We start from the raw sequence: 111572 nt of genomic DNA, 5'->3' as shown, positions 1-111572 counted from the left end.
AACTCCGCGGAAACTCGACAATGATCAGTTTAAAATGAAATTGATAGCCCTCTGGTTACTTATTTTAGAACTTCTCTGGGGTAGTCGAGTTAGTACGGTAAAACAGATACCTTCTTTATCGCTGTATTTTACAATATAACATGAAAATATATTTTTTCTCATTATAATACACGAATTAGAGCAGAATTGTAAAAACTGGTTGAATACAATTTGCATAAATATTTAAAAAAATTATAAACTGACTGTTGGTAAGGTCACTAACTATAATAAAATCATGAATCCTTCGAGATATATAATTTCAACGGGGTGTGATCATCCATCGTACCAACTACGAGTAACGAATTAATCTATTAAATGTCAATAAATATAATTAAAATAAAGTAAAAACAAATTATATTTAAAGAAAATTCCTTGTGCATATCATAGTCGTGCTCGTCGAATAAAGAAAAGTAATCACTACAATAGGAGGTGCAAATGGTAAGTTTGTTATGAATATTAACTTTGAAAATGAAAAATACATTTGTTCTATTCGACCAACGTCGAGATTGTATTTGCTTTACAATCGTTGTTTTATACAGCATTAATTTCATTCATAACTTTACATTAACTCATTTATCTCTCATATTCTGTTACACCGTTGAGCATGAAATTATACATTTATTCTACAAAATAGTTCATTCACGCAAGAATCAGGCCGTTTCATAATCGATGATTTTTAATATTAATTATTATAGAATTAAAATTATTTTCTGTCATTTGCACAATATTCAAAATATTATTCACAATCAAAAATAAATTATGTAATTTTTATATAGATTTATAATTTTTTAAAATTAAATAAAAAATATTGAGTACCTTTGAACTTGAATACATGTAGAAAAATTGCTTTCACACTTTTTTCGTCTGTCTTTATCGCTTATGCGCAATCTGTTACATGCATAAAAAAAATTAGTTTTCTCTTTTTTTTTATTGAAGCGTATCAATATATGACAATTATACCTATACTAACGTAAAATATTCGATACATAATATAATATTTTACAATATCTAACAAGCTCAAAATTTAGCTAATAAGACGAGAAAAACATGTTTTCAATAAACAGCATGAATTATTTTGATCAGCAACCTACTGAAAAATTTGAATTTCGTTACCTTTTTTGAATATTTTACATCGCTTTGACATCTACTTAAAATGAAACTCCAAGTTACAAAAATCTAATAAGAAATTATCATTATATTCATATCATAAGTTTTTTTCTTCAATTGATAACATATAATATCAATGATAAAGTATTTTGTTGTTTGTTTTTACGCATACGTTCAACATTCAACATCTAGGTAAAGACATCACATTGATTTTAACATGACGACTCGTACGTTTAAATATTATTAATTTTTTCTTATATATATTAAGGGCTTCTTTTCCCACCGCGATTTTCATGCGATTACTCGATTGGCAATTCGCTAAAATATCGCGTAATTATACTATTCTAACATTAAAGACCTTTATTTCATAAAAAATTAAAAAACATAAAAATTAAGTTAGTTTATAAAGTAAAAACTCAATACGTATTATCATCGTTGTCACGTTAATGGGTTCTATAAAAATAATATTTCCTAGATAGCCTTTCATAGATAATATGACTACTTAATTATCCTATCTAAAAAGCCACAACTCGAAGTTTTTATCAAACAGTTTTTGCTGAACTCAGCACAAACTGCCAACTGTATCATTTTAGAACATAACTACGCTTGTTCAAATGGATTAGACCAAGTGCGTGGAAATCAAACTAAACGATAACACTGAATTTCGGAAAAGTTTTAATTATTTAAGTAGAAAACATTACGCGCCTACATGCTAACGAAAAACAAAGTTCTTTTAGCGCTTACTGGTGTTCTGCCATTTAACGTATAATGTTAGGTCCCGAATGATTATTGTTCGGCTTGACCTTTTTTCACGTTAGGTCTGTTGTCGCTTTGACTTGTCACGTATGCTATGAAAGTTTTGCGAGCAAATTAATTACGTTCCAGCTGAACTAGCGACTCTTATAACTTTGAACTTTCTTTTGATCTATAAAGTATTTTAAGTCACATTCAACTCTATTCTCATATTCGTTTTTTATTGTTTTTCTCAATGTTCTTTTTTCATTTAACGGCGATAAAGCTTGTATGATTTTTCATTGTTACTATATTTTCTAAGATTCTCGCTATACAATGCTAGGCGATATGCTCTGCTTTAACATGATTATATAATCAGAGCTCACGTCCCTAATTCGAGCATCGGTATCATTTTTTTTCAATGTGCACATTTGTTTATCTCGTCAGAGTTATAAAAATATATTATTAATATCGTCAAAAGCGATATATACATAAAAACAGTTTTACGTATATTCATTTTAGATGCTATTTTAATAAACTGATTTGTACAGTTAAGAACATGTGTATACTCTTGATGCTCAAACTAAGGAGTTGTTGACACTTAAAATAAAAATATTCAATATGGATACGTGTATTTTTTGTTTTCATGACACAGATATGTTAGGGAAGAGACTGTTGCTTAGATGTAGCGTTTAATTACGCTTGTAAAACTATGCGTTCATTATCCATCCACAAAATATCTTATTTTATCTGCTTATCAACATTCATACAATATATCATAAATTTTACAACAGATTAGCATACATAAACGTACATTATTTCCTCACTTTTAATTCTATGTTTTCATCTGAATATACTTCATTCGACAAAAATCTTAACTTATTTAAAACAGATCTATGCATATTCGCAAATGTAATATGAAATCACAAAATTCAGCTAAATTTCAAACTTAATGTATATTTTTTCAAAAATCAGTATCTTTAGTTGTATAAAAAAGACTTGTAAATTTTATTTTGACAATTAAGAAATTAAACAAACATTATTTAATGTATTTGCGGATTACACAATTGATTATTCAATAAGTCTCATGTTTGAGTTTTTATGAAAAATAGCTATTTTAATATCTATTTTAAATAAATAGAAAAATAAAGTTTTTACGTTACAGTATCTCTAGACATCTATGCGTGATATATTCAATCAAATAGTTTTTTGGAAAGGGGGCCATTTATAGATAAGAATTCAGATAATCATTTTTTAAATAGTAACTTATATCATTCCAAAATGAAATTTTAGGATTCACATAAATTCTGCTTGGAATAATCAAACTTTCCATAGGCAGCGACTTTCACTTGACCTTATTAATTCACGTAAGAAGTGAATAACATTTATATGAGACGCGTCAAGATTGTCAAAGTGGGTACATTATAACTTTATAATAATAGCGATAGACCCATTGTTATTGTTATCTTGTCGTAACTGCGGCCATTTTATACTTATATTTTGTATCGTTTTAACAGTAATGGAAAAGTCAACGTTCATTATTAAGTGTTGTATTGTGTAGGCCATGAGTTATTTTGTGTAGAAAACTTTGAGTTTTATCTAGAAAAGTTGAAGAAAGTGCTCTATATTTACTTACGTTTCTTTTAATATAGTAATTAACTTCTCCGTCACAACCGTTTCAACTTTAATGAGCTTCGAACGATTTACAATGTCTTTTTTTTAAATGCCACTTCTTAATTAAACTTTTAGATAGATGTAAAGAGTTACTTAGAGTTAGACATTTTTAGAAGTTACTTATTGTTCGTAAAATCCTTTTTCTATGATCTTTTTGTAATGATGATTTTATTGAAAAAATAGCCGAAATCGAAAGTGTAAATAAAATGTAGGTGTTTTATAGATTAATATACATTAATATACAAGAATGAAAATTTGCTATGTTCTTGGAAGAAAATTTCTGAAAATTTTCTTTACATAACCATCTAATTATATAAGTATATATGTTTTACTCAGTTTAGGCTCAAAAGGTGGAACACGATGATGCGTAAATATATAATAGACTGTGTAAAGTTTATTACAATCTCATAGATTCTAGTAGAAAAAGGCGCAATTTTTTGTTTACCTCTATAAGAATGAATATATAAGGAGGAAGAACGATTTTTCTTCGCTTTCATCGAGTCTTCATATATATATATATATTTATATATATATATATGTTTATAAATTTACTTAATCTTCGTTTTCCTTTCTAGGCCGTAACGCGATATTCATCTTTCTTGTGCTTATTTTTTAAATCTTCAATTTTAGCCAATAAACTGGTGTTTACACAATTATTATTGAAAAACCTTCATTTTTTTTCATTCGTTTGCAAACATGGAAAAACATTTTATACCAACGAACTGTACAATATCAGAAAAACTTGCGTACAAATGAATTTGATTACAAAAGCTGTTTATTAAACAAAGTTTAAGAACATTACTCATTCAACTGCTGTGCTAACATATGTTCAACATGAAGAGTTTCTTTTTTACTTTGTTTTAGCCAATCTTATAATTAGTAATAAAATTATGTATAATAGCAGTTTCCCTAACGTATACTTTTTCACCGTTAAATATCAGCATAATCAAAGCGTCGTTTTACTTTCGAAAAATTTACTTTACGAATCATTTCCTCGAAGTTTTTCGGCTATATCAATAGGAATCAATAATAGATTAGCAGTACTTTGATTATCTTCTTTTCTTACATCTTTTTACTTTTCTTTTAGAAATATCCATTTATGATTAATGATTATCCTTTTTGCTGATTATCGATAATATTATATCCGCAAGCACTATTAAAACAAATTATTTTAGATATTTTTTGATGTTCTTAGTTTATACAATTTTTTATGGAAAGTTTCTTTTTTTTCATAAATATACATTTACAATTCAACTTACGCAATCTTACATTATACAAAAGAAGTTATACATTTTTGGATTACCAACAAGCAGTTATAATATAATTAATTATTTATCATCGCTTAAATCTTTTCAAATCCTAACAAACCACTGGCACGCTTTATAGTTTTTTTTTCGTTTTGTCGTCTTTAGGCAGGGTAAATGCGGAATTGTTATCTAAGAATGTTTAGGTCGGTTGGTATTTTGTTGTTTATTACCAATTTTACATGTATTATTTCGACAAAAATCTAACATGATAAAGATCTTTGAAGAGCTCGCGCTTTAATCTATGGGCTAAAAAATAATGATGTGATTTCTAAACATCAATTTTCTTTTTGTGGTATGATTCTTTAAAATCTAGTACTTAAATTGGCCATCGAGTTTAGTGATAATCTAAATCTTGTCCTTGTAACGAGGTTCTCGACCAGCAAGCACCAAGGACGTCACCTGTTTTTATTTCTAGGTACATGATCTATTCTACAATGTGAGATCGTTGCAGGAACAAAGAGTTTTGCTCGTATATTTACGACACATCGAAATAATTAGATGTTCGATACTACAATCAGTATAATATAAAATTTTCAAAATAAAAAATTTGTTTTACAGTATCATTAAAATACTAAGTTAAAATGACATATTCAAAAGAAATATGTATTTCCATGTATCTGTTTATTCATTAGATAAAATCATCTTTGGTTATATATTTCTTGATTGTGAGCAAAAACCTTTCGCTCTGACCAACCAAAATCTCAACACCCCGATAAGTTAGCATTTTACTCGAAAGACGGCAGCACAAATGATAGAATAGCGCTCACGCGAGACTCAATCGAATCCTCGTGCTGGATCAACCAGCAAAATGAAATCACAATCTAGATGTCAATTGAGCCGTCGCAGATTGTTGCGCCAAAAATAAAATCTGTTTCGTCCATTTGATATTGTTCATCATTATTCTCGTTGCAGTTCTTGCTTCGTTTTATATTTCACATCGAAATCGCTGTTTTAAGTTGTATGCATCGATTACTTGTCTCGGGAAAAATGGGCATAATTATAATCTCGTGAATTAATTATTTACTCGTTAGCAATATATAGAAAAATAAACCCGAGGTTTCCCTTGCTCTTCTTATTTTTTTTTTGTTTTGCGATGAAAATACTAAGCTATGGCTTCTAGAAACTACTTGTTCAAAATATTGCTCGAGCATTGGAGATGGCGATACAAGGATTTCTTTCTGAAAAATAAGAAAACACAAACCAAGCGACTTATCCTCGAGGTACGTAAGCGAAGTAAAATTTATATCTTTACCAATTATAGACACCGCAAATGAAGCAAATACAATAATTTCCATATATGGAATCAGAATATGTTTAAATAATTGATTGTCCCGTAGTGTAGCTCCGATCAAGCTTATAATACTTTGATTGTCTTGTATGGATATAACATTCTTTGCTCTGACGTCCCTCAAGATTATTAACGCATTATTGTTATCAAGGGAAACCTCGCTGTAAACGAGTATTTTTTATGATCGAAGTGATTCTATCACGAGACTATTTTCACACCGGTTTCGTTCTCCTCCTTGAGCAGTAAACTCAAGCGAAGATCGAGCTCACCGGCTTCGAGTGCCCATTTTTCCCGCAACCATCATGGTGAGTCAGCGTTCTGAGTGCCAAGCGTATGAATTGGAAATAAATGGTACCAACCGATGGTCAAACGGGTCAAGGCTAACGCATCCAATTGTATTTCTGCACCACCTAAACCTTGATTACTCTCGAAACCCTGCTTCTTTTCCCACAGCATTACTAGAAGGTTGCGACCTAATGCGTCGCAGCTTGGATACTTCAGTGTCTGACGGAATTGAGGATTGCGTGAATGACGCACTACCCGGGTCTTGCGTTTATGCAGCCAACGATCTTCACCTCGCAGGTACATTTTTATGTACGTGTCTGAAATACATTTTTCTATTAGATAAAAATCATGAAAAATTCGTTTAATACTGGTTTAATATTTTTCCTCATTCTAATGATTTGGTTGTTAACATTCAATAAATTTAGGATTATGATGTTTCATTAAAAAACTTAGATGTTAAAAGGATTTCCAATTAAATTATTATTACAAGATTAACTTCATTATGCTAATATAATAAAGTGTATCCTACTTCTGTCACCAGAAACTATATAAGTAAAAAATGAACATTATTTGTCCTCAATGTAATGAAAATGGTAATTTTTATATGAACCAAATATATCTTTTATTAAAGAAAATAACCTGTTCACATTATGAAATTTTTTTTGCTGAAAAAACATGTCAATCAATCTAAAGGATATGTATCATTTTTAACCAAATTTTCGTTAGATAAACCATTTCATTTTTTAGCTCGAAAGCATAAAAGTCAAGTTTTTATATTGCAGTATCTCTGGACAATTATATCACTAAATTTAATGATAAAATTTGGAAAATAGTACATTATGCAACGAGTGCGCAAAATAGGTGATTCCCGCACGCGTGAGTTTAATGCGCGTGCGCTATCACCTTATTTGCGCACAAGTTGCGTATACTATTTTTCCTACTAAGCTGCGCAAAGTTCGATTTTACGAACGTATGTGCGTGCGTAAAATCGAACTTTGCGCATGATGGTAGGAAAAGTGTATTTTTTGATAAAAATCAACAAAAATTTGTTTAAATATGTAACTATAATTTTGTAATTCGAAATAAAATAATACATAATTTAGAACATACGGTAAAGAATATTTTGATAACAATCTCTGGATGATCGAAACTAGGCACTTACGAAGGAGGCCACGGAAAACTTATTCAAGTAGCTTTAACGCAGACTGGAGTGAAACGGATTACTAAAGCAATCAAGATATTTCCGTGATACGTGTTAGCTCTCCACAAGATTAATTGAGGTGTGTTACGCATGGCTATGTCAAGGGGCCACGAACTATAACAGCACGTTAACCTCGAAACTTTGTGTTATGGAACGTCGCCGAGAGTTTTGCATGTATCTCAATTATAATATACAACAAGTTAATAAATACACTTTTCTTACCTGGTTCTTCAGTTTCAAGTGAACAGATATCTTTAGCTGAAATCACTTCCACTTCCAGATTGCCTTTACTTAGATAAATCGTTAGCTGAACTTTACCGTTTTGATCTAAAAAATCGAATTCAAACCGATGAATATTAATAGAAGAAAGTTATTAATTTAATGAAAGTCAATTTATCTTTTGACTTCATTACCTTTTGGTGGTTTGTAACCCTTCGGCGCAAGCTGTCCAGGTCCAAGTTTCAATTCCAAGCCATCTTCTGCCATCATCGACTGACTGTAATACAATTCGTATTGTTAATACCATCAGTAATGGCGCCGTACAATAGAGAGAGAGAGGGGGGAAGATCCATTAAAAGACAGAATAAAATGTATTTTATTAATTTACCTCCATTTCTCCGCGTCGTCCGAGTCACTGTTTCGATCGTAATCGTGCCTCTTCATTTCCAAGACGCTGCTCTCTCTGCGCTCACCCTGCCCTGTGATTTAATTACGTTGAGTTAAGTTCCAATTAATGCTGCTTAATAGACTTTTCTCTCTTAAAATTTAGAATATTATTACATTATCAGTTTGCTTTCTTTTGTCATTCTTTTCTCATTATCTATAACGGTTATTGAAACATCGTTTTCGTAATGTATTATTTCTTACACATTGAAAATTGTAATATTGAAGTACTCAAAAAAGCTTTCTACGACAGAGTAAATAGAGCTTTCTATGATAGGCTATACACAATTTGTAAAGCTCGTGATGACAGCAAAGATCTACAAGCGTTTGAAGTCAGATTTTTCGTTGTATCTCCTATAAGTAGAAACTTTAATGCTATTGAAAAAAAGCACACAGAGGGTTTGATTGACATTACCGTTGATTAAATATACCTATTATCTGTCAATATGACTTTATAAAATATGCTGATTATCATAGCATATTTTCAAAACAGAATTTTATTTCAAATATTTTGAGAGAAAGAGCTTATATCCGTAGATCGGTAGATAAACTAAATAATAACACTTATCAAAACTGTTACATTAAACCTGTTAAATTTTAAAAAATATTCCATAATATTAGCTACGTATGTATTTTACAAAGAATGGCGCATAAACTGTTATTATACAAAATTTTGATTATTAAAAATTATAACATTTTGTATCGTATGAGTCAGATTAATAGAAAAATTAATCATTATTAAGTTTTAAAGAACATCTTCTTAAATAAAATGAATATTAAAAATTTTGTCATAATAGCTCTGTAATAATCTCATAATATAAACATGATTTTACATAATTTATAGATTTTTCTCTCAACAACCACAACTTTCATAATCTTGGTAAAATATTTCTTTGAGGAAAATAAGAAAAGGTGAGATAAGAGAGAAGTTAATTCTGTCGACATCAAAATTCGTTTTTCTGTTCCGCAAAGTTACAGTCAAGTAAGTATATGGGATGAAGTCGACGGACTTCGTTATTTTTTCACAGCGTGCAAATATGTTCTTGCACATCGTAAAAATGAGCACTTACATCCCACGAGATCCACCCACATTTACAAAAAAGACGATGTTTTATTTTTTCCTGTTTTGTTAAATTTAACACAATTTTTACAAGCTTCGGAGAAAGCAGAAAAAATTACAGGTAATGATATATAATTTAATTAAAAAAGCTACGTTCGTCTACTCAATTCTATATCTACTTCTAGAGTTGCAAAATTACAAATTACAAAGCATTTATCGATTGGTTTTATAGCGACTAAATCTAACATAATATGGAACATCAAGATCATATGGAAATCTGTGCTCTACTTTATATGAATTTTGGAGTCTCCTTACCTCGTGATGAATTATATCTGATAGAAAATTTATCTTCCGTAAAAGAAAAAGATAAGTCAATGAGTAAACGGAGAATCGTCGTGTCAGATTTCAAGTCAGCTCGGAACATCAATAAAAAGTTGAAAAACTCGTATTCATAAGAGAAAAATCCACTTCAAACATCAACATCAATACTTGGATGATTAACAGATAAAAATTGTGTTAAATCAACATCTATAAACGAGAATTAATATAAAAAGAGATAGAACTAAACGACTAACTAGTATTTGAAATATAAACATTTGTACAGTAACCCTCATCGTATATTTCCGGTATAATACAGACGAAGAGAGAGAAAGAGAGGGAGAGAGAAACGAAGAAAAGTCTAAAATATACTAGCTGTGGAAGAGTAACGGAGTTAGTTAAAAGTTAAAAGTCGCGTGAGTGAGGTTCTTGTCTTTTTCCTCTGAAAAGTCGTGCTGGCTCTTGCGCGATAACTTGTATATTTTATGCGTATATAGCAGAAACGCAGTTAGGAAAAAAAAGGAAGGAACTATGTGAGAAAAATATGCGTTCGCCCGGCATGTCAAATACTACGGAGCTACTTTTTAGTAGTTAAAAAAAGAAGGAATTTCAAGACCTAAAAAGAGGAGGAGAGTGAGAAAAATATATCCAGCTAAGTTTCTCGAATCTCTAACGTAATCGTCCAACCAGAAAATCGATAACCGACTTTTCTTTTTCCACGAGTACCTCATTAATTAGCATGTTACTGGAAAGAAGTTATTTACCAATCGATTGCAAGGTAAAATATTTGGCAGACGTCGAAAAATCTATTGACGCTAATGAAAAAAGTTTCACTTGTTTTCTCTCTCTCTCCTTCTCTCGACTTTATAGAAAATTGGTTCGACGATTCTCGCGGAACCTCGCAGCATCTGTATACGTTTATAACGTCAGTTGAGAAGATAGAGCGAAAAGGAGAGTCATTGAGCATATAGTATCAATGTCAGTTGTTGATGTACGTATATTATACGCACGCTAATCGTTAATCAGCAGAGTTATTTTGAAAGCGAATTCGTCGATGAGGTTAATTATTGTGAAATATAAACAAAATTATGCGTGAAAAATTTTAAAGAAGTTTTAATAAAGAGAGAAAAAATACAAATTTAGTCAACCAAAAATTAGACCAAAGCTCTAGAGATAAATATATTGCTTTTACACGCTATATTTTGACTTTGTTTCGTCAAAAAAAAATTTAGCTATCATTGCGCTACACTTCATTCTTTTTACATTTTTACAGTTTACTTATACTTTACTGTTATTATTAACTAGAATATACATTTAGTGAAAGCAATAGAACCACAAGTTTATAAATAAAAAATTATAATTACAACATTCATAGAATAAATTCAATATAAAAAATATAAGAAATAAATAGATATAAAAAAATCATCTCCATTATAGCAATTGAAAGATAAATGTGAGAAGCAAAAGAAATAGAAAAAAAAAACAGTTCGAGATAGAAAATTTTAAGAGCAATATAAGACTCTATCTTTTAATTTTCGAAAGCTAGAATATTTTATCTAGAATCTTGGTATGAATATCGAAAACATAATTGAAAAGATGTAATAAGCTAGAATTTCAGTTGATATTTTATTATAGAGCCTTACCTTGAATTGAAACAGCCAATATTGAAACTTAAAGAAAACATATGGAAACAATGCGTAGTTTATGATAAAAAACTATCCTAATTTTTCCACGAAAATTCTAATCTAGTTCAATATATATATTCAATATATAAACTATAACTCATGGTACTAAACTTGAACATTAACAAAACATCAAAACATAAAGATTTGGAGAAGAAAAACAACGATAAACTGTTGAAAATTCAATGTGAAAATGTAAATTGAACTATACAAATATTCCACGTCAATATACACACATACCATGTTAACTTTGCTCTATGAGTTTTCAGTTAATAGCTTTCATTATTTCGTACAATATATGTGATTTCCACACAAATACACAAAAATCTAAACACCAATACTGCAGCGTGTGACAACAACTGATTCCACTTTTATTTCAAACTAACGGCCGACAGTTAGTATAAAAATAATAAATTTACTAATGACTAGATAGTATTGACTTGACAGATAGGAAACTACGCATTGCACCATATATTATAAAAGAAACCAAGGAATAGTATGAAATCAAAGACGTAGACTTGAAAATAAAGTAGAAAAGAAGCGCTATAGTGCATAGAAAATAATAAATAGTAGCTAGCGAGAGAGAAAGAAAATCTTACCAGATGCCCATAGCGTCGTTCGCAAGTGGCTTGCCAGTGTAATCTATCGGGGTGGTGTGGCGTGCGGTGTAGGGAAGGAGGCCGATTTAGCGGTCCTCGGAGACACAGGCTCGCACTGCCATACAGTAACTGTTGGGACTACGCACTCTGCCGACGTTTTTCGTTTTTTTTTTTTTTGTTTTCAAATAGTTTATTTTTTGTGACGTTTTGTTTGGTATTTTGTGGGATTCGAATATCGTCAGCAGCGAATATATCCATCAGCGGGGACGGTGAATTGTTATCCTTTTTCACACACATGGTTGGAGGGCGCTCGGTGATTGTTGTGGCAGTGGACGTTCGCGGTTTCGGGCGAGCGAGCGTCGCGATACACACACGCGCACACATTTTTGGTTTTGATTTAGTGGAATTTTCGAGACGCAATCATTGCGTAGATGAGAGTGGACGACGCAGGATGGAAAATCAGAAAATAAACAATCGAGATGAACAATTTTTCTTCTTGTTGACTGACTATGGGTGGAAGGACGATAGCGACAGATAAACACAATCTGTATGGATGTATGCTGCTCGTATTGTCTTGCGTGTATGTGTGAGTTTTGATTCTGATTTTGAAAGACAGTTTTTATATCCCAAATCTTTGCAGCGTGAGACAAAAACACAGCGAAGACGGAAAGAACTCCAAGAAAACAGCTGGCAAATGCAAACGATTTGTTGCGAACCGCGCAGTTGGAAATTATAGTTGACTTTTAATAACTAACACAAATGACAGGCGTGCTTCGTATTTATTCATGTTATCATATATTATTACTCAAATTAAAAAATTTTTCAATTTTTTAAATAAATTGATATTTTTTGATGAATTACCGTGGTAACAAAAGCTATATGTACAACTAACTTTATCTATGTAATTTTATCGATCAATTTCATAAATTTATTTAAATTAAGATGTCTTTCCACTGCTAATTATTCGTTAAAATATCTTGTACTTTTTCTTGAACTATAAAGAAGCTTACCGAAAATTTATATAAATGAAATCCATTCTTTCGATTTTCAAATAAAAAAAATGAATGAAGAAACCTATCCTTTCCTCAGTACTTTTGTTTGTACTAGTTGCTTTAAATTCGATATATTTATTTTTAATACAAATGACCAAATATTTAGAAAAAATTTATAAAAAAAACTGTATTTTAGGATTCTATTTTCAAACTGTATTCAAATTCCACGATAACTCGCAAAAGGAGATTCTCAGTTTCTATTATTTCCAACTGCGTTTGGTTATTTGAAGAAAAAGCGACCAAAACATGATGTACATCATATTTGCAGGCCAAAAATTTGGTAAATTTTCCTGTATGACGTTGATTTTTACTAGTAGAGGAAATTCAAAACACTTTATTTCATCCATGTAAACACTGTCCATTGTCCGTCTCCGAAGGTTCTTACGCACTAATAATTTTGTTGAGTTTAATATTTAATTTTATGTCAATATTGAGAAAAATATTAATTCCAATATATTCATTGAATAAGCAATGATTTGAATATCAATTGAATGTAATAATACAAAATATTTTTTGCAATTATACGGGGATGTTTTTAGTTCAAGGCAAGCACAAAATCAATGTCATAATAAAAAATGTACCCTTCCAGCTGTAGTATGATAACATTGCTGACATAGACAGTCACGTAATAAACGTTTCACCGTTCAATTAGCAGTTAAACCAAAAATATATTAAAACATTGGTCTTGTTGAACAATTTGAAACAAATACAAATTGTATGACAATATTCGTTTTGAGTAAATAAACCAAGAAAGTCACTGCAACGGCGAATTCGATGATAAAAAACTACAGTTATAAAAACATTCTAACTGTTCAAATGCAGTTGACATTGAGTATTATAAAGCAGTAGGAGCGTTGCATTATGAAAAAGGCTTTCCATAATATTAAGACAAATCTGGAAGCTGCGTTCCATACTCACAAATGACAATATGACATATCTGATTGTCAATTTGATGTCAACATGTATGCATGTTACATGGTACAAGTGCTCATAGATCAACAGTCAAACAGTTATAAGCCAAGATGTGTATCTGTATTTTTGTATGATGGACGCTGAAAGAAAATAGATAGTTGATAGAAAATTTGTAACATTTTATTAGACCTTACTCATACAAAACTGTAGTTAAGTTAATAATTTCATTAGAAATATTGTTTTCGATAACACTTTTCTTTCAGCGAAAACTTTGGACCAAATTGATCAAGTCTCTATAATGAAGGGGGATTCTCCCTGCTCCCCGTGTTGGAGATGCACCGAGAATGAATAACACAATTTTCCTTGATTGGCAAAATGGCAAGTTGCAAAGTGTTTGTGTATGTATATTTGCATGTACGTACGTGTGTAAACAACTGAATCGGGTCACCGTATTGTTCTTTTTTTTATTTCCATATCACGCACGAAACGTGCGTCATGTATATGATAGTTGAGGAAATGATGTGAAACATTGATCGCAACGACACTGTGAATTATGTGGATGATTAAACGGAATGTTCTAAACATGTATAGAAAGAGCTGATGATAATGATACAGAGAGAAAAAGGAGAAATCAAAAGTCATTCCCAATACTCAGGGTGATTAAGAAATCGGGGGAGTCGTTATTTACGAGCTTATATTGTCGCTGTATTTCTATTCTATCCATCACATTTTGTGAGTTATATATATTTTTTTCGAAAATTTTCAACTGGATTTTTTTTTCTATCGACTTAATTAATTATTTCAAGATTTATTTTGAAATAAAAAAAAAAGTGATACTTCAAATTGAAACGAAAGAACAAAGGATAAACTAAAGATTATCGTTGAAAGTTCAATTTCGAATCTTACATTTAATGCTTCGTTATAACCGAGTAATTGGATCCTCTTGAAGTAATTAAATGGCGCGAAGGACAGTATAAGAGTAAAAGATAAAGCCGAGTGAGCAAAAATGAAATATATTGAGAGACAGTTTTGAAGGAAATATATGAAATAGAACACGAATTCTCGGCACAAAATTAATGAAAAAAGAAAGACAGAGAGAAAGGAGAGAGATTTTGAAAAATGTAAAAGAAATAAACGTGACCTTACCGATCATGCGTAAACTTGTTGTCGACCCCCGGTGATGGTTCGTACTTCCGTTAACTCGGTCAAAGTGAGAGTGTGATATATTATTTTGCGAGGGTAAAAAACGGAAAGTATAGGGGAGAGAGAGAGAGAGAGAGAGAAAGAGAGAAAGCGAAGTATAATATAGAAAAGAAAACGAAGAGAGAAAATAACATGGAGATGCTGAAAGTGAAAGAGTAATGTTGAGAAGAAAAAACACGCAGACAATTACATTTTTGAGACAATTGACACGAATATTAAAAAAGAAAAGGAAGTAACGAGGTAAATGTTTCTTATTCATAAAATCTTGAAATATTAGCGATTGCAATCTTAAAACTTCCGGAAAGTGACAGTACAAGAAAAATTCACATCGCCATATCCGAAGAATGAGATACATAACAAATGACAAAAGACAGAGAGATAATAAAAAAAGGGTAGAAAACGAAGGATACATGAGGTAGAAAAACCACTCCGACGATCTTTAAACGATGACAAGAAGAAAGATGTATAACATTAAAATGTAAGCCCGATGCTCGAAGGATGCTTTTTATATACGGACACACCCACACACTCGCACACGCAACATAGGGAAAGACAAGAATTTTGGCATTTTGCAGATAAAAATGTGCACACTATGCATTCGTGAAACCATATTATTAGCGATTATAATAGGTGAGGTGACAAAAAAGAGAAGAGCAGGGTGGTTTTCGGTGTTAGGATCGTTCTCATTAATCATTCAGCCGCATAAACATCGAAAGCGTGCTGTCGACGATACTCACGATTTGGTCGTCTCTTCTCGCCTGACAGACTCATCGTCCGCGACAGTTCTCCTTTGCCATGTTGCTGTGCCTTTAAGCTCCGCAAAGTCTCCAGTATCTCCTCTTGATCGCGCTTAGGACGTGCGAATGAGCTGCGTCGCCTTTCACGGTTATAGTGCACCATCGACACATCTGCTTCGCCCATGCTACCTCCTGCAATATCGCACGTCTCTAAGTTCTTTGACATCGATTTCTCTCAAACGTCTTTGTCGATTTATACAGAGCCGACATTCACGCGATAAACCCAAAGCATTTGACGCGATGTCAAATGCAGGAGCGTTCTCGCGCGCAATGTGGATGTAATGCATCCAAGTGAATTTACCCTCTTCCTAACTACCGTGGCGCGGCACGAGCTGCGTCGTTTTCTCGATGTCGTCAATTTTTATTCAATCCCAAGCATTCGTCAATCTTATAATACATTTGTATCAGCAGATTTCAGTGCAATTTCGCAAATGTCAAACGTTCATCGAACAATCGTATTTCTACCGTTCACCCGCTTAAAATAAAAATACTTCGTAATTGTATTTGTGTTCTTTAGGTTGTAATAATCTTCATTTAGAGGAAATTTTATTTAGAATTAGTTATATCTTTCTCGAAATTCAATAGATTCCTTATAGATAGAATTATTCATTTCATTTTAGGTCATTTACAAGCAAATGTATGAATTATATTCAGAATAGCTTGAGCTCTTTCACCACAATCAAAACAAAATATATTTATGAAAAAAACTCACGTTTACTGTCCGTAGCACCAGCCTGACTTTGAAAGCTACTCCTCCGGCTACCAGGTAGTGATCTGCTATAATCCTTGCTAAGTTCATACGGTTCGATCTCGAGCTGCTCAGACTGACTGGATCCACGTCTCGAACCAGACAAATAAGCAGCATCGGGATGCAAGAAGTAAGGTTCTGGACTGCCACTATCGCTTTGCGTATCCTCGCTATAGCTCCGTTCGCGAAGGTCAGCTCGACGCAACAGACGCTGGGCTAACTCAATCGATAGTGAACCACGAGGTGAACAGTGTGGTGAACGACCTGAACGCAAACCACGCGGGTCTTCCAAGCGATACCTATATAATTGAGTTTTTAACACCAAACGATCAATCATTTGTAACGGCTATGCGACTTATATGTATGACATGAATTTCTGCGAAACGATGCGCTATAATTTCAAGTTCACACGTGAAAATAGAAAATAACGATTTCTCGAATATATTTCATCAATCTCGCACTTCATGGGCGAGCCATATTACACGGTATATAGAATGTACGATGCTCGTACGTACGTAATAGCCACGATAAAACCAAAAAATATGGTTATCCCTGAATATAAGCGGACAAGAGAGCAAAGCTATTCAAAATTGCTATCGTATGTGTCTGTGCGTGTTCAAGCTCGAAACACGACAATTTCCTACGACCCATCCCCAAAACTCTTTAAGTATGCTAAGCCAATATTCCGATCAGTTTGTAAATAAAACTACTCCCAATGGAAAACATTCAAGTGCATGATTTGAGCGTGATGTGACTTCAATAATCTTACCAGACAGCTCGATCAGCTTCGAAAGCACTGGCCATTTCGATGGAACAACCGCCCAAGAAAACGCTATCGCGATCCGGACAGTAGTCCCATAGCGTCACCTCAATCAGACGGTCGATCAGCTGCTCGCCAGCGACATTCGTGAAGTTCAGCGTGGCATTCCAGATGGGATTGTGCGTTGGCTCAGCCACGTCCGTCTTTAGCGAGGTCACGTCGCCACTACGTTGAAAAATGGAAACAAACGAATCACACAAATATTGCAGACGTGTGCACGCTGGCGAGGTTTGCCTTTGCTATACATGTGTAAAGGTCTTCTGGGAATTTCGTTCGTTTAGAATTCATAGGGAGAAGTTTACTGTTCGTCAATCGTTTTATTGTGATTGGATCGATAGAGCGTGAACCTTTTTTGTCGTACATCTTTCAACATGAATGACAGCCATTTGTGTGCTACTTGATTGGTCGATAGTATGATAAAGTATCATTTGCTAGATAATACGATTGAAAATTGAACAACATTTTCAAAATAATACTCTGTAAGATTTCTGCAAGATGATAATCCATTTTGCATAAACTTATCGAGTCCGTAAATTGTTAGAAATTCAGAATAACCCTGGATATTAATCTCGTGAAATTGAGCCAATTAACTGCAGGAAATTTTCAGCGCCAGCAAAGCAATGTGGATAATCCACTCAGTAAACGTGGTATTACTACTCTAAGAGAGAGTATATAGAGTAGCTCAAAAGTAAACACTTACCTTGGCGAGATGAGGTCAAGTTTGGCGAAGGCCTCGGGCTGACTTCCATAACCAGTGTCCTCTCGTGAGCAAAGATCATCAGCCGCGAGAACTGATACCACCAATTCCTTTCGATCTGCCTCGTACCACACCTGTATCTGCACTCTACCTGTCACCTGACGCTCTTTTGCTAATTGCTCCTGAAAATGTTCGCGTTCGCGTAATTTTTTTCGATCGCGAAAAATATATAGCGATTAGTTACATTTTACCATAACATGTAATTTTTTATATATTTATTGCATATAGGATGTCGAGTTGCAAGAACGAATTTTCTTGCTTAATTTTATTATTTTTCATGCACTAGATTATTCTCTCTGTTGTTTGCATGCGGAGATTCACTTAGTAAAGTTATGCAAGAGTATTGATGAGATTTTTTTAATAGTCAATTTAGAGGATAGCTTTTTGAAAGATTGTTAGAATACTTGTTGCAAGCTTTTGTATTATTCGTTCTCTTCATCGAGGCATCCAAAATTCAAAGCTCAAAAATGACAGAACGTAGTGAAGCAAATCTATACGCAGCATGCAAATCAGCAAAATATGCGTCAAAGCACAAGCGCCTCGGTAATTTCGCAAAGTAACTGTCCAAAGCTAACTTTCTGAGACTAAATCAAAGTGACAAATTGAATTTGGACAGCTACTTTCTTTATAACCTCGTAAAACATTAGAAGAAGAAGAAGAAGACAGAGAAAAGCAGAGAAGAAGGAAAAGAAGAAAAGAGACAGAGATAGAAAAAAAGAGAGACAGAGACAGAGATAGTGAGAAAGATAAAAGTAGAAGTGAGATCGAAAATTACAGTGTTTACCGATCGCACGTAATTTCACTCCCTACCCCTACCATAAATCCTTCGCGACACTATAACACGCGTGGATGCTGGCTTCTTGTTGTTGTATCTCTCAACGCCCATTGTATTACCTCAAGAATCCAATTACCCGCAAGCATGACAAGATTGGCAGAAAAACTCTCTTGCCGTTGTACATATTCAGCTCCTTTCTCTCTCTCTCTCTCTCTCTCTCTCTCTCTCTCTCTCTATCTATCTATCTATCTATCTATCTATTTCTATCTCCCTCGCTCTGACGTATTATGCGTATTGCAATTTTTTTATGGTTGATTCGTTCACTCATTGACTATTTTTGTTCAATATATAATGATTTCGGATTCTAATGTATCTTGACGTGTGTACAACAGATGAATTTTCGGTGCATGCGAGTCTTCTTCATTCATCGTTGTTTACATACTAATCCATATGGAGTGCTACAATGTTGACTTCATTTGATTTTCAACCACATTTTTAAAGATTATATTTTCATCTCATTTTTTTTTATTGTAGTTGTTTCTAGTAGGTAAGACGGATGAAACGCTTAATCGAATGTTAAACCAACAATTTTATTACGCTTTCCAAAGAAGATTTACTCGATATTTATCGTTTGCTGAATAACTTGAAAAAGTAATAGTCGTTCGTTGCTAAAGAATGAACGTAAAAATTCGTATAACAGAAAAAGGTTATCCACTCTTGTTTTTGTTTTCCGTAGCAGTCGGACGCGTATTTTTTGCAATTAATTGTGTTACTCTCGTGATTACCTGATAAACACCAATGTTTCCAGTTTTACAGTCAAAAAACGAATGCTACCTTGAACTCGTATCCACAGAAAAAATGCTCACTGTACGCTTGGGAATTTTCGTCTATCAGTGGTTTTGTAATCGCGATAAAAAAATTACTTCACCAGCTACTCTTGATGTTGCTTTCCGTAGAGCACACAAGTATTTTTATCCGCAACTAGTAGTTCTCCCTTTCAAATTAAATTGAATCATCTCAATTTTACAAGTGATTCTTTTTTCTTTCATACTCGCAAGGCTTGAAATTGAATGCGTTCGACGTTCTTGTGCATTTTATTTGCCACACGGGCGCTTCGATGGGATTGGTTTGTTATATATTTTTTTGCATTTCGGGAAAGCGGATATCGACTTTCTTGTTAATTAACTCTTTGCCGGCTTAAGCGTGACTTTATTAAACGTCGATTTTAAAATATTTATTAACAAAGATCTTGCCTGACTAAAGTCTGAGCTCGATCACTTGCACGAAAGATTCTTGATAAGAAAATTTTCGTTGGAGCAAATTTCACTTTTTCCGTTCTCACATTTTTTTCCTTGGTAACCATTGAATGAAGATATAAAGTCAGGAAGTAATTAGCAAAGTGAAATATCGATCATAATTATAAGAGAAACCGCGCGAAAAAGAAAATACAAGCTCGATCAAAGTCCGGCTAAACACAGAAGCTCTTTGCGATACCCAGACGTGAAAATTGAAAAGCAAAAGTAGGAAAAAGAAAAAGGAAGAAAGTAAATTTCCTCGCACGCTAGGCCGAGCACGAGAAAGCTGCTCTTTATGAAAGTTCACCCTCGTCAAGGAAAAAGGCATAATTAGCTTTTAAAGGCGTAGGCGGTTAAAGTTTTGATGGATCGTTCGCCAAGTTAAACTTCTTAACAGCTCGATGTATTAGAAAATCAGAAGTGTTATTTTTTTTCTTGACTCTCCATGGTGCGTGGCTTTTTTCACTTTGGTGCCTATAATTATAGTGAATATGTCGTGGATGCCGGCTTCAACTGTGATTTTTCTCTTATCCCGTGCATGAAATTTCCTCTTCTGCTCTGTGTGTGAAATTTTTCGTTTTCCCTTTCAGCTTTAATTCTGGTAATATTTTACGAAATTGGAGTACATATATTTATAAAAATACACCTGCTCTTGACTGCGTACAAACGTAACGCATGCATATTCGGCAAAAATAAAAGAAAAAAGGAGTGTTTGACACGCTCATAAAGCCCTAGCAGTTGCGAATGAATTAATAGCGATGAAAGGTAGCGCACCAGAATAAACTGTATAAATCTCTGTTCCATATTCATTTCCGATCAAAAATGAACGTCGACAGCAGATCAGGGACAGCGTTAGAAAAGTCGTCCTTCGGCCGAGAACTTTCATCGCGGTTGCTTTTTCCTAGCCAAAAAGTTTTTCCTCTCTTTGCACTATTGTACGTAAAATTTGAATAATAAAATTTGGGTGACTTGTACGTGATACTCAATTTTGTTCGCGCAAAGAGAGTTTTTATGCGCTGAATTCACTTTCTTCAAGTTGTGGTGCTATTACTGCGTAACACTTGATCCTCGTTAAGAGCAACGCTCAGCGTTTTCGAGTGGGGCAGTTTGCTCCCTCCAAGATGACGATAAACTAGAAAAGTTGAGGCTCCTCTCCCTTGTTCTTGTTGCTTAAAGTTTCAGTTGTTGTTGAACGACTTTTACGCGCTGAAGTCTACACATTTCATAAGTTTTAATCAACAAAACTGTTCTCTCGATCGCTCGCACAGTCACGAGAGAAAAGAATTGTCTAGTTAGCTAGTTCGAAAAACTCACCAAAGCGCAAATTATACGTCTTTATCCAAAAATTGCTTTTAAAACAACAAAACCTTCCATCTCGCTTGCTTCCACTATCTGTCAACTCAACTCGTTTCCTTTCATTCTCCCCGCCATTCTTCACTATTCTGCTATAGTTTGCATTGTTACTCTACTAATATCTCCGCTCTGCCGAGGAAGTACAAAAGTTTTGCATTTGTCCTGCCTACAATGTTAATTCGCTGTCGGCGCTGAAATTTGAGATGCTATACCATGCTGTATTCGTTCGCCAGTTTACACGGATAGTTGTCGTTTACTTTATTCCATTCATTGTCATAATTGTTACTTCTGAATGCTCGATAATATTTTCATTAGTGTTTAATTCCTCGAAAGCGAACATTTCAGGCATTTACAGATGAAACACGTGGTCTAATGATTCAAAAAGTTATTATTTTCTTCTAGTATCTAATTAAAAAAATGTAACAACTCACGCTGCATAATCTAATTTTCATAGAAACAAAATAGTATGTGCGCAGTGCAGTGCGGGATAGCATGAAATTTTTAGCCGTTGGTAATTCGGCCAATGAAAATTTAGTGGTGTTGTAAACAAGAACTCTTGCTTTCTCTCTCAGTGCACTCGGCAAGCAAAAAGAAATAAAAAACTACATAGATAGACGGCAAATCTTCTTCTTTTTCTCCTTTCCCTCTATCTCCTACGAATGTTTTATGTTTTGCATACAAGCGACATGCTCGCGGTAAGCAAGGAACAAAGGGAAAGAAAAGTGACTAGGTATATATAGAAAATATGACGTCACATTTATTTCTATTATCAGCAGAGAAATTAAAAACTTCCATGAAATTGAATCAGTTGCTTGTAACGTATCCGTTACTGACAAGACCGTTTGTTTGCATTTGAAATGATATAGGTCGCATTGCATTCAGTTCGCTTTAGCGTTTGGTTAGCAAAATTAGTCGTGCTATTGTGCAATTATATCGTATGACGATGGTTGATCGTCAGTTATTGAATCGTCATCCGTCAGTCACAGATACAATTACCTTTCATTCGAGTTTGATGCTATATCTACGCGTGTGATTAACGCAAACAAAAAAGCCTCCTATTCTGCAGGTCTACAGTAAATGCACGAAATTGGTTTATTAATATTCACTAATATCGGATTTGTGTAAAAATTATACTTGCAGGAAAACATATTACTTTTCAGCTCTATTTCTATTTCTTACTTTATGAATGGGTCCTCTTTTAGAAATATGGAGACGACTATAAAGAATACGAGTCATCTAAGACGTCTATCGTGCTTTCACTGTAAACAAATGGCTAATATTCGTGTATGAGTCTAAATGAGTCTAAATGAGTCTAAATAAGTCTAAAAGGAAAGATAAAATACAGATTTATAGATAGGAGGAGCATAATATGCAAAGACATTGTATGGACTAAAAGTGTAATCGTGCCAGTTGGGAAGTGAGCTATTATAGCGTGAGGGTCAAGGCTAGAAATGATGTTTGTTTTACATGACAACTTACATTTGCTTTCTCTCTTTGATCAATCGTCGGCGCATTATGGGGCTTACTCGTATTTGTCTATTCAGGGCACACACAGAGATACACTTTTTTGCAGAGAAACGCCAACAGAAACAAGACGTATAATACGAAACAACAGATGACCAAAATAAAGAAGATGCCGTCCACGCACGTTCGATTTTTACCAAATAATAACGTCCGCGGAATCATCAGACGTTATTATTATTTCTTTTCTTTCAGCCGATGTACAATGCGAGGCAAAGGGTGAAAAATAGTCGATTGAACAAATATGTCCGAGTCAATCCAAGACACTCACATATGTCAACACTATAGTTGTACCAGTTAGCATGAACAAGAAGAACGGACCGACAAAAACTTAACCAAACAATTCATTGTCAGACCAGATTATTTTCATTCTGCTCTGTCAAGACAGTAAACAGTAAAAAAATAGACAACAGGTAGAAGGGCTAAGGATAATGAATTATTGTTGAAAAATGCAAGAAGAGCGACAGAAGAGGAAGGAAAAAGAAATTTTGGCAAAAAGAAAAGAGAGAAAAATAAATCACGTGCTGCTTTATACTTTTTGTGCGATATTCTTTGGTATTCGTTTGCGCCTAGCAAAACATTAAAAATGAGCATGTGCTAGTAAAAAACATTATGCAAATGCACTAGAGTAAAAATATATGAATATAATCAGAGCAGGCAGGTGAGATTTTTTCTCTTTCTTTTTTTCAGAGATATATACTGAAAAAGCAACATTTTACTGTTCTCTTCCATTTATTCTCATTTTACAATTATCTGTTAGATCTCTTTTAGTTGTTCTTAATATAACACTTGATAATCATACTTTATCTCGTTAATTTTACTTTTTTTGTGTAATAGTGAGTGTATGTGTTCTAATTTCTCTAGATACGTTCAATATTCATAACATAGTTGGTGTCACGAGAAAATGTTTAGATATTCCGCTTCACGCTTATCCATTACTTTACTTTTACAACGTTAACGCTCACTCTTTCGCGATTATCATGACTCGTTTAACCGAACGAATGTCTTTCATTACTCGTTAAAAAAATAAATAGAAATCAATTCTTATGATCTATCATCCATCTATTTCTTGTTTTTCATATAAACTCTAATATTAATTTAACAGTTAGTATATATCTTAATAATTTAATAATTATCCAGTACACTATCATTTTCAATTCTATCTACGGAAGAAGAATATCATTTTAAAAATAAATTTCTCATACGATAAATTTTAATCTTTTTAAATTTTTGATGAGTTCGATGAATAAACTTTCTTTTGCTAATTTTTCAATTATACATTTTCTCAATCAATTATTGTATTGTCGTGCATGCTTGTGAAATTTAGTGCTAATTGTATAATTTATTTCAAAAGTATAAACGTTTCAAATAAAATTCAACATATATCCATGTTTTTATGTACACGTTAAATTATGAATGTATTTATTTCATCGAATTCATCAAATATTATACTAGAACAATTTTGCCGTTAACTCGCTTCTCAACTGACACTACTGTTGTACTTCACACTTTTTATATTTCAAAATAAATAAGTGAAACTGATAAATGAAACGTAATGATAATATCAAAATTTCTATGAAGGTAGTATCTCATACAAATAATTCTATTGTTTTATCCTAGTACTATATTACTAAAAATTCTTAATATTTTACCGTTTCAATTCTAAGCCATACATCACGGAAGAGAGTTTTGGATTCTCATTAATGACTGCAAGTAACATTTTAACTATATGTATTACATGTTCACGGCGATAGTTTATTTTTCAATATTAGGAAAGATGTACATTTCTTATTATAAAGATCGTTAAGTATCAAATAGATATGTGATATAGCATATAAGATTATCAAAGTTCCGTTACATAGAATGTGGAAAACATATGTATCAAACGTATTCGTCTGCACACGATTATGTGTATTTCAATCAATAATAATATAATTTTTTTTATAGATATACCGACTGAAAAGATCATTTGTCATGTTTAGTTATTTAGATATCATAGTTTGAATAATTTTCGTTGTTTATGAATATCTCTTTGACAAATTATAAGTTTATTGTAAGCTCTTGACTGTTCATTCTGTGTACACAAAGCATTGTTCAGAGTCCCGTTTGTAAAGTTAAGTTAGTTTAAAGTAAAAACATCAGTCAACAATAAATATTTATACCGGTAAACATTGTTTTCATATAGTTTTGGATTGGACGTAGCCCTTTGATTTTTACCTGATCGATTACATTGTTATAAAAATGTACACCTTTAAATGGTTCACTTTGTTATATCTTATTTTTGAGCATTCATGTATTTCAGCAAAGAGATTATCCGCTTAAAGCTCGTCGATAATAATTATATCTAACGCCAGCGGAGAAGAAAACTCCTTTCACGCGCGGCTGCTCACTACAAAATTGATTGTACGAAAGCTCTTTATTTTTCATGTTTTGTTTCGCTCTCGAAGCGACGCATTTATATCGATTATCCATCCGATGAATTTAATGTGCATAATTATTATGATTCCACTTAGCTTTTTTACATCAAGAATGAAATGTACGTCAGAGCAATTTCAACGTTTTTGACATTCGATTTTGACCTTCAAAAATGAGGATCAATAAAACTTTGTTATAAACATTGTACTGCAAATTTTAACGTTAATGTTATACAATCAAAACTTTGGTTAACCACTTAAAAATACCAATAAAATTTAATTTTTAAAACTATGATATGCTGATCTGCTTTACCGACAATTATGTTTTACCGGTGGAGTAAATTTTAAATTGTTGTAGATGGGGCAGAGATTTTTCTGAGTAATTATTTCTCTTGAAAAAAGAAATTCAAAAAATGCCGAAAAAGCTATATACTATGACTACAAGCTATTATGCGTCAATAATATTATGTATTAATTTTTCAAAAAATGCGGCAAGAGCAGAGTGCGTGATCGAATGAGTGCGTTCAATACAAAAAAAATGTGTAAAAAGCATATCTACTTGTATATAGTCAAGCTCGTCATATAGATATATAAAAGCAGATCGAAGATAATTGAGGAATTCGTGTTTACTTAGCAAAACTCTTGTACCGATTGGAAGTATAGATGGAAAGTACTTTAACGGGTAATAATTGTAGCTATTCAAAAATATACATTGAGTTTTGAAAATCTCTCTTTCACGGCTGGAAATACGCGGCGAGTGCTTTTTTATTCACGCACGGCCAACGGATTACAGAAGCTTTACATATGTATTTTACTTTTTATATTTACGGATATATATTTATATTTAGAATCGCACTCTTTGTAGTCTTCAAGGAAAGAAAGATATGTATCAGTTTGGAAATATCAATTTTGAGAAAAGATACGATTGCAAAGACTATATCTCGTATTTACATTAAAAGACATCAGTTCACCAAATGTAACGCCCATTATATTGGATCGTTAACTGTTGCTCATTTTGCAGTGTTTAGGTAAGAGGTTTGTTTTTTTCTTAAATGTGAATTCGAGCGAAGCTTTTGTGGGTATTACTTTTTAATCTGGACTTTATCGGAAGTCATGGAAAAAATTGAAACAGCGCTGACCGAATCTGTATTTTTAGTATCAAGAAAAATGTGTAAACGAGTAAAATGAAAGACTGCTTTCACCCTCGTCGTAAAAACTCACGTGTACACGTGTGATGCTGCTTTTATGGCTACGATCGATAACAATTTAATAAGACTCTGTCGTGTGTGTTACGATCAAGCTTCATTACTGACATAGCAGTCAAGGGTGATACATTTTTTCGGCTCGCTTCTTAATAGTCTTGACATGGAATCATGACATTACGAGAGATAAAATCCACGAAAAGTCATGCCTGAGTGAAGCATGGCGCTAAGTAGTACAGGATTTTTTTCTCTCTTTATCATACAAGTCGACACTACACATTCACAGACAAAATACATGTCAATGCCCGACATTTAGAAACATTTTTGTGATTGTTCGCGTACTTAATCATTAACACTCCTCTTCATACATAATGTTACGTGTTTATTTATTGTGTATGATTTTTTTCAAATTTTTAAATCTGTTGATTAATCTCGTGTGATTTTGATAGAGGGACGTTTCAAGGAAGAGAATAAAAAAAGAGAAAGAGAAAAAAACAGAAGAAGCAATAGAATGAGAATAAAGTCGTCGCTTCAAGACGAAATAAAATAAAAGAAAAGCGAAAGAAAGATAGATAGATATAGAGAGAGATAGAGAGAGAAAGTAGAATAGGTCACGTGTAGGCTCAATTTTATCAACTCGTTATACCGGCGTCTTTGGCAGTTTCCTGCGCGTCGGCGACGATGGCGCTTTGTTCGATTCCGATTCTGCAAAGTAAGAATAATTGGATCGTCTTCTTTGAGTCATGGCTTTCAGTGTGGCAGCTTTCACTACTCAATAAACAATGCTAATAAGAAGATAGCCCGGGTCGTGCTTTGTTTTCTTTTCAGCAGTGTCAAAGATAATACGGAGAGCTCAGATAACCGAAGAAAACAGTCGAAGATATAATTCAAGCGAGTAATTAATAATTGAAATTATTCACAATTTGAATTTAACATTAGAAAATGGATATGCTTTAAAAAAAGACAGCTACATTTGTAGCAGCACTTAACGGTAAAATTATAGAAAAACCTAAAACAAGCCGGAGCGGGTAATTTACGTTTCGGCTGAGCTTTTCAGCAATCCATGCATCTGGCTCGCAAACTGTACTTAAGCTCCAGTCTGCCCAGCTTCCACCTGAAATTAGCCCGACAAACGATGAGAAAGAGACTTACCGAGCTGTCCGAGTCCTAAATTGCTGGGCGTCTTCTCGCGTTCGGCCGGCGTCATACCGACCGGCTCGTCCATTGAGTCCCCGCTCCTAAATGAACAATGAAATACATTTTTACTCAATTTTCAGCGATATGTTTTTAATTCGATTGCTTTTTCTCCGTATTTCGTTAGTTTCTAGATTTTGGAAAAAAAAAAATTTTGCCTGGACTTTCTATACAGACACTGATTTTTATATATATAAAATCGAAACGATTAGTGAACAATAAATATAGTTGACAATTTTTAGTGCAATATTTCGAGAGCTACGTATTGTACGATTTTTAAAGCTATAATCGTAAATAACGACAGTTCGAATGAAAAAAGGGAAGACCCAGTACATCTATTTACTTCAAATAGTACATTTTAGGAGGAAGATTGAATTTTATGTAGCACGGGGGGATGAAATAAATCCTCGCTGTAAGATAATCGATAAAATAGAATTCTGGCACTTTTTTATTATCTATTCAAATCAGAGCAGTTTTCAAATTTCACTATATATTTTTATTTTTGAAGCCATTATATGAATTCAACTAATTATAATCGAAGAAAAAATACTAGACGTAAAATGATATCGAATAAAAATTTAATTAGGACATTACCAAATGCGTATCTGTAACGTAGGGCTTTTCTTATAAGGTAAATAAACGAGAGTAAGTAAATACGTACATGTCGTTCGCGTGCTCGACAACGAGCTCGGCAACGTCGCCGCTGCGGTCGATAATGTGGGCGACCTCCTCGAAGTTGCGGTCAATCAGCGAGACACCACCCCACTCCAAAACCTGTCCAGGCATACAAAGAAATGGAGCAGCACTAATTACTTCTCAAAGAATAACATTGAAATTAAATAAAAGGGAAACACCGCCAACTGAAAATTTGTAACGTCAGTGTGGAAAAAAATTTGTAACGCGCATCCTCCCAAAAGAGACGAGGTGAACTGGATTGTTACTTGTGCTATTATTGAAAGTATTATTCGAGTTTCACGTTACAATTATTAATTGTTTTCTATTTGCTAGCTGGAATGTATACGAAATCATACTCGGCTTGTCATTTAACAGGGGTATTAAACAGGACATAATGTATATGTTAAGCATTGCTTTTTATTGAAAAATGTTCACGAATATAAGTGCACGGACTAACGTTTCAGCAAAAGATTTCATGATAAGAAATTGGAGATATCTGAAACACTCAGGTAAAAATCAATGGTGACAATAAAAAAAATGGCGTACAATTCTAAAAAGCGAGCGGGAGTTGCACAGCAGCAGATAAACGAAGACGCGCGCGCGCGAAAATCCTTACAAATAGCCGGGGTCTAGAGGCGAAATCATCTCTCAGGATTAGGAAAGAGCTTCGGGACGTTTGTTCGCATCTGAAACGCGGCCGTCGTTATTTACGTGTGTGCGCGCGGATGTGGCACGGAATTGAAATATGGAAGTTGTGCCGGCGTTCCATTTACGTCCTTCGCGCGACGATGATTCTCTCGTCGACACTGATTACACGTCCACGAACAAACGAGACTGATCCACGTACGTCTATTCTCTCTCTCGTCTGGTTTCGAGTCTCGAGTTGCCACCGTTGCCGAGCTTTTGTTTTGCTCTCTGGAGACAGGGGTCAATGTAGTTAAAAATAGCCGAGGCAGATGAGCTTTGAGTGTAGCCTCTGCACGTTTTGCGAGTGCGTTGCCATTCCAATAGCGATAAAACAAAAGAAAAGAACAGACAATTAGTGGGCAACCAACAAATAGAACTTATCGGCCTTAAAAGTCAAGTAAAAGCGAGAAAATCAATCTTCATCAAACAAGCGTAATTCGTATTGATCGGGATCTCGCTGTTGCGGCGGGAGCTTGGAGCTTCTGCTGCCGCCAAATTACCGCAACACGCTGTTTTAGTGGATAGACGATCGTTCGTTCGGCTTTATATACATGTATATACAGACCCACTCGCCAGTAATTAATTACAATGAAGCTTCGATGGTTTCGCGCGCGTCTCTCGCTCAATCTTCATTTCGCGCGACACACGCCGATCGAAACCGCCCCACTATACTCTACGCACATAGACGAGTGCTGGCCGGCTCGGGTTTGACGAGCTATTTGCCACGCTGCATTTTACGGGGCTCTGTGGTACATCGGGACACGGCGATTAACCGTCTATTTCCGTCGACTGTTGTCCTTGGCGTTGCTTGGCGGAGACGAAAAAGGAATTGAATGTTTTGCGGAGCGTGGGAGAATATTACTCGTGTGGTCGTAGCCTGGATGCGAGGAAAAACGGGAGGGCAGTATCAAAGCTGGCAGTCACAGTCGTAAACTCGGCCGGGAGCGAGAAGCAGTTTACCTTGTCGCCCTTCTGCAGACCAGCTTTCTCGGCCGGGCCACCGGACACCGTCCACACGACCACAGCGTAGAAGCGGTTGTCGCTGCCAACTTTACCGCCCACGACCCTCATGCCGAAACTCTTGGCTGCAACAGAAAAGTCGTTCATTGCCGCTTGTTACGTTTTCGCAGCGTGAGCTGTTTTTCGAGCAATGACAAATGGCAAGGAGCATCGTCATTATCGTTTCATCTTCAGGTTACGAGTCTACATGTTTTCCCGAAGGACACCGAGAGGCCAGAGACACCTACGCCCCGTTGAATATTTCATTGTCTTGGTCGACCCTCGACATCGGAAAAAATACGAAACAGTGTCGACTTCATTACTGCCTCCCCCCCCCCCCCCCCCCGGATGGACGATTGCGTTACAATTATCCACGCCCAGACTTTCAGCAGTATCGCGGAGATTAATTTTAACGAGCTTTATGTTGAATACCTGCCTCTCGAGCCGACATTGTCCGACGTAATTATTACAAACGACGCTGAGTGTTGACGACAATGAAAAATATTTGCACGGCTTGGGCTCGTCAGCGTCGCGCTCGACGATAGCGACGAGATAATTGACGCGCACTCGTCGTATCCCGTCCATCTTCTTGCTGCTAAAGAAAATTCGTGGCGCCAAGCCGACTAGCAAACCAGCTCAACGTCATCGTTCACTGCCCTACGTACAGCTGTTATCATCTCAAGGGCAAGACGCGCGTCCGTTTACAAGCCACTCTCTCGCTCTCGTGAGATATCACGACTGAGCTAGCACACGCGTGCAAGGACGCGGACGCGTCCTTCTGCAGCAGTTGTCTGCGTTATTAAAAGTCACAGCCTTGCGCCGCTACGAAAAAGAATCTCGATCGGAAGGCTATTTCGTTTGGCCCGGGGCAGTTGATTACTGTGCTTGCTCGAGCGAGCAAATCGAATGTCGCTTTCAATGACTGCAGCGTATAAGACGACGTCTATGCAATTCACTGACACGACTGTCCTAAATTTCCTTTCACCATTGACGAACAAGAATTTGGCTAGTGCGAATCGCTAGTACAGTACGCATGGACGCAGTTTCAATATTCAACACTTTGGTAATGAGCTATCGAAAATTTGAAAAAGTCAGGGGACAATGACGCACTTATTTCACTAAGAGTGCAGCAAGCTCTATTGCAATGTCACCTCCTATCCAAACGACTTTCGCTTAACTTTTCATCAGCTTTTATGAATTCACATCCACTTGTTTTCACACTTGATGAAAAAATTCCACGATAGCCTTCTTTCTCTTTCGATCTATACAGCCGTGATTTCTTTTCAAAGGCTTTTATTGAAAAAATGCTAATATTGAAGAACTAATAGCAGATATCGATTTTTGCTGTCAATGAGAAATGCCTTCCAAACATTTTTCAATTGATAATTTCCTTTGTTGATACTCTGTGAAACAAGTTTTCAATTTAGTTTGATACCAATTTTATTATTACATATAACTATTAGTAGTTGTAAAAGCTTTGATTATATTTGAAATTAGATCCTTTGAAAGCCAAAGCAGATTAATTGCAAATCAACTAAAGTTAGAGTTTTGATGAGAGATTTAATGTAAATAGAAGATGAATCATTTAAGGGATCATATCGATATCAAAATAAAACTTAGAGCATATGAATAAGCTACTCTGGAATAGAAAGAGCAAACTAAGGATAGCCACGTCGATATTGGAAGAGACGAGCATTTGCGGGCCGAGATGTAAAGGAGCCGCGCCCTTGTTACTCGAACTATTTCGGAATGAGGATCGAATGGAAAACTCACTGATAGGCTACCGCAGATGTATGTCAAGGGGATTCGACTGCTACCGCACGCTCTGCTGCAGTGCTTGATAACATTATCTAGAGATACGCGTGTCGTATGTGTGTGTATTTTGCATTAACTACAAATGCAATAAGATTAATTTACCTAAAAAATAGTATTTGAATATCATTTGTGAATAATTTCGAGTTTACGTTATTGATGGATATATATATATATATATAAAGCTTAAGGGTTATTAAATAATAACAATGCTTTTTGCCTCAGAAATTATGAACAATTACTAAAACATCGCTATAATTTGTCTCAAGCGCAAACATTATTTCAGCAGCACTTGTTGCGCAAATCTCACGCAAAGACGTCCCACATATCTCGCATAATCAAACAAACACTGCGTGCGTCACAAGAAAACCGTAAGCAACAAAGAAAAATCGAAGAGTCTTACGTTCACCATGAAAAAGTTACGCTCAAGCTGAGAGTTCGTTGCGGATTATACGACATGCGAGGGTGTCTCTTACAAGATAAGTTAAACGAGGGAAAGAGAATATTACTTTATAGAAGAAGGAGAAGGTGAATTATCTTCCATTTGCCTTTTTTATACTTTATTTATGATGGCTTCTTTCATGTACGTACAATTTATACGGTTTCTTTGTTGTTTGCACACTTTACGAAATTGTTAATTGCACAACGTTGTTCGCCACAGAGTTGATCGATCAAATTTCGAATACAGAGGTTATAACGTAGGAAAAGCAAATTTTCGTTTTACAATAACGGTAAGAAGTGGTATTGGTGTAGCGAACTATCGATAAACGACTTGCCTGTTACGTCTGACCGAACTCGATCTTTTCTACTGGCAGGCATTTCGTTCTGCGACAAATAGAATACTGAAGTTTCGATGACGCCGAAAGCATTCATAAAATATTTGAAAAAAAAAGTAAAGAGCACGTAAGATCCACACACAGCTTTTCCATGTGAGAAAGCAAATTGAATGATCCGCCGGGAAGATAATGCAAACAGGGAGCGAACCATTCATCCTCTCGAAGCTCAGACGCGCGCGCGTACATCGACAGTGTAGCATACGTCAGTAAGCTATCCGACTGCCGGTCTCTTCCAGCAGGCAAGCGCGCTCAAGCTTTGTTAGCTAACGACTAACACGCGCCGCACACGTCAATTTCCAGTGAAAAGCCGAGAAGGAAGGAAAGAGCTGCCGCTCGCAAAGCAGCGGCAAGCCTCTGCACCTGCGCTCTCGCTTGCCCGCCCGAAATTTTCACTGGCGTATGATCGATAGGGGCTTCCTGCATCGCGTTCGAGAGTCGGTCTTCTTTCTCGTCACTGTTGTTCTTCCCTGACGAGAGTCGCGGATCGTATCGATGCGGGCGAGAAAGTTGGCGACTTGTGCGCAAACTTGATGAACAAGATGCAAAGATTCTACTATACTGATATTGAACGATATCTCGACGTTGATTTTTGTTTATCACTTGGGTCATTGAATATCACGCCGACGAACAAAATATTTGTTACATGAAAGTACAAGAAGTTTCAAGGGATTTAACGATGAAAATTCATTTCGGAATTTAATTTAAAATTAAAGTTTTATAACATCCTTGGGAATTCCATGGAATAATTTCTGTAGCTCCGTGGTATATTAATTAGCCTATGTTCGGGATGAAAATATTTTGCATAGAAATTGAAAATTTGTGCGGCTGAACTTGAAAATCTAGGAAAAATTTTTTCTCATTAAATAACATATCGGGAGAGTCTTCAAAATTGTTTTAAAAATAATTTCACACGAGAAAAACGCGCAGCATTGATTTTCAATAAACTATTATGCACAGCCAAGTGAAACAGGAAATCAAGTTATAAACATAAAAGCAAGTGATAAATTGGTCGTTTTATGAAAAAATCGCAATAGCAGCTTAATCAACACGAGAACGCAAATTTGATCTTAGGTTAATTAAGCTTGAAAACAGATACGTTGAGTATCTATTTTCACGTGTGCGCACATTCACAAAGCAATGGCAAAATTGATTTAAACTCGGTTGCCTCGCTCGAAGAATGATATTGGTTTACAAATACGCAGGTTAGGCGTTCGCCGAGTCGAGTCGGTAGAGATTGGCTTTCTTTATATACTCCTACCATGTACATTCTTGTTTTTCCCGTCAGATAGTTCCCCATGTAAATTAAGATAGATTTATATGCACGCTCCTTTATCCAGGTATAACCAACGCGTAGAAACGGGCTAATCTTTCTCGTGTTACCGCATTCACACCTCGTCAATGTGCAAGTAAGCGAACAGGCTGTAACTCATGACACGCGCACGCGCGACCCAGTCGCACCAGCTCGCACTGTAGCCTCACGCGATCGTTATGAATTAATGAATGGACTACGGCCTTTTGTAACTCTCCACCCACATATCCAACGTAGTTTGGATTGTGATGAAAGATGTCTTCGTTGTTTCGACCGTAAACTTTTGTATTCTGAAGGCTGGCAAACAGCCAACTATCCAATTGGATTTTTCAATCTTGTCGAAACGTAACTCTGCCTCGGCATAAGTGGATTTCTAACAAATTCGGCGAAACCCACGCATGAAATGAATTTACATCTCCAATTCATCGACGTCTGCAGAGTTTCCAGAAACTTCCATTGGCGCGAGCATGTATGCGTCATAATATCCATCTCCAGCCACGTCATAATTAAAATACAGACTAACTCGTCGAAGCTTTTTCTACGTTTAACTGTCGAAAAGCTAAAAAATACTAACGGCAAAGTGTGTGGTGACTTTTTTGGATGTTGTTGTTGTGTAAAGCCACTAGCTAACCAAACGTCTGCTTTGCGCCCCAAACTATTGGCAACGAATGAACTATTGGCAAACTATCGGTCGCTAAAGTTGCTGGGTCGACCTTCCTTGACCTTGTTGCGATATGTGAGTTGGAAAGAGGAACTTGCAGCGATACAACTTATCGATCGTAGAGCTGAGTTTTGACCGTATGAAATATTTGAGTGTATTAGTTAAATGATAAAAGACTAGAAGCTTTGCTATCTTGACAGTGAATTTATTAGAGAGTTTATGATAGAGAAGGCTAAGCGACAGTTATGTGACATTATTTTATGTTGAACGAGTCGCGCGGAATAGTTATACAATCATCACGTCTCAAGCAAGAACGTAACCATAATTCTTGTGAGTGCGAACTGCCTCGACTGTATTAACTGTTAAGTTCGAATTTAGTTGGAAGTTCGTTCTTGTATTGCGCCACAGCAAACGTGAAGTATTTATTTGACAATACTATTGAAGAAACTTCGCAATTTCGCTCATACAGTTTTGTTTGTGAAAGTAAAGTTTGTTCTACTGCATGCCTAAATTGTTTAGTACATCCACGGCTGTATAGCTTTGACATCGATTCCAAAGTGCTTGCATCATCTCGTCGATCTGTTGCGTCGACGATATAAATTCGACCTGAGCGCGGTGGGAGAGCGAAGCTTCGCGTTTCGTAAATTTAGTTCAAGCGCGGGACTAACGACGCGATCATGCAGAATTTAAGGCCGCCCGTGCTAAGTGAGCTCCCTTGCATCAATGCTAACTCTGTGGGTTGCTTGCATCGCACATAATGTACATTCGCGTGATGTGAGCACTAAAGTTCGATACTGCGATGCAGCTTCTGATGCGAAATGGTACTGAAAAGGGCATCAGTTCGCAGTAGGGATCGCTCAACGAATTAACACTGGGTTTGAAATAAGAAAGTTTGTTAGTAGGCGAGAAATCCGATAATTAAAAGAATCAGCAATTATCCGCAGTACACAGTTTTCAATATCGGCTCCTGTGAAAGAAATATTTCTCCAGTGAAAAAGAGAGCAGCGCTTTCATTCATTATGCAAGCCGCTGTGATTTTCCGGAGTATACCTGTTGCCCGCTCTCGATTCTTATCTGCGATGCCCTTATTAAGCATCAAGTCGACTTGTTGTCTGTCGCTTTGTTTCGATGCGACATTGCTGTAGATATGACGATGCTGAAGCTACGCTATCTACGTGTGATGTGTTTGGTTAGCTTATTGAAACTTTAAAGTTGTGCAAATGCAAAATCAACTTGAAAAAATTTCGATGATGTTGATATTGTATAAATATAGGACATCACAGACAACAAATATAATTCTGAATAATGACGTTACCCCTAGAGTGGAACTGATAGTCAATGTAAGTAGTTGATATTGGATGGTGTGACTTATTTAAAACAAATTAAATATACAGTGAAATATTGTTCATAAATAAACATTCGTTATTTTAACTCCTGATAAATATCGTTATTTATAAAGTTACATTTATAACTCCTATCTGTTGAACTAATCCCGAAGTAGTTCTTGTTGATAAAAATTGACAAATCCACAAATTTGCAAATTATTCATTGTAAATTTTTAAATTATCATCAGTAATTGGAAATCTGAATTGATTAAATTATAGAGTATTCGAGTTTTACTTATCATTATTATCTTCAAAATTGTACTCCAAACTTGGTAAGATTTATTAATGATTATTAATTTGTAAATAAATGAAAGGTAATTATTTTGCAACTTCAGCTTAATTATTGGGATCAAAAATGAATTTCTTGTAACAAGAAAATAAACGCTCGACTGAACCAACAAGAGCTAGAAATCCTAAATGAAAGTTGGTGAAAATGAAGTATCACAGCCAGTCGCTTAATTAATCAAAGCCTCAGCAAGACTCGCGCGGCGAACAAATGAATTTTCGCGTAAGCGCCGCAACATAATTAGCAGCACGAGATGGGAGTTTTGCTGCTACTGGGACCAAACTCATCAACCCTCCTAGCCTTCCACCTCCTAATGCGCTTTTAATTTCGAAAAACTCATTTGCGCGATAAGTTGTGGTGGATTAATTGGAGCCTTACACCGCGCTTGAGACAGTTGAGACAGAGACAGAGGACAAGAGAAAGAGAGAAAGAGAAAAAGAGAGAGAACATGTTTAATTCATAACACAAGAAATTTCCAGTCGAGAGTAAATCCTTCGGCGACTAGAAACGTTCGGATTTAGAATGTTCTCGTGCGATCTATGTCGAGTTTCACGAGCACGACAAGAGGTTTCGCTGTTTTATTCTCACGCTTTGCTTTTTATCGAAGACTTCTATATTGTTTGGTAGATACTTTGATAGAAACGGAAAATGTCGATAGATACAATTAAGAAAAAGTCTGACAAACGGATATCCCGGTATATTTTATGTAACGCACGCGCTACGCCGCGCGATTTTAATTACGCGCATTTCGCTCAGGTATTTATTCGTCTCTGTGCAAATGGAAATCGATAGAGCAGATAGCCCGAATTGCGCATCGATTGCTCTCCCCGTCAATTTGACATCACTAGTATTTTCTCTTTTTTTACACGGGATATGTATGTATTGAGACACTTTGCACTTCAGCAGTAAATTTAAAATAAATAACCTCTTCAACGAACCGAAAGAGCATTCAGATTTCAATTTTACAATAAGCTTAATTTTATCTTGGCGGCTGCCAGATGACTGTTTATCATCAAAGGAAGTATTGTTGAAATAAATATTTATAATTATAGAAAATCTCAAGAATCGGTAAAAGTTTATGAACTGTCGTTTCCTCATTGTTATGCAATTTCAAGAAATAAGATGTTTCATAAAATCGGGTTATCAATACGATTGCTACGTGAATCAAATGCAAACTTGCGATTACTTCAATTAATCCAGCGGTGTTCAACAATATTGTTATTACAATAGAATTTAAAAATTTGCTCCGTAAAGTAAAATAAGTCGAAATCTTATTAGCCAAAAGAAGAGACAGAGAAAATGCGTAACTCGGCAATTTTCTGCGTCGCAAACTACATTTTTTCAGCCAGCTGCAAACACATCATCCAATTGGAGATGACATGCTGTTCGCTCGATAACGAGGAAGACGACACTCGTCATCAGTGGTGCGCATATACACGTCGATAAATAGCTCGATGAATAAGCGACACGCGAGGACGCGTGTGAGTGACGTTTAATTACTTGTGGCGCGCATCCCAGTTGGGCGCTTCCCTTCGTTAACACTTCCATTTCCCTCTCTTACTCCTGAACGCCTTGCATTCCCTGTTTCTTTCCAAGGCCACTTCGATGAGTAGACTATTCCACTTTTCTTTCGCAGCCATCATATTTCAGATTGCAAACACGAAAAAAGAAGCGTCCGGCCGTGCTGAATCACGATGATTCACAATCTTAGCCTCGGAATCCTGGATTTTCGGATTTTCGAGAGCGAGGCGGAAAAGAATTTATTAGTACATAGACAAAATTGCGCAAGTTTGCGCATTATGATTGCCCCTAAGATATCCCAAGTTTGGAAAGTACGCGGGAGAGCCGTAGACGAGCAAGCATAGCATCATAGCGTCAAGAGCTGAAAAGCGTGAATGATAAATTCCTTGCTATTCGTGCTCGTTCAACTTGCCGACTGACTTTTCCACTTCTGCGCACGATTGTTTTATCTTGTGCAACTGCGCTTAAACGGAATAGTATCTCGCGCTGCCGCATTATTTCCCGAACTGACAACTTTTGATAAAGAGCGAGAGTAATGTCAGCTAATTAACTTATGCTTCCTTGGATTTTCTCAAATCAATGAGTATTAATCTTCTTTAACACTACCTTGAACACTCTTTATACAAGCTTGAAACGTAATCCTGTAGCTTGCAACGATTCTCCAAAAGCTATCACACAACAACTTTTAACTATTTCTCAAAACGCACAAAATCGTTCTCTTAAAGTCTCAAGTTACATCGAGTTATATCCCTCGCTGGAACACGTATAACGATACGATTTCCATAATTATACCGCGCAGCTAAGCAACTAAACTAACGAAACTCGATTACAGCCAGTTCTCCACAAGAGCAGATGAGACTTAGACCTAACACCAACTAATTAACAATTCCAATCAGCATATCTTTATCTTTGTCCTTTTTAATTCACGATAAGATACAGCTCAAACAATTAGGTTGGACGAACTGCGTGACTTTTTTCAAAAAATCTCCAAGTGCTCGCACCAAGTTTTCATTAATTAGCGTAGTCAGCTTGCTGCTGCTCGCATTGATTGCGAGATGCTAGGAGGAAGAAATATTGCGATGATTCTCTTGTTGTGCATTTTTTTAAATTAAAAACTCGAGATGCAGCGTGTAAAGGCACTTGGCGGTGGTCATTTGAAATGTAAGCGTGAGACGCTGATTCTCGTATCTCGACAAATATATACAAGATATAATAACTTATTTTCTTACCCTAACTTTTACATTACTCATAATATCGAGCAAGTTCATCAGTTTTTGTTTCTTATTACAACATGCATTTTAACGTGTGCTTACCTACGACAACATTTCTGCAGGCAAGCTTACAAATTCATCCTGCCGCACATATGAAATTCATTTTTAATGCATTAATTTGAAATTATCTTTAATTTTGCACCTTCTGTCGCTTGGGCCAATTAGAATCAAACTACATTAACTTCACTTTTTCAGATGTCCCTTTTCATAAGTGGATGAGAAAAATTTCAAGAAAAACTTGAAATGTCACCTAAAACTAATGGTAATGTCTTTGACTTTATGATACGCTAATTTTCTATAGTCATATTTTACTGTTGGAATAACGGAAACCAACGAAGCGTATTAAAAATCTGTCAAATTTCTCTCTAACGAACGCGAACGACTGTATTTTTCGTAAAAGAAGCTTACGATACTGCTAAATATTGATTTATTTAAATTTTCACCTGACCGTTCATTTACATTAGCGCTTGAGGCGATGTATCTTCTTCCATATAGACAAGATACATAATTTGAATATGTATTATTGACTGTGCAATAACAGCAGTGGTAACAGTGCCCAAAGATACATTTTTCTTTTTAAAATCGAATGTATCACAACGAAACCCCGGTTAACTACAATTAGTATCAAACTAATAATATCAAACTTTCAAAACTTTCACGGACGTACGTGCGTTAAAAGTTTTAAATAGATAACATCTAATATTCAAAGTATATAAAAAGGGAAAATAAGCAGCTTTCGTAGATAGATTTTGAAAGTATTTTTATGAAACGAGAAATACGACAATAAGACGCTTAAAGAGGATTAAAAAAAGAAAAAGAGAAGCTTGAATTTCTGAATGAATGTGGTTCTGAAGGCGTGGTTCCGCGAAGGCAAGACACACATGAGTTAGAGGATCACGTAAGTCGAGAAATAAATTACAGGCGCAATGAAAAATGTTGTTATGCGACATTTCACTCTGGCGAAAGCAGCTTTAAAACGCGTTAATATTACGATATTGCGTGTTTCGCGTACATTCAGTCGACGAATAAAAATGGCACGATTCTCAATTCCTTTGTATAATCCATCATGAGACACTCGATATCATAATCCTTCGAGCTACGAAAAGGAAAAGAAATTCCAAAGGAATAACCCAATAATCCACGACGCTCTTACGATTCCTACATCCAAGCCATTGATCCAAAGCTAATGGCTCGGAAAATACGGTTCTTCTTCCTCCTTTTGTCTATGAATGATAATCGACAATGATAATCTTAACTGATGCGATGACTAAAACTCTCCTGTCAACTTGAACGGATGCTTGTGAAAATCCAGTAATCGTCTGCTCAAGGAAGATAAAAGGCCTCCGCGAAAATGCGGAAATAGCAGCCGCGAAGGGGAGATGATCTACTCAGGATTATTATACAGTTTTGATCGGTCCAATGCAATGAGAGGGAAGCCACCAATGATTATGTAATTTATAATGCGCATAATCAAGTTCCAACTAGATACAGCCTTGTGCGGACCATTAACGCGTATTGAATAGTATATAGAATAGATGTAATCAACCAACGACTATAATGATGACAGGACAACGGTTAGTTGGTCGTCAATTGGATTTATTCGACCACAATCGGAAATACTTTAACAGGATAATTACAGTGTGCGTTGAATAAATGATCGACAGCGATCGATTTTAACGTTTCCACTACTCGACTATATTTCCCTAATGATTGTAAAACTCCGAGCAGCAGCAAGGGCATTATTTTGAGATGACCAGCGAAGTAGCGAGATAGGACTGAGTACGTGATAGATGTAGTCCACGATTGAATCCTCGATTAAATCGATTTTCACTTGAGTATCCTCATTTCTCACGCATCGTGCAAAGCCTGCGTTCGAGCTGATAAACGCCTTTACATCATTACATCTGCACCCCCGATCGTTAATTAAAGCCTGCAGGCTGAAAGGAGCTTGTCGTTGCTTTGTTTTTTGAGACGTCGATGTTATCGAACGATACGCGAGCGCTAAACAAATCGTCTGATTATCCGACTCACTGGAGTGCCCAAAGAACGAACATATTTAAATAACATCTTATACATGTGCCAATTCGAATTTTGTCGTCATATCAGTTTGACCTACTTGCTTCATTGGCAAGAGTAATACTCGCGGCGCATCCTTAATCTCGATGTTCACTCAAAACTTTTTTTCAAGCGACTCTAAAGAAAAAGAAGAAAAACAAAGAGTTTCTCGGCCTACATATTTTCCCCTTATCTGAGGACGTCTTTAAATGCCTTTCTCTTGTATATCTTCTGCTATATGCTTTTATAACTTTTTCCCATTATTTAAATGTTACAAAACTGCGTCCAATCAGATAACTTTACGATTACGCAAATTTATGAATCAAATATAAACTATAGATTGGATTTTGAAATGATAAAGTTATTGCACGCAGTGATAATGCAACTTTTAATTTTTATTAGTACGCAGCAAGGAAGGATGCATAACGATTGTATATATAACTAAATATGTATATTTTCTATAAAACAAGTCTTTTTAAGATTGACTGCCATGGTCTTTACACATGAATCAGCCAAATTAAACAATACATCGCAACGGATTACACAATTACAGTGGTACTCGTAGATTGTATATCGTATAGAACAAATTTTTGTTGGCTCGTTGTCGCGAGTACAATGAGGAACAATGTCGACGTTGAGATTAATGGCTTGTCACGCGTTGATCGATCGATTATCATCCCAAAGAACTTGTTGCATACGCAGCTCGTTTTATTATGGTAACTGTTCTCGCTGCCCTTTTTTTTAGAAGACTACAGCGCCACTCTCTGCGATGTTTATCGGTAAATTATAAGTGAAATCTTGTTTTTGTTCAATTGGGCTATTTGTCTCGGATTTGAGATGTTCAGTATTTCACATGCGATTAGTTACTTTTTTAAAATCATCGTTTAATCGTCATTCTTCCGAATGAAAATAAACATGCTTAAACGTTTTGCAAACTCCGATAAATTTTTCAGTTTCATCCATTAATCACGTGCAACTAAAAAAAGATTCTCAAGGCGGCACGACGGGAATGTAATTTAACGCCAAAGAAACCGCTGCTGCGGAAAGTGCATAGCTGTCGTTTCCAACCCATCCCTAAAAAGCAAACTAGTAAACTCACTCCCTCGCGCTAACTTTGAATAAGTGCATCCTTCTTGCCTCATCTTGCGTGCGACTCGCTCAAAGAAGAAATCTAGTTACCTAAAACGAATGTTTACTCTACGACGACGAGACAACTTACGCTACGGAAACGTAAATACAACTATCTTTCGTCGTGTTTAAACCGATATAAATGAAGGTAAACTTGTCGATTACTTACTTCTGTAACCTTTTTCAACAACGACGTCCTTTCTCAGTATGACTTTCCTCTTGGTTTTTGGCACTGAAAAAAAAAGAAAGGAAACATTCGGTTGAGGCTTGAGAAATCTTACTTCTTGGCGACGTGTTACACGCGATTTTCCTCGGATCGCGTAAGCTTTTTTGCTCGATCGAGCGCACCCAGCGATTTTGCTCTCGTTTTGCCTTTTTTGCTGTCTCGCAATCTCGGCCTCATTTTTCCCCTTTGCAAGATGTGTGCGCGAGACAATCTTGTTTTATATTACGTGCGCGTGCGCCAATTTTCTGCATGAACATTTCACACGCGGTTTCATGTCGGAAGACGATTGGAGGTTTATTTGCAATCGAAAATTTAATATATGGTATATTTCATATTTTTTTTACTTTGATGCATGAATAAAATACAACAAAAATGCATCTGCGCGTTTCGTCGCTTATACATTTTTTCTACGACATTTTTACTTATCACTTTCCTTTCTTTCCAACAATTTTTTTGCATTTTTCCTCTCTGCATTATACAGTACAAACTTTCTCGAGCCTTGTCACGAAAAGCTCATAACTGAAAAGTTTTTTCCCGTGAAAGACACGAAAATTGCTTCGCCGAGAAGAATTTTTCCTGTGTATATCGCAGTTTGAATACATTGTGATATCATTTTCTAAAAGTATTTCGCTTATTTGACACTCCATTAAACTTTATTCAACAATTGATAAAAGAATTATGTCCATTTTTTATATTCATATGTGACTTGTGAACTGTAAATTTAAATAAATAAAAATATAGCATACAAAAAATTACCTCGTCATCCAAACATCAAACAACCGTTATTTTATTATTTTTTGCGAGAGTGATAAAGTGTATAAAAAAATAATGAAAGTGTTCAACTGAAACTCATTGTTTACATTCAATCTTTGCTCGATAGCTTTATTTTTAATCGATTTGAACACAGGGAGCAATGTTGCGGAGCAACCAAATTGTACGGGGGTCAAGGTGAGCTACAACAATTTTTGTCCACACTTTCTTTTCGTTAAACAATGAAAGCAAGTATGCGTTAGTAAAAGATGTTTATTCATTGGCGATTTGCACGTAACTCAAGTATTCAGCAAATATTGAAATTTTTATGGAGAACTCGCGAGATTCGTCGGGTGATTACTTTCAGAAGATCGATTTATGATATATATTTTTTTAATATTTCAAGTTTGCCAGTAAATATAGCATTATTTTTATATGGATCTTCGTCGTTATTTTTTCACAGGGACCTTTGAAAAACATTAATTTTCGTAGAAAAGATGAATGTCACAGTAATATTACTTTTTTTTGCGTATTGAATAATCAAAAAAGGTAAAGCAAAAATTTAATAGAAAATATTCGTTTAAAATATTTATTATCCTTTTTATCATTTTTCATTGTAGAATTTTCTATAAATTTTCATTCTACAAAAACTTTTCTATTCATGCCGAATCGTAAAACATACTTTACATTTTGACGGAATTTATCAATTTTTAGATTTTCCAAACAAAATACTCATTCACATTTCACGTAATAGGCAAATATTTTCACATTGTATACTTACACATGTCGCAGTCAACATCGTGTATGACAATCTTGATAGCTTCACCATCGGCAATGCTGCCCTGACGAGGCAGTTCGCGGTCGTCAACTGGCACCCGGGTTATTGGACCAGGAACTACTGATGGCCTCACCGTAGTCGGTATTTTCGGCCTATAACATGAACAGATAAAAGTAGACACCCTTTTTTGCTGTAATTTTCAAATTTAATATTACCATCCTCTGATTGTAATGTTTATTAGGAAATATGTAAAAGTCTATCTTTACATTAAAATTTTCGATGTACCGTCAATTACAAGGTCAGGCGAACTAACTATACAAAGAATGTGATGACTAAACGTAACTATTAAAAATTAAACAAAGATTTTAAAAGCTCACTGTAATTGAACTCAGAGTGTTATTATATAAAATTATGACCTCAAAACACTTCGAAGTAGTGGTATTTATAAAGCATCGAACGATAAAGAACTGAAAATAACTTGGTTCAAAAGACATAATTAACTGTTGAAAGATTCTTACTTAATAATAGACCCAGCATCTATAAATAAACAATCGCTTCATGGGGTCGCCAAATTAATTAAGATAATCGCAAGCTCGAAGCTTTACTGGATCTATTTATTTGCATAAAAATATCTTTTGGATAAAACTTGCAGTCGTGCCGATACGATCGACGCAACGTGACATACGCAAGAGTGGAGAGAAAAAAAACGTGCCAATAAAGCAAAATAAATTTTTCAACTTGAAATTACTCCGTTGGCAAGACAAATAGGAATGACATTGATTTAACTGGCGAACTTGAAAATGCTTATTGCTCTCGAAGAATGATGTTTAGGATTGATTTATGATCACTATATCAATAGTTTTCTGCGTGCAATTTTTGATATAATGATAAGGTGTTCGAAGCGGTTAACTTTTATTTACTTATTGCAAAATGAAAACGATCGCTAAATACTCGTTGCTTCCTATCCAGTTAAATAAAAATAGAGATAATCATTACAGCTATATATATATATATATATATATATATATATATATATATATATATATATATATATATAACGAATAAATATTCGTTACTAACGCGCGCATAGTATGAGAAGCGACCGCGATAGAAAATAACCGAAAATTCATTGGAACAGAGCCACGCGGCCGAAATGGAAGGGGGAGAGCGGCACGCGACAAGAAGGATAGCAGTACCGTTCGAACCAGCAAGACGAAAGTCGTACAAGCCGATTGGTTTTTTCTGGTTTTGTGAGTATTGGTGCGGAGTGCGTCTGCTACGCGGCCGTTGAGAGCTTGACGCCCGAGGCCACGGAAGACCAAAGAAACGAGAATGACGATTCCAGGTCGTCGCTCTCCGGATGCAACGTCGAGCGTTGATACTCGGCGAATGATGATCGCCTCAACCGCCTAGCGCGGAATCGTCCGTGGTATCGTTGTCTACAGCAACGATACCGGGATAAAGGTAAGCTAACGCCTTTTCCTTTATTTTTTTGTATTTTTTGTGTTATGTGAGCATCGACGTTTTTTTTTTGTTTTTTGGGAGCCTACAATCAAGTGAATCGACCGCAGTTAGTCCGCGATTTGTTACGTGTTTGTGTTTCTTTCTCTCTCTCTCTCTTTCTCTCTAGTTGCTTTGTCATGATCAACAAGTGCGTGTCTTGTTGATCATTTGCGTGCTCTCAAGTCTCTCGGTCAAGAGCTTGCTTTCTTTGTCACTGGTTGACAGAATAAAATGACATCTCTTTCAATATCAAACCAAGTTACGTTCTATATTAACCAAATTAACTGCCTACTGATCCCCGCTCGTAGCATAGGACCTTATATTTATTTTCTTTCGTCTCTAGTTCCTCTTCGTGCTTCCGCGCTCGTTTTCAGTTGCGCGAGATATATGCGCGATCAGCTAAGTGCATTGCAGGAGTGGATCGAGGTGGTGGTTAACCTTGCATCGTGGGACGAAAATTTTCTGTAACGGTGACAAATAAATAAAACAATTATTTTATCCCCCCCCCCTCCCCCATTACATATCATAACAAGTTTCTGAAAATGAACCATTTGAAAATTCATCGAATAGAAATAGAAGATGCCTACTCAAAAAACGGCAATAACAGTAATTTGCTAAATGACCGAGCAAAAGCTTCGATGCCAATTTGTATAAATAAATTCGTAACTAGGTGCGTATGTTTTGCGAGCTTCATGCAACGCATACGTTGTTTGTGTATTTGGGACAAACGTTCATTTGAATTTCATATTGAACGAATGCAATGAAAATTGCGTCAGCATAGAATTACTCTGGAACCTACTCGTACGGGTTTGACACTAGAAATTATTTTTTAATTCAACTCCCGCTAGCAGAAAATAATAAACTTTATTACGCCAAAGAGCTAATTAAATCACTACGATTACGCCATCGCCATTCATGATTAAATTGCAAAGGCAGCTAAAGTATAAAAAGTTTATGATGAAGGCAAGTTCGAAGTAATAATAAATTGTAAGAATGTCGTAGCGCTGTTGTTGTTCTTGTGCATGACTCTTATCGAGAAAGATGCCGAAAAATTATGTTCTATTTGTCAGACTCTTCCATTTCGACGAGCATGACACGAGGCAACAGATTTATGACAGAGGAGGGTTCGGACAAGCAATTTCTTTTTTCAGGAGGAAGAAAGAAAACTTGAGCAATTCATCGATAAATCTAAGCGGCCAGAAAATGAAATTACAATACTCAACTTATCAAGCTCATAAATCAACTATGGTTCGCTTCCAGCAACTTAATTTCGAGAGGAAGGAACGCCAGACTCGCGCGGAGTAGCTTGATTATCTGTCGAGCAAATCATCCGAAACAGTAAAAGCAGCAAGCTACAGCCTTTGCGCATCTTACAGCGAAACTTTAATCGTAAATCCAGCTCAATCCCGGCACATCTCAAACTTTTGATTCAAATTAGCGTATATATAGGGTAACTCGAGACCCTCCTGGCGCGAGAAAAAAAGATATTTTTTTCCCTCGCGCCGTCTTTGCTCTGCGCGCGTATAAACGCGGGGGCGTAGCCCTCAGTCGGCGTTAGCTAGTAAGTGCGATGAGATATGGCCTGCGGTGACGTTCACAGCCTGGAGAAGAGGAATGTCTGATAGAGATATCTTGATGTATAGTTAGATTTGGAGTTCGACTCATCCCCGGTTTCGGAGCTGATGCTTTTCATGCGGTTTTCGCAGCAGATTGTCCTCGTCTCTCGTCGAATACAAATTAAATACGCCTTGGCAAAGTCGCTAAACAGCGACTACTTTCGAAAGCGGCTGAGTCTGCGAGAAGCGGTCGATGATACCGACGCAATTATCCGTTGAAATGGCAATATACAAAGCTTCGGATAATGATTAACTAGGTCAATCAGGTCGCAAACAAACACAGTTTCGTCGAACCATTAGATCTCGTTAACGTCACGCTCACTGTCCCATTATCGAAGAGTTGGATTGTAAGCTTTACTTTGCATTAGGTTTATTGGCGTCGATTCTGAAAGGGAGAGGAAAACGCTAAATCCCCTTTCGATCGCCAATGAAATGGGATTTGCCAAGGCGCGAGCGCATCGAATCGCAAAAGAATGTAACGAGTTCAATCGACTTGGAGACTTTGAAAAAAGCTACGGTTCTCAGGAGATTGTAGTGGCAGGATGCTACCAATTTCAGTTTCGTTATCTCGCTAAACAAAAACTCTTTGGTCGCGTCCAAATCTTTCTTTTTAGCTTCAATTATCCTAACCGAAAACTCCGTTTCGTCATCGTTGTTGTGCTAATCTTAATCTTACAGTCAGCAGTATTTCGTGATCAAACTCACATTTTTAGCTCAAGATTGAACCTCGGTGCAAATTGCCAGTAAATAAAGTACAACTCTCGTCGTCGTTCAACCAAATCAACTTGCAGATTGCCAAAGTTCACAAATCGACGTCCATTGATAAAATTCCCTCGGCAAGATTTACAGGCAATGGGCGTTCGTGTGCGTGCGCGTGAAAATGCAATCGTCCGTGAGGCATTAATTATTTCTCTAGTGGAGACGTGAGACTATGTTTGCCGGCCACTCGACTCGCGATCGCGATCGCGAGTAGAGTTTGCGTTCCTATGAGCCAAGTGCTGCTACGTAGGTTAACGCATAAAGGATTCTTTTATGAGCTGGCTCAAAGTTTCAAATGTTTGCTTGTATAAAATTCGGATTGCAAGCCTCTTCTACTCGTTGAGCTTGTAAAGCAGATTAGTTTATGTTGCGGTTTACGTGTCTTTACCATCTGATATTTCGGGGAAACGAAATTGACGTTTCATGTCGAAATGAAAATTTTCCAACAAGAAATGGCATAGTTGAATTCCGAAAACTTTTCCATTACTTTTAAAAAAGAATACGACGAATTCCGCCTGTCCAGAGCACTAAAAACTACTTTACATAGAAATTATACATGCAAATTCTGGAAATGGACATCGTAACATCGTAATGAACATCAGAGACCGTAGTTTCTTTTTTGCTTTCTTTTTTGTCTAATTACCTACCATCCTTTTACAAAAAATAATTTCATCTTTCTTTTTGCTGAATAAACTGAAATAGTACGGCAGGTTTAAAATTGAATTCAAAATATTCTGACCTCAAAATCGCCTTTCCTAGCTATATTTAATGGAAATACTTTTCTTTAGAAAAGTAGTTTTTTAAGTAATTGATCAAGTCTTTATTCAACAATTGATCCGTTTGAATCTTTCTGTACAAATCCTTATTATTAATTTCGCCTACTTTTCAATGACGTTTTTAAATCACCTTTCTCAAGGAAACAATGAACAAACGAATTTTACACTCATTAAGTTACACTTATTAAGCACAAATTTGATTATTTTTTCCGCAAGTATCGAGTAAAGGTGAGATTCTTGTTAAAACAATATTTTGTGTGTCATTCGCAATAGGAATCGTCAAAAGAATCGGTAAGCTTTATACATGTTAAACAGAAAAACTGAGATGTGTCTCGGTTTGTACTAATATTCATGCTAAATAAATTTTTGAAATGTGTATTTAAAAGTGATAAGGTGGATGTGACGAGGAAGATAATTTTATTCAAAACTATTTAGATAGAACGTCAGTTGGGACTCAGCCTCGCCACCATAACAATGTAGATATTAATCGTTTACCTATGTTCATTCTACTCATATTTGCGTACCAATAGTCCTTGCTGTTTCAGTCGGAACGCAATTCATATCTCGGTAATGGTTTTTCAATTTTTTTTTTATAATCATTTTAATGTCCAAAGTGTGTTCGTAACTATTTTTTAGTTTTATTGTATTTAATTGACTATATTCATATTAATTATTAATATGTCCATTTATTCTAAACTTAAGAAGGGTGATTTAAAAAGGTGACCAAAACATCGGCGAACTTAGATAAAGATTGGCTCAGAGAGATCCAAAAGGAAAAGACTTGGTCGATTACCCAAAAACTCCTTTCTTCAAAGATTGTAGTGAGCTGCTTGGAATATAGCAACAAATATTAAAGTTTTTTCATTTTTCATTAATCAAGAGGATGTAGTAAAATTGGGAAGTACGAATAAAAATGCCATAGAGCTTTCAAATATACTCGTCTCAGAAAAAAGACCAGAGCAAACGTTTTTTCTAAGAAATATATGAGAATTCTTCAATATCGACGAACTCTTCTCAAAAAGCCAGATCCAAAATTGGATCTCTACAGACCTTGCTCGCCAGAGCTCCATCGACATCAATTTTATAACGAGTCGTGCGGATCAATAGCTTTTTCATCCCGCTTTCTCTCTTTAGAATTTTTTTTTCGAGAACCACAAGATTCAATAAACAATTCTCGTATATTTTAATCAAAAAGAGCATTTTGTCGTCATGGCTTGTTCAATATGTACAAGACTATTGTTCTACAATAAGTTAATATCCAAATTCCTCGTTGCATGTTTTTTAATTCATTGATCAACTCAAAATCGTTACCTTAGTGTTGGTATATTGGTGTACCAATTTTTACAATTCAGAATGAAAGGTGTACTCACAATATAGATCCGCGCCGCTTGAGCTTGAGATCCTCGGGAGGAATGATTTGGTTGACATCCGGAGCACTTGTCTCATCGGCTAGCAACGGCGCTGCCGATACTCGCATCGACGGACGTCGCGACGTAGAAACTGGTGCTACATCTGATTCTCGGGTACCTGCAGATCAACCATCGTCGTACTAAATTAATCCATATTAAAATAAATTATACTCGACCGTGTGCATACATTCTCCACTATCAAAAGTGCTGAGCGAATAGTTATGAGTTCACAGCTTGCATAACATTTTCATCTATACGATCTCTTGAAAATCGATGTTATACTAAAGTCTGCTTTATAGCGCGAAATTGTATGCGAACGAACGAAAACGGAATTAACTTCGTTATTGAGCGAACATGACAATTTAATTAGCTAGTGGTATTTGAAATTTGATATTAAATACTCAGCGGTAAAATGCTTTCAACGTCAATTAATATCTCTATTATTAATTGGACAAATGAGCATAGATTAATCATCAATTTATAGGCTAACGTAGATTTCCTCCTGTAAAAATTAAGCTTTCGTTATTTGTACCGTGGAAAGGTGTTATTTTAATGAAAACTCAGAATTTGCTGGGCTATTATAGAGAAATTTTTAGATGCAGTCGGCACTGCTTAGATGTACCTTATTAGAGTTTGAAATATTATTCCATTTAACGTGTTTCAATGTCTCGTCAAATTTAATCAGTAGCGGAAGGAAATCCCGGAAAGTTGCCGGAAGATTAGGTTAAACGAAACGCATCGTAGAGATGTTAGTCAGTCGTTACTTGTTGATTAGCGTTGCAAAAGGAGTCCCTCGAGGCATCGAATTTCAGCGAGTGGGTAATTGTGTTGCACTGTGCGTTGCAAAGTTTTCACACCCGACGGTATATACATACATACATGCCGAAATGTGCGCACCGCGGCTCTCGCGAGAAAGTATAATTTGCGTGGGTCCGGCAAAGTGTTGCCAAGGTCGAAGAAAACAGAAACGACGACTTATTAAACTCATGAAAATCGGTGCGAAAAGCACGAACAAACCTTGAGCAGATACGGAAGCGCGATGCTGAGATGGAACAATGGCCGCGAGTCCCGGCGGTCCACCAGTCGAGTAAATGGCAATGTCAGACTTGCGTCTTGCCAGTCTCACGGGTAATCCTAGCGCTGCTACCTCCGCGGCTGGATGGCTGGAGTGTCCTGGTGCTGCCGCCACGGCTGCAGCTGTTGCGGTCTTTATCTCATCGTCGTATGAATGCTGTCGCGTGACCCTCGAAGGGCGACGTATGCTACCGCCCCCCATTTGTGCGGCTCGCATTTCGCGATGTCGCCTGTCCTCTTCTTCGTCTATGTCACCGCTGTCTTGGTCTGGGAACACGGCATTTTTCTTTGCTTTCGTTTTTGACACATGCAAGCAATGATGTTCAAATGCTACGTTTGGAAATTCAAATTCAGTTCTTTAATTAGTCATTGGAACGCAAATGAAAATCTTATTTTGTTTCATTATTTCAACAAGCTTGCCACACAGCATTCTTTTCGATTTTTCATTTCGCTGAATATTAATTATTCATTAATTTCTACTGCATAAACATGACCATTCAATATATCACTGCTATACGAATATTACAATATACTCGTAATTAAATCAATGAGACACGTGCATTCACGTGCAAGTTATTATCGTTATCTCATTATTTCTTTTATTTCACAACGACGCTCGTCATTATATTAATCCAATACGAAAACTGTATCATTCTATTGTCCATTAAGGTCTCTGTGTAGCGTGCTAGTAACCAAAATAATAGCACTGACTACGTCAGCAGACATATTTTCGCGAGCATGGTTTTCAATAATTGTCTCCTTTCACTCCGGGCGCAACAATTTGGGATGTGATAAAACGAATCGTGAATAATAAAAGCAGAAAACGCGGAATAAAGAGAGCGCTTCACATGCAAAGTGGAAGATGCGCATGAGAGCATGAAAAATCACTGGTGTCGGAGAGGATGCAAATGATGGATGATAGGATATATATGAGGGAGTTAAAGCATTTTTCAAAAGACGTTGCGCGATTGATGAGCAGACGATGCCTTGATAAAATAGGGATAGTGTCTACGGCGAGCATTTCTTTTTAATATCACGCTTGACTGAGTGCGAAGATCAACTCTGTCGTTATGGTATAAAGGAAATCATTGGTCACCAAAGTATATGTGTTTCGATGAGTGATTGATGTGCAAACGATGAGAATCTTCGACACGCGATGACGCGCATGGTCAACATGTTTTGAAACTATAAACTAGTCATCTATCTCTCCTGCATTATTATATCTATACATGTCAATTCCATTAAGGGCTAATCTATAAAAGCTTTACCGATTATGCTTTTTCCCGGGGAGATTGATATATATTTTTTTTATTGTTTTTTTTTTGTTTTCGCTGGTGTGAAACGCGCGCAGGGGGTTAAAATTGAATTCCCAGTTCAGTCGTTGGGATATCGGTTCCCACCCGCGCCAAAAGCCATTCACAGTTTAAACTTACTCCGGATTTAAATTTCAATCGAATCTCCAATAAAATGATTCGAAGCGGTGTTCGTTGAATTTTTACGCCAGATATCCCGAAGATTAAAATAAAAAGTACGCGGAAAAAAACAATTTATACGGGCTAACAATTGGTTTATGTTACGCTTCTGAATGCGATTTTCTCTTGGTGTCCAATTTAATGATCATGCTCGTTAAAGGGTTAATTCTTTCGAATTTTTTATGCGCGTTAATTGTAATTGATTGTCGTCAATGATTTATTTGATAGCGAAGATATTCCGTAAAAAAGTGTATGATTTCAAAACTGTACAACGAGTTTTAATATTTTTATCAAAAATTCAAATAGCGATAATGATGATAATAAAAAACAATGAAAGAACCATACGAAAGATGAGAAGCAAAATCAATAAATGTACAACGTAAATCGAATTTCATTTGGCACTTACCCGGAACTGCCGAAGGTTTTCTCGAGCGTTGGGGACTAGAACCACGTGCTCTGTCAATAGGTCCACGTTCTGGATGTCTATCAGGCGAATCATTTCTCGATTTGCTTCTGTGCTTGTTGTCCCAGTCGTCTGTGGCGACGTTACTGCCGCGACGTTGCTGCTCTCCTGCGAACTTTCGAAACTGCAAAGGTTAATGAGAGAACGAACGGTTAGGTAACACAGAAACGACACAGCTGCGGTGATGATGATGAAGGGATACAAGTTATACCAGGCACATTCATATATACATTTTCTTTTTCCTCCATGGTGTCTTTGTTTTGTAGCATTTATGAGTTAAGTCGTAAATGAAGTGTAAAGGCAATCACTTACGAGAAACGCTGATATTTTTATTGGATTTTCGAGAAGCGAATCGCTTTCGAAAAAATTTATAAACTCTTCCTCGCACACATTTCGCAGTTGATCGAGCACGCTAAAACAAATATAAACCCGTCATTCGCGCGACGTTCTTTTGTCGTCGCGGGGTGCTGCTGGTTTTTTTACGTGTCCACGAAATCGCTACTATGCATCGACGAACAATAGTTCCACTCCAGATATAAAAAAGGCCCTTCGACGGCGATCGGAAAAAAATTGCAAGCAAGGCCGATAAGCTTCATACCACCCGATCCTCAAGGGGCGTTTTTTCGGAATTAGCATGTCGTCGCGCTGAAAATGAAAATTCATGGATATCGCACAGAATAAGAAGAGCTTGAAGAAGCCATTGTGTTAGATTCAAGAGGGTGGACTATGTCAATCGATAGCTATTTACCGGAGCGAAGTGCATATGTCTGACGAAACGTGGAGTTTTCTACTTGATCAGCCAAGAGATTTGTCGCAGTTTCTTCGTACTCATAAATACAAAGATGAGGCCGTTTTTTTCTTATAGATTTTCATTTAGATATGAAAAATTTAATCAAGTGCACAAACAGAAAACTATCCAATCGAAAAATGAAGTCATAAAACCAGCTACATCTCATTGATATTTGAATCTTACTCGAGTTGGCGAATCTGTTCCGTCGAACGAGGCTTATTAAAACTGAATCTTTCGACTTTTTACTACAGTTGATCGGAACTTTTAACTAGCTTGGAGCGTATAAAAAAAGGAAAAAGCTCGTCGGTATAGCGATACGATCTATAAAAGTGAAGCGCAAGCGCGCAGCACAACCATTTACTTGCCGCATATCTGCGTTGATCGATCGGAGGAAAAAAAGTTTCATTTATACGAGAGGGGGATAATTGAAAGAGCAACGTCGACGTCAGTAACCGCGTAATGTTTGCCGGAGGCGTTGCCTTATATCAACGTTTGCTCATGTTTCTTGGTTATGCCTTGCTTCTGGTCGACTTTTGGTATGTTTGTGTGACTTAGACATAATTGATATCTTACAGTGATCGAACAGTATGAACATTATGAAGTAATGTCGTGAGTAAACGTGATCGGGTAGGTTAAAGGGGAGATTTGCTTGTTTCAAGGTTTTCTAATAAATGTTGTAGCATCGTGCGATGCGATGACGTATTATGCCTGAAAAAAAACAAAGGATAAGTTGATGGACGTTGCCTGGGATATTTTGCAAGACTCATTATACATATTAATTCGAGCATATAACAAAGCGACACTAACGGGATAGGTTGTTAACGTTACAACGAATAATTCATTGCATTAAATAATGTCGGCAACCACTGGCTGCTTCAAAAACTTATTGGGCGACAGTTTAAATACAAAATTAAACCACACTCTTTCGATTGTTTAGGAGACTTGAGGAGAAAAATGAAGTAATTGACTTGACGCAGAGGCTCTCTGAGGAGATAGACCTATTATGAGATTGACTTCGTCGACACAGAGAATACATTTGCAAATTGCTCGTGAGTGAGTGTGGCTTCGTTTGGGTTCTACGATCTCAGACAGAAAGAGCATAAAGGGGCTGTACAAACGACCAGTGGTATTTCATAGAATAAACTGCGGTGTGTGTGCGCGCGCGCGCTTGTGTCTATGTGTGCGTGTGCTAGCTTCTGTACATTATTTGCTGCACGCAGCTGCGGATGGACAAGCATTTACATTTATACACACAACTTATGTATCTTGGTGATTTTCTTTTGTTCGCTATTAATGAGTCAGTATTATGGAGATGTTATATTACTATGCATTATCCTCTACGTGAATAAACAAGGTCAATTGCTAGATCATGTACTTCAGGGATAATTGATTAGTTCCCGATGACTTTTCTAAGACTATAACTATATTACTAGATAGTACAACAACGCGTCAATAACAAAACCAAAACTTCTTTCAATTTTCATATTCTAACTAAAGTCTTTTATTATTCGTCTATATAATATAAGCATTAAAGTTTTCAAATTATTATATATATTTGAAAATCCTACATTTCCGACAGCAACATTTCAATCCAAATACCATACCTTTTCAAGATCTTTGAGACTTGCAGGTGATACATCGGAATGTCGCCTGAGATCCGGACTTCTGGGTGGCACAAGACCAGCGCCAAGTGTACCTGCACCAGGAGCTGTCCCCTGCGAGCTCAATCTCACATCACTGTGACGCCTTGCTAGACCTTCCATCGGCACTTCCAGCGAGCCATTTGTCGTCAATGCTGGCTCGCGGGGTGCCAACTTCCGACGACACACGCTGCAACGCCATGTCTGCTAGAGCACATCAAGTATCGTTAATGACCTTTGCTTGCGTCGTTGCTAATGACGCATAAAAATAGTATCGGGCTGCACGCAACGTTTGCTTCTCGTCGTTCATCTGTTTGTCTTTCTTTCGAGGCTTCGACGTTCGCGTCAACTGTTAATCCAATGACGAAATGCAAAACCCACATTTGGAATTGATTTGCTCTAGAAAACGGAGCAACTTACAAATCTTTCGATGATTGCGAACCCCTCTCTCTCTCTCTCTCTCTCTCTCTCTCTCTCTCTCTCTCTCTCTCTCTCTCTCTCTCTCTCTCTCTAGAACGAATTATCGCCGGTTCTCCATTTTGATGCTTATCTCGCAGCCAAAGAAGACGGGAAAAAACAGAGGATTCGTGTGAAAGTGAAGAATGATTACGGCTCGTCTGGAGCGCCAGATAAACAGGCTAGGAAAAACAACCGGCGATGTCTTAAGTAATCAAAGCTTATTTCCAAGAAGAGAAAACACTTTAATCCAATGCTCCGCCTAAGCCTTCGCCGTTGGATTAAACTAAAATTAAAGCATTCCATGGCACCTCAGCTGCGTGGTTTTTCTTCCTCAACGTAAATTTTTAACGGCGCGCTTCGTCGCCGAGTTTTCGCGCGATATTTCAGTCGCGTGTTGCGTCGCCGGCTCGTCTCAGTTCCTTTTTTCTCTCTCCGCTGCCAGCAGCCGCGCGTGTGAAAGAACGACACAACGGGAGCCATTTGTCAAGCCAGGACGCAGAGGACTACGGAATTTTAATCGCCACGCCGAGGCGAGGTGTTAATTTCTTTTGTTTGCTTCCCAGTGAGAATAAAAAAACACGCGAAAGAGAGAGTTCGCTTGTGACGTGTTGGCGGTTTGGATTTAGATGCTTGTCGGAGATTTTTTGTTTCTGCTACCTTATCTTGGCTGCGGCATTGATGAATTGCCAGTTTATCGCCAAGCGAAGATGTTTGCATTTTGCGTACGGATAGAAAAAAAAGTTTGTAACATTTTAAGCAGCGCAGGTGACAGTTTAATGATCAATTAGCCAAGTTTGATGAAGTTGTTGCTCATAATCATTTTATTTCGTGTGAGATAATAAAAATAGACCAAGTTTTTAGGAAAGCGTAAGAGATCGTAATGCAAATTACAGTCTGTGAAAATAGTGGAGCACACAGAAATGTCGTACATATAAAAATTACAGAGTTGATAAAAATAAAGCTTTCAAGCAAATTAACCGAGCATTTTTTAAAATAAAATATTCCATTTCACTTGGGATAAAGCATTTTCACGCAGAACGGCGAAAAAAGTAACGTCCTCCTCAAAGTGTCTTTCAGGGGGAAAAAACCAGCGAGCTCAACGTTTCCCGTCTATTCGCGAACAATGGAGAATATCTCGCGAAAAAGCGCGGAACTTCGTTTTGCCGATGTGCAAATTGGAAAGCGACAGTGAGGAAAAATACAAAAGCGCGGGAGAAAGAGAGAGAAAGAGAGATGACTTATGCGTCTAACCCTGGCAATCACGTTCGTTGAATCGAACGTTGAGCCGCCCCACTTGATTTACGTTAAGCGATTTTTATACGAGATTTACGACTCGAACTTTTGCATCGGGATGCTCAAACTGTAGATTTTGACTGATATATTCGGAGCAGCTCTCCTTCCCTTCAATTTCGCTCAAATCTATCCTTTTGACAGTCACATTCAGAACGCTCACCGTAGAACGAAAATATTTTTCCACGCCGAAAATTTGAATAATTCTTAACGCGACATTAAACTCGCGTGCAATAAATTCCAGTGAAAGCGGAAAATTTCCGTCGCGAGCGATCGCATCTAAATGTACAGCAAGGGGCGAATAAATGAAAAAAAGGAAGCGGTTGCGCAAACCCTCGAAGCACCATCGGAGAAATTCTGCGCGTCGGACGTGCATGTGACAAGGAAATGGTTTGCTCGCTGACACCTCTCTCAAAGCAAGCTCGTTACTGCCGTCAGCCTACATATCATTGACGCGTGCGTATGTGCACCTGTCGTGCACGTACGCCCGCGCCAAGAATATCGCTTCGACGACTTCTAAAGACACGCTCGTCGGATTCTTTTTTCGAAGCGAAGTGTCTTCGTTATTTTTTTGTTTGCTCCTCGGCGACGGCAACACACGCGGTTGCCGACTATCGGAAACGAAACGAACGTCGAAGATAAATAAATGTATGCTATTTTTGCGGCTCCCAACGAGAACCAAACGGCAACCCTGACCAAAAAATACAAAGCAAAACTAAAGAAAAACCGTGAAAAAGTATGCTGCAAATGTACAAATTGTAGTGTGAATGAGATCTACTAGGATATAAAAGAAAAGAACGAGACTCACGGGATCGTTGGAGTCGGTTTGAGTGGAATATGAGGCACAGTCCTCGCAGACTTTACGTTGGCACTCGTAACACGTGCGCGAGAAGTCTTCGGGCTTGATAGACTTTATACAGATCCTGCAGGCAGACAGCTTGTCCTGCTCCGTCTTCCTGTAGATGAGAGAAAGAGAACGAAAAAGCAACCTTTGAGACACCGCTAAATTGAGCCTTTGAGCTTTTCGTTTGCTCGCGCTGATGAGCACGAGGGAGGCAACTCTCAATGGCTCGCACGCTCGCACATCGGACGAGACATTCAGCCGGTAAATTAGCTTCGCTGGTTTGTCGCTGCTATTTACTTTTCAAGACTGACGATATGAAGATGTAAGTTTATGTAGCAGTTAACATTGGATGTACTCGCGGGGGTGTTATTCGATTGAAGCATGGCTTTTTCAACAGCAATAAAAAAAATAGCAGAAAACTTTCATCTTCATTCGTTTTATGGCATCACCAAACTTTGGGAAACTGTGCAGTGTAGCCAGGAAAAATGATGCAATAGCACGTGCAAACAGAGACAAAAGAACGTAATCGAGAAATACGCGCAGTTAGCCAAACAGAGCAGCAGCTGCTGAAAAATAAAACCGCGTAAAGTGAGATTAATAGTTGTCGAGGGGAGGGGGACGAGGGTGGATGCCTTTAGAACAGTAAACATAGGTCGGCGTGAAAAAAAGAAGCCCGTTGCTTGGACGAATCAATGGACGCCCATGAGAAACTGAATGTTGCCACGCACGCGGAATATATCGATGAAATTGTGTTTGCGTTCGAATTTTTTCTCAACTATTTCCGACGGACTCGAGCAATCAACCTGAACTTGCTATATTATCGTCTATTCTCAAAATAAGAAACAGAAAAGCATGGGCTGAGGTTCGAGGAAAAAGTTCGAGTTGGCGAAGTGAGCGAGGTCGGGCGCCGAAAATAGCATCAAAGTGACCCGATCAAGTCGACATTTGCGATTGCATAAATAACCTGGTCGCTGGCGGCGCCACGGATCTTCCCGAGCCACGACTAGGATTTGCCTTTGATCCGTCGGCATTGGAACTCCGAGCAGTTGGCTCGTGGCTCCGCTTTCTCGGCCACGCTCTTTGTCTCCGCTCTGACGCTGCGTCTCCCAGCGATATCGTTGTCGTGGAAAATGCCCGCGAGCGCGTTTTCGCGTCGCTGCTTTGGACAGAATTTTCCAACTGGATCGAGCGACGCGAATGGGGAGCAAATTCAGAGGAAAGCACGCCCGCTTCGGTCGGTCGTAAGGAGAAAGCCATTGGCCAGGTACAGCTGCGAGGAGGCAGCTAACAGGGTGGAATAAGGGGAAGCCGCTGCACGAGAACGATCCCTCAAATCCGCGTAATTCGCGATTCACTTTGCGTAACCCAAGAGCACCGAGCGCCAGGAAAAAGGAACACCGCAAAGAGCGCGTTGAGCCGCCCGAAGCAAGAGAGTTTAAAACTATAAAACTGCCGGACTGGTCGGGTCGAGTACCGCTACCTTGGAGCCCCCATTGGCATTAGCCAGGCGGGCTCATGCATTATGCAGCTGGCGCGGACGGCCGAACAGAATAAAGAGTATCCGAGAACGTGCCTGGCCATAAAAATCGGGACCGCGACGTCGGCGACGATGTGTACGCGCGCGTGCATCGTCCGGGTGATCCCATGAAGCACAGTCCCTCGCCAGCTGCGTTCGAGGGCTTTGCCGACGGTGACCTACTAGGCCCACGTGACTTCTCGTTCTAAGCCGCTCTTCCAGTTGCTCTTCGTTATTTCGGTTTCGAAGCCGCAGCTATGTACGTCCGTACGTCCGTACGTTTGTATCAGTTCCGAAACTGCGTGACGCGCTTTCGTGTCATCGAATCTCATTCAAGTCGATCGTACGCGATACAGCGTACACTGCCACAAAGGGAGCAACGATATTCGAGACACCGCCAGCACAAAGCTGTAATCGATAAAGTTTTCAAATTTAGCCAGATATCCAGCGCGACGACAGAGCTTATGACTTGGCAGAAGTATGTCAGAGAGAATACAGCTGTTGAATACAGGGAGTTTCGGTGAAAGTGAGACTTACGCTTTCGGCGGTTCGATCAGAGGCGTGCTCTCCTTAGGCTGGATCGTCTCCACGGGCGTGACCTTGGCCGGGCCAATCTTCGTCACTGCAACAGAGAAAAATGAGAAAGCCGAGGCTTTGAGAGTAGGTCGTTTGACTCGAGCTACAGGCTGCCGAGCAAGGTTAATCGATCGCTAATTAAACATCGTAAAGGACCACGAATTCTGAGCAACAAATCGATGTAATCCTTTAATTCCTGTGCGACGATTGAAAGAGTCGGCAAATTTGCCATCCGCATCCTTCGAAACCATGATTCATTGAAAAAAACATCCGCAATGTTTTACGTTAAAAGTTTGAGCTTACGATAATTTTATGCAACACAGCTTTCAAAAATTAACATTGCTTTCCTAAAAGTATTTCAAAAGAAGTACGTTCAAAACGACAAAGTGACCAACTGAAAAATTGCAAATTCACAACGGAGAAAGGAGGCCTTTCTTTCGCCAAGATTTTAATGAAAAATTTTTCTTCGAAAAAAGTCATCTCTAAAAAAAGAAATAATAATCAGCCTAAAAAAAGGAGCGCGATATTAACATTTGCTCAAGCGAAAAAACGAACGGCAAGCACGTACAAGAGAGGAGAGCGTGTCTTTTTGAGCAAGAGCTGGGAAAAATCGATAAGCATCGCAACAAAAGCAACGCAATGGCGCAGGGACGCGTTGATACAAAGGCAATGTCTGCTTGGGCAAGGCTACATACTTTTGCCCGTGCGCGCGTTCGCTCTCTTGCGCATCGTCCGTCAGTCTTGAAAAACAATACACGCGAAGAAACAAAGCGTGATGTGAAAGAAAGAGACGAATCAGGGTAACGCACAAGGGCTAACTTTTTTTGGTTCAGAGTTCAGACCACGTCACATTTTTTCTCGTTAAAAGATTTTAAAATAAAACCCCAAGACTCACTCAATACAATATTCGCACAGTTGGCCTATTGGCGCGCACATGCCCTATCTCGAACGCTCGTATTGTCTTCGCGACAGGAGGCCCGGACATTTCCGAAACCACAGCCGCGAGCTGTTGAGGTTGGTCTGATATGGCACATGTGGGATGTGTATCGACGACATCACAAACTTCGTGGGCTCGACACATTTTGTTTTTGTTGACTTTTATAAATCCCACTGGATGTATTTATCTTTCGATGAAAGAATCCTGGATAAACGCTTACTCATTAGTACTCGATATTTTCAATGAAGTTCACTAATAAGTAGAATGAGTTTAATATGTATTTATCTGAAGAATCAATAAACATCGAGATATCATTAAATAGGTAATCTCGCTCAAGTATATCGCGGAGTAATAATCGATAATTGCCGAAATTATAAATTCTCTTCACTAATAACCGCCACCAGAGGTATACTTTCGCAATTTACTGGTAAGCTTACTTCTCCCGCAAAATGATCCAAGAGAGTAGAACAACATGCATTACTTAGGCTTCCCAGAGCTGCAGTAACAGCAACAGCCGGTTTGAGAAATTAGCTTCTCTCGTGTTCCCAAAGTATTCCTCCAAGTCCCTCCATCTAAGGATTATAGTCGTAACGATTAAAGGAGAAACCCACCTCACCACACCGAACGCAACCCAACCAAGTTTCGCCGCTATCGCAGCTTCATTTTCGGCTAGAGTTGAGGTAGATATTGTTAATTGAAATTGGCAAGCTACACCAATCAATGTCGATGCACGCATTTATATTCCTCATCTATCACGAAAAATATAGATTCGCTGTGTAACAATACGAAGCTGTAAAATTTTTTTTTTTTTCGTCAAATCCTATCTTTCTTTTTCTCCATATTCCTCAAATACGAAATAATACTCCGTTAATTTTTTACAACACAAATATCCTACCTTTCACTTGGAATGTAAATTAATTTTCGGGGATGGGAAAATGCAGCTGGCGAGTTATTGAAGGCGTTTATACTCGAGCATTGTTATTCGAGCGTGCAGCCGATTGTTTTCGCCGGGTATAATGCCTATTTTGTGAGGACATATAATCACTTTTCGCTCGCGCACATCCATCTATTCGTCTACACCCGAATGAAGTATTGTTTTGGAATGAGACGCACGCTTTGATTGTTGTCGCGTGAAATACCAGTTCGAGTCTTTTAAATTGTACAGCGCGTACGCGAACAGATTGACCTGTAAACAGAAAGAACAGCAATCGTGATTTGCCAATTGATATCTATTCGAGGCAATCGAAATCGAGGGTAGGGTAATCAAGTTACATTCGATTCTCGAAATCCCAATGCGAGAGCGCGTCCATATTCCCTTTTACAAGGAATTCCACTCCTATGCGCTCAGGCAGATGGCGGCTTTGCCTCGGTCACATGCGAAGCTCGAGCTCGAGAGGATCCTTTAGCTTGAAAGCGTTTAGTAAGGCAAATCGCGAGGCATCCTGCACTCGAATCCATTTGCTGTGTTTGTCCTATGCTCTGTCGAAGCTTCAACTCAGAATTTCGAGCTTGTATGTTCTGCTATATACTGACGATTGACTCCAATTGGATGTCAAGGCCTACCTCTGTGAATTTAAATTTTCATGTTGATTTCGACGAGAGACCTTGAGATTTACATCTACTGGGTGCACTAGACGCATCCTGTTAAACGTACTTTACTACGACTCGTATGGGCTTATAATGAACTCGTGTACATCAAACGTTTGCAGACTCTCGAAGAAAGAAACTCTTATGATAAAAGAAAATAAGCAGCTTGCCCACTATTTTCAGACGAATACAAGTCGAATGATAAAGAAACCAATATCCGTCAGGGATCCAAAGCATTCCCATTTACTATTCATTTTCAGATCTTATTATATCTTGTAAATCCGACAATCTGAACATATAGGCCTTTGATGTCAATAATTTTTTAATATTGCTGATAAAAAAATATGTTCTCTCCTTCCTTCACGCAAGAGACTGAACTGGAAAGGTGTGTGCGAGAGCTGCAAATGACTACATACGTATGCAGCAATACAAATGGACTTAATGGAAAGGGTAAACTTTTTTCCGGTTTTATGCACCATAACTTTGTATTCACTGTAATCCGTGTTTATAGAGCCTTTTGTGTGTATATTGCCGTGTAATATTTTTTTTAAGCATTACATGCTACTAAAGAATTTAATCAAATTTTAATCGCTCCCCCGGCGGCGATAAGGTTTATTGGGTCGTTACGATATTTGTACATTTAAATATTTTGCCAGTAAGAGCCAAAATTTTAAGTACCCCCGTTATGCGTCAATTGTAAATAACCTGATAACCCAATTTCAAAAAACATTCGGTCAGTGTTTAACAATTTATCGCGAGCTGAAGAGAAATAAAAAGAAATCAAGAAGATTTGCGAGGACCATTGGTACTGTAGAATTCAAGGAAAAAAGAAAAACAATTTGCTCAATGATAATACCTCGTGCCCTCGACGAATATCAGCAGGAGTGCATCCAAGTAAAAGTCCCCTCGAGACAAGAAAGACAAAGAAGCAAAGGAAGAAGAAGGAACTCAATTCCGACGGCGAAGAGCAGCAATTAATTTAAAAAGCTATAACGAAATAATCTTAAAGAAAGCAGCAACAAAAGAAGGGAGGGAGAGAAAAGCGATTCAGCAAGCAGTCGGCAATTGGAATTAACTGCCATTGCTACACGTGTCTCGTCGATATTTTACGGATCTTTCCAATTGCTCTTTCTATATCTGAATAGAGACTTGCCAGCAAGGTCGAGATCGATTCTCTTTTCCTGTCTTTAAGCGCCCACAAGAGAGACTTTTGCTACTGCTGCTACGACTATGTTGAAGGACTTGGAGGCTTTGTGATTGTGTATCTATAAAAGCATCTTGTTTTTTTTTATATCTGTAGAAGCGTTTTGTCAAATGATGTCTATATTTATTGAAAAGTGTCATCACCGGCGTAACAATAACTCAATAAAATCAAACTATGATTGAGGGGAATCGAATGATTAGCTTTGTACAAATTCAAATAATATATGGCAATCCGAGTCTAATCCATCGCGTCAAAATATCAAAGCAAGATCTGCAGCTAATAAAATTTGGAGCTCAATTTGACTCTGTATTTACAACACTGTAGACAGAACTACTTAAGTAAATACTAGCGGACTTGGGCCAACTAAACTATGGCTTCTCTGTTGACTAATAGACTAGTTTCTTTATTACCCAAAGTGATGAAGCTTCGACCGAAAATTGTGCACAGAATGGCAAGTTATACCAGTCGTAAGTGATATTATACACTTTGTGCAAGCGTACGTGCAGCGTTTATATTAATGGACTGTAGAAAGAGGCCCCGAGTGCAATTATTCTGTATCGGAAATTCTCATTGTTGCGCTCAACGTTTGGCTGGATTATCCGGTCGTAATCTCTTTGAATATAATTGCAGACAGAGGGAGAGAAAGACGATCTGCATCCTATTTCGCTTGAATAGCCTTGTTCATTTACGTTACTTGTATCGTCTAATTAAACAAACGTCGATCGCATGCCTGTTATATTTTCCCGAGGACGTGTGCTGCTGATAATGTCCAATGCTTAATGAAATTAATTATTATTTTCGTTCTGATTGATGACCGAACCAACCAGTGGCTCAACGATCTCTCGATATTTTTTATTTATCAAGATTTTATGGAAGATTCAACCCTGTTCACTCTCGGAAATGGTATATTTACACTCCGCGTGCGAATATTTACACCATCCGTGTATCTCAAATCTATCATACTACAAGTCTTCTTGGATTCAGAATCAGATACAAGTAATATTTTTATTTTCAAATGAAAAACTACTCAACAGTATGTTTCGTCAAAAGTATTCTCCCAAAATGTTGAATCCCAGCTAAATTCAGATTCATAGCCTTGAAATCTTGATCCCAAAGCATAACCGTTCGCAAATTGTCCTCACGCGATCTGGAATTTCAATCCTTCTTCCCGCGAAAAAAAAAACGACCTCAACATTAAGATAACACAACTACGACAGCATTTGTCTCTTGTAAAAAGGGAGCAAAGATCCGATAAAAAAGGTCAATCCTAAAAGTTTTTTCCCAATTTAGATGTTATCGGCAGGTACATTCGAAATGAAGCAATTAAGTCCCTGATAAAGTCGAAGAAGCTTTGGATTATTTTAACGTTTTGCCACGAACTGCCCACGTGCAATCAAATATTGACGTTGCTTTTAACGATACTCCAACGGGCTATTTTTAAGCTTTCGAGAAAACTGATGGAATATACTCGGTTGCATATATATTATACGGATATTACATTATCATTTATGAGTATATCAGAGTGTGATTCAATCCGACAGACAGAAGCTAGAAAAGTGATAAATGAACGATTTTTGTTTAATATTTTTTCTATCGAGCCGTCTTAACGATTAGAATATCAAGTTGAAAAATATCCACTTCATAGGTTTCGAATAAAGTGGAGCAACACTAAATGAATGAACCAATCGCCAGTAAAAAAGAAAAAAGAATAAGCATAGTTCTTCCCACGTAACTGTTGGATTTTTATTTTGCAAGTTTGCAATGAACCACAGTCCAACATCTATGTCGTCAATCTTACTTTGCTGAAAAGGATGAAGAAATTTCATCCTTTCCGCAATAAATGCTATAACATTTTTCAGCAGCGGCTATTGTTTTGCATTTTATATATCACGCGCGCGGACCTTGAGAAGGAAAATTCCACGAGCGTATTGGATTCCAGCGCGAGTTGACTTCTCGTCGAAGAATATTATTTTACCTTTATTGCTCGAGCTGCTGCTACGTTGGCGTACGTGATGAAAATGCCGAATCGTCATCGCGACACGCCTACAGAGCTTTTCACGAGTTACTGTTGTGCTGCTACTGCCTTTGAAAAATTGAACTTTACGAGCTTTAGTCACATACTTTCTTTCGAGTACTTCTTTTCCAGCTTCTTCTTTTTGAACAACGTGAGACTGTACTCGCGTGGGTGGTGAAGTAATCGATAAAAACAATAATATCGAGTGAGTAAGCGAATTTCCAAACGACTATTTTTAGCCGACCCATGGAGGGGTCCCTCTTCGCTTGTCAGAAATATGCTTTCATTGTCGCGGTTTTTGCAAATCGAGTCGATTTATTATTACTCATTGGCACGCACGTCTGCCTATAATTGAGTCAATTATCGCACGCTCCAATCATAATTCTAAACACATGCGAAATCGTATACAGATGGCAAATGAATTAGCAAACTATTCCGTTTAATGTATTGCTTACACAAATAAACGTGAAATGGCATAATTATGGTCATTATCCCACGAGATAGCAAAAGAAAACGACAGATAATCAAATAACATATTTTTCCGGTTTTCCGTAGCTATGCGCATCAATTTATCACCGTCAGCCCCGCTATCTTTCGTCGCTAGGAGACTCTATTCAGCGATCCAGTGGAGAGGTTTGGAACTCTCTATGATTCAAGAACACACTTTTCAAATGGAAATCCATATCCAGGTATAAGAGGAAAATGTGGAATTTAGGATTGCGCGTTGGATGTGTGTGGGAGAATTACTACACTGGAAATTATGACGCTTTATTGAGATTCCGCAATGCCTCTGGTATTTCGGGATAATTCTGATATTGAACGTCCCTGCGCTCTGAATGTCAATGATATTTGTAAGTATAGCCATTTATAGATGAAATATGATTTTTTTGTGATATCTGTTGAATATTTTTCTCGTTATATATAAAGATTGAAACGCTCAATGTTTTATTAAAAAATTTTCAATAACTTTTGAAAATAAGACGAAAAAACCACAATCGTTGTTTTATATAACTCTCGATTAAATTCAAACTTTAGAACGATTATCGATAAATTTTCAGATAATTTTTCGAACTTATTAAATTGCGTTAAGTTTTGCACAATTTAGAAATTTTTTGGTCTGAAAGAAAATTATATACTCTTCAACAGTCATCATTCTTCCATTCTATAATAATAATTTTATTGATTTATTGAAATAATCTACTAACTGACTCGAATGGATTAAAGTTTAATCAATAAAACTGATGTATTGTCTAGACGCGTCTCGAGACAATAAACTTTTTCTCATTTATACAGTTTACGATCACATGGGAAGATTAAAATCGTAATGATTTCCAAATAATTTTAATTTTCAGAGTTTTGGTCGTTAATAAATGTTCGAGAAACTTGTAAATAACTTCCGAAATTCAAGTTATTCGATAACAGAGTTTCGATTGTTTGCCATGTATTTTTATCAAACTCACCTGTACATTAAGTTAAATTACAATGAAATCTAGTAAAAGCCGTCATAAAAATATTTATGCGACTTTTAAGCGAGTGACTTTTTACATTGTTATGAAACCGGATCGTTTTGGGTTACAAAAATATTCAACTATAATAACTATTTCGAGAGTGTTGGCAAAAATAAACAAAATACTTACTGTTACTGCCAGATGTCATGAAACCCGAGCCAACCTGCCAGATCTTATTGAAGGTCCCACTGCTGTCGTCCGGAGCGGTGGAACCCGCTTCCGGCTGTGTGCTGACCATCTGTTATAAAAAAATTCGATTATCTATCAGTCTGATTTATTAATATATGCATTAATTAATATCTTCATTCGTTTTCCCACTAAATGAGAAAATGTAAGTGGTTTTATATTGATGTTTTCACTTTTTTAAATTTTCAATCGAAAAATTTATCATCAAATGAATTGAATTTGTGAATAAAAAGGAAAATTTAAAATGATGCAATTTTTAAAAGAATGCCGTCTTATTTTTTGTGCTCGAAGCATGCTAAATTCGAATGAAATTCGAAATTACGAGTACAAAATTTATTTTGATAGCTTCAAATTCAATGGAAGAAAACGCCGTTACACAATATTGAATCGATCGTCTCCAACATTTGGAAAAAATTCAATAACCCATCAAATTCATCAATCACTTCTCTTTTTTACTCAATATATATATGCTCGTTTCACAACCGTCAAAGCAAAAGGACTTGTAGAGGTTTTTGTATCGGGTAGATCTACTGTCACACCCAAAAGAGCTCTCAACTTGATGAAGCGTGTTTTTTTTTTACTCCAAAAGAGTTTGAAAAATTACAGCTGAGTGAGATAAACAATTTTCTCGTCCAAAATAGCTCCAAGGATGCTCTTAGAGACGTTGAATCTTTGATTAGATCCTCTCCGGGTTGCATCTACTGATCTGATGAGTAGTCCCGGTACACGTTGTGTCAGACGCGAGCTTGTGAATGCACGGATGCGGATTGAGTGGATTTTCATGAACCAGTTAGATTTCACTTTTAAGAAGAACATTCAAAAGAATGACACTAATGAATTGATACTTGTAAAGAAAACTCGTTGATAAATCATGAAGTTAATGTACTCGAAAAAAGAGGCATCTACAACAAATCGTCAAGCAAGTCGCTGACCACGGCCAAGCGAAACACTCTCCACAGAAATTCCAAATAAATCAACGATGGAGGTGAAAGGGTATAGAGGGAGAATAACTGGATCATCGAGCAAAGAATGTTGGAGGGGAGAGAGAGGTCAAGCGGATTTCTCGAACGAACGCGTAGCCCAATTAAGCGGAGGCCACTCGATGGCTACTGATATCCACTTGGAACGCCAGCGTGCAAAATTTCCTCTAGTTGAATTTATGCTCCTGTAAGATTTCATGTACGCTATTAAATATAGGATTTTCCCACCTAGTTGAACATACAAAATTCCATCGCGTACGAAAAATAGAGAACACGTCGATGCATTTCTTATGCATAAGAGATAGAGAGAAAAAAAGTTTATCCCGAGTAGTGTATGTATAAGCTCGACAAAAAAGGTGAAGTAATCTCGAACGACGACGACTTTTCGCAAAGCGCTCATTCATAAAAGTCCCCCCCCCCCTCTCTCTCTTTCTATCTATCCGTCTATCTACCCACGCGTGTATGTATATCGCACGCATATCATGAATGCCAAATATTCTCTGTCTGAAAAAAAAGACTTGGTGTGCCGAGCGTGTTTATTATTTTGCCTCTCTCCCATGCGATAGGGTAGAAGATGAATCGCTCGTAAAACCGATTTTCGCTCGCGAAAGAGGGATTATTTTCCCCAGCGAATTTTTTTCCTTCCATTTTCTCCTTTTTTTTTGTTTCAGCGGAGAGAAGCAGAATGCGTGTTGGTTGTTTGTCAACTACGTAATTTCCGCGAGCACTTTGAAAGAATTAATCAGTTAAGCAACCTCATTAGTAAAGCATTCCGGTACATGTACTTTCGAAAATTCTGTGCCTTTGCAAAAGCAAACATTCGCAAAACGAAGCTTGTCAAAATGAATTAGCCCCTGGAGAAACTGAAAAAATATCCTATAGGGGAGAAGTAGGCTATTAAACAAACTGTGAGTGAAGCCTTGATTATTATACAGCGAATTCCAACGTGACAGTAGGAGCAGCAACGGCAGAGAGGTGAAATTTCACGCGCACCCGCACTAATCGTGTTTATTCGTCGTCGCGCGCACGGCGTCGCCCTTCGCACACGGTATATAACATAATCTAGTTTTCCCCGAAAATTCGCCTGCAGCCAGAGCTGCGGGCGCTCGTGCGAGCGTTTTATTCCGAGATTATGTAACCGCTATAGCTACTGACAGAGCATTTTTCTAAGTACTCTAGTGCTGAGTAATAACTTGCCCAGACTTCAGTGCATTTTGTAGCAATGACAAAACCGTGAAAAGAATGATCGATTGTGAGCTTCTTTTTCTTTATTTTTGCTTTTTTCTTATTTGATGGATGGATTGAGTGATCAGGGTCGTGAAGATAAGGTTATCAACAAAATAACTATTGCCTTATTGCAGTATCTTAGTAATCTCTGTGGGCAATAAATTTATTTGATGCGATAATGGAATAGACGAATAAAATAAAATGTCTTAATAAATTTATAAAAGAACATTTAAATTGTCATAAAATATTGCTCATAATTCACGAGAAACTTCTTTTATAAAATTCCACGAAAAGAAAAAATCGATTCTACATATATATTTCAGATAATGTTATAATTCAAATGAGTGGAAAATAGTATAGGAAACGAATAGAACTATATATAATAAACGAATTGGCAGGTATAACCAAGCAGAACATAAAGATCTCCGTAAATTCAATAAACCACGAGGAATGTGTTTATAGAGACGATATTCAGCTTTATCTCGTCGGAGAAAACGGCACGAGAGGTAAGGGAAAGTTTCTCGAGAGCGAAATCCAGGTCACACACGTGGTGTGGTGTCGGCAACTGTCTCCGCGCGCGAGAACTTGCGACGTGTACAAACGCTTCATAGCCGCGAAAAAATTGTGCTTTGACGCTGACTTCTTTTTTTTTTGCGAGCCGTCTCTACAGAAAATTTTTACTCGAAATTCATCGTATAGCTAAATTAATATTTTTTTTCACCATTTTTATATTGACGAGCTGTCACGTCCCGAGATAGTTATAAAAAAATTAACGTCAAAATTTTCCTGATGCTCGCACTTCGAAAAGGAATAAGAGAGGGGTAAGTTATTTATCCATGAAAAATGAATGACTGTTTTAAAGAAAATTATTTTTATTTTTTTTTTCATCCTGTTTTTACGCTCGACGGTAAAAAATATTCTTAAATTTACTACACCCTTAATAAAATTTTCTCAAGTTATGACATTTTTTACTACATATACTTTCTTAACCAGGAAACGTAATTGAAACAGTAATTATAAGTGGATTTCAGCAGTAAAAACTTCATAATTCCACAAAGAAGAAAATTTACGAAAGTTGCAGTTCGCAACGAAGAGGACTAAATTAAACGCGAGTAAAAACTAGTTCAGGCGAAAATGCACAAGCAACGGTGTGTATTAGAAGTATCGCACCGAGTGCTAGCCTCTTTGCCATCGATCTAAAAAGAATGACATGTGCACGTGGCTAGTTGGGACAGAGTCAGTCGTTCGATCTGTACGTATGAAGCTTTGTGTGGGCGCAGAGAAATAGAACTCACGCCCTTGCCCCTCCATCCGTCAATAAAAATCGCACACGAGACAGAAGAGAAAGTTGTAACGAAACGATCGAATAGCTCTAAATCTTCAGCCGTATCGCTTTGGAGATAGTCAAATAATTCTCTTTAGAGAATTTGGCGTTTCGTACGCAGGAGAAAATTGGGTGCTTATTTTCCCAAGGAATATCATATAGCGAATCGGATGCGCGCAGACTGCTTTTATTCGAGAACCAGAAGTAAAGCCATGACTTCATCCAGCGAATTTCATTCGTTTTCTTATTTTATAAATGCACTACAAACTTGCTTGGCGCACCACGGACTTGTCCTGAACATGAATCGACTTTAGCACTCGCGAGACGAAGTGCCGGCATGAATCTGGCTCTCGTGACAAATGCATGACAAAACGTCGGTGAAACTTATCATCGGATAGGTTTTTTTTGGCTGACCACCGAGAGCAGTGAAACACATATATATCTTAAATTGATTAAATGTTATTTGCGCAGATATGCAACGAGTGGAAATATAGTATACAGCTGCTGAGAGAGGAGACGGCAGAGAAATGAATATTTCTGGAGGCGGAATTATGACACGAACGTAAAATGAACATGAGGCTAAATGAATTGACATATATCTGTTACGACCCCAATCATAAATTATGAATATTTTTAACGATTTTTTTCTAGTGTAAATTAATATTTAATTTTTTTTCATACAAAACGAAAAATATTTATATTTCAATTTCTACTTGGTTAGTAAGTACTACAATGTTACAATCGCAGTGTAGGCGTCGCTGTATATATATCGAACGAATGATTTCCGCCCTGACAAACCAACCTACGTCTGAAACCTTCGTAGCAATACCGAGTGTAATATCAATATTCTTTGATCTCGCGAACGCGAACTATAAATAACGGGCGGGCCAACAAAAAAGGTGGAAGTAGAAGGTATCGCCTTTTCAATCTCACTGCAGAAACACACACAGACACACCAGTTCATTCATTCTATCTCTCAGCGACGTGATTCTATTCGCATAAAGCTCAAAGTAGGCGCCTCTCGAGAGTATAAAGAAGCGTACGAAGGTGTGTAGGTCGTTTGGTATAGGTCGGATGCGCTGATTTATGGAAAAGTTGGTGCGCAAAAGGATCAAGGAAATAAACGCGTCGATTTCGTAGCCGCGCCCTCTGCCCACGACAAATACGTTTCCTCGGCGAATTGCCTTTGTGTGCCTGCTTTTTTTTTTAATGCGCGCAGCCCTCCACGAAAAAAAAATGGTTTTTGTTGCTAGATAAATCCCTTTGCCGCGTCGCCAAGTCGTCGTTTTACGAGCAGAGTACTTTCGCACGATCTCTCTTTAGTAAATGCGTTTTTTATTTCGAGCGTCATCCGATGACGTTTCTCGGATTAAAAGCACGACGCCAACGCTGCGGCGCGATGTTGCGTCGAGCGAGAAAAAGAGAAGCCGTAGGAGAATTGCTGTCCTTGTTGCCGAGGGAGAGGAGTAAATAAGGCACGACAATGAAAATAATGCGACAATAGGTTTTAAAGAGAAGGGAAAACGATCCCCAAGGATTTTTCATTCCACCCCTTTATTCTCTTTACTGCGAATGCCAAGGCCGCAAGAATAAGGGAGTGCTTTAATATCCGCAAGTGCAAGCGTTCTGAATTCACTGTTGATTGACACTTTCGTTTCTTAACATTCCCATTTCAAGTGGCCCATTTGAATAATGTTGAAAAACTCGATAATACCGCAATGATTATTATCTGTATTATCTGCGATTCGACTAGGACTTGTGAAAACTTGGCAATTGTTGAAGCTTATAGTTATTTCGTGGTAAACAAATTAAATGAAGAACATAGATATCAATTTGTCACTCGTGTCAAACTTTCTGAATCGCAAAAGACACCGAACTTTATTGCGGATCGATCTTGTTTCGATCATTCGCCTAGTAGTAATGATTGCTCTCTCGTTTCTTTTCCTTATACATATCTGTACGAGTTCTTTGCGTAACAAAAATTATTTCTAAAGTTTTCCGAGATTTATCGTTTTGCTACGCGATATAACTAAGTTTCACAAAAGTTTAATATCGAGCGTATAAAGTAGCAACTTTGAGATGTAAATTAAAACTTCCGAGTCTGATCTTAAACTTGCACCTATGACACGAAGTTTGAAGAAAGTATAGCCTTTTTTTTTGTGCTTGTCAAATTTGAAAAGTGAAATTTCGTTATAACGAGTGTTACTCAAATTAGCTCTTGGCACCGATATTACGTAGCTCAGAGACATGTTGAAGTGACGAGAGATAATCAAAACAAATTGCTGCGTTATACCCACGGGAAAAGTAAAATACCCTGGAAGCTATATAGCATTTTATTAGGTAATTTCGCGCTAGGCGGATACTTATAAATTTTGAAACACCTTGAATGTAGGGGACGCAAACGCTTTATAGTGATTTCTTGAAGTAAAAGCTGCTTTATATTCAAATTACTCTTTCATATTTTACCGAATTACTCTATTAGTAGATCATTACATAAGTTTGTACATTTTTTTACTCTTAACTGTGTCGAAGCAAACAATTTTATATCTCCAAATTCTACTTCTTATCCGATCTTTATGTAAAGCAGTTGAAGCACTTCGTATTCAAATACTATAAATTGAAAATGTTTTTAACTTATTTACACATATTGAAACTATCAGGCTACTTGAACTTTCTCTCTTTTCATTTTATATTTTTTCATAATTTAAAATTTGCTGATTTGTTTATTCCATGAATAAAAGTGTTGAGTAGTTTTACTCAAAAGAAAAAATGTGTCAAGATAAATCACGAAATAAAACTTCTTCTTAAATATAAAATCTCTGGATACCAACTCAAGTACTTGAAAGCTACATCACATTGACGATTGAAAGTGCCAAAACCACAATTTCTTGAAATATAGCTATAAAATCGATCTGACCAGCACCTAATCGGCTTGTAAACAAGTCGATCGGAAGTCCTGCATCGTCTCGTTAGCGTTACTACGAGGTCATCGTCTGGATGCGAAGTCAAGCTTGTTGATTCTACCAAAGAGCTGCATATGCGGGCGATCAGCTAGGAATCAATTGTATACTCAAGCTGTCGCTAAACTGAAGTCTTGGAGCGAAGGACGAATGATATTGACCGTAACGCGATGGCCCACTAACAACGTGTAATTAGATTTGGAATTGTTCAACTGCTCACGATTTATTTGTAGTTGAATGAGATCAGAATACATTTCTATCCCATAATTTATCAATGAGCAAATATATTTTCTGTGTGCAAATGTAAATGCAACAAGGGAAAAAGTCAAGATATATTCATATATGCGAGCCCAATGCAAAATCTAATCTTTTTGCGGAATAAGTGCAGTAAACCAGTGTGAAAAAACTCCGAGGAATGGTGCAAGAATTTTCTCTTTTTCTTACGACATAGATAACATAACAATAAAATTTTACCTCGGTATTTGCACTCACAACCGTTTATACAGTTTTCTTTTGTTGTGTATCTGCACACGCGCGGTACTATTCATTTGCTCCTGCGGCCGTAATGTTTCATGATTTATATCCGACCCTCCCTCCAGTCCGCTCAGTCTGTATTTTTCATGTTCGTTACCGAATTCGCATGCGATTACACTTAAGTGTCTCTTTTCACGCGCGAACTGTACTTTCATTTCGCGTTCTATTCTTATGTTTCAATGAATCACGCGGAGCTCATTTCTTTTGTGACTCTTCTGAAAGAATTGTTCTCCGCGAATAAAAGCTTTTATACGGATATCGTATTTGCGATTCACAGTGTATAGAGTTGTTCTATTGTAGAACGGGAATTCCTAGCACAAAATTAATTGAAAGAAAAATTCGAAATTGCTTTGAACAAGCATACTATTACGGCTGAACGTGATTTCTGATAAACTGAAACTTTTCTTGCCAATCCCACAGTCTCAAGTTGCCCGCTATAAAAGCTAACGTCCTCTTTATTTCACTCTTCTCCAATGAAGCACACGTCATGTCTACTTCATAAAATCCGCGCACCGGTCGCAAACTCCAATATTTTCACGCGATCGCCGCCGAAAAAAAAATGGTATCCTCTGTTGAAAAGCCGGATACGCTGCAACAAAAAACTTTAATACCACCATCAAAACATAGAATGAAGCGGACGTCAGACATCCTCGAGCTCGAGTATCATCGTAAAATAACGAACCACGTAGCTAAAGGCATCCCCGGTAGTTGAACCGCGCTCGCGCGTTCGCTCGTAAAACTGCTTGCGCAAACTTTTCCGCAACAGCGCGCGTACACCGATTATGCACAGAATAGTTGAGACGAAATTTGCAATGCGGCCGAAATTCGCTTGCTGAACGACAACAGCTATGGCGAACATGTTCTCAGAGGATATTGCGTTGTTTACTCGCCACAACGGAGGTGAAAGTTCGAGCTGGGGTGGCGAATCAGTTTTTGCGTGGACCTTATATGATTACGAATGAGCAGTTGAGTTTAATAGTAACAGTTACGTTTTATACGTATACTCTGAGATGTAATAAAAACATACGTCGCACTTCAGTAGCAATAAGGCCTTTGTCTGTTAACCTCGTCGACCTATTACACGCAATGTCATCGCTTATCAAAGTTCAACGGGTTCAGCGACAAGCAAGGAAACAAACCAATACCAAAAAAACATCGAAACATCGTTTGTCGTAGAGTCAATTATCGAAACAAATGTTTTTTTATGCATAAAATCCATGCTGAGACATCTGTCTTCGCGTGGAAACAGACAGAGAATGGAATTTCATTATCGGTTTTATTTGCCTTTCAATTATAAAAGACGTAGAGTGAAACGTGGCAGTTGTTTATCATCGCGGCAGCAATTTAAATGACAAAGAGGGCAAATCAATGGGTTTGCAAATAAACAACCCTTGACTTTGCAAACTATCCTTGACCTAATTTTAATTCCGTGTCATTGGTTGATTGGATGGCAGAAGCGGGATTGATGTTTTTGTAGCAGCGTGTCGCACAAACTTGCATCTAAACGCAAATACATTTGTTGATTACTACTTGTGAATTTCTTTATGACAGGCCACGCGATGTTTATCGAGTACGAAAATGAAACAAGACTTTTCAATTTGAAACGGCATTTCAGTTCGCGCGAAGGGAAGAAAACCTCGTAAAAAAATTCCTATCTCGCTGTGTCGCCAAATATACATGATATCCCTCGGATCAAAACCGCACATCCAACATCCCCGACTACCAGCTCATATATATCCCAAACAAGCCCCATGAACCTATACGTTACGAAGAAAAATCGATCGTAACTCGAGAATTCGCAGATACTTCGATATTAAATACGCGCCGTACAGAATAGATAACAAATAAATAAAAGGCGAGTTGTAATTAAAAATGTCGCGCATAGATTACCAATATATACGAAGGCTCAATGTCAAGTGATATGACGCAACTTTGAAAAAGACGCGATGGCATGCTGTTGGTGAGACACGCGCCAAGGAGTTCTTGGATTCCAATGGAGCATCCGTAGACCCCCGCAAACAGCGCGGTCAGGGTCAAGATGCCCGCAACTGCGGCGACGGCTGCTTGCCTATCTATATCCGACGCGCAATTTCTGTCTCCATTCAATTTGTCACTCCCCCCCTCCCCGCTGCCAGTTTATTAGCGCGTGTACGCGTGTGTACTGCGCATTCTTTTTTCAGTAGTCTTCGAAAAGGTTTGAGTTCTGCGGATTTTTTTACGCACAAAATTTACGTCACGAAGTTGGCAGTTGAATTAAATTTTGTGACAGTTAGCACAGTGTAACGTTGAACGTGGTCGGAAGTTTTGATTGGGTAGATAAACGTAATTAGAAGTCAGTTAACGTAACGAAATGTCAAAATTATTCGCAAGCTGTCATTTTATTTTGGAAAGCATTGTCTGCGCGTAATCCCTTTTACCTCGCGGCATCTCAAAAATAGAAAACACTCGAGCTAGTCAAAGCCAACTGTTGATCGGCCGTGGCGTCGAAATATCGCGATAAGTCAGATGGAGAGAGAAAAAAACCCGAACACTGTACAGTTAATTTCGAAATCGATTCATTCTCGACCAAGTGGAATGCGATGGAATTTCACTCCATATTCCAGACAGTGGAGAGGGAGGAAACCACTGATTTATCGGTTCGTTTAATCAACTGTGAACCTGCTAATGTATCATTATTTCGGCCTCTGGAAAATTATAACGAATTGTTGCATTTATATCTTTGCGCTTATCTTATGATAACCGATGAGTAGAATAACAAGAAAAGCAAATGCCAAGATCTGTCATTTATCTTTTCCAAATAATCCAAAAATCGAATAATATAGTATTATTGATATTTTCTTGGAGATAAAATATGCGTCGGTAGATCAGTAGTTTGGTCAGGCGCATTCGAGTGGGCTTCTGCAAAAGTTTGACTAAGCTCGAAACTATGAGTAGACTCGAGTCCCACGAGCTTTCGAACTATTTCGTGTACTAAGCTCATGAATTTTCAATATTCCGTGTCGTATATGTAAATCTTTCTAACTTTTGTATTTTGTTTTTTTTTTTTTGCAAAAGACATTATGCCCTCGAAACCGTTAATCATGAAAATGAAAAATTTTGTGAAGCAGAAAGCGCATAAAAACGAGAAAACAAACCTGCTTGACCGTCTTGACGACGGACATGATGCCTGTGAGGGAGTTCTTCTGCATGTTGGCGGATTGTCGTTTGGTAGACGAGGGAATAGCTCAACCGAACGAACGATCCGCCAGCTTAGGGCCGACGTAATAGTGGCCCTTGAACGTCGTCGAGCTGCTGCCTTTCCACGCCGCCGACATAGTTTCTTTCTCGTTTCGTTGGAGAAGGGGGCCGTCGACCTTCAATTCTCCCACCAACCTCCAGGCAGAGAAGAAAGGAGACGGAGAGCTGCAAGATAAGTATACAAGAAGTCAATTGTCAATTGTGCTTATTGCAGAGTTATATGTGGTAAGGAAGACAACTTGTTTATTTATGACATTTTAGTTGGGAGAAAGGAATACAGCTACCATTGGTTTCGTTACCAGACAGGATGTAAAGTAAATAATTGTTTTGTTTCTGTAATAATATTTCCAAAAGACTCATTGTTTATTATGTGTTTTCAAGCAATCTGTACGAAAACATTTTCGGTAAAATAACGCCATGCTGTTTCTAGTAAAAGATAATTGATGTCAAATTCAATTTTGTATAACTACATCGTAACAAATTTAAACAGTACAGCGCTGGCAAAACGTTAAAAATAAGTTTTTATTATCTGCTCAGGCAGTGTTTGATCTACTCGTTAACAGGTCTCAGAAAAACAGATTTTCACTTTCTTTCGCCGTTTCGACACGAAAATCACAAACAAGCACGCAAAAAAGAAGGCATACGTGAGCAGGGTTCGTTGTCCCAAAATTAGAAGTTTGACTGTTAGATAAAGGTACCTTTCGTTTGTTTATAATTTGGCCGCGTAAATTATAAAATTTGAATTCGTGTACAAGCAAAAAGCTTTCTCTTATTTTCTTAATTGGATGAAGAGTTAACGCAATAAATTGAAATTGCACACATTCCCGGAAAATCTTAATAAGGCACGAATTATTCCAATTATTACTTTGAACCGTCGGACAGCCGTTGGACAAACATAACGAAGCAGCGCATCCTCCCAATAACTTGTGTTCACCTAACAAGACAGAAAGAGAGAAAATGACAGAGTAAAACCAGGTCAATGCTCATCGTCGAGCGCTGCTGCCAGCAATTACACTCAAACTGCGTGTGTAAGTCAGAAAAGAGCTCCATCGTGCAATTGAGAATTTTCGAGGGGAGGAGAAAAGGTTAAAATTGAAGGTGGCGAACGAGCGAGCGAGAGTTTGTCGGAATTACAGCTCTTGGCGGAAAATGAATAGTAAAGTTTTGCGCCATGGTTCCGTCTCATAAAGTTAGCTTCGGCTAATTCAATTCCAGCAATCCGGACTGTTTTCCCGCGAGAGTCGACAATTAAATAAGCGAAAAATAAAAATTAGCGATCGAAGAGGTTGAGGCGAGGAGCAAATTGGCAGAAGCACTCGGGCAAGAAAGGGGACGAAAATTACGGCACGTTCGCGTAGCAGCAGCAGCAGCAGGTGGTACACATGGTACAGGCGACACAGCGGTTGCCACGGCATCACGTTTCAAATTAGCCGCTATTTTCGTGACCACACGGACCACCATCGATCCACCTTTATTCGCCTCTTTTCCTTTTTGTAGTTACACACAGCGTGTCCGAGATTTCTATCTCCGAGGTTGTGTCGTATAGCGGGGATTTGAAAAGTGAAGCACGGAAACACGATTGTCGAGTGATTGTCGATTTCTGTCCTCGTTCTTACCGTTGACTTGCTTGTATTGTCGTGCAGGACTTTCAGCGTCAAGCAGAGCTTTTTTTATATAACTGTCTTTGCATTTGTGTCTCACACTCTAAACATGTCGATAAATGTCAAAATTCCACCCTCGTCATCCTCATTAACAAGCCAAAGAACTTTCGTCAAAGTGGCGCGTCATCAAGGAAGTCGTAATGACCTGGCGGCCAACTTTCGTCGCTCGCACAGCAGCCAGCTGTAGCGCTCATGTTTAATAAGCTTTCTTCACGTGCGCGTGTATATAGCTATTGTATTACACAGCTCCTGGGAAAATTACATGACGCACGCCAACATCACTCCGCAGATTATCTTCTCGTGGAAATCCGATAATTAATAAACCTGTTCGAGAGCGCGGCCAACAACTTTTCGATCCAATTTAGCCGGCTCGAAAATTTATTTTTGCAATTCTCGCTCCATCTACTGGCTACTTAATTATCGGAAATCGAACATTTCGTTGAACATCGCTCAAATTTTAATGATCCGATGAGACATTATTCGTCAAGTATATATTCAATTACATACATGGCAGTGGCATCGCCCGTGGTTGCCGTTTAAACTTGGTTGATTGAAACCTAAGAAGTCTGAGTTATTCGGTATTGCCTCAAATTTCATTTCACGATAAGCTGTAAACACAATATTAGTACAGGCAACAAGTAGAGTGCACAGTTGGACGGTTGCCAAAGGAAGGCAAAAAACGAAGAAGGCTCTCTCGAGCTTATTGCCGAGAATAAAGAAGCTCAATTTCACGCGAGCAGACTTTTTCCTCTGGACGCCCAACGCCGTCCATTAGTTTTTGTCACATGACAATGTATAGATCCCAGTGCTTCAGATTTGATTTTACGTCGAAAGATTGCATTAACAATGTTAACGATGTTCGATTTCAACGAAAATTTGTCTGGAAAGAAGTCAATGTAGAACAAAGAAGGACCCGTGTAAGAATTGCCATGACTGCAAAAACGGCCCAATACTGTTGGAGCACTGGCAACCGAACCTAGTTTTGTCAAGCACTGGACCGGCTTCGAGCCAACATAGAAATGATAAGAATGGTCCGAGCACCGGCAGCCAATACTGTACCAATAATCTATTTTTGAACGATTTTAATATTTTTTGTTTTCCGGCGCTGGCCCAATACTAATCGTTAATCATGATGCGCATGTTTATAAAGAATATTAATAATAACCTTTTAACCTAAAATATATGATAAGTATCGTGTTTTCCGAGTAGTTTTCATTATACCACGCAATGCTGAACAGTTATTCATATCTCAAAAAATCAAGATCCTTGAAAAGGAAAATTCTCTGTTCATCGTCGAGCACCAGCTGTAGCGACAATGGCAATATTTTTATAAAAAAACTTGATGCGCTTGACTTATCCCGTAGTACTACTTATCGTAGTATGTAAAATAATTCAATAATAAATAAAGAAAACGTTGACGCTAAAAAATGCGTTCTTATTTATTAGCTTAATAGTGTGGTTGTCCGACAAGACAAATATTGCGTTACCAGTACTGAGCCATGGTCAATGCGTCGGCAATGGCTCACTACTGAAAATATAACCTTGGCCCATTCTTATCATTTCGTTACCCGGATGACGTTGGACCAGCACTGGCGGCCTGTACTGGCAGTCTTGGTTAACGTTGCTGTGCCAATGTTGGGCCGTTTTGACTTTCTTACACGGGGAGAAGCCTGTCTACTCATCTGAAAATCCCGCCAGCTCGTAAAATCGCGAGCCAACGGCTAAGAGCTTTGCCGCGTTGTGAGCTGATTAATGAGCAAAAAAGAGAGAAAAAAATATACGGCCCGTATGGGACTCGTTTGCGCGTGTCCTCCACTCCTGCTCCTTCTTACCTCACCTTTTTCCCTCTCGCCCGAAAATCCAAACGTCCCATTTAATCTCCCACAATGTTTTATTTATCGACAATCGCGCGAGCGTGCTGCTGGAAATTTACGCTCGGCGCTGATTAATTGGCCTCGCGTGTAAATCGCACTGATTCTTTTTTCGTGGAAAAATACCGGGACAAGTATAGGCGCCGTTAAAAATCACCGACGAAAATTCATCGGCCAGGAAATAAAATCTCGCGCTTATAGGCTAGCAAATCCAAGCCGACGAGCGGCTTTGGTAACCACGCACCTGGTGGTGTATAACGGAACCGAGTTCATGGGAGAGAAAGAGAGAGAGAGAGAGAAGCGAAACGAGCGAAATAATTAAGGGCAGCTGATAGAGGAGGAGAAGGAGGAGGAGGGTGTGGTCGCGAGGCGAAATTGAATTAACCGGAGGCAGATATACACACCAGCGGCTCACCACATACCTCCTTCGACTACAGCTTACTCCTACGTGGCTATCCCATCTGCCTTTATACGATATTATTCTCTCGATTAACCCTTTTTCTTTCTTCTTAATTTCCAAATGATTATTTAGTGCGAAACTCAATAATACCCTCGTTTTACAAGGAACTGCAGGCTCAGCCAAGAATCCAATCGTACTTTAGTATTATAAGTAGAACAAACTACGCGTGGTCAGACGTGCGCGACCAAAAGAGAACTTTAACAATTCCAAAACTAGCGTATGTGTATCCATTCACTCGCGTGCAAGCAAATGAAGCGGCTAACGTTTTACATACAAACTACCACGATCTGCAAACGCAACATAAAATGCGTCATTTCTCTGTTTCTCGATCTCTCAGTCGGGAACGAGGAAGAGCCGCACACACCGTTCCCGAGCAGTAAAACCTCGCCGTCGCTCTCGCACAGCCGCGTGTAATTATTCGGAGAGTCAGAGCCCACCGAAAGTTCCGACAGCAACGCTCATAAAACGTCTAATCCCGCAGCTCACTGCACTCTGTTCGCGAATCGCGCGATAAGTCAAGCTCCTGCGAACGCAAGAGCGAGCGACAAGGCATTCCGTAAAAAACGACCACCTCTTAGTTAATGAGCTGCAGCAAATGATCGCGCGGTACGCATTCGATAAGCAGCGGCCGAGCACGCGGTGCAGCCTCGAATTTTCATTTAATTATGCAGCGGACGCACAATGGCGCTCGACGTGCAATTCCTTCCAGGACGTCCTATAAAGCTCGACGCTGCTGCTAACGTTAAAAGCGCGAGCGTAACTTGTGGTTTCTTCTTTGCTTTGCATAATCTCACGTTCCTAGTTCTCGCAGTCCGCGCTTCTCCTGCTCATCTTTCGTTTTAAAAATCCTGCCTTTTTTCGCCGCTCTCATCGTAAAGTATGCCTTTGAAAGTTGAGTGCACTGTGGTAGAGTGTGAAAATTATTTTTCGCCAAAGTTCGTTATCGAAGTAGAATCTATTCGTAATTTACTGTAGAGTACATTTTGCTACAGTTAAGGCATTGTCTGAAGCTTTATCATTTCCAAGTGTTGCTATTTGAATGAAAAACTTCATTTTGTTTGATTGTAATGTATTGACACGCAAATCTTATTCTCTTTCTTGAAAAACTGTTCAATAGACAATTTCAGCTCGTAATAATATTTCATTGTATAATTACGTGTCCTAATTGGATATAGTTGCTGCTTACAGTTCAAATGAACTGATAAAATTACATCAGCATCGGATAACTACCATAGAATTAGAAATGCATTTTGAAAATTACCGGTGAAAATCATATTTCTAAATTTCTATACCTGTAAATTGAATCGTCATAAAAAAATACTTATCAATACTTCACTTTCTTTCAGCGTGATTCATATCAAACAAAAAATCAAACCTCGTCGACAGCAGAGACCTGTAAAGTAATGGAAACAGAAATCTACGGAGAGTTGAAAACTAGAAAAACATGCAATTCCAATGAAAGTCACGTTAAGAACACTCACACGGGCGTATGAGCATTCAAACTTTTTTCTCAACAGCGAATCAAACAGTAAATATATATATATATATATGAATTTTTTTCGACTTTTGCTACTGCGGCAGTCTGAGAGCTCAAGGAGATTCGTGTGCGAACCCGGAGAGAAAGTTCGCACGTGCCCTTGTTCTCGAGACGATGTCAAATTGTTGCTAGCTTGTTTGACTTCATTCCTTATGCATGAAAATTCTAATTTTCTGCTGGAGAGAACCTTCTTCTCGTCGCGTCGAATGGATCTTCACGACCAATAATTGTACGCATAAAAATTATTGGTATTCCCTCGATTGCGCGAAATGTGAAATTTTTTTAACCAAAATTATAAATGGGAGATGAACGAATTGTCAGATTTTCAAATAACAAACACTTCTATAAATAATCGATAAAAATGTTAGGAACTTTACAACGACAGTTGTAAATAAAAAATTTTACAAGCGACAAAGATAAATATGAATCATCTATAGTTTACAGCTGTGTTATCGAAGATGACCTAATAAAAAGAGACGTATCCCTTATATTTATCCTCGCGTACATAAAACAAAATATGACCTGAAGAGCATTACTTTTATCACACACGTAGGTGAAACTCGACTAGCATTTCAACGTTTCACCTCACGTCAGTACTATTTTCCCGCGGCGAAAGAAAAATTGCCAGCTTACGTTTCGCAATTTCACACCGTTACATCCATCAACAAGATCAAAAACAATCAATTCTGTTTAATGCACTTGTCTCGAGTGGAATGTCCAAGCGAGCGCAAGCGAAAAATTATAGTGAACGCGCAAAACTCGGCCATCGCCAAAATCCAAGTAAGCCAACGAGACGTAGCGAATAGCATACTGCGAACTGCGAGTGAAATTAAATATATTGACAATAATCTCGAAAGTTAGTTCGACCTACTTCCAGATTCGAGAAAGCTTGCGCACACATACACATACACTTCATTCGGGATTCAGCGAAAATAGCCAATCGTCGTGTTTTCTCCGTCTGTCGACGACAGGCTGCATAATCGAAATCGAGCTGCGCGGGAATTGCCGCTCGAGCAGACAGCACAAGAGAGAGGGAGAGGGAGAAAAGGAGGAAAAAACTTTCACGTTGTTCTCCTCTCTCTTATAGGTGCTTATGCAACCGAATGCTGATTGCGCAATGCTGCGCGCATCTCGTTAGGCAATGCGGAATAATTGGCTGTGGATTTGCATTGTGCGTGGCATTATGATTGTAAGTGAAAAACACCCAATGTCGCTTCTAAAGAATCTTTGATCACTCGTGAATACCCGAGCTTTTATGGACTAGTACAGTGGATTACTCGAATAGCTGACTTACAAAGACGAAAATTCGAAAATGCGTAAAGCATCCGAAGAACTCGGTGGAGCTCTCATTTTGCAGCATCGGCGGAGGGAATTTCCGAAAGAAATAATTACCGAAGCGCTATTATACTCGGAATTTCATATTTCAAAGTGCTTTTAAGCCTGTCAACGCTAACATCGATATTCCTTGTGAAAAAGAACTTTTATAACTGTCCGTCCCCCGAAAAAAAAGAAAGAAAGAAAGAAAACAACGCGACTGAATAAAAGAGCGATAGTAGTAGTCATCGTCGTCGTCGCGCGAAAGTGACCGAGAGAAAAAGAGAGTAGCGCTCGGCGTTGGCTCGGGGAAATGGCTGCCACCTGTAGCTATTGATCGGCGCCGTCGACGACGAGCGAGCGAGAGACAGGTAGCCGAGTGCATTTTCCGTTGGAGCTCATAGTCCTGCGCGCTAATACCGCGGCCAACTTATATATGAACTCGACGCGTATCTCGCTTCCTTCGTGCGCTCCTTTTCTCATGGGTTTCGGACAATCGGTGCTGTTTAAAGTAGCAGAGAAAAGAAATCACTGAAACGAACTTTCTAAGAGTCACGCCGGCGAGTTATTTACGCATTCAGCTGGGAGGAATTTTCTCGACAGTCGATAGATCCCGATTGCCTTTGCGACGCAACTTTGCGAAGTCAATGGGAGAAACAAATCTATCGAAATAATCGTGGATTATTACTTCTTCATTTGGGATAAGGAAAAAATAAATTCCTCTTTTTTCTCGTTCAATATTGAAAATCCATAGAGCAGCGCTTCTTCTCTGGCAGTATCTGCAAGCCCATTGGCATAATTTTTATATCCGCCGTGAAAAGCGTCTTCAGCAAGAGTTCGATAATAGAAGTACCCAAGAAAGCCTATTACTTCGCTGAGAAAAATAATTTTTTTTCCTCATCCTTTACTGGCGGCCGCGCATTAGGGAAACAGAAAACGTTTTATTTTCCTGCCTTAATTACTTTCTCGCTATGTTATATCTAAATATAAAACACTGACTGAGTATGAAAGAAACAAAATTATTAATGATAAAGAAGTGAGCGAGAAAAAAAGTTCCTCCTGAGTCTGAATTCTAGTAAATAAGAAATAGAAAGGGCGAGCGAGAAGTTACGACCGGATATTGCCTGCCTAATATTTTTATCTTTTATTGTGATTGGAAACGACTTTGCGGCTAGCACCCTTCCGAGATGTTCTAATTTGAATAGATAAAACAGACCGTCTGGAATTAATGAGAACAAATAGAAATCGTGCAAACAGTGATTGGATCAAATTTCGCTTGAACATAAAATGCCTCAAAATAGTAACTTTAATAAGGCTTTATAATAATAAAATATAGTCCACAGAAAGAATAATGTAGCAAATTTTTTATTTTAACAATATTATTATCACTTCACAGTGTACATACACCCACGAACAAATATCTTTTCATAAAATTACTTATTCGTAAAGTTGCAGTTGCATAAAATAGTAAAAGCCTTTACAACTGCAAACAAAGGAAAATTTATACCTGAAGCGCAAGCAAGTTCAAGAAATGCTTTGAACAATAACTAAAGAGACGGGAGCCTAAGGGTCTTAGCATGCAATTGCTGTCTCAAGCAGAAACCCACTACTATCTCTCTGAAAGGCATAGCAGTTGCTTTTTCAAGACAAATAAGTCCAATGTAATTAGAAAAAATCTTGACTCAGAATATTATATCCAAGTGAATTTCAAAGTCATAAACATTCAAGTAAAGAAACATTTCTCGGCACGTAAGTAGATGTTGGATTATTTTTTAATAACTATTTCAAATAAAATAAAAATGATAACAACTATTTTTTATAAATACATTTTATGTGTGAACTCTTATAGATTTTTAAACTGATATTCATATTAATCGATTTAATATTCTATAGATTTTATAGATTTATACGTTTCTTACGATAGATTGGAACTCGACAATGAGCGTCAATTTTACAATTAATAGCGCAAACATTTTAAATAAAGCCGTCACACATACGCGCGCGTGCACACAAATAAGCTGCTTTTATGACATCTACATTATTCAAAAAGCACTTCGATTCGTCTATATATAAACAAAGATTTAGTTCTATATATTCACAAGCACGAGTTTCAAGTTCAAGTGGCCTTCTTATATTCCACTCGTCGGCGTCTTCGTGTATTCTTTTTTTTTCGGACTTGATTTTTCTTTGGTGGTGCGACTCAAAGGTCGTGCTTGTAGTCAGCCAATTAAAGGGGAACGATCTGGGTTAATTGAAGCATCGATACACACAAAAGGCTAGCCTGCACGGATTAATCTGTTTTTTATCGAAAAATAAACAACATGCTCCTTTCCCTTGAGATTTAATGTGAGTAATTTGATAAATCAAAAAAATTAGTTACATTATAAAAAATTCTATAGTTTCTCGCTATTAGTTTTAAGTTAATGGATATGACGCGAGTAATATTCTCTACATGGGCAATAAGCTATGAAACAATCGACTAGCCGAATTTTATTTAATAATGCAATGAAAGTACGACATGGTACTTCTGCGGTGACAGATAAATTCAATTATCAGAAAGGTTACAGATTCACTGACATGCAATTTTGATCCAAATAATATTGCACTTCAATCTATTTCGAAGAATCGCAAAAATTCGATAGTTTACAAATATAAAGGAAAGGAGGAAAGACAATTTATCTCCAAATACGTTTAGCCTTATAAATTGGAATACTTTATAAATGTATATGAACGAGTGCCACAAACGATTTTTACATGAACAGAACACAGGAGATATTTTTCTAGCTGCTTAAGCTTTTCATTTTAACGTACAAAAAATAAAGGTATAATAACAGATGTTCGCGACAAAAAACTAATTATGCTAATTAAACGCTAACATCGTTCGAAAAAACTTTCTCTCTATCTCTGTTTTGACCGCTACTGTACTTTAATTTCGCTGTTTCCGAGGTAAAAAAAATTAGTTTCTTTTACGGAGGAAAAAGTTCTACTATAAAAAAAAAGAACAAGAGAAGAAAGTGAAGCTTCGGGTAAACTATGTATTTCCAACACGTTTCCTCCGGCAATAAACGTCAAGGCTGGAACGTATACTCATAGATCAACTGCAAAGTCGAATATCGCACCTTCAATTTCAAATAAACTCTCTCTCTCTTCCGAGGAAAAAAGAGCAACAAAGAAAATCGCCTAACGCATTGTTCACTGAAAGAAAAGGACCATGCAAAGCGCATCTCCAACTCGGAAATGAAAAAAGGCCTCTCCCTCGCTCCCTTCTCCCCTTCTATTGGAAGATAAAGAAAAACAGAGACAAATGTACACGCTTTTGGTTACAAAATCTTCCCTTGTCTTTTTGATATCTTCGAGTCTTATATTTTTCTTTTCTTTGGCCTACGTGCTTTATTTTTCAATAACTTCAAAATTGTTCGACAGCGATATCGGTTCTTGGTTGTATGATTAAAAAACAATAGTTGGTCATAAAGTTGGACGTTTGAAAGAATGTCTGATAGGACCAGCTTTAGCTCGCAAAATTGATCGTTCGATGTCGGCAAATGTGCTAATTTCGTAAATGAGTTGTAAAATTGTATGAGGGTGACTTGCGTGCTAGACTTGAATGCCGCTGAATCATAGTAATAAGCATTTGCGTCTTTTTAGGGTTAAAGAAAACCTTCGCGGTAAGTAAATTTTGATTAAAAAACAAAATAAAGCAAAGTAAAAAAATATTGAAAGTTTACGCCCACTTTTGGGATTCCCGTAAGGATGGTTCCCTGTGGAACTAAAAACTAGACGGTTTTTTCTCTTCTTTTCTGAACAAGGTCGAATTCTTTGCGCTCTCTTTGAATTTTTCAGATGGAAGCCAAATCCGTTGAGAGAAAGAACGTTGTTTCGTTTTTTTGTTGGCCTCGCCACTCGAATGATTGATCACATACGTGTGTTTCTTGATTTACGGATCTTTTTTTATCGAATTGAATTTTCGATAGAATGTATTGTTGACTGAATTTAATATTTAATATTGAACGTAGTTTCTTTTTTTTGTACAATAAAAATATGAAAGAGATAATAATTATTAAAAATATATAATCCATAATTCCTTGAGAGTGGTAATGAAAGAGAGTTAGATGTTTACAAAAAAGTTATAATTTCGAATGAAACTTTAATTTCATTATCTGAAACCTGAACTAAACAAAGGTCATAATTGTAATATTGAAAATTGATTTTTGCAAACGATTCTCATAGAATAGTAGAGCGAAAAATCCTCGAAAAGAAAATTCAATCTTTAAGTTTTTCCGATATCCAGCGTTAAATCGTTGCAACTGAAAAAAGTTAAAAGATATAACAAATTACCATGTCTATTTTTATCATGGATATTCTTAGTCCATTTTTCACGGTGAATTCGACGCTTCCGATCTACGAGCGTGTCAAGTTTCCTCTCAAGCTATTTGCCATCGTGAAAAGAGAGCGACGATAATAAGTTAAAGTAAAAAAAGAAGGAACGACAAACTTGGGAATAGCTACGGGGTGAAATACCTGCTAGCCAGATCGTTATCTATAATTTCGAAATTGAAGTCTTGGAAAGAGGAAAGGACTATCACGCTTGAATATAAAATCGAGAGGGTAACTTAATCAAGAATTTCATTGAATATTTTTCCTCGTAGAGAATATTTTCTATCCTAAAAAGAATCACTACATTGTATTTATCGTATTTCTTCATAGAGAGAAAGCTTACTTCGATTTATCACCAACTGCAGAAAGACACAACTTGCTCAAAACTTTACATCATCTTCAAACTCGATCAAAGATAGAGAGAGAGAGAGAGAGAGAGAGAGAGAGAGAGAGAGAGAGAGAGAGAGCGAGAGAGATTTTAAACTATCGATGATTAACGATCGTTGGAAACGTTTAGATTTGATTGATCAATGGTATACGAATGTGTGTCTACTCGATCATACAATGCTAAATACACGAGCAGAGCCGTTATTCAATAAAGCAACTGAGCCAACAGCCACGTATATAACTTACCTTTTTCACCCTCGTAAATACGCGACGTGATCTGCCTCGCGTGTCCAGGCCACACTTCCGCCCGTCGTAGCGGCTATATTTTCCGGCAGGGGATTGTTATACTCTAATTTTTCCTTCACATTTGGACTTTGCTTTGTGTACTCGCTTCAGTGAATTCCGAAAGCTAGGCAATGATTTCATTTTGGTAAACTTTATCAAACAAATTGTTACTTGTTTGATAAAGTTTCCTACACATAAATCATGACTATCATAATAAGAATTCAGTTTCCCCAAAAAAAACCCAAGCAACGATTCTGCTAGAAGGCACATCGATCAAAATTACAACAAAAGTTACTCACTCTATCAAAAAAAGAATATATATACACACACATATATATATATATATATATATATATATATGTGTGTGTGACCGACCCTTCCGTCTGTAAAGTAAAAATATTCGTCCCTTATGGGGAAAGGAAAATATGGCGCTCAATCGAAGTTGCAACTTGGTAGGGGAAGAAAAGACAGTCTCCGGGTTTACGGATCGATATAGCTACAGGTGTCCGACAGAACATAGTGGAATAGGAAGGTGAAAAACAATTGTTACGATTTTTGGTCTTTAAATTGATTTCTTTGGCTCTATCTTTCTCCCTCTCTCTCTCTCTCTCTCTCTCTCTCTCTCTCTCTCTCTCTCTCTCTCTTGCTACGTGTAGTTATTTCATTTCTAAAGGAAAACTGCTAAAGGCTTACAAAATTTTCAAACTTACAGTCGCTATAAGTGCGAAATTGATTTTATAACTAGTGTTTTGGTAAAGGATAAACGCGCGCGTGAAACGTCGATATAATGATGAGTTTTCGTCGTGCAAAGCCTGTAATCAATTTCAAGCGCATTGCTTCCAACTGAGTTACGAGCTCGCGGATAATAACATATATTACACTTGTGCGCGAGCAAAAAGTCACCGCTGAAAGTAATCAAATTACAGTGTTCTTCGAAAATCACGGTCTAATGCAAATATTCCGCTCGCGTCCCTTTATTTTCCCATCGCCTACCGAAATACAAAGTACGATCGCGCGCTACCAGACTCGAGTTCAGTATTTTACGCCATGAGCGTTGGAATATTCGTAACTGTTCATTTCATTATTCGTTTTATACATGTTATTTAATAGAGGGAGCTCGGCTTATATAACATTTCCACTTCGATTTTCATTAGAATTGCATAGAGTTTCGTCTGAAATTCATTTTTTATGTGTCGTTTGTCGCGGTAATCAATATACGTGCGATTGGAACTGTACACGTTTCAATATCGATTATGCAAGCGTCAAACTAATTTCGCGTAGACAGTATTGCACAACAAAGTATGAATATAGTATTACCAAAAGCTCGCCAAGGAATTCCTTTTTGTGCAAACTCACTTGTAACAAACAAAGAAATGTTTGTATTATAATGTAGGAAATTTCACTTCCGTAAGATTTAAGTGCACTTGACATGCCCACACACGTCAGGCGTGTAACCAAATTTAATACGTGTTTGTCATACACACGAGAAAGTTGAAGTCATCGACTATGCATGAACTGGCAATAAGTTATTGAGCAGCTTTGCTATACGTAGTGAAAGTTTTTAAGTAATAATAAACTTTTTTGCTTCTCAAATAACTCAGTTATTTAGCAGTTTAGTCTAAACTTTGAAAATGTATTATAACCAAATAGTGAATGAAAGCAATAGGACAGTCAGCTATATTAGAAAATGAACGTGTGTCACCGTACGAAAATTCACAATAATTTCACCAAGCTAATGCACGCATTCCTTATTTTACGCACCGAGCCAACTAGGTTCTAATGACCCGAACTCAATCAAAAATCCTAAAAATACCTGCATCACAAAAAAGATAAACATCACCGTAGGCGCCAAATATACATTTCCTGAAAAGAAGGCAGCAGTGGAAGGTAGCTATGGCGCGCGCGTGGCCGCGCCCTACATAGCTCGCCGCCTCCCAGCGGAAAGTAGGTCATCTCGACCCTGCTCCCTCCCCCCTCGCTACAGTACCTTGTAAAAAAAATAAAGCCCATGCGTGCTCGATCTCCTGCGGCGTAGGCGATCACGAAAAATAATCACTTGTTGATCGCAGAACTGTTGTTTGCCTCGGCAGAAAGATTAAATTTCTTTCTTTTGCATCGTAGGCTGACGCGACGTGATCTTGAACCACTGCCGGGCGAACGCTAATGGCGAGGGGGTTTCTCGTTTCATTACTTCTGGTGCGCGGTCGAGTTGTTTACGAGTATGAATCTGACGTTTTTTCTTTTCGGTAGAATTCATAACGCTGGAGACAGGCTTGGGTACCGAGGGAGCTATTCTTGTTCATTGCTATATGAAGCAAAGGAGCAGCTGTTAAGTCAAAGAATTGCAGCAGTAACAATGCGCACAAAACTGATACGTTTCTTTATTCGCACGACCACCTTGACAATAAAAAAATACGCGCATTGATTAAAAACAAAGCATTGCTGTTCCCATTGCGCGTAGTATATTATTTTCTCTCAAAGCATTTATCCAGGCGTATTATTAGTATTATCAATTTAGAATATCAACCTCGACTAGTCCGTTAATTAAGTTATTCAAATAGACAAAAAAGAAAAGATACACCCACGTCGGGATAATTGAATGTTACAGTGCCCTTAAATTCCAATTGTTAAGGCGTGAAATTGAAATAGCTGATGTGTTTCCCTTACTCACGCCTAAAAAAATCAATTCTTATTAATGTCAAGGCCACAAGTGCCGAGCAACAGCAGCAGTACAAGGTCCCTTTCTTTATTGCTACCTCGGATAGAAGTATTTGAAATGTCTTTCGAAAAACCACACACACACACATATTTGCACATATACAATCGAAGCGCGTGAAACAATGCTCAGTAGTTATCGCGTGCCTCAAGAGTCTCGAGGATCAAAGACGTTGCTATATACGCGAGACGCAATACTAGTACTCGTACAAGTACTACTAGCATCTTCTCTTGAGGAGAAAGTCGGCCCGCTCAGCCGCTCACCTGACGTTTCACGAGTGATTGCCCTTTCGAAAAATGTCGGTTAGACTTGAGTTAGATTTTGTCGAATGAAAGTGCGGTGGAATCGATAATTGGCGCGAGAGTGCAAACTATTTTTCCAATAGTCCTATTTTAATTTCGAATCTTTACGAGTAATATGCGACAGCTATTCGCTTTCTAATAAGCGCCATCGCTGGACGGCAATTACTAAGAGCACTGTATTCCAAATCCAATAACCTGTCCGAGTCCTCGTGAAAACAGTAGTTATTTGTTGTCGAAAGTCCCCTCTTTAGCGCCGCGCGTTCAACTACATCAGATCATACCTACTGCTAAATACGGCGATGCCAGCAGCGCAGTCGACGGAGAAAATGAAAGTTTTATTGGCCTCGCGCAAGGCAACAAGTGAAAACCTCATCCCGCGAGGCTTTTCCAGCGTAGTGAGCCAAGCGAGCGAGACGAAAATGAAGTTCGCTCGCGCACACGAATGCCCAATTAGCAAATTCATGAAAATTGCACTGCCGCGCCTCCGCGAAACCGCGCGCGCGCGCCCGCACTGACCTTCCCTTTTATTTTCACGGACGGACAAAAAAGCGACATCTCGCTCTCTGCTTTTTCGCGTTAAGTGCACGCGCCGTGCTTTACTCGACCTTGAAATAGCTTTTTTCGTCGCTTCTCTAATCTCTCGGATGATAATTTTATTTTCAGTCAGTGCGTCTTCTCTTGATTTGCTAATTGGAGTAGGCGGACGAGTGCACTGTCAACTGAGAAGGCGGCTCACTCTCTCTCTCACTGACGAGGGTTTGAAAGTTTTTTAACCCAGCTAAGTAGAACTTTTTAAGTTTTCAAGGGTTTCCAGCTTTTTGCGGACTACTTGAAATTACAAAAACCGTTTGAATTGTGTACGTTAGACCATTTATTTGAAATTGCGGGGTCGAAATATTTTACGTTGGACTTTTCCATTCGCGATGATTCCAAGGATTCGCTTTCGTATTTACGCAGCGAGAAATGTCATTCCGTCGTCTTCGTGAGACTGTCATTTTTTCGGAATCCGACTCGCCCTCTAAGGCCAACCGAGAAAAAGTAAGCGCGGCACGAAGCTCAAGTCACGCGCACGCGTGATTTGAGCTTGATACCGTTTCCTTTGGTGCAGCTAAAGAGTGCCGGCGTTGCACCAGCGGAGAAAATAAAATGACAACAAAAGGGAAAGGGGAAAGAACCGACGCGCAGCAGCCCTCGTCGAAGAAAAAAAAAATATATAAGCGTCGCGTCGCGCGCGCACCTTTGCTTTGCGGCGACGCTATTACTCTGTGCGAGCGCGGCGGGAGAGGAGAACTTTGAAGAGTCGCGTGTTTTCTTCTGGCCAAACATAAATATTTGACGACGATGGGGTCGCCGCTTGGACTTCCATTGACGAGCACAAATATTTGTCTCTCTCGCTCTCTCTTCTGTTTCCGTTAGCCGCGCGATCGATATGCCGGCCCGCGAGTACAGAGATTCTAGATTATCGGCCCACCCTCCTCCCCGTTGGAATTTAATTAGCTTTGGAAAATTATCGTCTTTTTCAACGGAACGAGTTTCGTAAGCGAGGAAGACAGCTACCGTTATAGTTTTCGATTCCAATGCTCACTTCTTGTCTTTCCGTTACATTTTTTTTACTACGGTAACGCATTGTTCGACTTCATAAATATATCAAACAAGAGAAGAGACGAAATAGTAATGAATTTGATGTTGAGATCGGATAAGAGCGCAAAATTTTTCCATATGTGGAGTAATAAGAATTACATTTTCAAATCAAGCTCTTCACTTGCAAATTTTCAAGACGCATGAGCTTTTGAAAGCGCGAGCGGAAAAAATATAATTAGCAGTGTGCGTGAAGGAAAAGAGTCGCCATTCATTCAAGCTATTCAAGCTTCCCTCCTGTACACGAATGACAAGCCTTCGATTGCTCGTCTCTCAAATGGAAGAAAAACTCAAGCGTGCGCGTAAGACAAAAAGAAAACAACGAAAACCGCCACAATGGGCACAACATGCATAGGCGCGTGTGAGAATAATTAAATGCTTCCCACGAGGAGATGAACGCGCCAAGTTTTTCTTTCTCCGCTCGTTACAGCTCGTTCGCGTGCGCACCTCACGGCTCCAGATTTGAAATTCACCTTTACCTTGTGCCTCTTTTTCTTCGCTGCCAATTTGCTGCGACAAGTGCGAAATGCGGGAAACACAAGTGCCGCGCGCACTCTGGGTAATTGATTGCCCTTTACTTAGCATTTTTCCGAGAGAAATATCCGAGGCTCCAAAAGTAATTATATAAATCATTTCTCTTGATTTCTTTGTTGCATTCTATCTATGGCGAATAGATCATTCGACACGTTATTGTTGCAAGTGATAACACTCGAACTATGATTTCAGGCTGGAGCAATCTACGTTTTTCAAATATCGTTTTTTCAAATTATTCAATGCACATCCAATTTCCGACTTGTAATTTTTTACATTCCGCGAAAATATTCTTACCATTGTTAAAAAAAAATAAAGATACACAATTCATTGAAGATGTCACTTGAACATACCCTAATGAGGCCGTAACTTTGCATACTCGACTTTTGATCTCGACCGCAAACCCGAATATTTAATAAATGATAAGTCCACTCGCGTATCGATTTTCCCATTTCATAACGCGTGAGAAATAAAAAAAAACGACTTGATTCTTTAAAAAAATTTATATGCAATCCCATTTCTTTCCAAAGAAAGAAATATCATTCTCAGAGAGTGTAAGAGCTTAATCCTAAAAATACTCTGCACGTGGCGGTGGATATATACGGAAAACTTAATTTCTCTTTCTCTCTCTCGCTCACACACACACACAGACACATACACACTACGGCGTGCAAAAAGTACCATAACACACCCGTCGATAATCGCACAAGTCCGAGAGCCGCGCCCCTTTTACCCACCGAATGTTATATATTTTTTCTCTACCGCATTGCTCAGGAGAGGAGCGTGCTTGCGGGGAGGCGCGTGTTCAAATCGTTTGGCGCTATAGTCAACTGATAAATTATTACGTTTAGATGTAAGTGATAAGGCTTGTTCATATTATAGACGACTTACTTTCTTACGATGAAGAATTTATTGAGGTGCGCAAACTGATGACAATATGACTTTTATTCAATGGCTAATCATAGATGAACATAAAAAGAGGTCGACATTAAATCAGTCAAACAATTAGTGATTTTTGCAATCAAACATCTTAAATTCCAACAGAAGTAGTTTTGAAACGCTCAAATGTGGTAAAAATGACACGCAATATGTTGCGTCGACATTTTCAGAAACAATTTCGAGAAATTGTTGTGCATAGCACTGATAAAATCACGCACCTATTGACTAATATAGCAACTCCCTCTCCACACCCTTGGGAATAAATTACACCTACATCAGTGACGAAGGGGAAGAAGGGAAGAAAGGGCGACGCAAAGACTTTTTTTTATTTTGCTCCCCTGTGTGTGTGTATATATATGTAAGTGTGTGTATATATATATCTATGTGTGTGTATATATATACTCACATTTCTACTCGAACACATTCCAAGGACGCTCCGATTAATCATCGAATTGACGCTCTCACGCTGGCTATTTTCTTTTTTATTTGAATTCCGCGGTCAAATATTTTACAATCAATTTATGTTTGTTCTTCTTAAAGTTTGCAATATTTAGAAGAAATAACGAGATAAATTCGGATAGTTTCGTAATTTATAAATTTATTATTTCCAAGTGTATCGAGTAAAAACTATTGGATGAATGAATTTCCTGACCGACAAACGTATTGCAACTTTGCTTGTTCTGCGTGATTTTATAACACAACTTGCGATGTTCCTTTGCAAAAATCCTTTAAAGTGACATGTTCAGTTATGTAATTTGATTTCAACCATTCAAAAAGATAATCTGTAATAAAAAGTGAACAATTGAGAGCTCAATTTCACATTATTCTCAGCACTCGTGAAACTCAGTATAATTAAATCGATTGTTCCCTTCGACCATGTAAATCAGTTATACAATTGTATAGTTCGTATAATTTCTCTTCGTCATGCCCTCACATTGTTTACTTAACGAAAGCTCGCGTGCGCAACACCTTGTAAGCTAATGCTAGGCTCGTCAATTTGCCGTAACAACTCAGCACAAAATCCCAACAGCGCGTAATTTTCAAACTTTTAATACGGCAGAAAGAGAGAGAGAGAGAGAGAGAGCGAGAGAGAGAGAGAGAGAGAGAGAGAAGCAGAAAAAAAGAGAAAGTTCTTTCATTACTGCGAATATGAGAGATATATGCTCGGAGTGAACAAACATCAACGAGTCAACTTGACTTTCAATTTCTCTTGTGAAAAGCGTCGAGTACTACTATACCGGGTTAAATTTTACATTAGCAGGCAAATGTAAGCGTATACTTCCCTTCTCGTTTTTCTTTTTCTCACCCCTACAGTGCGAAAGGTAGTTTGTTAAGTTGTTGTAAATTCCGAGATTTAATTAATCTAGTTGGTTGTTAGCAGTTGTTACATTGCAGTTTTATCTTTGCAACTGATTGTTTTCTAGAAAGAGAAGCGTAAAAAAACGGCGGAATGACGTAAGAGAAATAGCAACGTTGAACTTTTCATTGAAACTGGCGTACATAGCTCAGCAATCAAAAGGAAAAGTACTGTCCAATACAGAGGATATCACAAAATTCGAGTTTCAAAACTCCATTTCCACTCTATGAAGAAAAATCCAACGACGCCCCTGAAATAGAAACGAGGAGCTTTTACGACTTGATACACATAAGTTTTTCCCCGAGAAGAAGAAATAAGTTATTCGAGGCAAAGCAACCCGCCTGGATAAACACATTCGGGAAGTATATCTCGCTTAATAGTCATGGGGATTCCCTTTTCCTTCAGATCAAGCACCAAAGATTTATGCCACGGTTGTTCTTTACGTCGTTCGTTACGCGAATAAAAAGAAAAGTGATAATAAGCGGTGTTATATTTAAACGACCTAGTTATACGCGAATGTACGTTAGTGAGCTTGTCAATGAGATGAAATACAGATCGAAGGCCTTTTTAACTCTTCATTCGATACAAGGAATTCCTTGCGCAACCGTTTGCTTTTCACTGCAGTGGCTGTCATTACGTGAACTTGAACTACTGAATTCAATTCTTACAATCCAAGATAACGTTTATACTTAGAAAACTATTTATGTTGTAATTATTTTAGTTGTAACCGTTAGCTTCCTACGAAGTTATTATTAGCACTTGTACGTATGTAAAGCAGAACTTTTCAAAATAAATTTAATATAATTTAATAAACTTGACACAAAATTTTTCTCTATTTGCCTATAAAACTTATCCTCATTAATCTGAATAAGCAAAATTGGAAATAATTTTTTGATATTTTTATATGAAATCGACGAAATGTTGAAAAGCATTAAATTACAAAATACCGCAAACTTTTGTCGGATTTTTTATTTCATCGTGCTCATTGTACTGCATCTGTTAATTGCCACACGTAGAAGAGTTTCCGAAATCGTATATATGTTCCCCGGTAATTGTTCCAGGATATACATTGCGTAGTCATTATGCGTGACCCATTTGCGCGCGTGCGCGCCCTCGCGTGTGTGCGTCTGTCGGGCAAAATTTATGCGAGGCGACGATTAGTTTAATTGGTTTCGACGAATTAAAAGTGCAGTTTCTAAATAACCATTCGCTGGCTAATAGTTTTTTTCCATTTCCGTGGTCGTTTATCTTCAATCTTTGCGCTGGAAAGTGGCCTTTTCAACAAAAGCCGAGGTCAAGCATTTCCGTGGTTTTAATGAAAAATCTCGATGATAATTTATGTTTGAATTGTTTGGAAGAAAGAAGCTGTTTTTAAGGACTGCGCTTCGAAAGTCAGCCTATTTCTAAATGCCAATCACAATGATCAGAAATTATAAGTCAAAAGGCGAGCTTTAATTCAAAGATCGTAACGACCAACTCGGAACCTACAAACGAAGAAAGAGAAAACGTTCGCGTCCTTGTCTTGAAGCTCAGCTCACCCTCTACACTAACGCCTTTTGAAACTTTTTTCGCGCGCGACAAGCAAAGCACAATGCAGAAGCAAGCGACTCGCAAAATTGCTCGGTATATCTGCTCTACTGCGCGCGAGGAGAAATTTTGCAAAAGAGGAGAGAAGAACGAAAGGATCGAGAGCGGCGTGCCATTATGTAAAATATGGGCCACACGCATTTCAGACCATTTTTTTCCGTGAGGGACGCCAGTCGAGAGATACTACAGTTTGCCAGCTTTTCAGCCGTTTGCTTTCTCGATACACGCTACGCCACATTTACAAAACTGCTCTTCCATTGTTTCTAACTCCTGAGATGAAGTTTTATAATAATTGCGTTTTCACTGTAACGTTGACTTTTTTAATTCATTTTTGCATCCTTTCTTTCGTGGTGTTTATTAAAAAACTTTTCAATTGTGTTTCAGCGGATTATTCTGGATTAGCTATTTAGAATCACCAACATTCGAATTATTTGTATTCGTAAAAACGCTTTCATTCCAAACAAATGATCAATCACATATTTTTAGATGCATTTTATATTTTCTATCTTCTGTTATCAAAGATTAGCTTGTGAAAGTAAAAGTTTTTTTAACTAATTTGCAATTGATATCAAGTTTTAGTTTACGAAAAATTAAACTTCGGATTATTACGTTCTGTAAAAAGCGAAAATTTTTCAAAACAGCGGTTTTTAATCCATTTGCTCCGAAAGCTTACATTATATAAACAGTTGAAAACGGTATCCTGAATAATAAGCGATTCAAGTTATATCTGCAAAGACACTACGAATATCTTGATTGTACCACCGAAGTGCGTCTGGAGATTGCATTCGAATGAAGAAGTCGTTTAGGCGCGCGCGTCGAGTTCAGAATCACGGGTTTGGCCTAAATATATGTAAATAGAATTTCCAAAGTTTGGGAGGATATCAGAGGAGGCTAGGATAAAACAGGGCAACACAATGGACTACAAGAGTGCATCCTGGCAAACTAAACTGCGCGCTTACGGGTTTGACCAAACCAATCGCCAAACGGAATAATTTCACGAGAGAGTTTAATCCGTTGTTTTAACTCCTTTTCCACAAGTGTGCTAGAAAACGCAGTGATACTAGTCAAATTAAATAATTTGGCTATGACCAGGGCTGTTGATTGGAGTTCTTTGCTCAAGTTTCAAGAGTATGGGAAATTAATTTCCCTCGAATTGCCACTATGATCACAGCAAAATTCGTATACTTTTATTTTATAAAACACTTTTTCGATTCAACGAGAAAAAAATGATCACCGAAAACAAAGTTATCGTATTCTATTCTTCCCTAAACAAATAATGAAGACGCACTGGCGTTATATTCCGACATCATTTTATTCTCATTTCAGGACACGTTGGGAAGGATCAAAATAACTTTGGAGGAAAGTTCGTATAATGAAGATCTAATGATGCGGCGTCTTCGAGAAAATCACAAAGACACATTTTATTTGTAACCACTCTCGCGCAATCCCCCGCAATTTCTTTTTCAATTATACCATGGGGCGTTGATGAAATGGTAATCTGATTAAATGTTGAGTGAAACCGCAAAATGAAGTTCTCGCTCCAAGGAAGAAATGCCGATGTTCAATATAATCACGAGTACGCAATTTTTTCCTAGTTTCGATTTTCAATGAGAGCGAAATAAAGCAAGCGAAGATTGATCTTTGACAAAAACTCTTTTATCGAATTGAAACAATCCCCTTGGAAAAATCAATAAAGCTCCGCACTGACAACGCGGTAATTGATAAGGGAAACAGACAGCCAGGACGAAGCTCGATACAACTTGGCGAATTTTCAACAGGTTTCCTACTCAACCTCCGAAACTCAGCTCTCGCTCGCGTAAGCTGCTAAGTAAACGATAAAACACCAACAACTCGCTTATCCCAAGTCAAATTACGATCAGAATTGACACACGAATGATCTTTGTTTTTAAAAAGTGCAGAAAAAAAAAGAAATAAACAATAAAATCGTATATTGTCGAAACCAACCTGTTACTCTGGTAGTCCTAATTATAGTCTTTTTCTCGTTATCTTCCTCACAAAAATACCACTTGATGCGCGTGCGTATATATATGTGTGTATGTGTGTGTGCATGCGTGTACAATGCAACGTATATAATAAAGCGTAAAATATGTATATATATATAACGCGGCTGCGAACGGGCGGGCTGCCCGGCTTGCACTGCCCGGGTCGCTTACGTTGCCAAAGCTTCTCCCACCCTCCCTCCATTTTCCGATAGCGTTCTCTCACTCTCCCTTCTACCGCCGCCCGCGCATGGCCACACTGTTGCGCCTGCTCTCGCTCTCTCGCTCTCGCCTAGCCCCCTACTACCACCTTTTTTATCCCACCACCCTGGACGAACCGCATTTTTATTTCTCCTCTCTGGCCTTTTCTATTTGCCTACGGTTCTCGCATCGTGCAGTTGCCACTGTCTGCGGCTGCTTAATGTCGAGGCCTATGGATAATTTTAATTCGTAACGTTCCACTCGACGCTAATACCTCGTCGAGTATCGAGGTAAATTTATTTGAGAATTTTCAGCGTAGATCGACGTTTGTACCGCTTCGCTAAAGAGCTTAGTTTTCGTTTTGAAGCGGTACAACGAAAGCTCATTTAAAATGCCCGAAGCTTATCACGGTGTTCAGAGTAATTTTCGCGGTTGGCTCCGGTTTATCGTACAATTCACCGCGATAATGACAGGTAAACGTGAAAGCGAGAAACGAAAACTTTTTCGTAGCGATAACTAATTGGCTGCTCGCTGTAAAAGCGCGCGATACCTCTGGAAGCCCAATTTTTTTCTTCCCTCGCATCTACGTCTCCGAAAGTGGCTTAACGATTTCCAATGGTCACAATCCACGAAATATATAGGAATAAAAGGCTAAACCTTTCGCCATCTACCACATTGGGTCGTTCGAGGCTCGCGTTTGTCTAGCGCTCGGAGTAGCAGCAGCGCCGCTACTCCGAGCGGTACGCGAGCGCCAATTTACACTTAACTTACCTTCTTACCGCTTCTGCCTGAGAAAAGCGCTCTTACGCGTTGAATTTATTCCCCCCCCCCCCCCCCGCCCATTCAAACTAATAGATATATATATATATATATATATATATCATTAGAACTGGCGTGGGAATGGCCCTTTATTTTAGAGACTACAGTCGAGCTTTTTATAATGGGGCTATCTGATTTTGTTTTTCACCGACTGCAAGTTCTATTGAAAGCTAAAATTTCACAAGAATGCTTTGAATAACTCGTGGAATAACACCAGAAGAGGAAATTGGAATATTTTTGTTCGATGAAGGTTTCGGCTCTGATTTCACATTCGTCACGATTTGTTTTTACATCATTATTTTATTGTTATTATATAAAATATTAGAATAAATGTATATAATAAACTTTATCTTGTAGTATATGCATTATAAAAATGATTATTATACGAGAACTGATTTTTCACGAGAAAAAAAATGTTGAAAGCGGAACTATAGAGTTCAGAAAATCAACGAGTGTCGAATAACTTGCTGCAGAGAAAATCTTTTGAAAATTTGAAATCTCTCTAAAAATAAGAGAACAGCGTACCGTAGTTGAACGATTTGAATAAGGTGAGTTGTTTATTATACCTATGAAAATACTAAAACATGAAATACTTTAATATCTTCCTTTATTATTGAACCGCCAAGCAGCCGGTTTGCTCCAGCTTGCCCCTACGGAATTCGCTGTATATTTCAAAGATACTCGGTAACTCGGTAAATATCGAAAATAAAAACCGTTAGCTGCTAGATTTTTCATTCGACGCAAAGGCATCGTACGAATAAACGACCTCGCGCTCAAACAAACGCAATTAAGCAAAATCGCAATGTAGCAAGCACGCGATACAAGTTCAATAAGCAAGAGGTGCGTGTTCCGCGTATACATACGTACGTACATGAATGCAGATCACAGTGCGCTGTTTACATGGTGTGTGAGTAATGTGGTGCGAGCGGAAGGCAATCAATCCGATTTCAAGGAGAACATAGCTGAAAGCGCATGTATTTGTCGAGGATCATCCTGTAATCGTCTAGTTCGAAGGCCCAATGGAGAGCTCATCGAGATTACTCCGAATCTCTCACCCCTTGTCCTTCTTTTGCCAAGCAGTTGGCGACAACTGCGCGTTCGCAGATATGAAATAACACTGATTAGTCGCCTGTTATCGTGGCACAACTGACAATGTTGAAAGAATAAGTGGCTCGTGTAGAACAAGTAAATTGCAGCATTAAACAAACCAAGTATACGTCGAGCATGCAATTGCTATAGATGATATCTTTCACTGTTTAACGTCGAGATAAAACGTGAAATATTATCATTTCCGAACGATACTCTCTGGATTCCGCGATTTACGCGATCTATCGAAAGCCTTAACTGCTATTTATCTATGAATCCTCCCCCATCTCTTTGTCATTGGCATTTTATCTTGTGCGAGGTCGTTTTCTCCCTTGACATCCCTGGAAACCCCCGTTAAAGTTTTAAAGCTGCTCCCTTGAGTTGCATTCTTCTTCTGCTAGCAATCGATTTTTGTTCAGGCTCAAACATACGTCAAACCACGGCATTCAAGCAGACGGCATTAGTTAAATTATCTTGAGTGAAGGCTGCTCGCTTGGAGGTTCCAATGTCCAGTAAACATGTCAAGACTAATTGCTCATAAATAGAAGTCACACCCTGACGTGCAATGTGTAGTGAATATGCAAGGCGCGCTCGTCTTTTCGTTTTTAACTTTTCCCACGTAGCTAACATCAGCAGAAAAGTTCTCGCATGCAGGCACAGATATGCACGCGAAACTAAGAAGCAGAAGAACAAAAAAATCGCATTACTGCATCCAGCTTCTACAAAAGAACGGGAGATTGAAATTCAAGAAGGCGCTTCGCTCGTCAATGCCTTGTTGTCATATAAACTTTTGTCGTCTCATTGCAGACAAAAGAGAGTTAGAGTCGGGCTTTCTCGGGCAGATTTCCTTGACCATTCTTTATTTATGAAGACCCTTAGCCTTGCCAGCCAATATCTATGATAATGTGAGGCGCGTAAACGAGGTCAGCTCTCTCTCTCTCTCTCTCTCCCCCCCCTTCGACCAAATGTCCAACTTCATCTTTCTCAATTCCTTTTTTTATAAGGTCAGCTTTCGAGATGAATTCATAACACTTGCATTCCTGCAGAAAGAAAATTGATACACTTGCACGCATGGATGTCTATTGATTATCGAGACAACTACAGTACTCGGTGAAATGGCTACGACAAAACTATCGGATTAGAATGGCATTCTTGCGTGTATTGCAAATTTAAGCATTACGCTAAAGAGAAAAAGCTCTTATCTCTTTGTATGCACACTCGCGAGCACTATATTCGCGATACGTCGCAAAATTGGGAAGCAAGTGTGATGTATGTCTGCACACGGCAAAAATCGAGGTTGCCGCCAGTAAATTATCGTTTTATGCCCACTGATGTAGAATTGCAATAAGAATCTATGTTGCGGCGCGCCTAAATGCACTTAACGCGTCCGCGCCTCCAGCTAACATGTTGATCAAGCCAATAAATTCGTGTGCTGATTATATAACTCCTCTGGCGTGCGCGGACATGTATATTATTTTCAGATCAGGCGAGCGCATGTATACGAAACAATGATTGTCGAGTGAATATTTGCTTCGCGATTTTGCGGAATTGAAAGTGCGATGATTGATGTTTGAATATTTTCCCCGGGAAATGATTTATTACTTACTTTTCGAACGAAACGAATAACGATGATCCGATCATTTTTGTGAAAATGTATAGGATTTTTCGAAACAAAACGTAGATTTCGAGTTGAAAGAAGTGAACGATGAAGCAAAAAAAATTAAAAAGTAAAAAATTGAATATTAAGTTATTCGAACATCCATTAACATACCAATCTACCACACTTCAATGCTTAACGAAGGCACACAGTCGGTCCATTTTCCATCAAAGTCTGGAATCCGATTAACTATCCGAAAGACAAGGCCGAAAGCTAGAGGATCTGCCCAGCTACGAAAGACAAAGAAATAATCGAAGAAAATAAAAAGAGTCGAAAGGTTTTCCTGTTGGATTAGCCTAGCAGCTTGTGCACACATAGACAGAGAGAAAAAAGAGGTCCTCTCGATCGTCCACTCGGTTTTTTCATGGATCACGCCAATATGCGGCAAGTTGTACAAAAAGCTTTTTTCTTCTTCCTTTTTTCCGGAGAGAAGCAGCTTGAAAGTTATTTGGACGCGAGATCGGCGGTACTTTATGTTTTTGGGTAGGATTTCCGTTGTTTTAGATAAGTCGAGCATGTTTCGGTTCAACGTTGCATTCGCTTTTAAAATGAAAACGTTCAGACCTTAGTAAATCTTGATAAAACAAATTGAAAGAGTGATTTTTCATTCGTTTAGATCTCAATCGGAAACACGCGAGGAACATAAAGATCGCACATCGAAAAGAGAACGAGTTCGTCCAGCCACTCGAGCTCTCTTTTTTACGAGCTACTCGAAAGCTTTATCTAACTGATGCCACCAACAGCATCGAGTGGCACGCGCGGACGTCCGATCGGTTCCAACAATCCGCTATATACGACAGATTCGTCTTTTCAACTAAGCTGGTATAATATCCAATCATAAAATCGAATGGCTTTCCTCATTTTTTTACGTGCAATATTTTGCACTTTGTACGAGCAGTGCGTGAGTTTTTCATTGAATTAAACTTGAAGTCAATTTAAACCGAATGTCATAAAGCTTATTATACGGAAAAGTTGACCAAGAATATAATATAAAGATAAAAATCACTTAGTTCACTTAATTCTATTTAAGAGATGATGAGTTAATTGTAAAAAAATCGGGTGCTAAATAGCGCAGTTAACTGAGAACACGCTACGAAAATGAAAATGACTAAAGGCATTCCATTCTCTCTGGAAATAATCGGTTAATACCAAGAGAATTTGGTGCTACACTGATGACTAACAATAAGTTCTTAAAATGCCATTGACTGAGTGCATTTGATTGCCTTCAATAGATAAAACCTTAATTGCAAGAGAATCAGGCGCTACACGTAAAAGTTAATCAAGAACGTGCTATGAAAATGAAAATAATTTATATTTAGCGTGAAAACGAGTGAGACAGAAAGAGTGAGAGAGTTAGATAGAGGAAGAGAGAGAGAGAGAGAGAAAGAGAGATAGGTGATCAGCCGGTTTCTCTACACCACACCGTCTTCAACAGCAGCAGTAATCGGTGAGTGAACAGATAGGTAGGAATAGAGAGAGATAATTTTTTGACAGCTGATTCATTCGAATCATTTTTACTGCAATGTTAAGAAATAAATCTTTTAGCTCGGTCTTCAAATTCAGATATAGTGATTAAAATTTGGAATTTACTATAGGATGTGATTTACTATAAATGTGGCAGATTTAGAGAGTGATGCAATTGGTGTTTGTATCTCAGTCTTCACGTTAAACAGGATAAAAAAATGATCAAGTATACACATCTTAATTATGTTCTAGAAAAATAATTTTTTATAGGTATATTGAAACTCATACAAATTGTTTCGGAAATAAATAGTAACTAAAGAACGTTTGAAGTGAAAGCAGGGTCACCTTCAGTGTAACGACCATACCGTGATATCATTGATGGATTTGTCCCTGATAAAATGCACTGATGTATAAAAGTTTATTACAGATGTAGAAGATCGTTATGATCAAATGGCTATGACCTACAATTTGCACCAACTTTAACATCTGGTTGACAGCGAGGTCAAAGGGAACCACTACCATTCCAAAGTAGATATTCTTTTGAAGCAGGAAACGGAAGAACTCCAAGAATGATTAAATTTACTAAGGGAGTACTGTGCCAAATTTTCCGTAAAACTGATTATAAGAATAGTGCAATTTTATTAAAAAAGCTTTTTTCGAAGTATACTAAAAATTAAGAAATGAGCATACCACAAAATCTATCAAAATAGGAGAAAATAAACATGTTGGACGTCTTTACATCTTGATACAAAGTGGGTTCACTTACGCAATCTCAATGTAAACTTTACAAAATCTTACGAAAAACTGCTGAAGAATGATTACATTTTTTCTATCATGCAAAAATGAAGAAATCCGAGTACATTTGCCCAAACGAAAACTAGAATGCTTATGAAAGCTTATCGATTGATTGTTGACGAAGTATCTTAAATAGAACCTTCGCTGTACAGTTGTATATATAAATAATAACAGTTGAAAATACATTTGATAACTGTCATCAAATAAAAACAAAATGTAAATAATCTAAAAGAAATATTCTAATAGACACTATGAAAACACCACTAAGTCATGATATTTCTATAGTACCTAATATGTTACACTATTAACTATTATCACGAACAAATATTTAATCAGCGAAATTTTAGTATTAATTAAATTAAAAATAATCACCGTGAACTTTATATAATTACTGTACATACATCAGTTTTATTTCAAATAAAAGTTGTCGATGAAATCTATCGTTTCGTATATTAGTAAATTTGAAAGCTTACTGATTTCAATTTGAACGTTACAAGAAAATCGATATCAAATTTTTTGCTCTCAACTTGAGTTCGTTCTACCGCTACTTGCTGATAACCCAAATATAGAGCATTCCTGACTTCGTGAGAACGTAAAAAAAATGAAGAAGAAGCATCATTGCGATTACAACTGAAATGCCACATACAACGTTCACGAGTGTGCGCGGTCAAGCTGCAATAAAGTCATAAAAGACAGAATCGAAACGAGACCGGGACACTTTGTTTTTCTCTACAATTGCGCATAAAGAAGATTTCAGTTGGCTTTTTACGAGCGCGCCAGCCTTCGCTTGCTTTCTTGCTTACTCTTCCGCTTATGCAAGATTAGATGAGATCGACGAGTTTCTACTCGCAGCCGGCCTCGATACGCGAAAATACTGCCCGATTTATTTGACCAGCCTGTGCGAACACCCTTGGATTTATGCGTTTTTGTCTCCTCTTTTTCTTCTTCGCGCCATTGACGATATACTGGTTTGACAAGGCAAATTGCGTTACGTCTGGAATAATGATGACGACTTTCAACCTTTTCTTTATTTACTTATCCATTAACGGAACACACTTTGGGAAAAGTTTCATGAAATAGAAATTTCACGTATACATCACGCTATTACACAGTATTCGACTCATTATCGCAAGCTTGCAGACGCTTCGAGAAGAATGAAAATATTATTATTGACGAATCTCGAACGAAATATACCTGAAGATTATTTTTATTTAAAAAATAGTGATGAATTTCATTTGCATATTTTTTATTTTACTTTTGAGATATAACATAGATAACACATTTATTCATATATTTATTAATTCTGCTCACAGATTTATGGTCGGCTCCGAAATAATTGTCCTCAGTGAAATAATTTTTTCACGTTCCCTAACAATAATGTAGCTTATCTATTAAATAAAAAAAATAGTGCTATTTATTAAGGAAGAAAATAATCCCACTTCATGTGACAACTAAAAAGAAGTCTATATTTTACTTCTCGCCGAATCTATATTGCACGACTGAAGCAACAGTGTTGATTGTGAAGCTAAATTCACCAGTTAGAAGTGATCTTCGGAACTCTTGTATGAACACTATTTTACCTGAATTCATTCAACACATTTGAAGTATATTTTTAAGTGTCTCGCAGAGTTTATGGCGTATATATTGTGGGTTGTAGACACGCAATCATTGTTAACTTTGTTAGTTTCTAACGTAGGAGACTTCGGCAATTTACTCAATTAAATTTCTCCATCACAGATTTTGAAAGATATTGTATAGAGGCTACTGTATAGTTGAAGTCATTGTCACAACTGTAGGCATCGATCACAGAAATGAACAGGGCGATAGTAAAGAGTGCAAAGTTGCTGCGGGAATCAATTTCTGATACCGAAGTAATGTTTTCATTACGTTTCTTATCTGATTTTATGGGTACTCATCTTCCAAGTAGTAATCATAAACTCCTTTATTATAGACATTTGATAGCAATCGTAAGAATTCAAACATAATAACAATGAATTAAAAAAAAATGATTTTTCCGTCAAATATCTTTTCTATAGCTGATTATCAGCTATATCTGAGTGAACTTGCGAGGGCTAGTTTGTTTCATCTTATTTTCTAAGAGAAAACCAAATGGTGGTATGAGATTTATTTTCAATCTTAAAAATTAGAATAACTTTATGAATAACGAATACTTGAAAATGGAAGATCGTCAAACTAAAGAGAGGAATGGTATAGCGCGGTTCTTCAGTTGCTTAATAATTCACTAATAATATAATTCATGTCAGTAAAGCAATAACTTACGACATGTCTATTCAAGAAACTCTTGCTATCCTTGAGCGTCAATCTGATCTTTAACGTTACTTCAAGATTCATTGAGTCGAACAAATAGCTTTTAATAATATATAGATCATTCCGATTTCCAAATGATAAGTTCGTCCTTTATTTGTACGATTTGATTTTTCCGTTTATTTCTTATTCACTGAATCTCTCCAAAGGATTTACATCATAAGAAAGTCCACGAATATCACGACAAAACGCAGTATCTCCGTAAACATTACCATAACCGACTAACAAAGAGCTTCCTAAAGCATAACCCTTGAAATCAACTATCGTCGGTCGCCTTAAGAAGTCATCACGCGCCAAGCAAACCATAAAGCTCCCTTCGCGTAGCAGCAGTACCAGAAAGCAGCATCACATATAGAGCACACCTTCGGAGGGCAGCTAACAGAGTAGCAATTGATGCGGCCATAATCGTAGTGAAGCTCTCCAGACACTCGTTGCGGGGAATCGATACGTTGCCACGGCAAGAAAGGACAGAGGCTTGCTGAAAGGGTTCTTTTCCTTTCTTCGACGGTGATTGCGCGGCATTCTGAGGACAGTTATTGACTTTACTAAGATTAGGGATATTTCAATTCTGCTCGTAACTTAACTTTACTGTTATGATTACGAGCTCTGTCTTAGGCTTCGAAGAATTGGCAGGAAGGGCAGGGGGAAGGGAGTGTCAGAGGAAAACATTTTTTGTTTTGGCGCAAGTGATTGAAATTTCTGTGTTATAATGAAACGATAGTTTCTGTTATTTTCTTTCCCTGTTTTAATGTAGTCGATAGATATTTTCAATGTTGATTTTGAAGTTAATGTAATAAAAATATAAGAGATAATGGAAAAATGAGAAAGGAAGAAATCGAATGTGTTGAATACCTTCATCACTGCACGTGTGCTTTTCAGAATATTTCAATATTCATTTTACTCAGCTATTCGTTTAAACGATGCACAAAATAAAGAGAGAAGAAAATGAATAAATCTATTAATCCGATTTAATGTGATTCCGAGAAAAAATAATTCATTTGGAAAATTTTACAATGCAAGTATTTACGTGCCCGAACATAACTAAATACGCTACCCGTATAACTAGCTTTCTTTGAAAATCAAAAAGAATTATATTATTTATCATTATATAGCGAGATACTGCTCGAAACAATGAATGAAGAGGGCATAAAATATACGATTTCATTAAAAAATGTTTTAAAACTCGAATAGATATTTCTTTTCTGATGTTTGAGCGCAAAAAGGAGTGGTATGAAAATCAGACAAACGCTGATTGGTATATTATTTAACATCTTTAAATATTGAAAAATAATATTATAAGAAAGACTCCAAATGCTTTTTCGTCGAATTATTACGTATTCTGCGGATAATTTAAAACATTGAAGGCAACAGGAAACAAAACAATTATGAACGTTTCTCGTTATTTAAAATAATATAACATATAAAAAAATTCTTTCAACTATAGATTATAGTACAATTAAAGGACTGGATCTTGTTAAACAAGAAATCAAAAGAAAAAATATATATCAGTGGTAATGAAAATATAATCAAACTCCAATATTTTCTAACTTCCATTCGTAAGCTCTAATATATCTACGAAATTCTCGTCAAGCACCTAAATATCCATTAAATTTAGTGGTGAGATCCTCAATAATCGAAAGCTTGGCTGCATGACGTCAGGCTTTTGCCTATCCAAAAGCCGTGTGATGTGGTTTCCTACACGCAAACGCGCTGGATAGCGTTCCTCGTTTTTGCTTGTGTTTCCTCCCTGTTATAATGCGGAAATTAAAGCACTGCGCTGCACGCCGCGCGCTAGTGCGCATATCGCCCTCACATACCCCTTTTGCCCAATTTCCATTTTCCACTGGGACTTTCGTCAATTTGTCAAAATGAAATAGTGAGGCATAGTTTTCTCACGATATCACTGATTTCAAAAAATGAGTTCAACAGTTGCATTCTGTCATTGTAAAGTTTGAGAAGAAAAAATCATTTCATAATGATCAAGAATTTGCTGCTCACAGTGGA

The 111572-nt window shown here is 37.6% G+C and overlaps 1 protein-coding gene across 6 annotated transcripts; it reads right to left on the bottom strand.

Annotated features, from left to right (window-relative positions):
• Nucleotides 1-536: 536 nt before the first annotated feature.
• Nucleotides 537-101356, bottom strand: LOC131665717 (regulating synaptic membrane exocytosis protein 1). 6 transcript variants are annotated; one of them, XM_058937774.1, is made up of 23 exons: nucleotides 101187-101356; nucleotides 78160-78427; nucleotides 67944-68052; nucleotides 60526-60610; nucleotides 58437-58584; nucleotides 55844-56086; nucleotides 53393-53573; nucleotides 51458-51781; nucleotides 50402-50558; nucleotides 44381-44529; nucleotides 42793-42855; nucleotides 30321-30445; nucleotides 28660-28772; nucleotides 27957-28042; nucleotides 27451-27509; nucleotides 18188-18366; nucleotides 17437-17652; nucleotides 16632-16966; nucleotides 15860-16051; nucleotides 8241-8331; nucleotides 8047-8129; nucleotides 7856-7960; nucleotides 537-6749 (listed from the first exon to the last, which is right to left on the bottom strand). In XM_058937774.1, exons 2-23 carry the CDS (start codon nucleotides 78211-78213, stop codon nucleotides 6448-6450), a joined length of 3399 nt encoding a protein of 1132 aa, XP_058793757.1. In that variant the 5' UTR covers nucleotides 78214-78427; nucleotides 101187-101356; the 3' UTR covers nucleotides 537-6447. The 6 variants fall into 6 exon arrangements, 3 of the variants coding, with proteins under 3 accessions (XP_058793757.1, XP_058793759.1, XP_058793758.1); XM_058937776.1 differs by having other exon boundaries at nucleotides 53393-53564; XM_058937775.1 differs by having other exon boundaries at nucleotides 55844-56083.
• Nucleotides 101357-111572: the final 10216 nt, after the last annotated feature.

The sequence above is a fragment of the Phymastichus coffea genome, unplaced genomic scaffold (genome assembly GCF_024137745.1).
Source record: "Phymastichus coffea isolate CEN01 unplaced genomic scaffold, Cenicafe_Pcof_1.1 PCOF00053, whole genome shotgun sequence".
NCBI classification, from domain to species: Eukaryota; Metazoa; Arthropoda; class Insecta; order Hymenoptera; family Eulophidae; genus Phymastichus; species Phymastichus coffea.
Note: the sequence above shows the minus strand (reverse complement) of the source record. Positions and strands in the feature narration are given on the sequence as shown.

Excerpts from the sequence above, each read along its gene's own strand:
- LOC131665717 (XM_058937774.1), bottom strand. The coding sequence starts at position 78,213 with ATGCAGAAGAACTCCCTCACAGGCATCATGTCCGTCGTCAAGACGGTC. Across the intron at positions 8,130-8,240 it reads GACGACGCGGAGAAATGGAG|TCAGTCGATGATGGCAGAAG; the intron begins GTAAATTAATAA and ends ATTGTATTACAG. Across the intron at positions 6,750-7,855 it reads ACTTGAAACTGAAGAACCAG|ACACGTACATAAAAATGTAC; the intron begins GTAAGAAAAGTG and ends AATGTATTTCAG.